The sequence below is a fragment of the Patella vulgata genome, chromosome 2 (assembly GCF_932274485.2).
Source record: "Patella vulgata chromosome 2, xgPatVulg1.2, whole genome shotgun sequence".
NCBI classification, from domain to species: Eukaryota; Metazoa; Mollusca; class Gastropoda; family Patellidae; genus Patella; species Patella vulgata.
The window spans coordinates 81,602,639-81,746,817 of NC_065880.2; the positions used below are offsets into that span (position 1 = coordinate 81,602,639).

Below are 144,179 nucleotides of genomic sequence, written 5' to 3' on the forward strand. Positions count from 1 at the left end.
TTATAGACTAATTCAATTAATGAAATAAACTTACAAAATATATCAAGACTAAGCATAACACTAAGTAATGGGCAATTTAAATATTGCAGGCAACAATTAACAACCCATTAGTTTTAAAATATAAAATACTGAACTTAATAGGTACATATAAATGAAACATTAATGCAACACTTCGTATAATCCATGGTGAGACACTAAAATATTAGTAGCAAATGGTTGTGACAGTATTGTGCGAATACGTCGTGCCGAAAAAAGAGTCAGTTGAATCGAACTTGGGATATTTAGCGATTGACCGGTGAACTTATTAGCAATTTTGAAATTTGTCCAAGTTATATGAAGTGAAGGTCTAATCATGTTTTGTACATACAATTCAGTAATGGTCTCTGGTAGCATAAAATTCCAATAGGAAGGACATAATGACAGGGACATAACAGGGACAATTTCACACAATGAACCTGTTGTTAATTCTAATAACAATATAGTATGAGAAGTTTTGTTTTGATATAATTTATATGAAATTATAACGAGGAGAATAATACAGATAATAGTAAGTATTAAAGGCACATATTCCAACATTAAAGGCACTAAGTTATAATTTACTCCAGGTTTTGGAGTGGTAAATGCATATTCGAATGAGGGTAAGCTACTGGAACGTACGTAGGGAGATTTATGGAGAAGTAATATTAGTGCAGACAAGCGTCTTATTTTGGAGAACATCCATATAAAAGCGAGTAATGCCAGTACAGAAAATCCAAGTGCAATAACAGTTAAAACCCGATGATAAACTCCAAAATGAAGAATTAACATTTATTTGACCATCTAAAAGTGATTCGGTGAGACTCTGTAGAATAACGGCATTAGTTTTAACGCTATTGGACATTCGACTGAGACTTAAATGATCTTTTTGATCTTTAGCAATTATAGAATTAAATTTATGAGAATACATGTGGAAATTAGGTATAGTAACTGGAATAGGTGTGTGAAAAAGTGAATGTGCCGAAATATTCTCAAGACGTTTATCGTCGAAAAATTGCTGTAGTAAGGCAAGATTGACAGGATGTAAAAAAGTGACATTTTCTTTTGCAAACTGATTACATGTTCCTAAATGTGCTGGATAAATAAATTGAGAAGTAGTAATTGTACATAAACAAGGGATATTCATAATACAAAATGTGCAACCTTTATGAGTTTGCTGTCCGTGAGGACATTTTAAAGTTACATTTGGGGTGTTATAAATTAATACGCTAGTTGAGGAAATTGCGTAAATTTTGGAATCCTGTTTTTCCAAAAGTAATCTGAAATTACAATGCTTTTTCACTAAGGATTTATTGTTGAAAAATAATGACAATTCACATGAACTACTGGATATAAGTTTAAAGGCTATTTTAAAGGGACATATAAGTATATTTTTACCATAGCACTGATTGATTTGATCAAGAGTAATCCTTGCATAATACTTTTGATTGGACGAAATAACGATGTGCGAGGCAAGATCAAGTATTTGAGTGGCATGATTTGCTGATTCATTTAAAGGCACAGGCAATGAAATAATTTTATACAATTTAAAGTGAGTGTCCAAATTAGAAAGAGGAAATTTTACCGTTATAAACAATTTATTACCCGGAGTTCTAGTAAAGAAAAACATCCCATGATTGTAATAAAATTTTGGATCACTTTCAAGAATACGAAAACCAGAGTATTTACTGTTAAGGATACGTTGAATATGTTGTATAGTTTGAGATAGAAACTTAGATGGGATAATTAATGGAGATAATTTACCTTTAATAAGAGTTATAATCCAAGCTTAAATTCCTCAAGTGCATGGTCGATCATGGAAGTTTGTTGAATTTGATCGATTATAAGAGTTAGAAGCGTAGTATAAGTTTCTTTCATATTTTCGACTGTGGATTCAAGAGCGGAGGCTGTTTCCGTAATAGCTTTATGATTAAGTTTAATTCCGTCGATGGCGTTTGAAAATCTAGAATTTACATGAGACATAAATGAAGACATAGTTTGTTCATGGTGAATCAGTGTATTAGCCATGGTGATATCATGCTTTGTTAATGCATTTACATGCTTAGCCAAGATGTTGACGTCTTCCATAGTAGCGGTACCGAATAAAGATTTAGAGAGTTGTCCCACAAATCCGAGTAGAGCCCGCTTCGATCTTGACGTAGGTATAGATGTACTAATTGGTAATATATCCTTAATACAATCCATCGTTTGATTAATGAGATTAACACGTCTGGTTTTAACAACGTTTAAGTGTTGCTGTATTAATAACATCATCTGGCAATCGGTATTGTTCTTATCTATACATCCATTTACTGCATCAATATGTACATTAGTAGGCATCTTAATCTCATAGGTATGTAACCAATATTCACTTGAGAACTGTAGAGTATCCATCGGTTTAAACACAATACCATAGTTGATACGCTGAATAATATCATTACTTGATGAAACCATGTTAAATAAACTTAACAAAACGATCCATTTGAAGAAGATATAAAGTGACGCTGAATGGTCTTCCTGTGGATGAAAAAGAATAATGTGATATGATGAGTCTGGGATAAAGAACAAGTGTCGCGACACTGGAACTATCTAGCACTTATACACATGGCTGTGGAGAGGAGAGACCAATCATATCCTATTAACAATTTGAAACATCGTATTTCCCTAATATGTGAAAGTTAACTTTTAGTGAAATATTTCTTCTTTTTTTGTCGTCTTAAGCCATTTGGTTTGTAATTATTATCGAAATTTGTACGGTGGATTTCGTCAATATTTTCTTCTGGTTCCCAAGTTTTAGATTTGTCATCCCATAGTATTTGGTATTGAACTTTATCACTATACTTTCGTTTTCTTAGAATTCTAATGAAGTTATATGCCCTGTCTGTCTCTACGGTATGTTCTTTATCTGTCCTTTCTGTTTGATATTCGTCATTGGCTACGGGTAGTGGTCCATCAACTTGAGATTCCTCAGCTGTCGAATTGTCAGCATTGTCCACTTGATTTGGTATTACTGTATCATCTGGTTCTTCGATAGGTAGTCGAATGTTGTACGATTTTAGACGGTTATGGTTGACTAAGGATTTATGCTTGACTTGAGTTTCGCTATCGGATAATTGGTAGGTGTGGTTCGGACCCATTCCTATGATGGTATATGGTACTTTATATTTGATAGTTAATTTGGAAGCCTTACCCTTTGGAACAGCGGGGTTGTATAAAAGTACCATATCGCCAATTGCGAATTTCGGTTCTTTAGCAGTTTTATCGTACCGTTCCTTAGAAGATTGCTGACTTTTCTCTATATTTACCTTGGCGATCTCTTTCGTGACTTTAAGATTATCCAAGAGATTGGTGATGTAAGATTTTGCGTCTGCGTTCAGAGATTCCTTTGGAATTAAAGTTATATCTATTGGTAAGGTCATTTCTCTTCCAAACAGGAGATAATGAGGCGTGTAACCCGAAGACTGACAAGGAGAGCTTCTTAATGCCATCATTACAAAAGGTATATAAGTATCCCAATTATTCTGTTCATCACTGGTATATGCTCGTAAAATCTGTGCGATATCTTTGTTCTTTCTTTCGAAAACACCATTTGTTTGTGGGTGATATGCTGAAGTAAGGTAATGTTTGATATCGTAAAGCTCACAAATAGCATCTACAAGTTTAGAAGGAAATTGTCTTCCCCTGTCAGTTACTAACTTTACAGGAGCACCATACCTTGAAAATACTTCCTTGACGAGAAAATTTGCAACTTCTGTAGCATCTTGTGACTTCATGGCAAATGCTTCCGTCCACCTGGTGAAGGAATCCACGGCAAGTAGTACATATTTATTTCCTGACTGCGTCACAGGTAATGGACCTAAAATGTCTACATGTAGACGATGAAATGTTCCCTCGATTGGCATAGGAACCATCGGAGCGACTGCATTATGCTGTACTTTACATCTCTGACAGACATCACATGATTTGATATAGTCTTCGATATCTTGGTACATACCTGGCCAATAATATTTCTGCATGAGTGATTGTCTGGTAGCATCCCTTCCAAGATGACAACCACCTATTTTAGAGTCATGGTATGCGTACATCAAATTCTGTCGATCCGGAATAGGTACTGCTATTTGTTTAATTATTCGCGGTCTATTTATCTTTGCGCCACGATGCTTTGGATGATGAAAGTGATATAGCGTATTATTAACTATGTCATATTCTCCTGCTCGTCCCGTAAGACCATTGATTTGCGATTGGTTATAATTTTCAGGTATCTCCTTCTTCTCCTTGTACTCAATGATTGCTTTAAAATCAGGACATTCTCGTTGTCGTTTACTTATTTCAGAGATTTCAGTAGTATCGTCCCTATGAATCGGTGCTACTAATGGCATTTGATTCGTGTAAGTAAATTCAATTTCAAGATACTCACTTGATTGTTCTGTTTGGTCATTCTTAGTAGAGTCATCCGTATTAGTTGTGGCAGTTAGACAGGGAAATTCTTCTGTATCTTCTAAATTCGGTACAGGAGGGTATTCTCTTCTTGAAAGTGCATCGGCGTTTTGATTACAAGAGCCAGGGCGGTAGAATATTTCGTAATCATAGTTTTGAAGAAACATGGCCCATCTTGCTAGTCTTCCGGTTCCAGTATGTTTTGCGGATTGTAGATAAATTAACGCTTTGTGATATGTGTATACTTTAAATTTACTAGTAGCCAGGTAAACATGAAAGGTTTTTATGCCTTGAACAACTCCTAATAATTCCTTATCTGTAACAGAAAACTTTCTTTCGGTTGGACTTAAAGATCTTCCTCCATATGCTATGACTCTTTCACGTTTTGCGTCATCCAGCTGCGATAGTACGTATCCTATACTTTCACCACTTGCATCAGTTGATAGCAGGAATTGTTTTGAAAAATTCGGATAACAGAGGATAGGTGCTGTAATAAGGGCTTTCTTTAATTGTTGAAACGCTATCTCGCACTCTTCTGTCCAAATGAAGGGAGTATCTTTTTGTAAAAGTTTGGTAATTGGAGTTATAATCTTAGAATAATTCTTAACAAACTTACGGTAGTAGTTCGCTAATCCGAGGAACTGTCTAACTTTCTGCTGGGAAGTTGGTTTTGGGAAAGACTCTACTGCTTCTATTTTGGCTGGATCGACTTCGATTCCCTCTTTAGTGAAAATATGACCCAAGTAGTGTACTCTCTTAGCAGCAAATTTGCATTTAATTGGTTTCAAGGTTAGTCCAGCTTCCCGGAGTTTGTCAAACACAGCTGTCAGATGTTTTAAGTGTTCCTCAAAATTACGTGAATATATAATTATATCGTCAATATAAACAAGTACATACTTCCAATTCATCTGGCGGAGAGCTGTCGAGAGAGTGGATTGAAATGCCATAGGCGAGTTTTTCAATCCGAATGGAAGCCTATTGAACTCAAACACTCCATCCTGGGTTATGAAAGCTGATTTGTGTTTAGTTTCTGGATCTAGCGGTATTTGCCAAAAACCACTTGCGCAATCTAACACAGAAAAAAGTTGAGCTTCAGCCTGTCCTACCGAATCAATAACATCTTCGAATCTAGGTATAGGATAGTAAATAGGTTTAGTGATTTTATTCAACTTACGATAGTCGACAGCAAATCTGTAAGTTCCATCCTTCTTCTTTACCATCACGACAGGGGATCTCCAATCAGAATTACTGGGTTGAATAATATTACCCTCCAACATCTGTTGTATCTGTTTGGTACACTCCTGTCTAATTGGTACAGATTGCCTATAGAATGGCATCCTCACAGGTGGGTTATCTCCCGTTTCTATCCTATGTTTGTGAAGATGGGTTTTTCCTAGTTCTGTAAAATCCTTTGCGAAAACGTCTCTTTGACACTTCAAAAACTGTTGTAGTTTATATTTCTGATCATCCGTAAGATCGGAATCACTAAGATCAAATGCGACATCAGATGGTATTGAATCAGTGTCGCTATTTGAACACAGATTAACAGATGGGTTGTTATTAACATTCGGATTATCACTGAATGCACGGACTGAATTAACGTCAATATTGAACGCAGTTCCTAATAAATAATTTTTATGTATATACAAAGGTTCATTGGTATGGTTAATTACCAACATGACAGTCTTATTACCATTTAGTTTGACGAGGCATATTGCTCCTAACATACGATCTGATTTACGTATAATTGGCTCGACCAGATAAATACCGTCTTTCTTAACGCGCGATATCTTAATTGGTATATCACACTCTTGATTAGGTAATATCTTACAAGGCTTTAACGATCTAGCAAAACCACAATTATAATCAATTAAAGAAACCTGTACTAATCCATCCTTGAAAAATCTAATGTAGCTTCATTTTCTTCAATAAAATCGAGACCTAATATAATTGATTGGTGCAAATGTTGGAAAACATGAAATTTTTGTTTGAATACAACGTGCCCTATTCTAACTGGAAGAATAATAGTTCCTAAGACAGGGTGGGTCTCACCTCCTACACCAATAATATTTTGAAATTCTTTAGCACTTAAATTTTCTGTCTTTGAATACGTTGTCCACCATTTCGTTTCTCTTGCCAAGATCCACCATTATGTTGTCTACCATTCGGTTGCCAATTTCCACCATAATGCCGTCTATCGTTTTGCTGCCAAGATCGGTCATTCTGCTGTCTATCGTTATATTGCCACGATCCACCATTCTGTTGACTTGGTACACCGGTCGGTTGATAGTATCCGTCATATTGTTGATACCAATCAGCACGGCGATTGTCAGAAAACATATCTCCTGAATAAGGTTGGAATTGTTGCGAATTTGATCTATTCGGATGGTTGATACCTTGTTGATCGGTATGCTGTTTTAAAGCTGCAACCAGCATTTCTTGCATATCTTGCGTATCAACCATGCGAACACTTGGAGTTAAACACATCTGTTGTTCTGTTGTTTTAGCAATTTGTCGAACTTCAGCTAATGTCTTAGGGTCTTTATTACGTACCCAAGGTTGTAAGGACGCATTTAGGCCTTTTAATACATACGAAACTAAAATGTTTTCTTGTATTTGATGTCCACTAATGTTACACTGCACTCGGTCGATGTATTCATCCACTGTTTCTGATGGTAACTGTTTCACATCCAAAAGCGAAGTGTCAAATATTTTGGACACAGAAAAACGATCAGATAATGATTTTAAATACGGTTCGATCGATTCAACCGTGAAATCTATGTCTATAGTGTCAAAATATTTCTTTGCGGTACCTTCTAACAAACTGCCTAAAGTAAATAATTGGTGACATATCGGTAAATTACTTACTGTAATGTATGCCCTAAAACGCTTGAGCCATACTTCTATATTTTGTCCAGGGGCACCACTAAATTTTTCTGTGTAAGTTGGTTTACTCACCGACATATCGCTGGTTTCTACACTAAAATTATTTCCAGAGGTATTTCGAGTTTCGGTATTTTCTCTAACACTGGATATTTCTATATTGTCTGCTTCTTTTGCTGTTTCTGTACCTGAAGTACTAGATTCGTTGTTTCTTTCTCCTCTCGTATTCCTAAGATCGTATGGAAATATACTTGGTACAGCTCCAGTACTTTTATCTTGTCGGTTGTTCATATCACACAGGATCTTCCGGACTCCACCACTTGCGAGCGTGCTTCTTTTGTGTTAGCTTGACGTATTTTAAGATTTCTTATGTTGGGGGGTGCGTAGCTCTAATACGTCGAAGCACACAGCGCTCTCACAATAATTGTTATTCAAGAAGCTTTAATCTATAAGAAACATAAGTACTAATTATTTGACGTCGATCTGGGTTTATTAACGAATGAACATCAATAACACAAATAAAGATATATGAAATCATAATTAAAACATCATTTACAAATTATCTAGTAATGAATAGTTGAATATATAAAGTAAGCATATATTATGTGATCAAGTGCAATTGTAAGCTATTTCACATTATCATATTATGCATAAAAGAAACATACATTTATCAATAGCAAATATAAAGTATTATCATATTATGTGAATAAGTATAGTAAACTATTACACATTATAATATTAGGAATAACATAAACATATATACTAAATGAATTATTAGGCGACACAATTATAAACTAACTCACCTATAAGAACATAAGTACTAATTATTTGACGTCGATCTGGGTTTATTAACGAATGAACATAATTGTTCGTATTTCGTCTCTTATATTTATACCCAGTCGCTATCGCCAACTTAATATCTTAATAATAATTACACTAGAATTATTTGAACATATACATGATAAGGGTTAACCATATAATACAAAATGTGATATAAATTAACATATTTACATTACTGAGACGTAACTCAAATATAGGTACATACTAAATCAATGACTAGGATGCATGTTAAGTAATATTAAATTATTTTAAGATTGTTGTGTAGAAAAGGTAAATAGATAAGACAGTGCGTCCAGATTAGAACGATCAGGGTTCGGAGTAAAGATTAACTTATCCACTTTAAAGCAATTAATCAATTAAGATAAGTAAATACATGTAAATCAAAATATGTACTATAACAGCTGTGATAATCGAGTCCCATTCCTTTAGAAGTCTATACAATGAGCTGTACTTGATAACGAAAGGTAAATTTCACCTACACATTATTTTTATAAAATAAAAGTCTGGTTTTATCCAAACACCGCATAATACATCGTTAAGGATGTCTATACATAACAATGTTTATACATAACGATATCTGTACATAACAATGTCCATACAAAACGATGATTATGCATAATGATGTCTATACAAAACGATGTCTATACATAACATTTATCCAGTGATCCTTGCAGTGATATGCAGTGCTACATCTGACGTATGACGCATACTTTCTTCTGCCACATATTTCAATAGCCTGGTTATTATTAGGACTCACGTTGTGTAATGTATTTTATCTCAGCCGTTAAGACGTTTATCTACCAGAAATAACAATGCATCAGTTCGTTTCTACATTGTATTTCAAGCACTGGATACATAGGTTACAAGCTTAGGTTACATTACAACACTTAAAATTAACAGGCCTGTCTCTCCACCTCCTAATTTGCAGATCGAGTTTACCGACGGAACACACTATATCATATGGCTCTGCTAGAAAGCAATGGGGTCTACTTAATCCAGCGGGTGTCACTTGAGCCTCGGTGGTCTCTCCCGAATTTAGCGCCTGTATGTCTATAACCCAGAGCTGTGATGGTTTTCTATCCTTAGGTTTCGGATTTCAATTAATTAATTAGTAAAATATGATGTAAATAATAATAATGATTGGTTACTAAGCCAAACGATGCAATGGTAATTTTACTACCATTGGTGATAAACATGATATTCTAGTTTTACCCAGAATCGGCTATGTTTTGATTTTATGTATCAACCCATCACTCATTTTAATTTGGGTACGACGCTGGCTCGCTAGCTTGGGTGTCGGGTGTTCGATCCCTGCATTGGCCGAGAAAGTTCATCGGGATTTTTCGACGTGGTTTCCCCTTGTCAGTGGTGCAGGACGGGGGGGGGGGCTAACAAGAACAGCTGTCTAGTCGTTCGGATGGGGAGAAAAACCGAGGTCTCGTGTATACATTGACATGCACGTAAAAGATCCTTTGGCAGTTGGAATTCGATATAAGAGTAGGCCAAAGTGCCGCTGAATGGGCAAAATTTAGCTCATAGCACACTGTATGGCGTATGCCCGTCTTCATTAGACCAGTCGGGAGCAGAACAGTAGGACGTTAAACCTCATTTTATTTTAATTTGAGTGCGTGGGATATGACTTCTCTGTAATACGAAACCAATAATTAGTCAAAGATATAATTTAATGATATCATTAATTTAAAGAGCAAAAATTCTACTAATCTTACTATATTCTTTATGGGTCACAATTCTATGGAATACAATTACTGAGCGACGTTTCGGCTAGGCTTCTCTAGTTATTATCAAGCAATGATAAAATATGAAAATATAACAAGACAATATATACATGTACACAACAAAACTTGGTTAATGCTGACCAACCAGAGATACCCCTTTTAATTACATGTACCTAAAGGGATTAATTAAGGATTATAAAAGTTGAATGCTAATATAGACCATTTTACCTGAAATTAACACAAATTGATTAATGGATAACTTGTTGTGGAGTATATATACATGTACCATGATTTGATTAGGTTTTAATAATGACAAACGCTGAAAGAAGATGAATTTTGATTAATGTTTGGGGGGTTGGGTGGCTGAATGGTTAGCACGTGCGCGCTGTACCATAAAGTCTGTCATTGAGTCAACTGGCGTGGTTTCGAATCCCCGGTTGTACGTGGCAAGGAGTAGGGTCGCCTGTCCAACCTCGTGGGTTTTCTCCGGGTCCTCCAGTTTCCTCCCACTGCTACAGACCCCTACGCGCAAGCGAATTATTGAAATAAAATTAAACCATGTGTTAGTCCCGACATGACCTAGTTTGTGTCGAGTGGACGTTAAACCCCATTTCTTCTCTTGATTAATATTATCAACGACCATTTTACCTGGAATTAACCCAAATTGATTAATGAATAACTTAACAGAGAATCCACGAGGTTGAGGAAGGTGTCAAAGAATACAAATAAACTTCACAACCTTATAATTCAATATATATACAATTCATCTAATGAATGACACCTTATACCCTCTTTTACCTGTGGGGGGGTTGGGATGGCCTAGTGGTCTAGAGTGCCGCGCTTCGACCTCTGGCTGGCCGGTCACCTCTGGCTTGCGGCTGTGGTTTCGAGCCCTGGTGTGAGCGTATGTGGCATGGAGATAGGGGCGCCTTCTCAATCTCGTGGGTTTCCTCCGGGCACTCCGGTTTCCTCCCACTGCTAAAGACCTCTACGCGCAAGCGAATTATTGAAATAAAATTAAACCATGTTAGTCCCGAAATGACCTAGTTGTGTCGAGTGGACGTTAAACCCCATTTCTCTCTCTCTCTCTCTTTTACCTGTGTAAAACACCCGTTCACCAATTCCATTGAAGCTCCACACAATTTGTTACACTTTAAAATATATTGGAGTAGGGTTGCCTGTCCAACCTCGTGGGGTTTCCCCGGGTCCTTCGGTTTCCTCCCACTGCTAAAGACCCCTACGCGCAAGCGAGACCTAGTTTGTGTCGAGTGGACGTTAAACCCCATTTCTCTCTCTCACTCTTTATATATATTCCGTTACAAATAATCCAGATAGAGTTTAGAATACTTTCACGTCATCCGTCAAATGTAACACTGGTTTAAGTTTAAATCAACTGAAATTCGGGATAAATAAGAGTAAATAAATGCATACCAAGTGTAGTAAACTTTTATGTATTGTTATTAATCTGATTAAAACACATTTCGTTTCGTTTTAATAGTTCAAAATTTCGTTTTACTTGTCTTTACTAAACTAGGATCCGGAAGAATTGTTATCATTGGCGTGTTCTGAATGGTATGAGGGATTAGTCAATGAAACGGTCTGTTACGGTGAGTTTTAGGCGTGTTTTGCACGGAACTGTGGGTAATCCACTAGTAACATCAATGCTGATTGGTTTATCAAATGTCTGACGTCATAGGTGAAACGCCGCTTGTATGACCTCTGACGCGAGCTATCGCTACAACCGGTCAGATCTTCATGTAGTATAGGTCATCGAAGGTATAAAAAAACGAAACGAAATATAGATCTGTATTTTGATCAGATTGTATTGTTATTGATAATTAAAAGTCTTCATGTTCTCGTTCCAGCAATAAAACCATAGCTTTATGAAAGGTATAAATGTACCACAGTGTCTTGTAAGTGGATCAGCAACATTTGTATAATTAAACTCTTGTACTGGAGGGCAGAATGTAAATGATATGTAATGAACGGAGAATAAATGATTTATATTTATGTACTGGAGTCTGATTATACCCGATAGTTAAAGGTAACTGGAGCGATATATTGGATCATTCTGTCGGTGTTCATATCGCGATTTCATGAGATGTGTGACAAGTATTATTACAGTCATCCACTAAAAACAGATAAATCCTGATTTAATAAGATTCTTTACAGGTTCCATGTCAGTTGGCTTGACATCCCAATGTCGTCATGTCCATTCTTGTTTAACAAACGATGAAAAGAAGCTTCACAAATCTATTTATGAAATGAAATGGGGTTTAATGTCCATCTTTTCTGCACCAACTGGGTTAATGAAGATGGTTATACGCCATGCATTGTGCTATGAGGAAACTTTTGCACGAGACCGCGGGTTTTCGTTGATCAAAACGACCATATGCCTCCCCTGGATAAAATTTGTGCCTTCGTGATCTATTTTGTGTAATCGTTAACAATAAAATAAGAAAAAAAATTATCTAGATATATTCCAACATATTTGTTTATTTTCTTAATATTTAAAATTGTTATTCCAATTCAAATTAAAAAAGAGAGCTAATTAACTCGCTCTAATGTTCTCCCTTTCAGAGATAGTAGCAGTCAAGCGCCCGAATAACCGTTAGTGGTGAAGCTAAAGTGCGCTCTGTCCACATAAACACTAAACAGTTTGACTATTTACGTGTTGTATCTTGTAGCGGGAGTTGGATGACCGAGTGGTTAACACGTGCGCGTTGTATCATAAGGTCTGTCATTGAGTCAATTGGCGTGGTTTCGATTCCCCGGTTGTACGTGACAAGGAGTAGGGTCGCCTGTCCAAACTCGTAGGTTTTTTCCGGGTCCTCTGGTTTCCCTCCCACTGCTAAAGACCACTACGCGTAAGCGAATTATTGAAATAAAATTGAACCAAGTTTGTGTCGAGTGGACGTTAAACCCCATCTCTCTCTCTCTCTCTCTCTCTCTCTCTCTCTCTCTCTCTTAAGGTGTACTATTTTAAGGTGTGGTCGTATTATGACTTTATTAATGACGTTATTAATTCTAATGGGTGGGTATACGAGTGAATGCCACAATAAAGCGAGTGATCATTGGAGTGTATTAGTGAATGAAATGAAATGAAATGGGATTTAACGTCCTACTGTTCTGCTCCTAACCTGGGCTAATGAAGACGGGCATACGCCATACAGTGTGCTATGAGGGAAATTTTGCCCGGACAGCGGCGCAACGGCCTACTCTTATATCGAATTCCAACTGCCAAGGGATCTTTTACGTTTCCTTGTCAGGCCCTCCATCCTGCATCACTGACAAGAGGAAACCACGCCGGAAAATCTGGATGAACTTTCTCGGCCAATGCAGGGATCGAACACCCGACCAGCGTCTTATCCACTAAGCCACGTGATCCCCTATTAGTGAATGGCTGTATGCCAAATCAGCTAGATTATATAGATACACATATGATATATCGCTTCAAAATATAAATAATGGAATGACAATAAAGCCTTGGTCACCATTGGACCTGTTTGACTCAGATGGTCACTATCAGACGTCTTATTGATCTAGTCTATATCAACCAATTATACTCCATTGCGTGTATGCTCGTCAGTTAACCCTTAATTTCCATTGTCTATTTTCAAGTTTTATAGTATAAAGATTCTACTTAAATATGTGACTTAGATAATATAATCGATGTTAACATTAATCAAAACATTACAGTCTTGGATGTTTTATTCGATTTTGATAATCGCTTCACATATAACGATTATACATTGTCCCTAGCCACGCTCGCTTTATACATTGTAAAACGATTTCCTACACCAATGGCATATTCACACAAATCAAATTGATTATACCTGCGTACGACATTTCTATACTTATAGAAATTGTTTAGAGATGAATAGAATTCGTCTTGTTCAACCAGACATTCGCTATTATTATTAATATTAAAAGTGTATGGTTGAACGAGACTATGCCTTTATTGTCGAGAGCAAGAGTTGGCAAACCAACTACTTGTTAAAAGGAATGTGTAACGATGGATTTGTTTAATTCATTCAAAAAAAAGTAAGTAGGTTACAGTTTTAATGTTAAATTATTTTACTAATACTATATAATATGTTAACTAATATTACATTTATTACAGCTACACTTGCCTAGATAGTCACTGGGATACAGACTGTTAAGTCCACCCATTTCTGCCATACACTGGATTTGCCTGATCTCAGTCATGACCGACTCTTTCTCTCTGACAAGTTTTAATCACGTGTCCGTGATATTAATATTAGGCTATCGTTGAAGCAGACGTCTAGTAATATTACTATCGGTCTATCAGTGAAAGCGGGCATTGACCTTCGTCTAGTAGTAGTAATATTACTATCAGTCTATTGGTGGAAATGAAATGAAATGGGGTTTAACGTCCTACTGTTCTGCTCCTATACTGGGCTAATGCAGACGGGCATACACCATACAGTGTGCTATGAGGGAAATTTTGCCCGGGCAGCGGCACTATCGCCTACTCTTATATCGAATTGCAACTGCCAAGGGATCTTTTACGTGCATTCCGAAGGACTATACAGCTGTCCTTTTCACTATTGGTGGAAGCGGACGGTAACCTTCGTCTAGTAGTAGTAGTAGTATTACTAGCGGTCTATTAGTGATAGCGGGGGGTTGGGTATGGCTGAATGGTTAGCGTGCGCGCTGTATCATTAAGTCTGTCATTGAGACGACTGGCGTGGTTTCGAATCCCCGGTTGTACGTGACAAGGAGTAGGGTCGCCTGTCCAACCTCGTGGGTTTTCTCCGGATCCTCCGGTTTCCTCCCACTGCGAAAGACCCCTACGCGCAAGAGAATTATTGAAATAAAATTAAACCAATGTTAGTCCCGAAATGACCTAGTTTGTGTCGAGTGGACGTTAAACCCCATTTCTCTCTCTCTATCAGTGAAAGCGGACGTTGACCTTCGTCTACTAGTAGTAATATTACTATAGGTGTAAGCGGACGTTGACCTTCGTCTAGGTAGTAGTAATATTACTATCGGTCTATTGTTGGAAGTGGCCGTTAACCTTCGTCTAGTAGTAGTAATATTACTATCAGTCTATTGGTGGAAGCGGCTGTTAACCTTCGTCTAGCAGTAGTAATATTACTATCGGTGAAAGCGAACGGTAACCCTCGCCGAGAAGTAGTATTAGTACATATATGTACAATTTATAGGGTCTGTAACGCCTTGCTTGTTTGCACCAACTTGACTTATGAAGACCTATAGATCCCGTTTCTTCTCGATATCAGCCCACATTGCACCGTAACTTTCTGGATTATGGCCCCTGATTGTATGAGAAATCGCGTTTCTAGTTTATGCACCTTCCAGAGGTCACAATTTATATTTGATTTTAAAACCCGTTCACATATATCACCGTTACATCATAATATTGCAGCATAGCATCTCGGGTCATGGCCCCTGAGCAATGATTGTCTTGAAAATTGCGCCGATAACGGATTTTTTCGCCAATTTTTTTAACACCCATTGGTTTCAGAGGCGATATAGTATGCTGTTTTTGAATTTCGTCGTTGATTTGATGAAAGTCTTTTTTTTCCGTCAGTAATATTTGGCGGTCAAACTGGTGGTCTCAAAGTAAATTACCGTTTCGCAAACGTCGACATGTAATATGACATTTCGTTATGATTTTAAGTTCACAGAGTTCATATATATTAGAAATATCCATTTTCAACTGCTCTGATACATGATAAAGGGGTTGGATACCAAGTAATTCAAAATGGGGGCCAAAATCCTCAAAAAATATCCATGCCATTTTGAGAAACTGTGTTAATTTGCTTTGGGAGCATCAGTATGGCAACCATTTTGAATTCTGGCTGGTATCCGATCTCCAGGAAATCAAATTATTACTGACGGAAATGAAAGACAGGATACATCAGTTGTTATTAACTCATGAAATATGTCAAAATTCATCGTATTTGTCACTTTATGACAGTGTAATAATCTATAAGGGTAAATGGGGCTTGGATCGCCATTTGGAATTTTGACTAGTAACCAACCGAAAAAAATGATTTTTATCAAATCGAAAATAATACTATTTCGCCTAAGGAATAATTGGGCGTTTGAAGTCGACTTTTACTGGTGCAAGTTTAGAAATATTATGACACTTTTCAATTTCACTGACGATAACTGGCAGTCTGTGTTTATAACAACTAGTCGTGTTTCGATAACTGTCAATCTGTTTTTTATGACAACTGATCGTGTTTCGATAACTGACAGTGCAACTGATCGTGTTTCGATAGCTCACAGTCTGTGTTTATTATAACTGGCTACTAATCGTGTTTCGATAACTGACAGCCTGTGTTCATGATAACTAGCAACTGATCGTGTTTCGATAGCTGACAGTCTGCGTTTATCATAACTGGCTACGAATCGTGTTTCGATAACTGACAGTCTGTGTTTGTGATAACTAGCAACTGATCGTGTTTCGATAACTGACAGACTGTGTTTATGATAACTCACAGCTGATCGTGTTTCGATAACTGACATTCTGTGTTTATTATAATTAAACCCCATTTCATTTCATTTGTTTATTATAACTGATCATTAATCGTTAAAATGAATTGTAATTGTTTTGTTACAGGTTAGAAGAGGTTGATGTCAATATCACTGATACAGCTGCTGTAGAAATAATTACACATGAGTATATGGCATTAGGAGGAGTGTACCCTGTTCTACATTTGATGTTGGTAGAACTCTGCGAAGCTGCTCTTGAAACCAGATGTCTACCCAAGGCAAAATTGTTCCTACCTCCGGAGTGTAATTCCAACGTTATCATGGTTCAAAACAATAAACGAATGATGAAGGCGGCAATAAAATCTGATTTCATGGAGGGTGTCCAATTCCTCCACTCTAAAGGAGTGCCTCTTTATTATTCAAAATCTCGAGCAACTAACAACTGGAGCGTCTTCATTGACTGCATCAAAAACAATAAGCCCGAGGTCTTAAAATATCTTCTTGACCTGAAATATTCAGATACAAAACCTAACACAGAGGAGACATTATTTATGTTATCTAGCGAGAAACCAATGGAGGAAAGTTTGGTGTATTTATTGAACAGTGAACTAATAAAAACTTTTATTGAACAGTCCATGACACGTCTACATGATACTGATGAAAGGACGCGGGACATTGTTCTTGAGTGTGTCAAATTAATGGTGGAAGCAGGGTCTCACCTTAATCTGGAAGACAGTAATGGTAAAACCCCTGTCCAACTGGCAGCTGAACATGGTATGGTAACAACGGTAACTTATTTGGCACAAAAAGGGGCTAGTCTCGACATTAAACAACATCATATTAACCTTCTTCATTGTCTTGCAAAGAGTAAAGCAAAGTTAGAATCGGATTCATATGATGAATGTCTTCAACTATTAATGAGGAAAGGTGTGGATATAAATCAACTCAATTCATCTAACGAAACCCCACTGTCTTTAGCAGTTGTAAATCTTAATGAAGGAATGGCGAAGTCCTTAATTACTGCACATTGTGATGTCAATATGAAGGTAGGTGCGGACTTCCAACCCATCTTATCAACAGCAATCGAAAATATAACTATTGCTGACATACTGATTGACGCTGGCTGTGACATAAACATCACAGATAAAAACGGCGTTACACCTTTAATGGAATGCTTGAAATACGGAAAGCACCGCTTAGCTACACTACTTATAAATTGCTACATGGCAAATGTGAACGCTCAAGATAACCAAGGAAGGTGTGTCTTGGAATATCCATTTGATTCGGTCTGTTATGGCCTATTGTCATCAGTAGTTGTTCATACGTTGATAGAGGCCGGGGCTGATATTCACAAAAGGGGTGGTATTCTGTTGAACAAAGCAGTTGGTCGTGGAGATAAAAGAACGACAGTTTTACTTATTGACAACGGCATCGATATCAAGACGGAAGATAACATTGGAGATAAACCCATTGCGCTTGCCGCCGGAAACAATGACAAAGAATTGGTGACATTGCTGATATCAAAGGATTGTGATATAAATCACCAAAACCACCAAGGAGAGACAGCCTTACACAAATCTGCTTCACATGGATTTAGAGATTTGAATCGGCTTGAAGCCCGATCAGGAATTGAGCTGATGCTGAAGATTACGCCTGATGTTAATAAATGGGAAAAAATACAAACTCTCTTTAATCGTAGTGACGGGCGATTAGTTACAGAGATCTTGTTGAAGTCTGGGGCTAATGTTAATCTGTGCGATAATAATGGAAGGACGGCGTTGATGCAAGCAGCATTAACGTGTAACAGATCTGTTTTACAATGTTTACTGGAGGCTGGAGCTGATGTTAATAAAATGGATAGAGATGGAAACTCTGTCTTACATAACGTTATGCTAGGTAATAGAATTTATTATCATCAAGGTCGCGGTCGGGCATGGGTCAATTGTCTAAAATTACTTTTGATCAATAACTGTCACCGGTCTCTGGATACTCGAAATACAGATGGAGAAACATTATTTGAATCGTTAGTATACAAAAAGGAAATAGATATTTTATGGTATCTCGTTACAGAAAACTGTTCACTTACAGATCCGGCTGTATTTGTGTTCCAAATGAAATGTCAATTTTCCGATACATTGATGCTTTCCAAAATTCTTTTCGAAAGTGGTGCATCAAAGCCTTTATTAGAGTATTTATTTCGGGGATCGAGTTCAGATGACCTCGTGCCGGGAAGATCAGACGTTATCAAACAACAACTGAATGACTTCCGTGATTTTTGTAAATCGAGAAGTTTGGAGTCAAGATGTAGACGAGAAATCAGGAAGTGTATCGGATCATCAATCAGACGTAAAATAACTCAAGTTGGTTTACTAAAACACCTAGAAGATTATGTCATCATGAAGGATTTGATACCCGAGGAATATTTTACTCTTGTGATAAACGATGAAGATGACGATGATCAAAATGATCCCCATGATCTTTTACGCAAACATCTAAACGATAGAGGCATTTATTTAGACTGAGCGTATAATCGTATTTATTTTATTTTATTTTGTTGTATGTTAACTAGATAATCACAGCTATAGGCTACAATCTACTGGATAACCATAGCTTTTATTGCCAACTGAATACGTAGTAGCTATTAGCACACTTTCCGAGGTGTAGCGGTGAAGATCAGACTGTCCTGATCTTCACCGATACACCGAGGAAAGGAGCTAATAAGTCACTTACATCACATGTCTATCGACTATTGTGAAGTGAATTGTGAAAAATTGTATTTATTATCGAGTCGTGTCAAGCGAAATGTGACAAATACTTTCTGTTCTTTCATTTATCCTTTTCTGTGCCTCACGTTACATTTCGTGGTAGACTGATTTCGCAGTGGAGAAACGACCTGAGTAGTATTTACACGTGCGTTTTGCTGCGTTACCCTGAGCGTAAAATAGTCCGGTTTATTTTTTAGACTGCACTCCGTATTGAACGACGAAGTTGTTTTGACGAAGCCTGTGAACATAGAGCCAACCACATCGTCAAAACAACTGGTCCCTGGCGTAGATGACTGCAATTATATTAAACGTAATGTAAAGGACACTGCACAACGTGGTTCAATCATGATGAAGTGTGCATCGGCGGATGGTTCGTCAGTTGAAATTTATTTGTATTAAAATTTATGACTTTCTAGGCGTTTAGTGTTTGTTTGTCGGAAATGAACAGTAGTCTTTCTGGAAAGCGTACTGTTCATTTCTGATACACGGATACTTTTATGCCTGTATTGGAAATAGATAGGACAGTTTATATCAAAGTTTGCCACTGGCAACGAGGTAGAAGTGGGATGTAATCGTTAACATTTACCGTATGCTGTATTGTAGTATGCTGTCCGAAAGCGGACATATGTAATGCGAACTGTTCGAGTTATTGTCCTTGCCTAGGAAATCCTGTAATCATGTTGCAGTTGAATCATTAGCGTAGATTTAAAAGCAATCCATAAGTATTATGTTGTACAAGTTTTCATTCAATTTCGTAGTTGCTGTATTTATACTTCTAATAAATAAATACCGAAAATGTAACTTTTATCATCGACTCGACTTTTTTTTCATTAGTTTCCTAGCGGATAGGATGATAGCTTCCCATTGTGATAGTCGTTCATAAATATATCGAATGACCAATGGCTGCACTGGTTGTGCCCGGGTTGTGGTCACAACTCCGAAACAGGAAGCGCCTGGTCGTTGCCACCAGGCCTATCTTACTCGCTGGTCCGGGTTACCCCTATACATCAAATTTCTGCTTCGGGACAGCCTTAGTGTAGCCGCCAACCTTACTGTAGCCGCCAACCCTCAAAAGACTGACAGACAGGCAGACAGACAAACGGCAGTCACAAATATTGGTATAGATATAGGTCAGATTGAGGTTTTCTAGGTGTTTGGTTGGAGTAGAACGTTAAACCACGTTTCATTCCATTTCATACGAGTTGGTTGTTGATTATCGTGGGATGGGATGGGATGGGGGGGGGGAGAAATAGACACAAACTAGGTCAGCAGAGGACTAAAAGATGGCCCTTATATTTCATTTCAAGAATTCGCTTGCGAGAAGGGGTTTTTAGCAGTGGGGGACACTGGAGGACCCGGAGAAAAAACACGATGTTAGACAGGCGACGCTATACAGGCAACTTGTTTATTTTATTTCTTTCTTTCAGACACACGGAGTTTGGTAGCCGACAACGCATAGTCGTTCCAACAGGGGTACGCAAAAGCGTGGTCCCGTGTACATACGCGTATGATATTGTATTATATATATATACATATATAAAAGGTAGGACATAAAGTAGGTCATACCTGGTCTATTGTACCTGTACACATATAATATGATATAAACTGGTCATACCTGGTCTATTGGACCTGTACACATATAATATGATATAAACTGGTCATACCTATACTGTAGTCTATCCGTCTTCATTAGCTCAGTTTGGAGCAGAACAGTCCTCGTCATTCTGTAAATTAATAACGTCACAAACGTCATGTTTTCATTAGTGCATTACCAGAATGTTAGTCAATCAAGAGGAAGGTTATGTTTTTACATCTGAAGCTTTTGAAAGCAGAACAGAGCAGAGGCTTAGGTCGAATATATTTACAGCTTAGCGGTAGAACTATCTTAAAGCATGGGCACGCTGGGGGTGGGGTGGGGTGGGGTTGTCACCATCCAGTCGTTCGTGTGGGACACATACACATTGGCGTAATTGCCATTTGAAATTTGAAACAAGTGGAGGCCGTAATGCCGCTGCCACCATTAGCCCAGAAAGACCAGAAAAGTAAGACGTTAAACTCTATTTCATTTATTGGCCGTACGAGACGCAGCATATACCGCTTTGTGCGTATAGTTTTAAGTTGAAAATATAAGGCGGTCTTTTTATATGTCCAATAACTAGTGGAACTCTTGTAGTAAAACAACACAGACTAAAACACTATGAAAATTATTCCAAGTCGAAAATCTTGTGGAATGTGGTAGCACACAAGGACATAAAGCGGTCTTTTTCTATGACCAATATCTTATGGAACCTGAAATTCTTGTGGAATGTGGTTCCAAGGATATAAGGGAGTTTATGTAGACATTTTTGAAGGATATAAGGGGGTTTATGTAGAAATTTTTGAAAAGTCCAATATCCTGTGGAACTCTTTTGCTGAAAGAAAATTTGTCGTTCAACTTTTCCAAACGCCCCAAACCTTGGCATGTCTATCTGTAAGACACCATGATCATGTATCTATTGATAAGACGCATCTGTTACTGTAAGACACCAGTTATGTTACTGACTGTAAGTCTAGTAAGACACGGCATGTATTGGTAAGACACCCCGTGTATCTGTTACTGACTGTAAGACATGGGAACCTTGCATGACTAAATGACAGATCAGAGTGGGTGTAGAGGTCATTCTTTTTTATTTATTTTTATCAAAATACAACCTTGTCTTCCTTCAGATACACGGCGGGGGGGGGGGCGAACGGTTTAACGCATGCGCATTACAGGCCTCGTGCTTGTTTCCGGTGTTGGCCAAGTAAGGTTATCGTGGTTCCGGCTTGTCAGTGGTGTGGGACTGAGGACTTGGCAATGGACAATGTATGGTCCTTCGGAGGTCGCGAAACACTGAGGTACAGTGTACATATTGGCGTGCACTTAAAAGATCCCTTGGCATTTTGGAGGTCGGGTGTTCGATCCATGCATTGGCCGAGAAAGTTCTTCCCGATTTTTCGGTGTGGTTTACCCTTGTCAGTGATGCAGGACGGAGGACCTGACAAGGACAGCTGTCTAGTCGTTCGGATGGGACGAAAAACCGAGGTCCCGTGTACACATTGGCGTGCACGTAAAAGATCCCTTGGCAGTTGGAATTCGATATAAGAGTAGACCGTCTTGCCGCTGTCCGGGCAAAATTTCCCTCATAGCACACTGTATGGCGTATGCCCGTCTTCATTAGCCCAGGTTAGGAGCAGAACAGTAGGACGTTAAACCCCATTTCATTTCATTTAATTTCCCTTGGCATTTGGAATTCGATATAAGAATAGGCCGTGGTGCCATTCGCCGGTCAGAATTACCCTCATAGCACACTGTATGGCGTTTCCCATGTCTCATTGTGGGACCTGAATACGTGTCTACAATACCTGTATTTCGTGTGTCCGTGAATAAGATATTTCATCCCTGTATTCCGAGTTTCTAGGAATAAGGTATGATCTAATTGACGTTATCATTTCTAAAGGGTGGGTATATCAGTGAATGACAGAACAAAGCGAGAAAATGACTAAACTTTTATTAACCAGTTATAAAGAGATTTTACCGAGATAATAAAGCGTCACAATATACATGGTGCAGTCTAATGGAATAACAACATTACGTTTAGTGACGTAGGATATATCCTATTGTTACTGTTCACAAATGTATGATATACATATAAAGCATACACACCTTATGTGGGTTACCTTTTGTGTTGTGTTCTGTTCTGTTCAACAAGACGTTCTTTTGACTGACGGTTACTATAAGAAGTCTTAGTGATCTAGCCTACATCAACCAACTACGCATCATTGTGTGAATGTTTTAATCTTTTTTTCCAGTGTCTATTTTTTAAGTTTTATAGTTGAAAGCTGTTATTGAAATATGGGACTACGATAATACATTATAATCGATGTTTCCATTAATAAAACATTATAGTTTTACCCCACCTCTCTCTCTCTCTCGCTCTCTCTCATCTAATGGTCAGATCGGTGTGTTACCGGAATTATGAGTGAAACTTGATGGAGGTGAATGAAGATGACTGGTAACCCCGGGAGATCATCTAGACGTAGTCGATCTTTCTTTATCCTTTGATCCAGTTTGAATTATTTTATATTTTTAGCCAGAAGGAAGGATCAGGAGGCATCTTGGCATGCATGAAAAATAATATTTCAACAACTGGTTTTAGACGTCGCACAGTAGACAAGAGTCGACCAACCCTCCTTAATGATCTTAAAGGACAATATTGGTGCCAGTCATTATCACATCTGTGATAGAACTGGTTAAACATGTTCCAAATATTATTTTATCACAGACATCATTGCTACGATAGATGCGTAATCAATCTTTCAACAATCGGAAGTGACGAACGCAAAAGGAAAACACGAGTTATCCTTCTATATAACTGGCTGAAGTGACGAGTGCTAACAGATACATGGGCGAATTTCTGCTCACTAATAATTCCTTCGAAGACCAAAAGTTGTTGTGTGAGACTATGAAAGGATATCTGACAATTCATAAACAAAATTGACTGTCACTAGATAAGAGAACGTGAAAGAAATACAGAAAAAGTCCGTGCATTACCATGTTTTTATAAGTATAGAATGAATAAACAACCGTGAATGTACGGCCTGTTTCTATTTTTCTCGTGTGCTCTTATCTAATGACATTCAGTTACTTTTTTGAATTGTCAGATATACTCTTACAGTCTCATATAACAACTTTTGGTCTTCGAAGGAATTTTTAGTGAGCAGAAATTCGCCCATAAATCTGTTATCACCCGTCACTTCAGTCAAGCGAATTATTGAAATAAAATTAAACCATATGTTAGTCCCGAAATGACCTAGTTGTGTCGAGTGGACGTTAAACCCCATTTCTCTCTCTCTCTCTATCACATATGTTCTAATGACTGGCACCAATATTGTCCTTTAATGATCAGCTTATAGTAAATATTGGAATACATGGAATGTTTTAAAACGATACGGGCTAAGATATGCCATGAAATAAACATTGACGTGGGAAAATAATTAGTAGTCTTACCCCAGTCAATATTGTATTTTTACTTTCGCTTTATATTCTAAGAATATTGACATGTTTCTTAGAAATTAGAAGACATACTTTAATTATGAATAGAATGTATTCAATTTGCGTGTGTATGATTACTTAGTGGCGTACTAAACCATTTGCCACTAAATATTTTGTCACTGAATATTTTGACAAATTCACATCGTATGCTTGTTTAAGGATAATCTGTTTGAAATGGCTCGCGAACCCTACTGCCCCCATAAGCGGTAAGTAGTTAACAGCTATTCTATTTTACATGTACTCATTGTATCTATAACTTTATACATGTACCTATTATATACTATTCAAAAAAAGTAGGGGATATTTGATTTTTAAGTGTTATTAAAGTCACCTAATGAAACTGACGAAGAAACAAATGACAAAATGAAATGAAGTTCACATTCATCGATTTATTCCAAATGATCGTTAGACTAAGTAAGGCACAGACTGACCATTATAAGGGTAAAATGATACCCGGGGTCAAACAGCAAAGTTACCACAGCATCACAACCAAGTCAGTAACGGGTTAATCCTCCTCTGTTTGCCAAACAAGCATTGATCCGACGTGGCATACTCCTAATGAGACGTCTAAGGTCATTTTGGTCCAGATTGTCCCATTCCTGTTGCAACGCAGCAGCAAGTTCTTGGACATTGGCAGGGCGTTGTTGACGTTGACGTAACCTCTGTCCAAGCATGTCCCAGACATGCTCGATGGGGGAGAGGTCGGGACTCAGTGCTGGCCATGGTAATGTGGTGATGTTCTGTTGTTGGAGGTAACCTGTAACGATCCTGGCCCTGTGACATCTTGCGTTGTCATCCTGGAAGATGAAACGGCGGCCATGACGTCGTGCGAACGGCACAACATGGACTGCCAAGATGTTGTCCCGGTAGTACTGGCCTGTAACACGCCCTGCAACAACATGTAAAGCCGTTCTTCCAGCAACAGTGATGCCTCCCCACACCATAACAGAACCACCCCCAAATCGATCATGTCTGATGACGTTAACGTCTTGGAAGCGCTCGTTTCGACGACGCCACACCCTCCTACGCCTGTCCAAAAAATCAACAGTGAACCTTGACTCATCTGAAAACATCACATTGCTCCAGCGTCGATTATCCCAGTGTTGACGATCCCTACACCAACGACGTCTTGCCTGAATGTGATGATCTCTCAAACAAGGGATCACGCGAGGACGTCGGGCGCGAAGGTGACCAGTGTCTGTTTGAAGACGAGCGCTGATCTGATTTGCTGTGATGACACGATTTCTCAAGGCCAAGGTACGGATAAATCGATCCTGGGCTTGAGTTGTCGGCCTTGGTCGACCTGAGCGTGGTCTGTCCTGTACAGATTGTGTATCACGGTATCTGGACCATAGCCTGCTTATGACAGACTGAGAAACATTCATCGTCCGCGCCACAACCGCCTGTGTTGTGCCGATCTGTAGCATGCCAAGGGCACGTAACCTTTCATTTTTGGTAAGCCGACGCATATCAAAATTTGTTTTCTGGTCACTAAAACAATTAAACTGCTGTTTCCACCCTGGAATTCAATGCCACAATGACTGTAACATTCAAAGTCAGAGTCTTGCAAATCTTGGGTTGGAACCCCATGATGATCCCAAGCATCACCTGCATTCCATGCGGTAGCTATTGGTGCGTTTGGGCGTCACGTGTAACTGGAAATGTTTCTTCTGTTAGGTTCTATAGTGACTTTTTTCGTAGTCATTTGCATATTTTAGTATTATGCCCCCAAAATCAAATATCCCCTACTTTTTTTGAATAGTATAAAAACTTCATACAATGAGGCAACTTATTTAGTTTGTAACAACTAATCTTCCACAAGTCCTTCCTAAGCTACAAAACATATATACAGTACATGAAATATCAGGGATAAATGCAAACATTTATAAACAAAATCATTTAAAATAAAATAAGTGAGAAGTTTGGGTTAATAAGTTCCTCCCAAACTATAAAACATATATACATTTAATATAGAGGAAGAATAAAATCATTTATAAAAATTCAGTAGCAATTAAAATATACATGAAAATTAATTGGATGAGAGAAAAAAAACCCAATCATAAACAAAATAAGATAAGTTTGACATCAGCTGAAAATAAATTTGTGGTTCCTTTAGCACTAAATATGACATATTTTTACATTAAAAAGTGAATTTATTGTTCCTTCAATACAGAATATGATATATGTTCACATCAAAAGGTAGATTGTTCCATAAAAGACATGCAGAATAAAGGGATTTGCTATGACATGAAATGAAATGGGGTTTAACATCCTATTGTTCCGCTCTGACTGGGCTAATGAAGACGGAGAAGGGGATTTACTTGTCTGTGAATGTCTTTCGAATATTGTATTTGAAATCAGTCTTTAATGTAGTCTTGGAGAAATCTGGATTTGTTTTATTTCCTTGGGTTGATGGTATCGTTTTACTGTTTTTTGCTTTTTCGGAGCATGACAGTTTGTAACACCAACAAATAGATTATACCAAGTATCAAGGGCAGCATTAGGTCATCAACTGACCAGTGAGTGGTACAGTGGCTGAATAATCTATATTAAAATAGCCTATTACATAAATAGATTAACCAGTATTTTTAAAATATCGGGTTAAAAATTGCATGTTTACTTGTCTCTACTTCCAGCTTGTGTATCTCAAGTTTTCCATAGTGAACCTCATACGTGCTTTTGGGCAAGAGGTTGCCACATGTTGCCCCATCTGTGGTAGAAAGCGTTCTACCCAACGAAAATTTGGGAAAAAGTTAGCGCCGGTCTAAGATACGAGAATAAACATTAAAGTCAGTGGGGAAATAATTAGTGATCTGTTGCCATATATACGGTCCATGACGACACTGTTGATATGTTCGTTACTAAAGAAAGGCTGTTTCAGTCAATATCGTCTTTTCACTTTAATTCAAAGAATATTGACTCGTTTCTTTGAAATTAGAATAATTAATAAAAATTTTACCCGTTTATCCAGACATGTGACATTCTTCAATCTAGATGTGTATGGTTATAAGAGACTATTGATACGTTCGTTACTAAGTGATGTGCTAACCAAGATTCGCTGTAAACAATATAACTGTGTTTGGTTAGATGATTCTAAGTGAACAGGTTGTCACTAAATAATATTTTGTCACTAAATTTTTTTGACAAATTCATATCGTCTGGTTGTTTAAGAATAATCTGTTTTGAATGGATGATCATACAGCAAACCGACTCCAAGAGGAGTAAGTAATGTACAGCTATTCTATTCTACGTGTAGCTGTTATATCTATAACTGTAGACATATACCCTTTATATGACATTAGTGAGGTGATTATTATACATGTAGCTATTGTATCTATCACTTTATATGGCATGCCCCTATTATATGAAATGAAATGGAATGAAATGGGGTTTAACGTCCTACTGTTCTGCTCCGAACTGGGCTAATGAAGACGGGCATACGTCATAAGGGAAATTTTGCCCGGACAGCGGCACTACGGCCTACTCTTATATTGAATTCCAACTGTCAAGGGATCTTTTACGTGCACGCCAGGGGATCACGTGGCTAAGTGGGTAAGACGCTGGCTCGCTAGCCTGGAGGTCGGGTGTTCGATCCCTGCATTGGCCGAGAAAGTTCGTCCCATCCGAACGACTAGACAGCTGTCCTTGTCAGGCCCTCCGTCTTGCATCACTGACAAGGGGAAACCACGCCGGGAAATCTGGATGAACTTTCTCAGCCAATGCAGGGATCGAACACCCGACCTTCAGGCTAGCACGCAGTGGGGTGATTATTGGTATACATAACCACAGTCCACCTGTGACATATATTCATGCCTTTTATGCCGTTGTGTGTGGATACTATATGTTACAGACTGAGGACCTGGTACGAGTCTCCTTGGTTGATCAGCTGTCAATCTGTTACCCTTATATGGAATATGAGTTTATTTTATTTCAGATTATTCTTGACTGTCGGGAATAATGACACAGTCGCAGCAGAAAGAATTTTACAAGAGTTTGTGTCATCAGAGGACAGCTACAGTGAACGACAGCTGATAAGTATAGAGCACTGTCAAGCAGCTCTAAGAAAGAAATGTCTACCAATGGTAAAATTATTGCTATCCAGAGATGCAAGCGATTTTCTTTTCAACTACTTTCATGAACAACTGATGAGGGCTGCAGTAAAATCTGATTTCATGGAGGGTGTCCAATTCCTCCACTCTAAAGGAGTGCCTCTTTATTATTCAAAATCTCGAGCAACTAACAACTGGAGCGTCTTCATTGACTGCATCAAAAACAATAAGCCCGAGGTCTTAAAATATCTTCTTGACCTGAAATATTCAGATACAAAACCTAACACAGAGGAGACATTATTTATGTTATCTAGCGAGAAACCAATGGAGGAAAGTTTGGTGTATTTATTGAACAGTGAACTAATAAAAACTTTTATTGAACAGTCCATGACACGTCTACATGATACTGATGAAAGGACGCGGGACATTGTTCTTGAGTGTGTCAAATTAATGGTGGAAGCAGGGTCTCACCTTAATCTGGAAGACAGTAATGGTAAAACCCCTGTCCAACTGGCAGCTGAACATGGTATGGTAACAACGGTAACTTATTTGGCACAAAAAGGGGCTAGTCTCGACATTAAACAACATCATACTAACCTTCTTCATTGTCTTGCAAAGAGTAAAGCAAAGTTAGAATCGGATTCATATGATGAATGTCTTCAACTATTAATGAGGAAAGGTGTGGATATAAATCAACTCAATTCATCTAACGAAACCCCACTGTCTTTAGCAGTTGTAAATCTTAATGAAGGAATGGTGAAGTCCTTAATTACTGCACATTGTGATGTCAATATGAAGGTAGGTGCGGACTTCCAACCCATCTTATCAACAGCAATCGAAAATATAACTATTGCTGACATACTGATTGACGCTGGCTGTGACATAAACATCACAGATAAAAACGGCGTTACACCTTTAATGGAATGCTTGAAATACGGAAAGCACCGCTTAGCTACACTACTTATAAATTGCTACATGGCAAATGTGAACGCTCAAGATAACCAAGGAAGGTGTGTCTTGGAATATCCATTTGATTCGGTCTGTTATGGCCTATTGTCATCAGTAGTTGTTCATACGTTGATAGAGGCCGGGGCTGATATTCACAAAAGGGGTGGTATTCTGTTGAACAAAGCAGTTGGTCGTGGAGATAAAAGAACGACAGTTTTACTTATTGACAACGGCATCGATATCAAGACGGAAGATAACATTGGAGATAAACCCATTGCGCTTGCCGCCGGAAACAATGACAGAGAATTGGTGACATTGCTGATATCAAAGGATTGTGATATAAATCACCAAAACCACCAAGGAGAGACAGCCTTACACAAATCTGCTTCACATGGATTTAGAGATTTGAATCGGCTTGAAGCCCGATCAGGAATTGAGCTGATGCTGAAGATTACGCCTGATGTTAATAAATGGGAAAAAATACAAACTCTCTTTAATCGTAGTGACGGGCGATTAGTTACAGAGATCTTGTTGAAGTCTGGGGCTAATGTTAATCTGTGCGATAATAATGGAAGGACGGCGTTGATGCAAGCAGCATTAACGTGTAACAGATCTGTTTTACAATGTTTACTGGAGGCTGGAGCTGATGTTAATAAAATGGATAGAGATGGAAACTCTGTCTTACATAACGTTATGCTAGGTAATAGAATTTATTATCATCAAGGTCGCGGTCGGGCATGGGTCAACTGTCTAAAATTACTTTTGATCAATAACTGTCACCGGTCTCTGGATACTCGAAATACAGATGGAGAAACATTATTTGAATCGTTAGTATACAAAAAGGAAATAGATATTTTATGGTATCTCGTTACAGAAAACTGTTCACTTACAGATCCGGCTGTATTTGTGTTCCAAATGAAATGTCAATTTTCCGATACATTGATGCTTTCCAAAATTCTTTTCGAAAGTGGTGCATCAAAGCCTTTATTAGAGTATTTATTTCGGGGATCGAGTTCAGATGACCTCGTGCCGGGAAGATCAGACGTTATCAAACAACAACTGAATGACTTCCGTGATTTTTGTAAATCGAGAAGTTTGGAGTCAAGATGTAGAAGAGAAATCAGGAAGTGTATCGGATCATCAATCAGACGTAAAATAACTCAAGTTGGTTTACTAAAACACCTAGAAGATTATGTCATCATGAAGGATTTGATACCCGAGGAATATTTTACTCTTGTGATAAACGATGAAGATGACGATGATCAAAATGATCCCCATGATCTTTTACGCAAACATCTAAACGATAGAGGCATTTATTTAGACTGAGCGTATAATCGTATTTATTTTATTTTATTTTGTTGTATGTTAACTAGATAATCACAGCTATAGGCTACAATCTACTGGATAACCATAGCTTTTATTGCCAACTGAATACGTAGTAGCTATTAGCACACTTTCCGAGGTGTAGCGGTGAAGATCAGACTGTCCTGATCTTCACCGATACACCGAGGAAAGGAGCTAATAAGTCACTTACATCACATGTCTATCGACTATTGTGAAGTGAATTGTGAAAAATTGTATTTATTATCGAGTCGTGTCAAGCGAAATGTGACAAATACTTTCTGTTCTTTCATTTATCCTTTTCTGTGCCTCACGTTACATTTCGTGGTAGACTGATTTCGCAGTGGAGAAACGACCTGAGTAGTATTTACACGTGCGTTTTGCTGCGTTACCCTGAGCGTAAAATAGTCCGGTTTATTTTTTAGACTGCACTCCGTATTGAACGACGAAGTTGTTTTGACGAAGCCGGTGAACATAGAGCCAACCACATCGTCAAAACAACTGGTCCCTGGCGTAGATGACTGCAATTATATTAAACGTAATGTAAAGGACACTGCACAACGTGGTTCAATCATGATGAAGTGTGCATCGGCGGATGGTTCGTCAGTTGAAATTTATTTGTATTAAAATTTATGACTTTCTAGGCGTTTAGTGTTTGTTTGTCGGAAATGAACAGTAGTCTTTCTGGAAAGCGTACTGTTCATTTCTGATACACGGATACTTTTATGCCTGTATTGGAAATAGATAGGACAGTTTTATCAAAGTTTGCCACTGGCAACGAGGTAGAAGTGGGATGTAATCGTTAACATTTACCGTATGCTGTATTGTAGTATGCTGTCCGAAAGCGGACATATGTAATGCGAACTGTTCGAGTTATTGTCCTTGCCTAGGAAATCCTGTAATCATGTTGCAGTTGAATCATTAGCGTAGATTTAAAAGCAATCCATAAGTATTATGTTGTACAAGTTTTCATTCAATTTCGTAGTTGCTGTATTTATACTTCTAATAAATAAATACCGAAAATGTAACTTTTATCATCGACTCGACTTTTTTTTCATTAGTTTCCTAGCGGATAGGATGATAGCTTCCCATTGTGATAGTCGTTCATAAATATATCGAATGACCAATGGCTGCACTGGTTGTGCCCGGGTTGTGGTCACAACTCCGAAACAGGAAGCGCCTGGTCGTTGCCACCAGGCCTATCTTACTCGCTGGTCCGGGTTACCCCTATACATCAAATTTCTGCTTCGGGACAGCCTTAGTGTAGCCGCCAACCTTACTGTAGCCGCCAACCCTCAAAAGACTGACAGACAGGCAGACAGACAAACGGCAGTCACAAATATTGGTATAGATATAGGTCAGATTGAGGTTTTCTAGGTGTTTGGTTGGAGTAGAACGTTAAACCACGTTTCATTCCATTTCATACGAGTTGGTTGTTGATTATCGTGGGATGGGATGGGATGGGGGGGGGGAGAAATAGACACAAACTAGGTCAGCAGAGGACTAAAAGATGGCCCTTATATTTCATTTCAAGAATTCGCTTGCGAGAAGGGGTTTTTAGCAGTGGGGGACACTGGAGGACCCGGAGAAAAAACACGATGTTAGACAGGCGACGCTATACAGGCAACTTGTTTATTTTATTTCTTTCTTTCAGACACACGGAGTTTGGTAGCCGACAACGCATAGTCGTTCCAACAGGGGTACGCAAAAGCGTGGTCCCGTGTACATACGCGTATGATATTGTATTATATATATATACATATATAAAAGGTAGGACATAAAGTAGGTCATACCTGGTCTATTGTACCTGTACACATATAATATGATATAAACTGGTCATACCTGGTCTATTGGACCTGTACACATATAATATGATATAAACTGGTCATACCTATACTGTAGTCTATCCGTCTTCATTAGCTCAGTTTGGAGCAGAACAGTCCTCGTCATTCTGTAAATTAATAACGTCACAAACGTCATGTTTTCATTAGTGCATTACCAGAATGTTAGTCAATCAAGAGGAAGGTTATGTTTTTACATCTGAAGCTTTTGAAAGCAGAACAGAGCAGAGGCTTAGGTCGAATATATTTACAGCTTAGCGGTAGAACTATCTTAAAGCATGGGCACGCTGGGGGTGGGGTGGGGTGGGGTTGTCACCATCCAGTCGTTCGTGTGGGACACATACACATTGGCGTAATTGCCATTTGAAATTTGAAACAAGTGGAGGCCGTAATGCCGCTGCCACCATTAGCCCAGAAAGACCAGAAAAGTAAGACGTTAAACTCTATTTCATTTATTGGCCGTACGAGACGCAGCATATACCGCTTTGTGCGTATAGTTTTAAGTTGAAAATATAAGGCGGTCTTTTTATATGTCCAATAACTAGTGGAACTCTTGTAGTAAAACAACACAGACTAAAACACTATGAAAATTATTCCAAGTCGAAAATCTTGTGGAATGTGGTAGCACACAAGGACATAAAGCGGTCTTTTTCTATGACCAATATCTTATGGAACCTGAAATTCTTGTGGAATGTGGTTCCAAGGATATAAGGGAGTTTATGTAGACATTTTTGAAGGATATAAGGGGGTTTATGTAGAAATTTTTGAAAAGTCCAATATCCTGTGGAACTCTTTTGCTGAAAGAAAATTTGTCGTTCAACTTTTCCAAACGCCCCAAACCTTGGCATGTCTATCTGTAAGACACCATGATCATGTATCTATTGATAAGACGCATCTGTTACTGTAAGACACCAGTTATGTTACTGACTGTAAGTCTAGTAAGACACGGCATGTATTGGTAAGACACCCCGTGTATCTGTTACTGACTGTAAGACATGGGAACCTTGCATGACTAAATGACAGATCAGAGTGGGTGTAGAGGTCATTCTTTTTTATTTATTTTTATCAAAATACAACCTTGTCTTCCTTCAGATACACGGCGGGGGGGGGGGGGGCGAACGGTTTAACGCATGCGCATTACAGGCCTCGTGCTTGTTTCCGGTGTTGGCCAAGTAAGGTTATCGTGGTTCCGGCTTGTCAGTGGTGTGGGACTGAGGACTTGGCAATGGACAATGTATGGTCCTTCGGAGGTCGCGAAACACTGAGGTACAGTGTACATATTGGCGTGCACTTAAAAGATCCCTTGGCATTTTGGAGGTCGGGTGTTCGATCCATGCATTGGCCGAGAAAGTTCTTCCCGATTTTTCGGTGTGGTTTACCCTTGTCAGTGATGCAGGACGGAGGACCTGACAAGGACAGCTGTCTAGTCGTTCGGATGGGACGAAAAACCGAGGTCCCGTGTACACATTGGCGTGCACGTAAAAGATCCCTTGGCAGTTGGAATTCGATATAAGAGTAGACCGTCTTGCCGCTGTCCGGGCAAAATTTCCCTCATAGCACACTGTATGGCGTATGCCCGTCTTCATTAGCCCAGGTTAGGAGCAGAACAGTAGGACGTTAAACCCCATTTCATTTCATTTAATTTCCCTTGGCATTTGGAATTCGATATAAGAATAGGCCGTGGTGCCATTCGCCGGTCAGAATTACCCTCATAGCACACTGTATGGCGTTTCCCATGTCTCATTGTGGGACCTGAATACGTGTCTACAATACCTGTATTTCGTGTGTCCGTGAATAAGATATTTCATCCCTGTATTCCGAGTTTCTAGGAATAAGGTATGATCTAATTGACGTTATCATTTCTAAAGGGTGGGTATATCAGTGAATGACAGAACAAAGCGAGAAAATGACTAAACTTTTATTAACCAGTTATAAAGAGATTTTACCGAGATAATAAAGCGTCACAATATACATGGTGCAGTCTAATGGAATAACAACATTACGTTTAGTGACGTAGGATATATCCTATTGTTACTGTTCACAAATGTATGATATACATATAAAGCATACACACCTTATGTGGGTTACCTTTTGTGTTGTGTTGTTGTCAATTTGCCAACCAAGTTCTGTTCAACAAGACGTTCTTTTGACTGACGGTTACTATAAGAAGTCTTAGTGATCTAGCCTACATCAACCAACTACGCATCATTGTGTGAATGTTTTAACCTTTTTTTCCAGTGTCTATTTTTTAAGTTTTATAGTTGAAAGCTGTTATTGAAATATGGGACTACGATAATACATTATAATCGATGTTTCCATTAATAAAACATTATAGTTTTACCCCACCTCTTTCTCTCTCTCTCTCTCTCTCTCTCTCTCTCTCTCTCATCTAATGGTCAGATCGGTGTGTTCTTGGAATTATGAGTGAAACTTGATGGAGGTGAATGAAGATGACTGGTAACCCCGGGAGATCATCTAGACGTAGTCGATCTTTTTTTATCCTTTGATCCAGTTTGAATTATTTTATATTTTTAGCCAAAAGGAAGGATCAGGAGGCATCTTGGCATGCATGAAAAATAATATTTCAACAACTGGTTTTAGACGTCGCACAGTAGACAAGAGTCGACCAACCCTCCTTAATGATCTTAAAGGACAATATTGGTGCCAGTCATTATCACATATGTGATAGAACTGGTTAAACATGTTCCAAATATTATTTTATCACAGACATCATTGCTACGATAGATGCGTAATCAATGTTTCAACAATCGGAAGTGACGAACGCAAAAGGAAAACACGAGTTATCCTTCTATATAACTGGCTGAAGTGACGAGTGCTAACAGATACATGGGCGAATTTCTGCTCACTAATAATTCCTTCGAAGACCAAAAGTTGTTGTGTGAGACTGTGAAAGGATATCTGACAATTCATAAACAAAATTGACTGTCACTAGATAAGAGAACGTGAAAGAAATACAGAAAAAGTCCGTGCATTACCATGTTTTTATAAGTATAGAATGAATAAACACCCGTGAATGTACGGCCTGTTTCTATTTTTCTCGTGAGCTCTTATCTAATGACATTCAGTTACTTTTTTGAATTGTCAGATATACTCTTACAGTCTCATATAACAACTTTTGGTCTTCGAAGGATTTTTAGTGAGCAGAAATTCGCCCATAAATCTGTTATCACCCGTCACTTCAGTCAGTTATATTGAGGGATAACTCGTGTTTTCCTTTTGCGTTCGTCACTTCCCATTGTTGAAACATTCATTACTCATCTATCGTAGCAATGATCTCTGTGATAAAATAATATTTGGAACATGTTTAATCAGTTCTATCACATATGAATCCCCGGTTGTACGTGACAAGGAGTAGGGTCGCCTGTCCAACCTCGTGGGTTGTCTCCGGGTCCTCCGGTTTCCTCCCACTGCTAAAGACCACTATATGCGCAAGCGAATTATTGAAATAAAATTAAACCATATGTTAGTCCCGAAATGACCTAGTTGTGTCGAGTGGACGTTAAACCCCATTTCTCTCTCTCTCTATCACATATGTTCTAATGACTGGCACCAATATTGTCCTTTAATGATCAGCTTATAGTAACTATTGGAATACATGGAATGTTTTAAAACGATACGGGCTAAGATATGCCATGAAATAAACATTGACGTGGGAAAATAATTAGTAGTCTTACCCCAGTCAATATTGTATTTTTACTTTCGCTTTATATTCTAAGAATATTGACGTGTTTCTTAGAAATTAGAAGACATACTTTAATTATGAATAGAATGTATTCAATTTGAGTGTGTATGATTACTTAGTGGCGTACTAAACCATTTGCCACTAAATATTTTGTCACTGAGTATTTTGACAAATTCACATCGTATGCTTGTTTGAGGATAATCTGTTTGAAATGGCTCGCGAACCCTACTTCCCCCATAAGCGGTAAGTAGTTAACAGCTATTCTATTTTACATGTACTCATTGTATCTATAACTTTATACATGTACCTATTATATAACATGCAGTGATGTAAGTAGTTTACAGCTATTCTATTATACACGTTAACCGGGGAGCCCGGGGATATTTAATGAAAAGGATGAAGCCTATAACACATATTTTACCCCTAGACAATTTGGCAAAGGCAAGTCTTAATTTTTGTAACCTGTGCATATTTGATTAGAGTTAAAATTCAATTTCCATTTACAGATTTCTTGCAAACTTTTCATACATAACACTAAGGAACATAATGCATGGTTTAAGAGCATAAAATGTTGTGCTAATGCTACTTAAGAGTTAATTGAATAGCACTAATTAGGCCTAGTGACCGTAATTGTTCGTTGTTCTGTATTCGCGAATAACAAACATTTAGCGACGTGAAGAAAGCTTGTGGTTCGTTGTTCAGTATTGGCGAACAACGAGCCAGTTTGTTGTTCGGTATTCGAGAACAACGAGCTAGTTTGCTTATCGTTATACACCAGATATGGAATTAGTAATATAATATAGGCACTTTTATAGGGAATTACCCGGGAGTGTGTTTTTTAAGAGCCTAATTGGTTGATAACACTTCAAAGTCTTGGGACATGGACTCCAACAAGCTGTCTTTCTACCCGAACAACGAGCTTTTTCATATTGGCGAATAACGAACAACGAGTTATTTTGTTGTTCGTTATTCACCAGATATGGACTATAATAAAGGCACTATGATAGGAAATACGACGGGAGTGTGTTTTTATGAGCCTGTCCATCTACCCGAACAACGAGCTGTTTCATACTGGCTAATAAAGAACAACGAGCTATTCGTTATTCACGGAATTACTAATAGGGAATACGTCGGGAATGGGTTTTTATTAGCCGAATTGGTTAATAAAACTTTTGAACCAGCCTTTAGCAAAGTTTGTTCAGCTTTTGTTACTTTTAAATGATATTTTTGGTTTCCCGACTTGGTTAGCTGGCGTTTGGGCATTGTTTCTGTTATGGACTATAGCTTTTAATAACGGTCACTAATTAGTGCTAATTAATTAAGATTAAAGCTCTAAAGAAGCATTAGTACAAAATGTTATTCTCTTAATCCATGCATTCTATTTCTTAGTGTTGGGGGTCGCAAAGATTACAAAACTTAAAACTTGCCTTTCCAAAATGATCTAGGGGTAAAATATGTATTAAATCTCAGTGGGCTCCCAGACTATATAACGTTAGAGTGTACCTATTATATGATGACGACACGGCAAACCAATTCTAATAGGAGTGTAAGAAATTTACGGCTATTTTATTATACAAGTAGGTATTATGTGTATAACTTTAGACATGTACCTATTTTATTATACATGTAGATATTATATCTATAACTTTAGACAAATACCTATAATATTATACTAGATGTACCTATTTTATTATACATGTAGATATTATATCTATAACTTAAGATATACCTATAATATGGTGATGATACGGCATACCAACTCCATCAGGAGTGATATAAGTTTACGGCTACTCTGTTATAAAGAAATGAAATGGGGTTTAACGTCCTATTGTTCTGCGCCGACTGGGCTAAATAAAAATGGAATATTCTGTTATACATGTAGCTATTATAACTATAAGTTTATACATGAAGCGTGGTGTAGGAAGGGGGGCCTGACAAGGACAGCTGTCTTGTCGTTCGAATTGGACGCAAAACCAAGCTTCGGTGTAAACATTGGCGTGCACGTAAAACATCGCATGGATGTTGGAATTTAATATAAGAGTACGCAGTAGCGCCGCTCTCCGGGCAAAATTTCTCTCGCATAGGACACTGTATGGCGCATACCCGTCTTCATTAGCCCAGTCACAGCAGAACAGTATAAATATATAATAAGGACGTTAAAACCCCATTTCATTTCCTTTCACTTATATATGAAGCTATTAAATGACATGCAGTGAGATGATTATTGGTATACATAACCAGGATGTACCTGTCACATAAATTTATTAGTTTTATACGGTTGTGTGTGGATACAATATATCCAATGAACGCCCAACGACGTAGCCCTGTGAGATCTTTTACAGACTCTCCGCCACGTGCACCAGCTAGGAGTCTCTTTGATTGATCAGCTGCAAATTTCCGGGCGTCACGTAACTTGTGGCAACGTATCTTTAACATTAATTGTTTGGGGTTTTTTTATATTTCAGGTTAAGCGAGGCTGTCCGGAATGATGACACATTTACTGCAGAAAGAATTTATGAGAATTGTAGACATTCGTGGAGATCTTCAATAGGATTGACAGACTACTGTGAAACTGCTCTAAGACACAGATGTCTGCCAATGGTAAAATTGTTGCTATCCCAAGATGGTGGTTTTGACTATAACCGACTCATAAGGGCTGCAGTAGAATGCGATTTCGGGGAGGGTGTCGAAGCACTCCAGTCTAAAGGAGGGCTTCTGGATAAAGATTCAATCTATAAGTGCCTCGAACACAATAAACCCGGGGTGTTAAAATATATTCTTGAACATAAGATCTTAATGTTATCTAACCCAAATATTAACAGTACACCTACCAGTAATCGACAATTAAAGCATGTTGAAACTCGTGCCCTACACTGTTGTATTCATGGTAGCATTCGTCATAGGGAGCCAGACAAAGTTCTTGATTGTGTTAAATTATTGGTGGAGGCAGGGGCGGACCTTAATAAAGATAAAGATGGTGAAACACCCATCTACTTGGCTGCGGCAAATGGTATGGTCACAACGGTCACATATTTAGCACAAAGGGGAGCTAGCATTGCCATTACACAAAGAAATATTAACATACTAAGACATTATAGTATTCATCCTCCTACTAGCCTTCTCCATTGTCTTGCAAGTAGTGGAGCAAAGTTAGAATCAGATTCATATGATGAATGCCTTAAACTATTAATGGCTCAAGGTGTGGACATAAATCAGCTCAATTCATCTAACGAAACTCCACTTTATTTAGCAGTTGAAAACGGTAATGAAGGAATGGTGAAGTCCTTAATTAGTGCACATTGTGATGTCAATATCAAAGTAGATGATTACCAGTCACACATGTTATCAATATCAATAAGAAGGGGAGATACAGCTATTACTGAAATACTAAAAAAGGCTGGCGTTGATATTAATATCGCTGATAAAAACGGTCTTACACCATTATTGAAATGCTTGCAATACGGACATAGTGTAGGCTTAGCTAAATTACTTATAGACAACGGCGCAGATGTGAACGCTCAAGATAACACAGGAAAGTGTGTCTTGGAATATCCATATCATTGGTACACTTGTCACGCCCCCCTTGCACCAGATACTGTTCAGATGTTGATAAATAAAGGGGCTGATATTCACAAAAGGGGCGTGGTTCTATTGAACAAAGCAGTCGGCTGTGAAGATATTAGAACAACTCTATTCCTTATTGAAAACGGCATCCATATCAACACGGAAGACGAACATGGCGATATACCCCTTGGTCTTGCCGCCAGAACCAATAACATAGAATTGGTGACATTGCTGACATCAAAGGGTGGTGATGTTAATCATCAAAATCTGCAAGGAGCGACAGCGTTACACAAATCCGCTGATAATGTAAACGGCCGATCAGTTACAGAGATATTGCTGAAGGCTGGGGCTAATGTTAATCTATGTGATAACAATGGAAGGGCGGCTTTCATGGCAGCGGCACGAGCATATAATATACCAGTTTTACAATGTTTACTAGAGGCTGGATCTGATATTAATCTGTGTGATAACGATGGAAGGACGGCTTTGATGCAAGCAGCACTAGAATGTAATAGATCTGTTTTACAGTGTTTACTGGGGGCTGGAGCTGATACTAATATAACTGATCCAGATAAAAACTCCGTCATACCTGGTGTAATGAATAGTAGTATATTTGATGGTCGCGGTCGCAAATGGATCAATTGTCTAAAATTACTTTTAATCAATAAATGTTATGGGTCTCTAGATGCTCCAGGCAAAAACGGAGAAACTTTATTTAAATGGTTACTGGACAAACACGAAGCAGATCTTATATGGTATCTCGTTACAGAAAATTGTTCTCTCAAAGGCTTGGGTCTTCATAGGTTCAAAGATAAATTCAAATTTCCAGATACATTGATGCTTTCCAAAATTCTTTTTGAGAGTGGTGCACCATTACGTGAAATATGGGCTATCATTAAGACGTCGTTTTTAAATAACAGACACTCCCTAGGCCTATTTAAAAAGCAAACACATGCCATCCGTGATTTCTGGAAATCAAGAAGTTTGCAGTCAAGATGTAGAAGAACAATTAGAAACTGTATCGGATCAGGAATCAGCAGTAAAATAACTCAACTTGGTTTACCGCAATTACTACAAGATTATGTCATCATGAAGGACATGATACCCGAGAAATATTTTACTCTTGAGATAAACGATGAAGATGACAAAGATTATTAAGGTAAACGATGATCATGATAAAGATGATGTTACTTTTATACGCAAAGAAGATGATTCCGAAGTAATAACTTACAAAGACTTTTTATAATCGTAATTATATTCTATTGTATTTTATTATATTCCCTTTGTTAACTAGATAATCATAACTATCGGGTATAGTGTACTATTGGCGACTAGATAATCATAGTTATTGACTAAATTGTACTGTTGTTAACTGGATGATCAAGGCTATTGGTGAGGATCTACTGTTAATGACTTGATAATCATAGCTATTGGTTACAAGCTACTGTTGATAACTTGATAATTATAGCTGTTGATTAAATTCTACTGTTGGTAATTGGATAAACCTAGCTATTTTTTATCAACTAAAATTAGTATCTACTGTTATTGTATGCTGTCAGAAATGATCTACCATACTTCTTTTATTGTTGTATACTGTCAGAAATGATCTACCGTACTTATTGTTGTATGTTTTCAGAAAGGAGGCACATGTTGTTTTGATTAACATGTAATGCGATTCCCAGTCACTTTGAACCCAATCTGATTAAAATACAGATCCTATTTCATTTCGTTTTTTATAGTTCAAAATTTCGTTTTACTTGTCTTTACTACACCAGGATCTGGAAGAGTTGATATATAACCCGCTTTCTGGATGATGTGAATGATTAGACAATGAAACGGTCTGTTACGGCGAGTTTTTGGCGTGAGGTGCACGGAACTGTGGGTAACCCACTAGAAACGTAAACGCCGATTGGTTTATCAAATTCTGAGGTCATAAGGTATATAACCGGTCAGATTTTCATGTAGTAGAGGCCATCGAAAGTATAAAAAAACGAAATATAGATCTGTATTTTCATCAGATTGCTTTAAACCATTCGAGGTATTGACCTTGCCTTGTTAATCGTGTTGAAAGTGAACGATTTTGGTAGATCAGTTGTTAGTTTGAAATTTGTTCAAGGTCCTTTGAGGGAGGGAGATATGCTTTGAAACCAATACAGAGCAGAAGTATGCATGGAATTTTAACACCAAGTTAAGGATATGTTAATAGAGAGGAGGGCCCTTATTCCAAAATCACTATGTTAATAATATGTTAATAATGTTTCATTTCGAAATATATGACCTAAAATTAACTTTCAAACAGGGGTAATTCATTTTAATACCATGTCGTTACTTTTCCTGTAAGTGAATGTAATCCATAATTATATTGTACAAGTGTTTATTCACTTTTATAGTTGCAGTATTGTTACTTCTAATTAATAAAAACATTTAGAATATTTAACTTTTTTCACCGACTTAACCTTTTATTAGTTCCCTAGCGGGAAGGATGGTAGGTTCCCATTGTGTTACTCGTCTGTTTTCACAACATTTTCCGTTATGCTTCAAGATTCAAGTTATAAATATATTAGACACAGATCATGTTCAAGTTTTATAGAGGTTTGGTTGGGGTAAAACGTTAAACCCCTTTTCATTCCATTTTATATGAGGGAGAGAAATGGGGTTTAACGTTCACTCGTCACAAACTAGACCATTATGGGACTAACATATTCTGGCTCAATTTTTTTATTTCATAGATTCGCTTGGGCGTAGGAATCTTAAGCAATGTGGGGACATCGGAGAACCCAGAGATTGGATAGACGATGCTACTCCTTGTGACGTACACGCAGGGAATCGACACCACGCCACAGTGACATATGTGGGTGGGTGGTAGAGGACATGATTTTGTTTAATTTATTTTTATCGAAATACAACCCTCTCTTCTTTTACCTTTCAGACACACTGGGGGTAGGTGGCTGATCGGTTTAACGCGTGCGCATTATAGGTACCGTGTTCAATATGGGTGTTATTCGAGAACGTTCATCAGGATTTTGAGGCGTGGTTGCCACCCGCCATGTCAGCGATGTAGGGCGGGTGGGGGGGGCTGCGAAGGGACAACGTATAGTCGTTCGGATGGCACGAAGAAAACGTGGTCCCGTATACACATTGGTGTGCACGGGAAAGATTCCTTGACAGTTGGAATTCGAAATAAAAGTAGGCCGTAGCGCCGCTGTCCGGGCAGAGTTTCCCCCATAGCACATAGTCCACTTTCATTAGCCCTGTCGCAGCAGAAAGTAGGACGTTCATATCATTTCCAATTCAGACACGTGATACTGTATTATATAAACTATGACGTCAATAGAATTAATTCTTACACTTGGTTTTCTTTAACAAAATTAATTCAATATTCATATACAATTTATTTAAAAACAATTTTGAATTTCACAGGTGAAGGTTTTATATTTGACAAGAATCAGGTAATACCTGTTACATATGTTTTTGAGGGAACAAAAACTTGTTCGAATATTCTGAAGAATCAGGTAATACCTGTTACATATGTTTTTGAGGGAACAAAAACTTGTTCGAATATTCTGAACAATTTCTGGACTAGGTGTTGTTTTGTCATGTATATATGACTTTATGCTGCAAAGGGAGTCTGACACAATGACTGCTCTTTGAACGGTGGATGACACAAGCCACTCATGAGCTGTGGACATTGCCTTTAATTCTGCATCATCTGGTAGCCTTTTTGATAATGCAGTTTGGGTTGTGTTTGGATCTTGAGATCCGTCCATGTATATTTTTACATGAGATGACCATTTTTCGTTCAAGAATTCCTTCGATAGCATTTGAACTATAAAACACCTACCCGAAAGACTCACATTTTAGGCGGATGTATGGGTAAACTATAGCGATTGGCTGTGTAAAAATATACATCCAATCAGATTTCTTTTCTCAAGTTACCACCAACAAACTGAGTGAGTCAAAGGTCTTTATTCATTAAGTTTACAATAGGTATACAATAGTCGCGCTTATCAAGTGGCCAACGAAAAGATTGACCCGAAGTTCTTAAAAATGCTCGTGTCCGGATAAGGGGTGTTGACGTTCACGTCCAAATGACTCAATATTTTGAACTGAACTTTTCAGACAAGGTAAATACACAATTCCTCTATATTTCATACGTACACTGACTGTTAATGCTCAGATTCTATGAAATCCGAGATTACCCCTTTAAGACACCTCGTGTATCCATTATTTTAAGACAACGGGTGTATCGGTTATAGATTGTAATACACAATAATAACAACAGGTAAATAACAAGAAATATATCCGTGAATGGCACAACAAATGGTGGGTATATTCGTTGTTGGCACAACAAAGCCAAATCAGCCAAACTTTTATTTATCAATTTCTAAAGGGTAGGTATATCAGTGAATGGCACAACAGAATTGTAAACTGTTATTGTCGACTTACACATAGATCATATAGGTTTATAAGTGAATGGCAAGAAATCAAATCTTAAAATTTATTACCAGTTTACACAGAGATGATATGTCACTAGAAATAATGGAATACAATATTACCTGTAGTGACGTATGGTATACCTAAACCCGTGACTGATAAGATATGACATACATATAAAGTATACAAACGTTATGGGGTACCTTGTGTGTGTTCATCGGGATTTTCCGACGTTGTTTTCCCCTTGTTAGTGGTGCAGGGCGGAGGGCCTGACAAGGACAGCTGTCTAGTCGTTCGGGTGAGACAAAACACCGAGGTCCCGTGTATACATTGGCGTGCACGTAAAAGATCCCTTGGCAGTTGGAATCCGATATCAGAGTAGGCCATAGTGCCGCTGTCCGGGCAAAATTTCTCTGATTGCACACTGTATAGCATATGCTTGTCCCCATTAGCCCAGTCGGGGCAGAACAGTAGGACGTAAAACCCCATTTTATTTCATTCCATATCAATACCTTTTCCGTTGGTCACCCAGACGCCCGTTTGAATCAGACGATAACTATCAGAAGTCTTAGTGACCTAGTCTATATCAACCAATTAAGCGGCATTGTGTTAACCTTTCATTTCCAGTGTCTATAATTTACTATATTATAATTGATATCACCATTAATAAAACATTATAATCTTAAAAGTTTTATTCGGCTTTGATGATCGTTCGACTCCCCAAATTATTTGAATTATATGGATCATACTATAATATCAAGCAGATATATATTTTGTAACAATGTGTATTTAATTGTGCGCTTATCCCGGCATGAAATTAGAATAGTTGGAGTAGCTATTTTTCCACTCAGTTTTACTCCGGGTTAACTGTCCATCCTCTCCCCATCTCTCTCTCTCTCTCTCTCTCTCTCTCTTCTAGTGCAGAGTTCGTGTGTCACCGGAATCATCAGTGAACCTTGACGAAGGTGACTGGAAACCATTTCTAGGCGTGGGTCGATCTTCTTTCTTTATTATTTGGTCCACAAATTTATTGAAAGCGTTTGAATGCTTTTCCAGTTCAAGGAGTAAGGATCGAGGTATGCAGGCGCTGAACTAACTATTAAGTCCATATGGAAAATCATATTTCAACAAGTTTATAGAATAAACGGAATGCTTTAAACAGATATGCCATAAAATAAACATTGACGTGGGAAAATAGTTAGTAGTCTTACCCCAGTCAATACTTTTACTTTCACTTTATATTCTAAGCATATCGACGCGTTTCTTAGAAATTAGAAGACATACTTTACTTATGAATAGAATTTATTCAATTTGAGTGTGTAAGGTTATACAAGTCTAATGATACGTTCTTTACTAAGTGATGTACTAAACATGAAATTAACATTGGGGTGGGAAAATAATTAGTAGTCTTACCCCAGTCAAGATTGTATTTTTACTTTCACTTTATATTCTAAGAATATTGACGTGTTTCTTAGAAATTAGAAGACCTACTTTAGTAGTTGCTAAGTGGCGCACTAAACAAGATTTGATGTGAACAATATGCCACTAACTATTTTATCATTGAATATTTTGAAAAATTCACATCGCCTGCTTGTTTGAAGATAATCTGTGTGCAATGGATCCTAATGTGATACACCGGCTCCGACAAAAGTAAGTAGGTTAAATGAAATGAAAAGAAATGGGGTTTAACGTCCTACGGAAATTTTGTCCGGACAGCGGCACTACACGGCCTACTCTTCTATGGAATTCCAACTGTCAAGGGATCTTTTACGTGCACGCCAATGTGTACACAAGATCTCGGTTTTCGTCCCACCCGAAAGACTAGACAGCTGTCCTTGTCAGGCCCTCCGTCCTGCATCACTGACAAGGGAGAACTACGCCGGAAAATCTGGATGAAGTTTCTCGGCCAATACAGGGATCGAACACCCGACCTCCAGTCTAGTGAGCCACCGTGACCCCCAGTTTATAAGTTAAAGCTATTCTATTATACACGTAGATATTATATATATATAATGATGTGACATTATATCAATAACTTTATACAAAAAGCTATTATAGATCAGTAAGAAGTATACAGCTTTTATGTTACACACGTATACTATATCTACAACTTTATACATGTCCCTTTTATATACAAAGTAGCAAAAGAAACGTTAGGTTGGTGTGTTACTCTGAATAGAAGAATTGCATAGAACTTGCCAAATGTTTTTATTGTATATTCGTGACCACATCTCCAACTTTACCTGAGCAATAAGACTCCTTCCCAAACACAGCATTGAACCAAGGAAATGTTCTCAAAAACGCAACCTGACTTCTGAGATGGTAATGTGTTCTCCATGATTTTTATGTAACTCATGCTGCACGTGCTGTTCATCGGGACCAGCTCTATAACATGCACCCCCATACCTGGTTAAATCATTCACGCTACAACGTCAGCAGCATGCCACGACTCACGACAGCTCAGAGGAACCAGGCGCTTGGAAGGCTCGACGCTGGCCACACTGCCCAAGCCGTTGCCAATCACTTCCAGGTCAATGTTCGGACCATCTACAGGCTTCAGCAACGCTTTCGGGCCACCAACACCACGGATGATCGCCCCCGAACTGGTAGACCAAGGGTTACCACAAGGTGACGAGAAGACCGCCATGTTGTGTGACAGCACGTGCAGAATCCCTTCACACAGGCATCTGAGACAGTGGGAGTACACGGAATACCCATCAGTACCGATACAGAGAGAACATCCATTGCCGTAGATCTTACCTTGGACCGATCCCTACCCCTCGCCATCGACATGGACGTCTACAGTTTACCCAACAACACCAGAACTGCCCCCTTAACTTTCGGGCAATCTGACGGGTTAAGTGAAAAAAAAATATTTCATCTAATCTAATAAAACACTAATTTTACTTTTAGTTTAATTGAATACCACAAAACTGAATTGTTTATGGATTAAAACATTTTGCCTGGGGCCACTCTACTTTGTGCGACATTTTTCGGGCATAGATTATTAATTATGAATGCAGCTGCAACAGTCGGTTGGAATTCAGGTCGGCATAGAGTGGGATTTCGGTTACAAAACCATTGGGCGACTTTAGAGTTGATTACTCACTTACTAGAATAGCAGAAAAACGCATTTGCCGCGGTTAGATTTTCAAACTTTTCTCCGGAGGGCGAGGCCCCATACTCCACGACGATTGATTGGTTGTTTGGGATTCAGGTCGGCCACCTATAGGGTAGGCTATATTGGACCACGCCGAAGTTGCAGGAATAGCAGAAAAACACGTTTGGGGCAGTTAAATATTCAAAACTTTCTCCCGACGGTACCGTCTCCGTCACTGTAAACGATTGATAAGTTGATTGGAATTCCAGTCAGCCATCTCAATTAGGCTTTATTAGACCACTTTAAAGTTGTTGTATTCACAGGCTATAATAGCAAGAAATGCTTGGGGGTCCCTACACGGTATTTTTTGCGTTGGCGAACAATTGTTTGCCCCATATATTCTCGCGGGAAAGGAGAACAAAAATCCTTAAAATGTAGTGATCTCCGTCGTTGATTGCCCGTCAGTCCGCCCACCGAGGGCCATGCTGCTTCGCACTCCCAAGTGGGGGCAGCAGCCCCCCCCTTTCTGAAAATCCTGGATCCACCCCTTAGCCCCGCTCTCACAGAAGCCCGGCATCGTTGCTTTTAACCCGAACTTTTTTCAGGCATTTCGTGTTCTGCCCCGCTAACTGTCATCGAACCCGTACATCTATGACCACAGTAGTATTAATACGATGACTTCCACATTAATATGTACTAATCTGAGTTGATGCCTTTGTTCTATTTTATAAATTGAATAGGCATTGTTCTCTGGGCAATGGATTATGAATAATAGATGTATAGGTAATATTATATTGAATACGTTTTTATCATGAGGTTGAACTCGTTTGACTTCTATAACACAGTTAGGGGTCATTAATTGTTAAAGTGCATCTTAGTATTGGATATCTGATTATAGGTTGGTGCGGTGGGGTGGGGGACGTTTGAGTTCATGGATGTCACGTGATGACTGTATTATACGGTCAGCTGGGGTTTAAAATTTTCAAATACCAAATATTCGAGCTTGAGCCAGGCTGTCCAGAATTTATTAAATTCGGAAATAGGTGACGCATTCTCCAAACCACGGCCTATTGTGCTTATTCTCAAGTCCGCAATGTAGATTTTTCACTATTTTTCATATTCAGTTCAAAATGGCGTCCATATGTCGACCGAAATAAAAATTCTGCTCCGATAGTTTTTAATGCATTTCTACAAGGATTCAGAAAATGTAATTCTGATCTCTGTAAGTAACATATCGAGAAAGCTTTAGGGGTTTTCCACGTTTTAAGATGGTGGCAGTTCCAGTTCGCTCGACAAACTTCATATTTCGTGTACGCTTCAGTAGCTTCTTAGCATATAGTACAGAAAGCAAATTGTTTGATTTTTTAGAAAAGCTGATTCTTAATTTCTCCAATGGGAGATAAGTTAGATAATTTCTTATGACATCCTTCAAATTAAATCAATCAGATGTACTTTCAGTCCATATGTCATGAAAATCTTTCTAATATTAAAGAAGTTGTCAAATTTGTTTTTACTTCCGGGATGAGACGTAATGAATAGGTCAAATAATTCTTTGTCAGTAAAATTCGGTGATTTTGGATTCGTAAAAGGTTTTTAAAAATAGCTTTATTCTAAAGCCACCATCGATTATGGGCGATTGGTCAAAGTTTCAGAAAGATCCCAGGATTAGATTCTGAGAAGGATTTTAAAAAAGGGATGTCTTGTAAACAACTTTGTCGGCACGAAAAACGTCAAAGTGGAAATTCGAAATTTTCAAATTTTTAAAATCCCTAAATTCGAAATTCGACCAGGCTATCCAGTAATGTATTTACTTCGGAAATTGGAGACAAATTCTCAAAACCACATTCTATTGTGTTTATTTTCAAGCCGTTAATGTTAATTTTTCACTATTTTATAGGCATTCCTTCGACTATTCAGAAAATGTAATTGCCGTCAGGCAGTAGGAACACGCGGAAGACCAATCAGTAGCGATACAGTGCGCCTGCGTCTCACCAGAGAAAACATCCATTGCCGTAGACCTTACCGTGGACCGATCCTCACCCCTCGCCATCGACGTGAATGCTACAGTTTGCCCAACAACACCAGAACTGACGACACAGCCAATGGAGAACTATTCTGTTCACAGATGAAAGTCGGTATTGCGTATCAAAAGCAGATGGCAGGACCAGAATATGGCGTCGACGTGGCCAGCGTTATTCTGACCAATGTGTCATGGAACGAGACTCATGGGGAGGTCCAAGCATAATGGTTTGGGGTGAAATCGACCTGAACCAGAGAGTGGGTCCTGTGGTGTTCCAACATTTGGCCCAGGGAGAGGAGGTGGCATCACAGCAGAGTGCTACATGGATCAAGCTCTCAGACCCCACGTCATACCACATTTCGCACGTCATCGAAACAACGTTTCCCAGCATGACAAAGCCCGCGCCCACACCACCAGAGTTACTCGGAACTTTCTACAGCAGAACATTGTCAACGTTATGCACTGGTCAGCCCTTAGTCCGAACTTAAACCCGATTGAACATCTTTGGGATGAAAATCAAAGGTGACTTACTAACGTCGTGCCGAGACCAAACACAGCCGATGGATTGCGACAGGCTTTTCTGGGAGTGTGGTTCCAGGTGTCAATGGCGTTCATCAATCGTGTCGCCTGTCCAACCTCGTGGGTTTTCTCCAGGTCCTCTGGTTTCCTCCCACTGCTAAAGACCCCTACGCGCAAGCGAATTATTGAAATAAAATTGAACCATGTGTTAGTCCCGAAATGAACTAGTTTGTATCGCGTGGACGTTAAACCCTATTTCTCTCTCTCCCTCTCTCTCTCATCAATCGTCTGGTCCACTTCATGTACAGACGTTGCGCTGCTGTTATTGACACTCGCGGTGGACACACCAGATACAGATGTATAGACTGTGTTATACTCTAAACCTTCTTGTAATGTCTTGGAATTGTGATGAATTAATCACTAATGTGTCAACATACTGTTCACAAAAAAAATGCTTTGATCCATTTAGTAAGTCGTTTTCTAGAAGGATTTGATTAAAGTGCCTCTCTGATTTTGAAATCGTACTGACTGTCTACAGACACTATACATCGCGTAAATGTAATGTCAGCTTGGTGTGTTTATCCTTGTTTTCATGTTTGTTTACATGTATGTAAACGATGTTTTATGTTTTAATGTAGTTTTCACGGTAAAATCAATTCTGTGATAATAAAGTACAGAAGAATCGTTTTATCGTTAACTGTTTCATATCTGTGTCCCATAGAAAGAGATGATAACCGGCTCTGGATTACCTATATCACAATCACAAAGTCTTCACATACTTTTTAAGGGAATTACGGTGGCTAAGTGGGTAAGACGCTTGCTCGCTAGCCTGGGGGTTGGGTGTTCGACCCCTGTATTGACCGAGAAAGCTCAGTCAGATTTTCCAGCATGGTTCACCTTATCAGAGATGCAGGACGGATGGCCTGACAAGGACAGCTGTCTGGTCCTTCGGATGGGACGAAAAACCTAGATCCCGTGTACACATAGGCGTGCACGTAACAGAACCCTTGATAGTTGGAATTCGATATAAGAGTAGGCCGTAGTGGCGCTATCCTGGCAAAACTTCCCTCATAGTGCATATTGTATGGCTTATACCCGTCTTCATTGGCCCAGTTCGGAGCAAAACAGTAGGACGTTAAACCCCATTTCATTTCATACTTCTTTATTTCACTAATTGCATAGTGGTCTTCTTACTATGTAATTATATGGCAGCTGTGATAATATACATAAAGGCATGAATCCTAAAACACAGCAATAATACTAATATTAATATAGTCTCCCCAAGCCGGCGCTAGATGGTATGTCCCTCTAGGAACCGTTCATGATGATATATCCACTCTACCTCTTATAGTCCGATCCTTAATGGAAATCCGTCGGCTTTTCGGGTAGAAATCTTGGAATTAGCTTTATTTGGAAGGTTTCGATGTTTAATGACAAAAAAACAATGTTGACATTTTTTCTGAGTAGGTCTTTATGGTATGGGAGGCCATTATCTGAGGGTAGCCATTTTCGATAATATTCCAACTTATTCTTTTTTTTTTATTTTGACCCTATTTATAATGTTATCAACATATCAACTGTGATTTGGTACTGTATTAGTATTCACAGGCATCATGACTATATTTAAGATTTGTTCCCATCACTTCATGAATATATTTCCAAGATGGCGGCCAGTTTTAGTGAAAAAAGGGGACGATGTGAAGATTTTGTTTAAGAGTAGTGTTTGGTGTCAATATATATGTTTTCGGGATCGCAGATTCTATTTCTGACATTTACAAACTTGTAAAATGATCACATGTTCACATAATTAGCATATTTCCAAGATGGCTGCCATTTTTGGCGGGAAAATGGGACAATGTGAAGATTTTGATTAAGTAGTAGTGTTCGGTGTCAATATATATGTTTTCGGGGTTGTAGACTCCATTTCTGACATTTACAACCTTGTAAATTGATCACATTGTCAAATACTTAGCAGATTTCCAAGATGGCAGCCATGTTTGTTGGGAATTGTGACATGTCCAGATTTTGATTAAGTAGTAGTGTTTGGTGTCGATATATATGTTTACCGGGGCGCAGAATTCATTTCTGACATTTACAACTTTGTAAAAAGATCACATAATCACGTTATTTAGCATATTGCAAATATTGCTGCTGCCACTTGTGGTGGAAAAATCGGACGATTTGCTGATTTTGTTTAAGTAGTTGTCTTTGGTGTCAATATATATGTTTTCGGTGGTGCAGATTCGGTAGCTTGTACCTGGAAGCCGGTACCGTGTCGGACCCATTTGGTATATTATCCAACGATGGAAATTACTGATTCGAGATGACCACTGAGCTGAAGAGAGCGTAACGGCAGCGTGGAGCTTGCGCCACATTGACACGAGCCCATCATGCTCTTGCCACGACCACACCAAGCGCTTTCTACGCCCAGCGCGCTCAAGATCTTAATAGGCTCATGGCCTAGCTCTGGCTACGTGCACCGTGTTCCCACCATGCTCTCGCGGTTAGCAGTCAAACTGGGATACGTTCTCACCACACTCCTGTGACGTGCCTTTTCGCCGCGCCTATAGTGACCGCACCATGCTCACTCCGCCCTCATTCACGTTCAAAGCCGAGAACAACCAAACGTCAAGTAATCAAGAACTTTTTTTAGTTTATCGATGTTTCCTCTTAGGATGCTAGACTGGAACGGATGGGCGAGGCTCGGTGCCTTCCCTATATATACAAAAAGCTCATAACAGCGTAGCAAGCATGTGGCTAGGAACTTCGTTACAGCCTGGCACCAACGTGGTTGAAGGTGGTGGGGACGTGACTGTAAATGATTACGTGCTAAGAAGCCCTCGTGACATAGATTATGTTATCAACTCAGACTTCCAAGCTGAATGTGGAACGAGCATGTGGAATGATGTTGCGTTTGAAACATAACGTATTCGCTACTTACACAACGACGTGGCCAGCTACTTTTACATCACTGCCACCAGTTCTTTCAATGTTAATGGCAGTGATGTCATAGATGACGGGTCACGTCGTCGTTTAATTGGTGTTTGTTTGCAACAGCTTTCATTTGGACGCCCCCTTCCACACGCAGCTTTATGTAAGTTGTTAATATAATCTATGTCACGATTTTTTTATAGCAAGTGTTACTATTTCATTTGCAGTCCTTGTTTTTATTTCTTTGTATACATTTCTGTTCTACTTTTTAATTTATTAATTACCTTTTCAAAGTTGTAAGTCTCACATTTTTAACCATCGTTAATTTTGACAGTCTTAAAAGCAGGCTGATCGACCAAGTAAATGCACCTTTTCCCTGGAAAATCGATATTAGCTCAGTGGTCAAGTCGGATGAGCTACCTAATGGGCAAAACATGGCAATGGCTTCCAGGAACGTGCTGCAAGCTTATACATAGGAGAATTAGATTCAGAAACCGTTCCAGTAATGTGCTTAGAAAACAACCTGCCACAAACACCTTGCAGCCATCTTGGAAATATGCGGAAGGAGTGAACATACCATCATTTCACGCAGCTGTTAATGGCAGAAATCGAATCTGCGCCCAGAAAACATATTGACACAAAACACTACTACTTAATCAAAATCAGCACATCGTCCTATTTTCCCGCCACAAATGGCAGCCAAATTAGAAATATGCTAAATATGTGAACATGTTATCATATTACTCAGTTGCAAACGGCAGAAATAGAAATCTGCGACCCGAGAACAGATATATTTACACCAAAGACGACTACTTAATCAATATCAGCACATCGTCCCATTTTCCCCGCCAAAACATGACCGCCATCTTGGAAATATGCAATATAGGTCTACATGTGTTCATTTTGCATATTTGTAACTGGCAGAAATTAAATCTGTGCCCCTGAAAACATATTTATTGACACCATACACTACTACTTAATCGAAATAAGCACATCGTCCGATTTTCCCGCCAAAAATGGCCGCCATCTTGGAAATCTCTTCATGAAGTGATCGAAAAAAATCTGAAATATTGTCACGAACCCTTGCAATATTAATACATTGTCAAATCACATTTGATATGTCGATAACATTATAAATAGGGTAAAAAGAATTAAAAATAAGTTGAATATTATCCCAAAATGGCTAACCTCAAATAATGGCCTCCGATACTATGAAGACCTACTCAGAAAAAATGTCAACATTGATTTTTTATCGTTAAACATCAAAACCTTCAAAATAAAGCTTATTCCACGATTTCTACAAACCCTATCGGACTATTAGGCTGAGCTGATGTTGCTCTATGGATGCCAACTAGAGTGGACCTTTGAGGTTTTTTTAGATTTAAATTTCATGATTGCAACATATCTTTAGTATTAATCGTGTTTATTTATTATTTCAGGTTACGCGCGTATGTAAATAAAAATGTCACATCTGCAGAAATAATTTTACAAGAGTGTGTAACATTATGGAATAACCAAAAAAGTCGACGGTACATTATGTCTTATAGTATGATAGAATGTTGTGAAATTGCCCTAGAGAACAGGTTTCTACCAATGTTAAAATTGTTGCTATCCCAAGATGGCATTTCTAACTACCTTGATGCAAACGATAAACGCCTGATGAAGACTGCAATAAGATCTGATTTCGTGGAGGGTGTGCAATTCATCCACTCTAAAGGCGGGCGTCTTGATAAAGATTGCATCAATGAGTGTGTTGAAAACAATAAGCACGAAGTGTTAAAATATATTCTTGAACATAAAGATCTGGACACTAATAAAACATTATTGCCATCCGGCCTTGAACCAAATATCAAAGGTACCAATTGTAAACAAATAGATACCATTAATCAACAATTAAAGCCTCCTGAAATTTCTGCCCTACACTGTTGTATTCGTGGTAGAAATTTTGTTCAAAAGAAGCCGGAAAAAGTTCTGAAGTGTGTCAAATTATTGGTAGAGGCAGGGGCGGACCTTAATCTAGAAGACAATGACGGTAAAACACCCGTCCAACTGGCTGCTGTATATGGTATGGTGACAACGGTCTTATATTTGGCACAAAAGGGAGCACATCTTGGAAAAAATACACTGCTTCATTATCTTGCACAGAGTAAAAGGGCGTCAGATTCGTACGATGAATGTCTTCAACTATTAATAAAGGAAGGTATGAACATAAACAAACCCAATTCACAGAACATAACTCCGCTGTATCAAGCGGTTCAGTACAATAACGTAGATATGGTGAAGTCATTACTTAATATCAAATCGACCAGACACAGCTGTGATAGATGTGGAGATAAACCCCTTGCTCTTGCCGCCAAAAACAATAACATACAATTGGTGACATTGCTGGCATCAAAGGATGGTGATATAAATCACCAGAATCTTCAAGGGCAGACAGCCTTACACAAAGCTATTGCTACGATTGCCGTTAAAAAGAAAAACGAGGGCATTGAAACTAATTCCTATACTAGTGACAATTCTATACCGGTATTCAAAATTAGAAAATCGGCAAGGTTCTACATAAATGAACGAACCATTCGATCAATTACTGAGATTTTGCTGAAGTTTGGAGCTGACGTTAATTTAAGTGATAACAATGGAAGGACGGCCTTGATGGAAGCAGCACGAGCATGTACTAGATCTGGTTTACAATGTTTGGTAGATGCTGGAGCTGCTGTTAACCTGAGTGATAACAATGGAAGGACGGCTTTGATGGAAGTAGCACGAGCATGTAATAGATCTGGTTTAGAATGTTTGCTAGAGGCCGGGGCTGATGTTAACCTGAGTGATAACGATGGAAGGACAGCATTGATAGTAGCAGCAAAAAACCGTGACAGACATATTTTAGGATCTTTACTTAAGGCCGGGGCTGATGTTAATAAAACTGATATAAATGGAAGATCAGCTATACACGACGTAATGTGTGGTCCTCTTTGGGGAAGATCAGCTATGAACACCGTATTGCTTGATACTCATGAGTTGGACACACATGTAAGATCAGCTCTACACCGGGTATATGATGCTTATCTTGAAAATTGCATATACTGTCTAAAATTACTTTTGATTAGGAAATTTCACGTGTCTCTGGATACTCCAGTAAATGGATTAACTTTATTTACATGCTTACTGGACACAGACAAAGCAGATCTTATATGGCATCTTGTTACAGAAAATTGTTCTATCACTGGTATGAATCTTCCAAGGGTCATAAATAAATTACAATTTACAGATACCCTGAAACTTTCCAAAATTCTTTTCGAAAGTGGTGCACCAAAACGAGAAATAGAAACAGTTCTAATGCGTTCCTTTTCAAATTCGCAATCCCCATATAATCCGGTGCTGGATGATTTCCGTAATTTCTGGAAATCGAGAAGTTTGCAGTCAAGATGTAGAAGAGAAATCAGAAACTATATCGGATCAGGAATCAGAAGCAAAATAACTCAAATAGGTTTACCACAATGCCTACAAGATTATGTCATCATGAAGGACTTGATTCCCGAGAAATATTTTACCCTTGTTATAAACGATGACGATGATGATGACAAATATGTTACAGTAGATGACAACAAGGATGATGATGATGATGTTAGATTAGACGGGGGTGAAGAAGAAGAAGATAACAGGGGTGATGATGATGTTAGACTAGATGATAACAAGGAGGGGGAAGATAACAGGGGTGATGATGATGTTAGACTAGGTGATAACAAGGAAGAGGAGGAAGAAGATGATGATGATGATGATTTCGATCATTACGAGGATAAAAATCATTTTACTTTTGCTTATCCTATATGCGATGAAAGTGATGATATAGGTGATAAGGAAGAAGTTGATGACGAAGAAGGTGGTGATGATGAAGAAGGTGATGATGAAGAAGATGGTGATGACGATGATGATTACGATGATGAAGATGATGATTATTCCGATGATAGTAAGGGTGAAAATCATGAAACTTTTGATCGTTTTATATTCGATGATGGTGATGCAGATGATGAATTAGGTAAAGATGATAATGAAGATGGTGATTATAAAGATCGTGAATATTCCAATGATAGTCAGGGTGATAATTATGAAACAGTTGTTCGTTTTAAATTCGATGACCTTGAAGATTTATATCACAGTATCTTCAATAATGGAACATATCAAAAGGCACTAGATATTTTGAAAGCCCTTCCCAAATTCACGCCAAGGTTTGATGATGATAGCTCGGATGAATATTGGCAGGATAAATATAGGCAGGATGACGATACTACTTTGCCCAACATTTGGCCATGGTTTGATGATGACGTCCCAGATGTTGATGATGATAGCTTGGATGAACTGGATCTATTTCTATAGTGCTCTTACTATTCTTTTATTTGGTCGTCTTCGTCAGCTGGACAATCGTATCTATTGGTTAGCATCCACTGCTGTCAACTGGATAATCATATCTATGGGTTACCATCCAATATAGTCAACGTGATAATTGGTTAGGATCTAATATTGTCAACTTGATAATCATATCTGTGAGTAAACATCTAATATTATCAACTGGATAATCATATCTATGGGTTAACATCTAATATTGTCAACTGGATAATCATATCTATGGGTTAACATCTAATATTGTCAACGGGATAATCATATCTATGGGTTAACATCTAATATTGTGAACTGAATAAGGGTATCTATGGGTTAGCATACGATAATAAGGTTCTAAATGTCAGTTCCTCAATGTATATATAATAGTATGAATAAAGATTAATGACTGGTCTAAGCTTATGTTGATGACTGTCTGAATAATGATTTATAGAACATTTGAAGTCAATGGATCCCGATAATAGGCAAATTTATTCCTGACATAATACATCTTTAGTATGATTAAAGACGTTCCCACTGTCATTAGCTTATGATACATGATACTGCCATTAGCTTATGATACACGATACTGTCATTAGCTTATGATACATGATACTGCCATTAGACTGCCATTAGCTTATGATACATGATACTGTCATTAGCTTATGATACATGATACTGTCATTAGCTTATGATACACGATACTGCCATTAGCTTATGATACATGGTACTGTCATTAGCTTATGATACATGACACTGCCATTAGTCTGCCATTAGCTTATGATACATGATACTGCCATTACCTTATGATACATGATACTGCCATTAGCTTATGATACATGATACTGTAGCATAAACATGGCGTCGATAAATTAATTCCCACCCTTGATTTCCTTTAACAAAATTAATCAGGTACTCGATTTAACTTAAAAACAACCCTGAATTTCAAAATATGAAGGTTTCATATTTGACAACAACGAGTAAATGACTGTTACATATACGTGATTAAAGATATTTCGATTGCCATTAGCATATTGTCACTTGAAGAAAAGGTTGTAGTTGATATTTATTAGCAATAACGGACTACATGATAATATTATTTTGGCTTCAGGCGATTAAATCAAGTTCAACCCAGTTAGTACGTCCAATAAAACAGCCACTACTTTCACTTTATAAATCAGTGCTCTTTAATTCACCGAGTGTTATAGAGTCATAGTCATTTCCGGTTCTAGATACAATATGGTGCCGGTTTAAATGACTATACCCATCGTCACTGACGTAGCCACTAATGACGTCATTAGTATTTGATTGGGTCGTGTCAGTTTCCAGATCGAAGTAATCATTGTCCGTGGTTAAAAACTGGTCATTCTGTCTTAGTTTATCAAGATCTATGATTCTATGTGGGGTAGCGTAAATATTTTCACTAGCGACATCAGTGGCATCTATTTGTGAATATTCTATATCAACGCTATTCATGAATTGAGTTGAAAAGTCACGTGATGTCACAAATTCTTTACTGTCCGTGTCTGAGTTTGTGACGCAAGCGGGATCAATGACGTGGTACGCATGAAATGCTGCTCTGTCTTCATCTTCTATTTGGAATATTTCAGACATTTCGTTTTTATCTCTTGGTCGTCGACTGAAAAATATAAAATGAGAAAAAATATCACGTATGTTTTTAAATAAATAATTTTTACGTCTTCCGCTTTATAAGAAAAAAAAATGAAAGTAGATTATTAGCTACTATTATGTTCTTAAAAAAGGCTATGGTTCATGTATATAAATGTATTGTTGTTGCTATTTTAGTTTGCCCAGTTTGTGCTGACGTTCCATAAAAAAAAAATCTTATTTATACCATTCCTCTCAATTTAAATTCCTCTGCCGTCAATTTTCCCAAATAAATATACTGTTTAATAAAGGGCCATGGTTTTGTAGTAATATAAAAATGAAATGAAATAAAATAGGGTTTAAAGTCCTACGGTTCTGCTCCGACTAGGCTAATGAAGACGGGCATACGCATTGCTGTGTGCTATGATGAAAATTTTGCCCAGACAGCGGCACTATGACCTACTCTTATATCGACTTCCATCTGCCAAGGGATCTTTTACCTGCACGCCAATGTATACACAGGACCTCGGCTTTTCGTCCCATCCGAACGACTAAACAGCTGTCCTGCTCCACAAGGGGTGTAACAATATACTTACTGTAGATAACAATATATGGTTACAATACAACTTGTTAAAACAACAGACGCTCCAAATATACTCCCAATAATAATCACCGTCTCATATATTTTGTCTGAAAAACATAAAACAATTTGTAAACATCGGTTATAACAACCATGTTGCTGTGTTGTGTTTATTGTTGGTTAGCTTGTTTTCTAAAACACTCATGTTGCCGTTGTGTGTTTATTGTCGGTTAGCTAAGTTCTAGAACATCGCATGTTGCTGTGCTGCTGTGTGTGTATGTGGTGTGGGGGGAGGGGTATTGTCGGTTAGCTGGGTTCTGAGAGCACTGTGTTGTTTTTATTGTCGGTTAGCATGGTTCTAAGAACACCAATATTGTGATGTCACATGCCATCCTTCTGTTCTTCAGTGATTCGACGTAAAATAAAAATCCTATCTACTGATAGTTTGTCACACCAGGTTTGTGCAGCGTTATTGCATGTGAACTGCGTGCTATCCTCCTTCATATTTTGGAGACCAGGTGTCGAAACTACAGCATCTTCATTATAACGAATGGAATCCACGTTTTTTATTTTACCGTAAATTTAATATACTGGTAACACCGTTTCACCTCCTTTCTACAGATGTGAGATCTGCAGTGAAAATATGTCGGAATGACTGTAGAAAGAAAGCGAAGTTATCAAAAGGGGTAAGGCGAGGGTGTGGGGGCAGAAACAAACAAAACAAACAAAAACAAATTATGCTAAAACCTAAATATGCAATAGTTACTTTATATTCTACTTTCACTTTACGGCTGTTGATATATGGCGCGTCCCAAAGATCACGTGTTCCCATCTTCCGATCAGGCTTCAAAGGTACGGACAGTAGAAATTAAAAGAAGCGGTATTGATACTTGCAATAATAATGTAATATTTCTGTTCTCTTAAGACTAACATTAATATGGTATTTTCATCTCTATGGTAACGCTTTCCCACTTACGTTTCTTTCAATTCCAATTTCAAACGTGTCTTTTACATGGACGTTGACCTCGGTTTTCGTCCCATCAATGCAACGAGCTACATTGTCAATTGCACCCCTTGAGAATGCGGATAAGAAAATAATGTAATTCAAAATAAAACTATAGTCTACTCGTTTTCGAACATTGAAGAAATCATTCACTTATCAATTCAGGCCCTTGGCTATCGTTTGGTCGACGCACCAACCTCAAGACAAAAATACCCCCGACTCGAATCTTCATGGTTCGTGGTTTGAAAAATTCTTTGTGATTCGTGGTTTGAAAACATTTTTTGTGATTCGCGGTTTGAAAAAATATTTGTGATTCGTGGTTTGAAAACAATTTTGTGATTCGTAGTTTGAAAAAATCTTTGTGATTCGCGGTTTGAAAACATCATTGTGGTTCGTGGTTTAAAAAGAATCTATATGATTTTACAAGTCTATATCACCGATTCGGCTGATCTTAACTCGTTTTAATTGATAGTGCTGGGGATAAGAGTTATCCATGTTCCCTTTAACTTTGTTTTAATTCATGGTGCTGGGGATAAGAGTTTATCCATGATACATGTTCCCTTTAACTTTGTTTTAATTCACGGTGCTGAGGATTAGAGTTTATCCATGATCCATGTTCCCTTTAACTTTGTTTTAATTCATGGTACTGGGGATAAGAGTTTATCCATGATCCACCTTCCCTATAACTTTGTTTTAATTCATGGTGCTGGGGATAAGAGTTTATCCATGATCCACGTTCCCTATAACTTTGTTTTAATTCATGGTGCTGGGGATAAGAGTTTATCCATGATCCACGTTCCCTATAACTTTGTTTTAATTCATGGTGCTGGGGATAAGAGTTTATCCATGATCCCTTTAACTTATTTTAATTCATGGTGCTGGGGATAAGAGTTTATTCATGTTCCCTTTAACTTGTTTTTATCGTGGTGCTGGGGATAAGAGTTTATTCGTGTTCCCTTTAACCTGTTTTAATCGTGGTGTTGGGGACTATATTTTATCCCTAATGACTTTAACTTGTTTTAATTCATGGTGCTGGGGATAGGAGTTTATTCATGTTCCCTTTAACTTATTTTTGTCCCTGATGCCTTTAACTTGTTTTTATCGTGGATCCCTGATCCCTTTAATGTGGTGCTGGGGATTAGACTTTATCGCTTTAAGCTTGATTCTTGGTTGGTGTTTAATGTCTACTTCCAAAATAACGATATCGCAGACACAGCCTTTTAAACCTTTTATTTCTAATACTGATCAATCGAGATGCTGTTAAATATTTTTTCTATCATCAATAACTGGCTTATTTAATGCCGTTTTATTGACACGCCACTTACTTTAATTGTCATTCCCCTCTTCTCACTATTAACCTCTCGACTCATGTCAGTCGCAACATCGAGCTGCTTTCAGACTTTTAAGGGGATATGAGGCCATTTAAGATAAGTCACTTGTTTTACGTTGCTAGGAAATGAAATGGAATGAGGTTTAACGTCCTACTGTTTTGCTCCAACTAGGCTAGTGAAGACGGGCATACGTCATACGGTGTGCTAGTGCCCGGACAGCGGCGCTACAACCTATTGTTATATCGAGTTCCAACTGCCTGGGAGTCTTTTACGTGTACGTCAATGTGTATGAGGGACCTCTGGATTTTGTTCCATCCGTACTAAATCGCTGACAACGAGTAAACCTGGCTGAAAATCACGATGAACTTTTTAGGTCAACACAGGGATTCGAACACGAATCCATAGAGCCAACGTGTTAGTCACTGAGTCACCGCGGTTCCAGCAGTATTAAAATAAGCAGGCTAAAACCCCAATCCCTTGTCAAGCAAAACATATCGCCATCCTTGTCTGTCTGAAGAATATGAACATCGAGGTTAAGATGACATCTAACCTAGGAAGATGGGGGTGAGGGTTCTTATTTAGTTGGGGGGGGGGGATTATTTAATCGGGTACCTTACTGTTTAACGAACCCTCTTCCTTATTTTTATCCAATTTAAATATTGAAATGAAATAAATTAAAACGGGGTTAAATGTCTGCTCTTCTGTACCAACAAGACTAACGTTACACAGTTTGCTACGAGAGATATTTTGACCGCTAAATCTAAATCAAACCCTGCCTTTAGTGGGCTAAAGAAGGCAGGCATCCGCAATACAGTGCGCTATTTCAAATTCCAGCTGTCAAGGATTTTTTTACGTGAAAGAGGGGGTTGGATGGCTGAATGGTTAGCGTGCGCGCGCTGTATCATAAAATCTGTCATTGAGTCGACTGGCGTGGTTTCGAATCCCCAGTTGTACGTGGCAAGGAGTAGGGTCGCCTTCCAACCTCGTGGGCTTTCTCCGGGTTCTACGGTTTCCTCCCACTGCTAAAGAATTATGTAAATAAAATTAAACCATATGTTAGTCCCGAAATGACCTAGTTTGTGTCGAGTGGACGTTAAACCCCATTTCTCTCTCTCTCTCTCTTTTACGTGCACTCCAATGTGTACATGGGATCTCGGTTTTACGTCCCATCCGAACGACTATGCGCTGTCCCTCCCCAGGCCCTCAGTCCTTCAACACTGTCAAGGGGGGGAGAAAACTTCGGCCATGGCAGGGATCGAACACGGGACCTCACCCGGTTAACGAGCCACGTCTTACTCCCTGGGTTACCGTGGCTCCACCTTCATACCAAGGCCGTGGATCCAAATTTAAACAAGGATAATGGCTATTGGTCTTCAGTCATGTTTTTCTCTCTTTTTTTGTAGTGATTAATTTTAATCAGCCTAATCTAAAAGGATTGGTCATCACTAGCGATCTTACTTCATGGAACCCTTTCTTTTTAACACGCCATTTACACACATTAACTATCTGTCACTCAATGACGTAATGAAATGCACATTAAACGAAGAAGCGACTTTTTCTTGAATTTAATTTCATCAATAAATTAGCAGAAAGTGTCAAAGATTGTCGAATGTGACAGAATTGTAATTTACTTTTTTGGTTCCTGTAGTCAATTATAATAAATGATGACTTTTACAAATTACAAATTTGATTCTCAAATTCCAAAGTTTAGATGACATATTCCTCAAAAAAAATTTCAGATGACATGTCAGTTTGAAAGCAAGAATTGACTGTGAAATAAGTTTATTTTACATCCGCTTGTACCGATATGATATCGCAGACTAAGCCCACACCCTTTAACTCCAGACGACTGGTTTCTGAGAATTCGGTGACCGGAGATTGGGCAATTCGTCACCCATGGGCGTTTATAATCTCCATTGTTATTGTATATTAACAATATGCCCCCGTGAGTAGAATGAACAGAGGGAGAGGGAGATATTGGGTTTGACGTCCACTCGAAACAAACTAGGTCATTTTGAGACTAACACGTGGTTCAATTTAAGCTGCGGGAGGAAACCGGGGGACCCGGAGAAGTCCCACGAGGTTTGACAGCCGACCCTACTCCTTATCACGTACAACCAGGGAATCGAAACCACGACAGTTGACGCAATGACAGACCTTTTGATGCAGCGCGCACACGCTGACCATTCAACCCCAACCCCATCCCCTAGAATAAATAGAACACAAAGGTCAGACAAGTCTAATATAGCCAAATTATGTCTCAATATATTTAGTAGTACATATAATAAACCTGTTGAGTACAGACCGTGGAGTCTGTAATTATTGTGTAATTATTGACAGGAATATGTCTATAACATTGTCCACCGTTTCCTTCCAGATGCTTTTAACTATGGCGTCTCATTTAAATGTTATATGTCTTAAAGTGTTCAGTGGCGGTGACAAATTTACATTACGTACTAATGCAATGCACAGAGGGAGAGAGAGAGAGAAAGAGAGAGAGAGAGAGAGTTAACTTCCGCCTAGGGGTCTTAGCACAATGAGAGAGAGAGAGAGAGCGAGAGAGAGAGGGAGAGAAGGGGGTCGAGACAGAGGGGGATAAGAGAGGTAAGTTCGGGCCTAACATATGGTTCAATTTTATTTCAAGAATTAACTTCCGCCTAGGGGTCTTAGCAGAGAGAGAGTGAGAGAGAGTGAGAGAGAGAGAGAGAGAGGGGGGGGGTCGGGGCAGAGGGGGGGAGAGAGAGGTCATTTCGGGCCTATCATATGGTTCAATTATATTTCAAGAATTAACTTACGCTTAGGGGTCTTAGCAGTGGAAGGAAACCGAAGGACACGAAAAAAAACAGCCTTATTCCTTGTCACGTACAAGTGGGGAATCGATGATGGCCGCTTTAACTTTGATATTTCGATCGTGATAAACGCCCATCGTGGTTTCACAGAATAACAAATGTATGTATAATAAGTAGACTATTAACGAGTTGGTATATATCCAAACAGTTTAACAGTTATCATTTGGTCTCTAGTTAATCACAGTACTTTATAATAACATTACAATAAAACCTATTAGTTGATGAACATTAGCACAGATAATATCCCTGGAAGTCGTTTATCTTTTGTGTTAACACCATTAATCGTTAACCTCTTATAAATCAGTCATCGTTTGACTTCTTACAGATCAGTCATCTTTTGACTTCCTATAGATCAGTTATGGTTTGAAATCTAGCCTGTGCCACCCCAAGCTCATATTTAATGTGAAAACTCCTAACACTTTGGACCAAGGACATGTACATGATTTGGGCTATCTGTAGTGAAAAGCGTTCAGCTGACTGAAAATTTGTGGAAACATTGGAGCCAGTTAAAGCGACCAGAATTGACATTGATGTCAATGGGGAAATTAATGGTGGTCTGCATCCTAATGGCGTGCCTGCAACTAGATTAGTTATCTCCCTTGATAGTCTGGTTCTTAGACAGATTGTTATTATGGATAGTTACACACATCGATTATCTCTTTTAATTGACCCCGAGAGGCGAATTAATGGTCGCGGTCGTTCATCCTGTGACTTGCTCAGTCCCTTCCATGATATTTTGACTAAAAGTATTCTTCATAGAAAACTAAGGCTTAATGATCATTTACATACATGATTTCAAATTCAAAGTGGAAGCCATTGGAAATCCATCTTCTATAGAAGGCTGAATCTCGCTTTAACTCCGTACATCGTATCGGCACTAATTTCGATTGAGAGCCTATCAGATTCCTCGGTGATCGCGAATACCAAGTATCCCGCCTTCCAGCTAAAATGTCTACCTGTGATAATCTAGTTGCAAAGTTCAAGGTACGTTCAACGTCAAGGTTTCCGTGGAGGTCGCCATGTTTGATTTGAGTGTGTTTGTGTCACCGCCTCTGTTCACGTATCTACGGTAATGGGGGGTAATGTAGCTATAAGTTCGGGAATTGCAACGCAATCTAGCAACATCAAGATGTTGTAAAACTCGCGGCCTATGCTTCGGGAACATGCCGGGAATCATGATTTAACATCAGCACACACAGGATTGAGGGAAGAACATTTCGAATCTTTATACGAAGTCCCATATTGTGGTGCACGTAAAAGACCCCTTGACAAAATATGAAATTCGATATAAGAGTAGGCCGTAGTGCCGCTTTCCGGCCAAATTTCCACATACATGTAGTAGGCTACATTGTATGCCCATCTTCATTAGCTCAATCGGAGCTGTACAGTTTGAAATGTTTTATCAGATGTCATTAAACCACCGAGTCTGTAAGATACCATTATACCCACTATATATAGACAGTAATAGAGGTAACTTTTAGTGACGTATTATAATGGCGCCCTAGTGAACGCGACCTATAGAATAAATCTGGTTCATTTTAATCATGTTTAACAATCACGTGTCTCTAGGACACGTTTAACTACCATATGTCACTAGGACACCAAAACTTTCAGTTTATGGACATATGGCCACAGATCACCAATGATTTCCTCACTGACTTTAATGTTAATTCTTGTCTCTTAGACTGGCACTAAGTTTTTCCCAAATTATCGTTGGGCAGAACGCTTTCTTCCACAGATGGAGCAACATGGGGCAACTTCTTGCCCAAAAGCACGTATGGGATTCATCATGAAAACTTGAGATACACAAACTGGAAGTAGAGATAAATAAAAACGCAATTTTCTTCTGCCTACATTTCAACCTAACCACCATCCTAACTCTTGTATCCTTCCGCCTCTAAATCATGAATATTCACCAAAACCTGGCAGAAAATGAATATTCAAACCCGTTTCTTCAATTCTACGCCATAAAGTCAACAAAGATCGACATGCAAAAGGGTGGGGGGAGAGAGAAATACTAAAAATAGCTTTGACCCTTGTTTCCAGTCCACGCGCACGTGATGATTGCGGTAACACAATATCACAATTTCGTCACCTCTTGCGCACAGACTCAATTTTCCAACTTATCTGTTTTAAATGTTTTATAATTGAGTCGTATTAACTCAGGAAGCGAACCCAGTAGATTACAAACAACATGTCTAATTATGTGTAAAGGACTAACTATAATCGTAGACTTCAATAAACAAAAGGCCATTGGGCTTTCATCTCTGGTTGTTGACCGGCGATTATTGTGGACGGTTTAATAATGTTTTAAGTGGGCTTGTAGATGATAAGAACCCCCGCATTTGTCAAATCTGCTTCCCACATACTATTGAAAACACGTCACAGGAAAAATCTGCCTAATCCACCAAAGAGCGGAAGTGGATATTCATTTAAAAAACTTGGTTGAAAACGAAAATGATGTCATCTCGAACATTTAAAGATAATCTATTTATCGGGTGGTCATTTCCAATAAAACAATTGCAATTTTGGTATATAGGGGAAGTAGAAACATACTGGATTCCCCGAACAACACCCATGGAGCGCATCGAACAAAAATGTAAGGGTTTCCCTAATCGGCAACCCATCAATTAGGGATGTCTGATCTAGTGAAGTCAAAGGATGCACGCTAAGATCTCAGCGTTAGTGAGCGCTTGATGTATATGTTGATAAACGTGATGTTGAGCTTAAGCGCACAACAGTTTCTTCGATAAACACCACGGAAAAGGAGGTGGGCAGTGGATAATTCGAAAATTTAATTAGGTGTTGATATTTATGATAATAATGATCTCTATTTGGTTGCTGAATGGTGTGAAAACAATGGGATGGTAATCAATCCTTCGAAAACAAAATCAATGCTGATTTCAACAAAACACAAAAGAAATCAGAAAAACCTAACTTTATCTCTCCATGGTGAGAAAATTGAGACGGTTACTACCGCAAAATTACTTGGAATTCAAATTGACCAAGACCTTAATTGGGAAGCACAGATAGCAGATATGTCTAAAAAACTTGCATCAAAAATATTTCTCCTAAATAAGATAAAAGATCATTTACCTTACGAGACAAGAATTTTGTTTTATAACAGTTACATACTACCAATATTTGATTATTGCTCTATTATTTGGGGAAATGCTACCAAAAGTAGATTAGACATTCTTTTAAAATTACAAAAGAGGGCAGCAAGAGCTATTCTTGATGCACCGATTGAAACTCCGTCCACCTCTTTATTTACTAAACTCGGTTGGCTTACCCTTACACAGAGGATTCTTTACAATAAAATTGTCTTATCATTCAAAATTATTACATTTAATACTCCACTTTATCTAAATTTCCATTTTATTGAAAAATCTCTTGTTTCCAAAACGGATATCTTGCTCCGTTCACAGACCAGTAAATCTCTTTTTCTTCAAAAATGCAAAACGGAATCCATGAAACGTACTTTTCATTATTCTGCATGTCTTTTATGGAACAATCTGCCTTTTGATATAAAGATGTGTAAAAATGTTGAAAATTTTAAGATTAAACTGAAAACTCATCTATTTTGCACACTGTAGGAACCATAATATTCAACTGATGACATACTTATTATTTTTAACTTGCAACTGCATTCTATTTTATTTTGTGTGTAATTATAGTGTTCTTCCTATATTCTACTTGTATAATGTATATGTTTTGTAGTTTGGGAGTGACTTATCAAACTTCCCACTTTAAAATGCTATTGCATTTCTAATGATTTTAAATTTATCCTGATATTACATGTATATATGTCTTTGTAGTTTAGGAGGGACCTATGGAAGATTAGTTTTTTTTTTGCAAACTAAATATGTTGCCTCATTAAATAAAGTTTTTATTATTATTATTATTATTATTAAAGACAACATTGTCTTGTATATGCAATGAATTCTCGTTGCTAGGTACCGCGTCAGCCAAATCACGTGATACAAACATGACCTCTTTTAATAGATTTATTATAGTAGGGGTATTCCCTCATGAATACAATGTTTTGAGAAGGATTTGAAGCAAAATTTTCATAGATTAATTAGTTTGAATATATCATCAAATCACCCTGTTTGTACGCGGGAAGCTTTAATGGTCGTTTTCATAAAAAGATGAAATGTAATAAAATGAAATGGGGTTTAACGTCCTACTGTTCTGCTCCTATGCTGGGCTAATGAAGACGGGCATACGCCATACAGTGTGCTATGAGGAAAAATTTGCCCGGGCAGCGGCACTATAGCCTACCCTTATATCGAATTCCAACTGCAAAGGGATCTTTTACGTGCATTTCAATGTATACACGGGACCTCGGTTTTTCGTCTCATCCGAAGGACTAGACAGCTGTCCTTGTCAGGCCCTCCGTCCTGCATCACTGACAAGGGGGAACCACGCCGGAAAATCTGGATGAACTTTCTCGGCCAATGCAGGGATCGAACACCCCACCGAAAAGATGAAACGGTCGGTAAATCTTTTCATCTGAAATAATTTAATTGGCCGTTTTATAGAAATGAAATTATTATTATTAAGTTCAAATTAATGACAAAGTTGCAGAGGCTACTGTTTATAATCTATAAATAAATAGAATAATTACAAGAAGAATGTTGCGTGATACGGAAGTAAAAGATGAAATAAATCACTGAGCTGTAATTTATATGATTACAAATGAGGACAGTTTACTTCAGGTCACATTGGGAAATAAGAAAAAATTGTCCAGATAGCGTGCTTCGGCTAATTCCACATGACACACTAGGATGCTTAAGTAATTGTTTCTAAGATATTGGTCGAAAACGTTACTTAATGTCGAACAGCAGTATTTGGAGCTGTGTAGCTAATGTATTGTTCTGTATCTCACATCACTTCCGCTTTCTATGTTCGTGTTTCCGCCGGCGCAAAAAGTCGGTATACTGCTTATGGAATGGCACTGCTTCAGCGCAAGGGTCACCGAACGCTTTTTTTTTCTTTTTTTTTTTCGGCAAGTGATATTTTTGCACTGGCATTTTTTCTCGCTTGAAGTGTGCGAATGCGAGTTCTCTTCTCTGCGAGTTTCGAATCCCCGGTTGTACGTGACAAGGAGTAGGGTCGCCTGTCCATCCTCGTGGGTTTTCTCCGGGTCCTCCGGTTTCCTCCCACTGCTAAAACCCCTACGCGCAAGCGAATTATTGAAATAAAATTAAACCATATGTTAGTCCCGAAATAACCTAGTTTGTGTCGAGTGGACGTTAAACCCCATTCTCTTTCTCTCTCAACCACTAAGTCAATCAACCACTCTTGTTTCTGCAAATTCAGCTTGCAAATGCAGATTTCTTTAGTCATGGTGTTGTCGTAAAAAGGCGGCGACTGAGCGTAAACCATGTCGAGCTCCATGTTATAAAGAGAAATCCTCACTGATGACGTCATTTACCACGGATTCCCCAAACTTTTCAGCGATTTTTTTCCATATGGAAATATAAAATATCGCGCGCGGAAAGCCTAAGGCATCATTGTTTCAGAGTGGGTGTTAGGCATTCGAACACATGTTTTGGTGAATAGTCATTATATGTGTTATGGTGCTAGTACCACGTGAGGGGTGTTATGGTGCTAGTACCACGTGATGGGTGTTATGGTGCTAGTAACACGAGAGGGGTGTTATGGTGCTAGTACCACGTGAGGGGTGTTATGGTGCTAGTAACACGAGAGGGGTGTTATGGTGCTAGTACCACGAGAGGTGTGTTATGGTGCAAGTACCACGAGAGGTGTGTTATGGTGCTAGTAACACGAGAGGTGTGTTATGGTGCTAGTACCACGTGAGGAGGGTTATGGTGCTAGTAACACGTGAGGTGTGTTATGGTGCTAGTACCACGTGAGGGGTGTTATGGTGCTAGTAACACGAGAGGGGTGTTATGTAGTCATCAACGTACGGAGGGTCTGGGACCGTTGTCAATATTTGACGAAGAGTCCATTGCTCATGCGTAAGCGGGAGTTTGGTTTTTAATGTGGTTAATTATCCAGTGTCCTTGGCCAAGTCAAGTAAGAGTTGCATCCCTTCCCGCAATAAATCCCATAATTCTTGCATTAATATAATCAAACATGAATCGTGACGACGAATTAGGATTCGTTTAAAAAACATAGCTATGGCCCACGAAGAGAGAAATTTTACAGAAAAAAATATGGAGACTGAACTGGCAATGCAACCAAATGGATTTTTTGAAATGGCATTCTTTAATTTCATAGGCGTCAACATCTTGTTTTAGGACTAGTTACCTCCTTTGGACTTTGTTTATGATAATGTAAAAGACCGGATAATCTAGCCAATGACCTATTATTCTCAAATGTTGACAACGCATCTAGACTAATATTCGTAGAATATTTTTCTGGATGATAGAAACTAGGTGTTATGGGGCTAGTACCACGAGAGCAGTGTTATGGTACTAGTAATGTGGTGAGAGAATTAGTTGTCTCGTACCTTTTTTATATCCTTTTTTATTATTTTATTGTACATCATTCACGCGTCTATAATTCAATGAATGCTCCCTGTTTGAATGATTTGTTATTTTAAACTAATAGATATTATATAAAGTATTAGATATATATAATATGTTGTGTGTCTGAAGAGTTTTAAAACAGCCTATAAATAGATCGTTGATATCTAAAAGTCTCCATTAAATTAATGAAAACCTGTTTATCAAAGGAACCGACTAAACAGCTTAGTATCCATATACTCTTTATCATCTATTTAACATTCCATAAACACCTAAACTCCTACTTTCAGTTAAGCTTAAGTCTTACTTTCACAGATTTTAAAAATCCTTATACTTTGACAGTCGACAAGATAAAATCAATTTAACTAAGTATAGTTACATCTGGGGTTTCAATTGAGATTGTCCGCAGAAACTTAAAATAAGACAGATATGGCAATCGTTTAGTTGTGGATGTTTTAAGAATCATTAAGGAGTGAACACATTGAAGCACGTGCAAAATGATTTGCTCCAAGTAAGACAATGCTTTGATTTTAACATAACATCTAAAGACTTAAACATATCTAATATGTCCGTCCATGTCACATTTTTTTAAAGGATTGAAAGTCTTCCACTGTTGGTTTCACCTTGTCAATGAAGGGAATGCCTGACTCAGAAAACCCCTGCTACTGTCTGTATCATTGGACGAAGGACCTGACAGATGGATAGGATGAAAAATCCTGGTACTGTCTATAACTGAAAGCCCGTTTAAGACACTATGACAATTTGAAAGGGGAATAAGAGAAGGGTCCAGCGCCACTGCCAAGGCAAAATTTCCCTCATAGTACACTGTGTGCCAGTCCCCCCGGTTTGTGCAGTAAAGCGGGGCGTTAAACCTCGTTTCATTTTTGTTCTTTTTGTCTGTCACGCAGTCTCTCAGCATTCGTCTCTTAAAGAAAATACATTAAAAGTATGGTCGTAAATCAGCCGTTAGTTGCTGAAATGTAGGACATTAAAACCTATTTCATTTCATTTCTATTTTTTTTATCTGATCTTCAGATCTCAGTAAAGTACAAAATCATTAAAGGTACGGTTATTGCGGTACATTGATAGCCGCTACACTGTTAAAAATATTTTGGTTATTTTACCCTAAAATTACGGGCAGCAAAAGTTGCCCCTAAATCATAGGTAAAATTACACTATTAGTTATTTAACAATTTACTGTAGAAGGACATATCTGTTAATTTACATTTCTTGTAAAAATACATCACAATGTTAATTTACATTTCTTGTAAAAATACATCACACTGTTAATTTACACTTTTGTTAAAAATACTAATATTGGTAATTTTACATGCAAGATTCGAGCAATAGCCCCGGTGTAAAATATTTCGTATTAATATCACTTCAATATATATTGAATATCGATAATCCTGTTTGGTAGACGAGAGCATGGTTCCAGGCTTTCAGATGTAAGCTCGCGGTACTATCTATTTGCAGGCATTATAACCCTGCTTTACAGACAGTCCGGCCCAACTAACACTGGCCAATCGTTTTAATTTACCGTCTTCAAGTGAACTTGAAAACGAGATAATACAACCTACGGCCAGAAAGTCAAAACATTTTTTTTTATGCATTTAAGAAAATACTTACAAACTGATTAACGTACGCTAAATATCAATACACTTTATAGATCTTATAAATAATGGAAACTAGATATACATGACATGCAATATACTAAATTTACAAGATGTGATTGTCCATATTATGGTTAATAAATTGAAATGAATACCATAAGAAGATAATTATTAGGAATGTTTCGTTTCTATGGAATACTAAAATACAATAAGAGATAGTAAATTTACCGAATAAGTAAATTTACCGAATAAGTAAATTTACAAAATAACGTGAATAAACGTAAGTCTGTAAAATGACATGCTGGCTATGTTATTTTCCGTTCAATATTTTAAGGTAAAAACAAATTCTTTAACTGCTGTAATTTTACTTATATTTCTTACCTAAAAGTAAATTACATAATAATGTGAACAAACGTAAAATCTGTAAAGTAACACGCTTGCTGCGTTACTTTCAGTTCAATTTTATTACATTATATGTATTTTTACAGGATTTTGAATATGTCTTTGATTCCATCGCCACTTATTGTCAAAAAGACATGAAACTCGATATACATACATGTACTTGAAACTCGGTAAAAATACATTAGACTTGGTAAAAGTAGTATATGTTGTAAAATATACCGATAATTGAGGTACAAAAAACCCTTGTACTACTGTAATTTTACATACATTTCTGACAGTTTACCTGGTGGTTGTCGTAACATCATTTGCTATTTGGTTGTGGATTTCAACGATCACTGTTAATTGGTTGTGTGTTGAGAAATGTTAACAAAAATATTTCAAGGTTTGCTTTCATTACTATTGAATAAAACATTTCTGTGATTTCAACATTTTACGACAACCAATTTGGGCTACGGTACATCTTCCTATAGTTTGAATACACTGAACATTACTGTATTTTGACGTTACGTATGTAAAAATAAATTATTTCACGGTAAAATTACCTGTATAATATGTTTTTTTTACGACTATTTGTACTATCACTCCTGTTTGGTGTAATAAAACATACATTTGTAAAATAACATACAACTACGTAAATATTTTACCACATTCTTACGGTAAATTAACATTTATTTCTAACAGTGTATAGTTGGTGAAACTTTACATCAAATAAAAACATGTTTGCTGCCCGTGTACCATATTAAGAAACACCCAATTTTAATTTTACTTTTCATGTAGTACGGTGGCAAAGTGAGTAAGACGCTGGCACGCTAGCCTGGAGGTCGGGTGTTCGATCCCTGCATTGGCCGTGAAAGTTCATCAGGGTTTTCAGACGTGGTTTCCCTTTGTCAGTGGTGCAGGACTGAGGACCTGACAAGGACAGCTGTCTAGTCGTTCGGATGGGGCTAAAAACCTAGGTCCCGTGTATACATTGGCATGCATGTAAAAGATCCCTTGGCAGTTGGAATTCGATATAAGAGTAGGCCATAGTGCCGCTGCCCGGGCAAAATTTCCCTCATAGCACATTGTATGGCGTATGCCCGTCTTCATTAGCCCAGTCGGAGCATAACAGTAGGACGTTAAACCCAATTTCATTTCATTTCTTTGACGGAAACAACTCTTTGAAGCCGTACAATTTTAATATTTTTGAAGTCTGTCGACATATTGTCGGGTATCCATGAACCTTCTACATCTAACAAAATTACTTAATACCTTTAAATTAAACTAAAAAATTGATTCTTGTTTAATGTGTTTGTTGTACATCAAACATGTCACAAAGGTCACCATTCAGTCTCTCTACATTCGTCAAATATACATCAATATTCAGATTCTAGCGTTTTTTGTTTCCATTTTTTTTTTCATCCTATAGATCGGGGTTTCTACAAAACGAAAGAAAAAAAAAACGTGTTCTGAAGAAAACCATCCCAGACCACTAACAATAACATGTAACCGATATAAAATAGTCACAGTGTCGCCAACTCCATCTTTAATCTCGACAACTGCGTGATTAATCGACAGTTTTAACAATCTCTAGCTTTCGTCTTCTACTCGTTCGTAAAAACTTCACGAACTTCAGGCCATTTGTCGGCCTTTCATTTAAAACACATTTCACTGAGAAAATTACAGAAGATAAGATTAACGATTTCTGTGTGGTTTCTGGTGAAATATTGACAGCTATGACACGATCTTGTGGTATTGAAGGACCATTATGGCGGTTTATTGACTTATGACATTCCTCGAAAAATGTTTTTTTGGAAACGATTTGCAAAGAATCTGAAAGTAGTTCCAATACGGTTTCTTCATTTGCCTGCATCAAATGAACAATAATCATCAGGTGCCCAAATTGGCATTTTAAAGGGACATTGTCAGATAATGTAATGAAATGGGTTTTAACGTCCGACAGGGCTAAGTAGAGCGGGCATACGCCACACAGTGTGTAATGAGGGCAAATGTGGCCGAGCAGCGGCTCAATGGCCTACTCTAATATCAAATTTTGCCCGGACAGCGGCGCTATGGCCTACTTTTATTTCGATCGAATTCCAGCTTTTACGTGCACGCCAATGTGTATACGGGACTTCGATTTTTCAACCCTTCAGACAGAGTAGGGGGGGGGGGACCACGCCGGAAAATCAAGATACACTTTCTTGACGAACCCCGGGAAGGAACACGTTTTACTCACTGAGCCACCGCGGCTCGCCATTGTCAGATTTTACAGAAATTTATCATGGGGTCCAATACAAAACATCTAAAATGACAATATTAAAATAATACCCCCCCCCCCCCCGTCGCCCAGTAGTAATATCATAATGGTTGTAATATCCCTTTAATTATAATACAATAGTTGTAATATCCCTTTAACTATAATACAGTGATTGTAATACCCCCTTTAGACTATAATACAGTGGTTGTAATATCCCTAACTACAACACAGTGGTTGTAATGTCCCTTTAACTATAATACAGGGGTTTCAATATCTATTTCACTACAAAAGAACGGTTTTACGATCTTAATATGCCTCTTCTTTTAAAACATTACTTTCTGATTGCTGACATGCCATATACAACATTTCTAACTGACATGTCACATACACATTTCTAACTGACATGTCACAAACCTACTTATTTCTAGCTTGCATGACACATAACTACTTATTTCTAGCTGACATGTCACAAACCAACTTATTTCTAGCTGGCATGTCACATAACAACTTATTTCTAGCCGACATGTCACAAACCAGCGCATTTCTAACTGGCATGCTACATAACAATTTATTTCTAGCTGGCATGTCATATAACAACTTAGGTCTAACCGTCATGTCACAAACCAGCTTATTTCTAGCTGGCATGCCACATACCAACTTATTTCTAGCTGGCATACCGCACACCAACTTATTTCTAACTGGCATGCCACATAACAACTTATTTCTAACTGGCATTTCACATAACAACTTATTTCTAACTGGCATGCCACTTACCAACTTATTTCTAGCCGACATGCCACATAACAACTTATTTCTAGCCGATATGCCACATAACAACTTATTTCTAGCTGGCATGCCACAAACCAACGTATTTCTAACAGGCATGATACAAACCAACGTATTTCTAACTGGCATGCTACATAACAATTTATTTCTAGCTGGCACGTCATATAATAACTTATGTCTAACCGACATGTCACAAACCAACTTATTTCTAGCGGGCATGCCACATAACAACTTATTTCTAGCCGACATGTCACATAACAACTTATTTCTAGTCGATATGCCACTTTAAAACTTGTTTCTAGCTGGCATGCCACATAACAACTTATTCTTACACGTGTATTAATTCAGTTAACGCAACAAAATAATATATCATCAATGATCAATGGATTTTCACACGTATCAATATGTTATTGGTCTTTTTATGGTAGGACATCAAATAAAGTCTGAAATGAATCTGTGAAATTGCTATTTGATTTTTTGTAGAGTGTTACAAGTAATGTCTGGAATGATAATAACATTAACAATACAGATAAGATGCTCCATCGAATACCGACGACATGTGCAATAGTAACAATCAGGGAGGCAACTAAAGAAGAAAAAAAAACGTTATATGTCTGGTCATTATAATACTAGTGTGAGTCACTAGTGTGAGTCATTATAATACTAGTGTGAGTCATTATAGTACTAGTATGATTCATTATAACACTAGTGTGAGTCATATTATATTACTAGTGTGGGTCATTATAATACTAGTGTGAGTCATTATAATACTAGTGTGAGACATTATAATACTAGTGTGGGTCATTATAATACTAGTGTGAGTCATTATAATACTAGTATGAGTCATTATAATACTAGTGTACTAGTGCGAGTCATTATAACACTAGTGTGAGGCATTATAATAATAGTGTGAGTTATTATAATACTAGCGTGAGTCATTGCAGTAGCGAAAAATATATTCATTCTGAGAGCTGGATTCTGTATTATACTATTGGGAGAATTTTTCTTCTTTTCGAAGGGCCGAGGTTGTCGCGTAGTAGTAGGACACTGGCATCTCTGGTTCCGGCGTAAGCTGGGAAGAACCTACAGGATTTATCAAGCTCGTGTGGCACTAGGCTTTTGGGGATCGAACCTTTGTGATTTATCAAGACCGTCAAAGGTTACACCGGGGCTAGACTCCAATATCGCGGATCATATAAGAGGCATCCGATATTGAAATAAACGGTCAAGTAAAGATGAACGCCCCGTTAGAAGAAGGGTAGTTTGTCTTAAAATCACATCTAATGGATAGATTATGTCCCTCCATAAAAGAACATCAGATATTACCTCCCTCCATAAAAGGGCGTCAAATATTACGTCCCTCCATAAGGGCGTCAAATATTACGTCCCTCCATATAACAGCGTCAAATATTACGTCCCTCCATATAACAGCGTCAAATATTACGTTTCTCCATACAAGAGCGTCAGATATTACGGTCCCCCCATATAAAGATACCATATGGGAGATTAGAGAGTTGGCCATTCTTGCTATAGCAGTTCAAAAATAGATGATGAAAGAAGAATATTTTGAAAATTTCAGTCAAATTAATTTATTCTGAACAAAGTTATCACCATTGTAATTTTTGACTAAAAATAGGAGTCAACTCTCTCTTCACCGTCTCCGAGAATGGTCGATCGTTTGATTGACAGGCGTTAACTCCGCCTACATAATCTCGATTATCAAGTAACGTTTTCAATGGCTGTGGTGACGTTAACTTAATATTCGGTTTGAGACGAGGTTGCAATTCAATTCGTATCACATTTTTTTTTACTACAAATTGAAAATAAGACTTATAATATATAGATAAGAAGCGAAAGTTTGAAAGGAATGGAGCAAATCAATGAGGCATAATTATAGCCGACTGACTTCTTGTTAGCCTGCGTGTACTCTTGTACTGTAGGCCTAACTAGTAGGCCTACGTAACTCCCGAAGCAGACAAATAGGAAACAGTGATCCAATGGGGCGGCAATTCAACCGGGGTGATGTTAGCTGCGAGGTTTATCAATTTCCATATTTTTTCTGTAAACGCAAGTGACAAAAGAGCGTATAATACCGACATCCAAACTCTCATTTTAACCACAACTAAACATAATATCAAGGCCGTATATATATATCGAACTTTCAATCAAATTGACTGACATACAGCCTCGCTCAACAGCGGCCTAGCTTCATACACTCTATCATTTAGCCTCGATCTAAAATTTCCGGGAGTATGACGTCAAAGTAACGGTTGATCTCCGCTTACGACGCCATTTAAAAATTTAATCAATCAATCAAATGCTGTTTAAATCCAAGCTGAATCCAAGCCATCCGTGGGTCTACAGAGTTGATTTTGTGCTTGTTGTGTAAATAAAGATCTAATTTATAATTTCTATGACATCTGAAGCCTAAATAAAGACTTGCAATAATCAAATTTAGCTCTTGCATAATGTATGTCAAGAACGTCAGATATTACGCCCCTTCATATAAGAGCGTCAAATATTACGTTTCTCCCCATATAAGAACGTCAGATATTACGCCCCTTTATATAAGAGCGTCGAATATTACGTCCCCCCGCCCCCCCCCCCCCAAACACACCGCCCATATAATGACGCCTGGAACGTCGGATATTACGTCCCTCCATAAAAGGACGTCAAATAATCTTACACATTGTCTGCGATACTACCTAAGTTTCAAGCGGACTCTAACTTAATTATTTTGCATGGCTATTACTATCCATGTCTTTCGTTTAGAAACAAAATCTGTTAATATATTTATGATCTGAACTATTTTATCTGTGTGTAGGGTTTTAGTGTTTTTTCTCATGTGACTACCGATTTATTGCCCAGTAATTTATCTCCGTAATGTCTCTAATAAAAGACAGTCGTATGTTACAACTATAGATTTTATTGCGCATTTTCTTGCAGCAAGACTCATAAAGTCTCGCTTTTTTTTCATAGCCTTAGTTTCGTATTGATGGAAATGGTGTAATTTACGTTTATCAGTTTGCAGTCAATAAATAGGTTTGTGTCGCCTTGGGGAGAAATCGTCGTGTTTTTCATAATTTGTTTCGCTACCCGTGAAATTGGGAATTGCATCAATCAATGTCAAACAATTCCCTTGGGTATATCGTTAAATTCACTCATATTGGTCTCTGTCATCTTGGCGTTTGGAGAAATTGTTCAAAAGATGCAAATAACTAATTCAACTTACCAGTAGCTTTCTCTAAATCGTAATTTAAATCATGGTTATCCATGGCGACGTCATTTTTATTGTAGTTCGCGTCATTGGTAACGTTGTTAACGTCATTGGTAATGTTGTTAACGTCATTGGTAATATTTTGTACGTCACTGATTATTGATGTGTTGCCTATGTCTGCTGTAATATTCGGATATGGTAGTGTTGTGGTTGTTATGGTGATGTTATCTTCTGACCGAGAATCGTTCAGGGTGATATTGTAACTATGGGTCGTGAAATTATTTTCAATTATAACTCTTCCAGTGGGTAGAGACGAAGATATTATTCTTGTCGTGGCTGGTGCTTCATGCTGAGTTGTTGTTGGTTTTGTTGACGTCGGAATAAACAAATGATCGAGAGACCGACTGGTTAGTACAGCAGGAGTTACTTCCCTTGGTGTGGTTATATGATCTGCTGCTGTGTTATAAAAGAGAAATAAAATAGAAATATACAGTCATCACTAGGATACAATCTGTAAAAATTCACAAACAGGTTCTCTTTTCATATTAAAATGTATCTTTACAAGTTCATAGATTTTAAAATAATATGACATGCTTTAATTTTAAAATATAACACTGAGTTAGGAAGAGTTCGTCAAAATATAAGGACAGCTGTCTAGTCGTTCGGATGGAAGAAAAAAAACCGAGGTCCCGTGTACACATTGGCGTGCACGTGAAATAAACCCTTGGCGCTTGAAATTCGATATAAGAGTAGGCCATAGCGCACAATTTCCCTCATTACACACTGTACGGCTTATGCCCTAAACCGGGTTGGTTTAATTATAAATATTACGAAATGAAATGAAATGAAATGGGGTTTAACGTCCTACTGTTCTGATGCCTAAACTGGGCTAATGAAGACGGGCATACGCCATACAGTGTGCAATGGGGGAAATTTTGCCCGGGCAGCGGCACTACGGCCTACTCTTATATCGAATTCCAACTGCCAAGGGATCTTTTACGTGCACGCCAATGTGTATACGGGACCTCGGGTTTTCGTCCCATCCGCACGACTAGACAGGCCTATAAATATTATTTTACCTGTTTCAATAAACTGTGATAAATAACTACATGATAAACTAACATCTCCATTTAAACCTGAAATATATAAAATAAAATAATATCTCGTCCACATCTCGACTAACATCCTGTTATTTTATATTGATTACCGCCATTTTATTACAAGAATTTTATCAAGGGTTTTGGCGGTTGAACGAATTCCATCTATCAAATGTTATATTACATGTACGCTCAGATGACTTGCCCACATTTCGGGAGAAACATATCGTTCAATTTAATTTGGATAATTCGCTTGTGCGTAGGGGTCTTTGGCATTGACAGGAAACAACAGTGAATATGTTGTCTGGGTTTTGTTTTTAAATCTAAGAAAACAGAATTCCTTAAGATGATTTTGTATCTTTAACCTAAATGGTATTCTTGGACACGGGGGTTGGATGGCCGAATGGTTAGCACGTGCGCGCTGTATCATAAGGCCTGTCATTGAGTCAACTGGCGTGGTTTCGAATCCTCGGTTGTACGTGACAAGGAGTAGGGTCGCCTGTCCAGCCTCGTGGGTTTTCTTGGACACTTGGCCTCAGTTACGTTAAACCCCACAATCGGTTCTGTCTTGTATAAGACAATACGACTTGATGATATTTTTAATCATCATTTGGTCTGATTGATTATTTATATACTTCGTTAATGATAGAATTTAGATTATCTGTTCAATGACCTAAACCAAAAATAGGATGAACAGGGATTTAATTACGTGCTAGTGTTCCGTACCAACTGGGTTAATGAGGAAGGGAATGGTCTATTCGGTACCAATTAGGTTAATGAAGACGAAATGGTATCTTTAAAAATATCAATGAAAAGAAATGAAATAGGGGTTAACGTCCTACTGTCAGTGGCGGCGCCAGCCGTCGGTGATTGGGGGGGGGGGGCAAAGCTGGGGCAAAGTCCAAGGTTAAGGGGCCAATGCCCCCCCCTTGCCCCCCACCGGCGCCGCCACTGCCTACTGTTCAGCTCCGACTGGGCTAATGAAGACAGACATACGCCATACAGTGTACTATGAGGAATATTTTGGCTGGACAAAGTCACTACAGCCTACTCTTGTATCGAATTCCAACTTCCAATGAATCTTTTACGTGCACGCTTATGTATACACGGGACCTCGGTTTTTCGTCCCATCCGAACGACCAGACAGTTGTCCTTGTCAGGCCCTCCGTACAGCACCACTGGCACCGGGAAACGACGCCGGAAAGTCTTGGAGAGAGAGACACATAGAGAGAGAGAGAGAGAGAGAGAGAGAGAGAGAGAGAGAGATGGTGTTTAACGCCCACTAGGACACAAACTATGTCATTTCGGGACTAACATATGGTTCAATTTTATTTTAATAATTCGCTTGCAGTGGGAGGAAAAGGGGGAACCGGCAGAAAACCGACGAGGTTGGCCAGGCGACCCTACTTCTTGTCACGTACAACCGGGGAATCGAAATCACGTAGGTTGAATCAATGATAGACCTTATGATACAGCGCGCACGGGCTAACCATTCGACCATCCGACCGCCTGCCCTAAAGAAATCCAATCAGGATAGTCATGTAACCTTACTCCTTGACACATACAAGCGTGGATGCTGATGATGATTGATGATGATTGATGATGATGATATACAAACCTCTGAAGCCGAACCAGATGTTTTTAGGTAGACTTGTTTTACTGATGACCACCTTGGCTCGTAATGGCGTCGATGTTCTCAACAGATACTCAAAGGAATGATAGAACAGTCTCGTACGACACGACATGTCTCGCAACACGTCGCCATTTTTTATAAAACTAACACTGCTACACAATGGTTCCTGGGTGGAATTTAGCCGGATATCTAGCGCGAAGACGTCTATATCAACGCTAGTACGATTTCTAGAATCTATTAAACACTGGCATTCGACGATGTCTGCCCCTGTTTCTAATTTCGTGGGTTGGTATTGAACGTATACCTGGTCTCCGATGATGGTTTTTCGGTCTCCCAATGAAACTATTTGTGTATCTGAAAAGGAGTATGATAGAATCTTACACGACATGGTGACTAGGTATTATTTTAATAACTAATATTCTCTATAGACAGTGATTTTAAATAACAAAAAAAACCTGCTGAACTCTGGCTAACCTAATCTGACGATTTCCAACGAGCTTCCATAAGTTGCGATCATGAACGGCTGATTTCCGTCACAAACTGATCAGCTGTGAATATTCGCTTGGTCGCTTCAAAGAAGGCTTTCGCATTACCTCTGTGAAACAGATTGGGACTGTCCGCCACCGACTGGACCAGGGGGGGGGGGGGTGGATGGCTGAATGGTTAGCGTGCGCGCGCTGTATCATAAAGTCTGTCATTGAGTCGACTGGCGTGGTTTCGAATCCCCGGTTGTACGTGGCAAGGAGTAGGGTCGCCTGTCCAACCTCGTGGGTTTTCTCCTGGTCCTCCGGTTTCCTCCCACTGCTAAAGACCCCTACGCGCAAGCAAATTATGTAAATAAAATTAAACCATATGACCTAGTTTGTGTCGAGTGGACGTTAAACCCCATTTCTCTCTCTCTCTCTCTCTCCCGACTGGACCACGTGTGGTTCTAGCACCATGAGTAGCGAATGAACGACGTATATGGTGCTATTACGCCTATGATTTCATTAGTCTAATTTAGATTATATCTTTATTCCGTTTCGTCTTTAAAAGTAAAATATGTAATATAAAACCAAAGGAAATGGAATCTTAATGAGAGAAAGAGAAATTTGGTTTAACGTCCACTCGACACAAACTATGTCATTTCGGGACTAACATATGGTTAATTATATTTCAATAATTCGCTTGCGCGTAGTGGTCTTTAGCAGTGGGAGGAAACCGGAGGACCCGGAGAAAACCCACGAGGTTGGACAGGCGACCCTACTCCTTGTCACGTACAACCGGAGAATCGAAACCACGCTAGTTGACTCAATGACAGACTTTATGATACAGCGCGCGCACGCTAACCATTCAGCCATCCACCCCCCCCCCCCCCGGAATCCTAATGGAAGGCCTTATTCGTAAAATGGTGTTCAATGGTGTTCAGTGTCCTACTTTTCTCTAGCAACCGGTATAATGAAGACGGTCATAATTCATTTGGGGGTTGGCCTTAAAATTATTTTATTTGTAATTTTAATTCACTATTATCTTACAGATGTTTATCAAAATCGTTTGGCCGTTTTAAATAAGTACTCACGTATTTTCGTTAATTTATAGACTTAAAAATATGCTGTAAGCTATTTTAACTACATAAACATACCTTTAACACACGTATATTTAACATCAGCAAATACAGAAATACTTCTATACGTGTGGGTGGAACACTTGGCTGTCAATCTGGGAGCATTGAATGCGCAAGTAGCCTGGCCAGAACAATTATTGTACAACGTTTCTATATCATTGGGTCGAAATACAGCTTCACAATCACCCTTCTGTTTAGAGCAGCAAGTTTCCGAATTGACTGTTGAACAGGCCGAAACGTCTCTACAGAACGAACCAGTCGCTTTAAACCCGTATACGCCTTGGAATATTCCAATAACAGAAGTGACTTCGCCACAGCCTAAAGCATGACGTGTGCAGTGAGGATCTGAACCATAGCACACACTGGAACTTTTGATAGTGTAGGTTGATGGTGCTGAAATAGTATTTAAATGGTTATAAATATTAAACTTATGTGAGATGATTTTGCGTAAATCATACCAATTGTTGAAAATGCCTATTAATTTATGAAATCTGACTGCTTGAGTTCTGGTACCACCCACATTCTCTAATAATTCTCACGATTATCTCCCATAACGTCTTTTATAGTTCAAAATTTCGTTTTACTTGCTTTCACTACCCTTTACTTCATGCAGTGGAGTCCATCAAAGGTATAAACAAACGAAACGAAATAAAGATCTGTACTTTAGTCAGATTGACAAACATTATTCTATTTTAGATCTTTATTTTAAGAACTGTTCAGATTTGATATACATGTAGTCAATAAGATGGAAGATGATAATATAGTATGTTATAACTCCATGAAAACACTGGACGTTGCCAGGTGTTATAAATCAATATTAAATATTTCTATTTCAACCTTGAACCCTTACGTCCGTTAGATTTAACACCAAAGTCTAACCGTACTTTGATTAATTCCATAATGCGTAAAAATCTACATGGAATTGTCTCAATCAAGCACCGACATTATAACATGTTTCTGCATCTACAAACGCTAATTTTTTTATTTTTTTTGGGGGGGGGGGGTGTGGGGGGGGGGCGGTGTTTGTCGGATGTTTTTTCATGCCGTGTTGATTTATTGGGTTTAAGTGGTTTCATTTTTCAAACGGTGGCGTATTCAATTTTAAACCATTTTTATTTCAGTAGGATTTAGACATTAATCCTCAGTATAGATTGTAATCAACATGATCTAGACATTATGAGACCAGATAATCCTTTAGTATAAATATATTACCTGAATTTGAAATTCTAATGACCAGAATCAGAACCAAAAGGCTTAAGTTGATAACCGTCTTCATTGCTTTTCAGAATTCTCTTCCAGGAACCGTCGGATTAAGATAACGTCTGAAATTGTCTTCTGATAATTAAACTCCTAGAAATGTCTGAATAGTAAGTGCAGAAGGGCCGCACTACACGCAAAACAAAATTCTACAAGATAAACCTGCGGACAAGACAGAAAAAAGACATGGCACCAAATATATAAATTCTCCACGTGTCCTAATAATTTGATACCGGTAATCTTGAGATGGAAACAATTTGTTAAAACGGTAACTGTTATTCGATCTTATCGCTTTCAATGGCTGGTCACAAAAATCCGTGGTTTTTTTTTATAAAACCACAATTTATTTTTTTATAAAACCCCAAGAATAAATATAAAGAATGATATGATGTTACGTAAAACTAATGACTGTCCCCCTTTCGTTCTTTATTACATTGAGTTTCCTACAACATTAACAGAACGCAAAGGAGCAAATTTAAAACGTTAAATGTCGCGGTAATTATTTCAAAGGCGAGAATCTTTATGTATTTAACATATTCAAATTAAAGCGAGAATTTCAAATTTTCTAAGAAAGTCAAAACGTAATTATTTCTATGTCTTTTGCTCAATAGGTTGTCAACTCACAATTATACGATCATAGGTGTCATTCTCACACTTAAAACTCATTTACACAGGAAATAATAACACAATTACCTCCCAATTACCTCCCTTGTTTTCTATTCTCCACCATGGAGTAGCTTTCCAAACGTTTGAAAATGAAGAGGAAAATGATATTTTTGCCAATTTCTCAGCTGGCAATAGTGAATTATAGGATTAATAGGATTATTCTTAAACAAGGTAGGACTGTTTATGGATACCATCTATTTTCAGGCTTTATTTTAATAAATTTTAAAAATATAACTTAAAAATTTGAAATTTCCGCTTTTAGTATATGCTTGCTTCTGTTATGTGAATTATTTGGTCTTAAATTCTATCAAAATGTTTATAAAAGGAACGAGTTCGGGTTATATGTCGCGGCAAATATTTCAAAGGTGAGAATCTTTATGTATTTAACATATTAAAATCATTATATTTTCAATTTCTGTTATAACTGTGAGTTTTTTGGCCTTAAATTCTATCAAAATGTTAATTTAAAGAAGGAGTTCAGGTTAGTTTCTACTTCCGGAAATATTTCTTATACAAACAGTTCATTATTTACTTCTTCTATTTTTAGGTTTTATAAATAGATTTAATATTTACCGGTTGGTGACGTCATTTACTTCATATATCCCGAGGCGATACACATTCACACCTTAGATAATTTATAATGCACATTTAACCTATGACGAGATGACAAACTTGCATTTATATCATGATGGAGCCTTAATCTAAGGAGCAGTTGAAAATTTCCTTTACTACTTAAACAGATCTTCTCAGGCATAAATAATCATTCAAAGAATTCGAAAAATTAAATTATAACTATATAAATAAGGTTAAATCTATCTAATAAAAATAGGTTCAAACAATCCTTAAATGATATATTTTCATAATCAAACAGACGCGATTCACTCAAATATAAGTTAAAATAAAATGGTTTAAAAATCTAATTAAAATAATTGAATTTAACCTCCTTTGTTTTACTGCTATTCCTATGTAAAAAATTCCTTTTGTTTTGTTGCCGTTCATTAAACCTAGTCTTAAAATTTAAAGTTTATAATTTCTTCATCACAGTTTTACAGAAAATAATTTTAGCCGCACAAATTTCATTTAAATAAAACCAATCGACGGATCCTAATTCGTAGACACATAAATCCAATGTAAGTATTCGACCACTGTTAATTCAGAGAGACCTCTCTTATTTAAATATAAAGTCTCATTCACTATGAATAAATTCACAATAAATTATTGTCAGACAAATTGTTTCCGCATCCGTCTATTTTTTCATCTTAAAATCAAAATTCATTTTAAACAACATAAGTCTCCACACCTTGATAAATTCCTGACCTTGTCGGCTTCCCTTTCAACTAATTACCTACATAAAACAATACCTGTCTTCACAGGTAAAATACAATAGGTCACGTGACAAAAACGTGCCGTTAGTACTCAACAACTTCTGAACTCTACAGTAAATAAAATGATTTTGTCATTTTTCAAGTTTGTGGTTTATTTTTGAACGGATTTGTGTAGTACTTGGTACAAAAACATGAAATACTGACATGGAGAAATTTTCCTGTTTTCTTTGTCGGTTGATCTTAATCATATTATCGTGTGAGTCGGTTAGTGCTAAATGATAAGGCCAGCTCAGCTTTTCGTCAGATATAAACAGGGCTAGCGCTAATCCCAACCCTAAACCTAACTCTGGACCTAGCGCCCAATGTTTACCTTATCCTAACCTACAATTATTGAAATAAAATTGAACCATATGTTAGTCCCGAAATGACCTGGTTTGTGTCGCGTGGACGTAAGATCCCAGACCACCAATCATACTTTATTGATTTTCAAGATATACAAAAAATTCACAAGGTCTGCCATTTATCAAATGGCGTGGTTTCGATTCCTCGCGTGTACGTGACAAGTATTAGGTCGCCTGTCCAACCTCGTGCGTTTCTTTTGGGTCCTCCGGTTTCCTCCTACTGCTAAAGACCTCAACGGATAATTATTGACATAAAATTTAACCGTGTGTTCTTCCGGAAATGAGGAGGGTTGAATGGCCAAATGGTTAGCAAGTGCGTGCTGTCATAAGGTCTGTCATTGAGTCAACTGGCGTGGTTTCGAATCCCCGGTTGTACGTGATAAGGAGTAGGGTCGCCTTTCCAACCTCGTGGGTTTTCTCCGGGTTCTCCCGTTTCCTCCCACTGCTAAAAACCACTACGCACAAGCGAATTATAGAAATAAAAATGAACCATGTGTTGGTCCCGAAATGACCTAGTTTGTGTCGAGTGGACGTTAAACCCCATTTTTATTGTTTTGTTTTTAGAATATTTAAATAAAACCAAAATAAAACTTGTGGAAAGGTAAAGTAAGCAATAAAATGTTTCCCGTCAACAAAACAATTCTGTCATCTATAGGGTTGATGGTGGAGGGGGAGGGTCAATTAATGCTCGGGGCGGGGGGGGGGAGCTGAAGGTGAAAGGGCGGGAGAGGAATGTCCACTCTTTTTTCATACGCGATATTTTTTCATTGTCACTAAAATCACTAAAAAATATACAGAGGTGAGTGTCTTTTAACAGCCAGTTAACATGGACGCCTCTTTCATATTCACATAAATTTTCAAAATTCTAATATTGTACATGGTTTTTTTTCTTTTTTAAACAATATTTTTATTCATTAAATCTGGATTTGGATTGGGGAACAGGCTATGCCACTGTGTAACCCGTCTCTCTGATTTATATACATGTACACATTATACATACGTACATAGATACATACATAATTACATCGATAATGCAATATGAATATCTTGAAAGTTTCATTCAAGTTACTTTATTCTGAGCGAAGTTAGCACTGTTTGACATTTTGATAATATGTAGCATTGACTGTTTATCATTGTAACAACTGTACTTGTTATTCGGGACATAGTCTCGCTTCATTATTTTTAAATTAGATCATTAAATGACCCTAGCATTCTAATCTACTTAAATTCGAAGCCACCCGATGACCTAGAGAGCTATTTATGGGCTTGTCATGTTAATTAATGTTTAAATAATATAAATGAAATGAAATGAAATGGGGTTTAAAAGTCCTACTGTTCTGCTCCTATACTGGGCTAATGAAGACGGGCATACGCCATATAGAGTGCTATGAGGGAAGTTTTGCCCGGGCAGCGGCACTGTCGCCTACTCTTATATCGAATTCCAACTGCCAGGGGATCTTATACGTGCATTCCAATATATACACGGGACCTCGGTTTTTCGTCTCATCCGAAGGACTAGACAGCTGTCCTTGTCAGGCCCTCCGTTCTGCACCGCTGACAAGGGGAAACCACGTCGGAAAATCTGGATGAACTTTCTCGGCCAATACGAAGTAAAAATAAAGACCCGCAATTGTCCGATTTAAGACCAGTAAAATGGTGTTTAACAGCTTTCTGTTCTGAACCAACCAGAAAGAAAAACATATTGCATGCAATGTTGCCTTGACAACGACAATACACCCTACTCTTATTACGATTTCTAATTTTCTGCTAATGATGAAATATACACAACCCCTTTCTTTAGTAGTTGATTTTTAAATATTAATTAATGATGATCCTGAACCCATGATCAAATCTGATTAAAATACAGATTTATATTTCGTTTCGTTTTTTTTATACTTTCGATGGCCTACACTACAGTTGTTTTGGGAGGTCGCATCAGAGGTCATACGAGCGGCTTTTGAACCTATGACGTCAGACATTTGATTTAACCAATCAGCATTGACGTTTCTAGTGGATTACCCACAGTTCTGTGCACCTCACGCCAAAAGCTCGCCGCAACAAATCTTTTCATTGGCTAATCCCTCACATCATCAAGAACGCGGCTTATATAACAACTCTTCCAGATCCTAGTGTAGTAAAGACAAGTAAAACGAAATTTTGAACTATAAGAAACGAAACGAAATAGGATCTGTGTTTTAATCAGATTGTAAACGACCCTCCTCGTTGTTTTTGCTATGAATTTTGTCAGTGGTGTATTAAACCGTATTTGATAAACACCAATCCGACATTTTTTTTTCTTCAAAACCAAATCTCCGATGTTGCTCCTCATTTTCAATTCCATTAGCCCTAGGCCTCAGGCCCATCGGTAAACATACAGGATAGTAATATCCTTAAACACACATAATCCAAGAGCTAAATCTGCCTATTGCAGGTCTTTCTTTAGGCCTGAGATGTTATATAAACTATTAATTAGACATTAATTAAACATGCATTATGCAAGAGCAAAATCTGCTTATTACAAGTCTATCTTTAGGCCTGAAATGTTATCTAAATTATCAATTAAACATTAATTAACTTATCCAGACCATAATAAACTCTCGATGTCAAGGCTAGCCTTCGATGTTGGCTCGATTAGATTCCTATATGCCGCTAACGGCTATTGATAATTAAATCAGAAAAAGTGGATAACCGAGACTATGCTGTTTATATTAATGATTTTAGTAATGATGACCGAGACTATGCAAAAATTTCACCCGCTTCTTTCTCGGCTCATAGTGGATCAATTTGACTGAAATTTCCAGCAAATTACCTTTACACTATCTAGTTTTTAACTATTATAGCGAGAACTGCTATCTCTTTATCTTATCTCCCATAATGTATCTTTAACTTAATGGATTTGAATACATTTCTAATATCTCGGTTCAGAGTGAAGCAATTTGACTGAAATTTTCTGCATATTCTCTTAACGTTATTTATTGTTTAACTACTATAGCGAGCGAGAACTACCAACTCTTTATCTAATCTCTCATTTACTACTTCTTGGTTTATTACATGCAACGTTTCAGTACCCTTACAGGTATCTTTATCAAGCAATGATCAGTAATGAATACAATCACACTTTTATAGTACACCCATGAATAAAACAATTTATAACAATCAATACATCAGATTAATTAAGGCATAATAATAACAATCACTTTCCTTTGAGTGTACTCATTAGTTTATTACATGCAACGTTACAATATGCTGAACAAAATATACAATATACAGCGGACTCTGTCACTTCCGATTTATTTCCTATTAACTATATACAATAAACTATAAACTATATACAATAAACTATATACAATACACTATAAACTATGCTATATACTATCTACATATACAATATACTATATACAATATACTACAAACTATACAATATACAATATACTTCAAACTATACTATATACTATAAAATATACAATATACTATAAACTATGCTATATACAATATACTATACAATATACTATACTGTAAACTATACAATATACACTGTACTATAAAGTATACAATATACAAGATACTATCGCCGTAGTGTTGCTGTATTCTTCGGTTTGTGGCTTATTCCAGCAATAACGACGATAACTCAGATAAATAGTTAAAATTGTAATTTTGATAAACGATTGTCCAAAACTCCAAAATTGGCTAACAGCCACTATAACGAGATTGGTATCGCTAGAGCGAGCCGGTCACCAAACTATAGTTACAGTAGAATATAGAACAAAATACAGGGGTGAGGGTGGGGGTCGTGAGCGGGGGTAGGGGGTAGAAATGAGCTCTATGGAAACGTAGCAGTTCACGCTGTAAAAACGTAGCTCCGCCCTATTTTCTTATTTTAGTCCAGTGCTATATTCGTGCTAGATAGAGAGTGTCTGGAGCGACACAAACATACAACCCAGCGTCACGGTAAAATAGGGGTGGGGGTAAGAAATGAGCTCGATGTAAACGTAGCAGTTTACGCTGTAAATAGAAGTAGCTCCGCTCCTATTTTCTTATTTTAGTCCAGTGTTATATTCGTGCGCCAGATAGAGAGTGTACCCTAGAGCGACAGTCTGAAATATCATTGCGATTCTCTTCCGGTTTATCTATGGACTCTCCTTCGGATTGGGTTCGCGATCGAGAATTCGGGTAAAAACTTGGAAGCAGCTCAGCGTTTATTGCTCGGTGAGCATCCGGGTTAATGTCTGCCCGTTGCCAGTTCCGTCTTTGGTTCTGAATGACTGGGCGTGGGAGGGGTAAACAGTCGTATATCGCTTGGCCCTCGTATTCGGATTGGACGGGAGTATTATGTTTGTATTCGACATCAAGATTCCCGGTTCGAGATTTATACTTTTTTGGAAGTGGTGGAGCGTGATTTGGACCAACATCTGCACGATTGTCACAGCGCACATCTCCACATTTATTGCTAAAGACTTCTAATACATCATTATAGGCTTCGTCTTCGTCATAACCGGGTTCAACGGGAGTAAGCCCCCTTTCTTCAACTCTAGACTTAGATGAAAGGACATTTTGAATATTTTCTGTTTCTGAGAAATGCTCGATAACCTCAAAGTCTTCATATTTGTTAATTTTTGTTGTCGTTTCCCTCCGCCTCCTCTTGTTTTTCTCGCGTTTCTCTGGGGTGGAATAGTCGCCCATGAAAACCGAATCATCGTCAATGTATTCTGTAGTTGTCTCCCCTGAACTATGTGGAAAACCTGCTTCTAAATCGTCTTGAATTTTGTTCTGACACGATTCACATCGCTTGGAATGTCGTTGTTTTAATTTTCGTACGGCACAAATACTGAAAAGAGGGATAAAACATTCAAATGTTTTAAAGGCTCAATACCACTCTTGTTGTCTTGTAGTAACTGAATAATATGTCCCAATCTTTATTCTGGTCAACAAATTGCACTATTTTACAATATTCCAATTAACTGATGATACAAATTTCATCTTAATACACCTAATTTAAAAAATTGGAAAAATTCAAATAAATGATTTGAAAAGCCTGACGTAAAGCTTTTCAAATGTCTTATGGATTTAAAAATATTTTCGAACCCTCTGGGCAAGTAAAATAGGATGTAATGGATAATTTACACAACAGGTAGGACACTTAAACATCTAATACTTAGAATAAGGCTATTATTTATTTTCTGGAGCTGTCAAGCCAGCAAGAGTGTTATTGTCCCTTTAATAAAATATTACTGTTACTAAAACCAGAAACAATTAACATTACATTTTTTGTTTCGAGACTAGTCATTTCTTTTTTCTTGGAGAGGGTGGGGTGGGGTCGAATGGTTAGCGTGTGCGCGTTGTATCATAAGGTCTGTCATTGAGTCAATTAGCGTGGTTTCGATTCCTTGGTTGTACGTGACAAGGAGTAGGGTTGTCTGTCCAACCTCGTGGGTTTTCTCCCGGTCCTCCGGTTTCCTCCCACTGCTAGAGACCCCTACGCGCAAGCGAATTATTGATATAAAATTGAACCATATGTTAGTCCCGAAATGACCTAGTTTGTGTCGAGTGGACGTTAAACCCCATTTCTCTCTCTCTCTTGATTTTTTATTTACTTCCGACATGTTTTGTTTTCGGACTAGTCATTTATTATCTGAGATTCTTTATTTAACCTTTTTATATTGAATCTCCTATTATAAGACAGTTAAACACAAATTTGTTAAGTACATGATCTGGTGCATGGAAGACTAGGTGGCATTTAATGCTAACAGACACGCCGTTCTATACAACCTGTCTTCAATAGTTGTTTGGATGGGACAAAAAATAGATCTCGTGCAAAATGTCCCTCATAGCACACTGTATGTTGTATGCCCGGAACAGAACAGAACAGTAGGATGTTAAACACCATTTTATTTAATTTCATACATTGACAACGCGAAGATGTATAATGATAAACTTTGTAAAATGAAGTGAAATGAAATGGGGTTTAACGTCCTACTGTTCTGCTCCGATTGGTCAAATAAAGACGGCCATACTCCATGCAGTGTGCTGAGTAGAATTTTGCCAAGGCAGTGGCACTATGGCCTATTCTTATATCGAATTCTAACTGTCAAGGGATCTTGTACGTACACGCCAATGTATAGACGGGACCGCGGTTTTCGTCCCATCTGAACGACCAGACAACTGTCCTTATCAGGCCCCCGTCCTTCACCACTGACAAGGAGAAACTACGTCGGAAAATCCCGATGAACTATACCGGACAATGCCGGGATCAAACCCGCTACCTCCAGGCTAGCGAGCCAGCGTCTTACCCACTCAGAAAAAAAACTTTAAATCAACTTACACAACAGTAAGTAGTATAACAATTAACAGGAAAAACAACCCAGTAGTTGTCGCCAATATATAAACTAACTCTGTAAATATATAAACATAATATGATATAAACAGCTCATTGGTATGATATAAACAGTAATTAATATCTAAACATATTATATAACCAGTATATAAACTAACTCTGAAATATATAAACAACCCATTAGTTGTAGTTAATGATAAACAGAATATATATCCCAAATATAACTCTGAAAATATATAAACATATTATCTAAACAGCTCATTAGTCGTATTTAATGTATAAACATGTTATATAACCAGTATATAAACTAACTCTTTTGGCACTGAACGAAAACTCGAGAAAACACTTCTCAGGTCAATTTTGAACCAAGTGGTTTCTGTCCCCCAAAATACATTTACCCTCCCCCATACAATGGTAATTGTATACACATATTTAGAGATGTGCAGTGGAATTAAGAAGTAATGTTTTACCAAGCTCAAAGAAAATCGTCAACGTGAACTCACTTCCAGCCAATTGTACCCCTCCCCCCGATCCATACACGCACACCTGCTAACCCCCCCCCCCATCCCCCCCACCTCCACACAAATCAAAATAGTTGTCCAGGGGCATCATAAACACTTATTTAAAGATGGGCAGTCCTACAAATTTATGTTGTATTAATATATTATGTCAACATAATGACCCCCTCCCCCCTCCACACACACACCCACACACACACACACACACCTGCTATCCCCACCCCACCTCCCTACAAATCAAAACAGATGTCCAGGCGCATCATAAACACTTATTTGTAGATGGCAGTCTTAGAAATTTATGTTTTATTAATATATTACGTCAACATAATGACATCTCCCCCTCCACCCCCATTGTAGGCATTTGACCCCCTATATCTCGAAAACGCCCCATCAAACGCCTGATCACCACCTAGATTCGGAATCTACGCAAAAAACTGGTCTAGAAAAACTTGGTCTCATAAATTCACAGCTCGGGTGGCGATTCCCCCCCCCCCCCTTCAGCCACCGGACTATTATATAAACAATATATACACTATACATGCTTCGACCTAATCGTTTTGTCCGTTTTCGTCCCTTCCAAACGACTTGATACCTTTTCCTTGTCCAGGATTCATTCCCTTGATTTGATACATATGTCTGTGATGTCCGCAGTTTGTCTAATGGGGGTGGGGCTGGTTAACGCGTGCGTGTCGGATCATGAGGTATGTCTTTGAGTCAAGAAGCGCGGTTTCGATTCCTTGCTTGTACTTGACCAGGAGAAGGGTCGCCTGTCCAGCCTGTGGGTTTTCTCCGGGCCCCCCGGTTAACTTCCTCTCTCTCGCCATATTCACCGAACACTGGCCGCTCGCTCTCTTTTGATGCGCAAATGTTTATATTTAAATCTGTGCTTTGAAACGTTGGTGGGTTTTTTTGTGGTTTTTTTTTTGTGGGGGATGGAGGGTATTTGACAATATTATTGAAGTTTCTATTTCTAAAGGAAACGGATGCTCTTTAAAGTATCATTATGTAAGATTTAGATAAAGAGCTGGTCGTTCTTGCTATAATAGTTCAAAAATAGATAATATCAAAATGAATATATTGAAAATTTCATTCAAATTATTTATTCTGAACGAAGTTATGAATGCTTGAAGTTTTGACAAGAAATGGCGTTTTAACGTAACTAAGTGAAGTCTGTACAATTACAGACCCGAGACTGCACAGCTCAGTGGATACATTCACTTGATTTGATATTTGTTTATTTTTTGTAATGTCTATATTCTGTCGATCTTGTAGATTTTGTTTTGCGTGCAGTGCGGCCCCTCTGCACTTCCTATAGTGTATCTTTAAAGGCTCAATACCACTCTTGTTGTAACAGAATAATATGTCCCAATCTTTATTCTGGTCAACAAATTGTACTATTTTACAGTATTCCAATTAATTGATGATACAAATTTCATCTTAACACACCTAATTTTAAAAATTGGAAAAATTCAACTAAATGATTTGAAAAGCCTAACGTAAACCTTTTCAAATGTGACTTGGATTTAAAAATATTTTTGAACCCTCTGGACAAGTAAAATAGGATGTAATGGATAATTTACACAACAGGTAGGACACTAACACATCTAATACTTAGAATAAGGCTAATATTTATTTATTGGAGCTGTCAAGCCAGCAAGAGTGTTATTGTCCCTTTAAACAGAAGATTATATAACCTTTATTCGTCATATTTTTACTTTCATATTGACTTCCTACCAGAGAAAAGTTTTAATACTAGACTCCTATAAACAGTGACTCCTTAGAAAACACAAGACACGAGTCTGGTGTGACATACCTGTTGTATTATATTGTAAGGGAAATAAATATAAATATGATTAGCTGACTCATAGTTTAAAGTAACCTAGTCTTACAGTTAAAGTAGCTCATTCATTAACTTAATATCATCCACAGTTTTCGACTTCGCAAACACGAATTATTTGTCAATTTAAATCAACATTAAACATACATCATGCAAGAGCTAAATCTGTCTATTGCAGGTCTTTCTTTAGGCCTGAAATGTTATCTAAATTATTAATTAGACATTAATTAACCTATCCAGGTCATAATCAACTCTAGATGGCAGCGCTAGCCCGCGATCTTTAGTGGATTGTAAGCCGATTTACTGCATAAATTTCCTTCTCGATTAAACGATTAAATGGATAATCGAGACTATGCTGTTTATCGTACTGACTTTAGTAATGATGACGAAGGCTTATGGGAATTTCAGTCGCTTAGTTATCGGTTCATAGTGGATCAATTTGAATGAAATTTTCACCAAATTGCCTTTACATTATCTAGTTTTTAACTGTTATAGTGAGAACTGCCAACTCGTTACCGAATCTCCCATAATGTATCTTTAATGTTTTCTTTGATTGGCATTTAGTAATTGAACGTATTAACACAAGGTACAATTTTAGTATTAAACTCAGTAATTGTGTATCCATAAAATTGTACCTTGTGTTAACATTAATATTGTGATCTTACCGGGAAAAGATGAGCTTCTGTTATCCAATATTTAAGACAAAATATACATTTTACCACTATACCAGTATGCGTTTCTAGGTCCCAAATATTAGCGATTTAGCCCCGTTAAAGGAGCTGAATCTCTATTCTTTGGCACCTAGAAAGGGACGGACACAAATGGGTCGCAACGCATACAATAATGAAATATGAATGTATATAAACTGATTTATATTTAATCGTTTCTGTTTTTACTGTAATTTCTAATCAGTTAATTATGTTCGGCGAAATACACGAACAGTCCAAATTGAATGACAGTCTTTGGCGTCTGGTTATTCCAGCCTATATCCGTAGTATTCTCCTATAGGGTATGTTTAGCCTCGTTCATCGTGTCGCTTTATTACAGATGGCGCTCGAAAACATTCTAGCACGCGATTCGTGTGCCAATTTTAAAATGTTAATTTTGTCTTGGGTATTGGATATCAGAATTCCATCCTTTCACGCTAAGATAACACCATCAATGTTGATTTAAATTGACCAATAATGATGTTGAGTTAGCGCCTTGTCTACTTTAAATATTTGTATGGAGTTTTTTTATAGGAGTGAGATTAGGACCATTTAGTTAAAGATACATTATGGGAGATTCGATAACGAGTTGGCAGTTCTCACTATAATAATTAAAAACTAGATAACGTAAAGGCAATTTGCTGATAATTTCATTCAAATTGATCCACTATGCACCGAGAACTAAGCGAATGAAATTTCTGCCTAGCCTCGGTCATCATTACTAAAGTCAGTACGTTAAACAGCATAGTCTCGATTATCCATTTAATCGTTTAATCGAGAAGGAAAGTCATGCAGTAAATCGGATCAAAATCCACTTAAGATCGCAGGCTAGCGATGCCATCTAGAGTTGATTATGGTCTGGATAAGTTAATTAATGTCTAATTAATAATTTAGATAACATTTCAGGCCTAAAGAAAGACCTGCAATAGACAGATTTAGCTCTTGCACAATGTATGTTTAATTCGAAGGCAAGAATTAGTGTGTTTGTGTGTGTGTGTGTGTGTGGGGGGGGGGGGGGTACGTGACGGCTTCCATAACCAGCTTGTCATTTTTAAATTAAATTAAAACATACGAGTCACGTTGGCTCAGTGAGTAAGACTCTATCAAGGTGTTGGCCAGCGAGGTTCCTCGTGATTTCCCGGCCTTCTGTTATCTTTCGGATGGGACGACAACCCAGGACCGACACGTTAAAAATTGGAAAGCGAACTACGAATAGGACATAGCGCCACTGCCCGGGAGACATTCCCCTCACAGAACACAATGTATGCCCATTTCCATTGGCCTGGCTTGTAAGACTTTATACCCCATTTTCTGTAACTCGTCGGCGGATAAAAATAAATTTAGAGGTTTAATTCGTTTTGCTTGCGAAAACCCATCACTATTTCGTTTTCGATTTTGATTAATGATAAATGTGCAACAAAATACAACAGCTGAAAGTAAGATCTATGCATAAGTTATAGTTATTTACAACCTTCACTATAAATGAAATGAAATGGGGTTTAACGTCCTACTGTTCTGCTCCAAACTGGGCTAATAAAGACGGGCATACGCCATACAGTGTGCTATGAGGGAAATTTTTCCCGGACAGCGGCACTACGGCCTACGCTTATATCAAATTTCAACTGTCAAGGGATCTTTTATGTGCACGCCAATGTGTACACGGGACCTCGGTTTTTCGTCCCATCCGAAAGACTAGACAGCTGTCCTTGTCAGGCATTCCATCCTGCATCACTGACAATCTTGATGAACTTTCTCGGCCAATGCCGGGATCGAACACCAGACCTCCAGGCTAGCGAGCCAGCGTCTTAACCACTTAGCCACCGTGACCCCCGCCTTCAATACAAATCGCTGATATCTATTTTAACAAATATTTGATATACTAAATGTATTTTATTACTTACCCATTTATATATCTATATAAACTCCACAGGTAAAAATATATACAAATACTAGATAGACATAAGTACCATAATTCATGTACAAACCGTGTAAAACATGGATATTAACTTATACATTGAAATCTTTCAAACAGGAGATATTTTTTCTATCAGTTGTTTATTTTCCTTGTTTGTAGCCATTTATATAGAAATATTGTTGCACAAAGCATTTAACATAAAGAACTGAAACTTGATCAAGGATATTTTTAACGGAATTCACCTGTGTTACTCACATTTAAAATACACAGTTAAAGGTGTATTCAATTGAGGAGATACGGGGCTGTGTCAGTGTCAAGGGTTAGGGTTTGGGTCTTGGAAACTGACTTTACAACAAAAGCCCCATGGTGGCCTCTATGTAGTCGAGGGGATAAGGGGTAGTGTTAGTCCAGGGGATAAGGGGTCGTGGTAGTCCAGGGGATATCGGATTGTGATAGTCGAGAGTGGATAAGGGGTCTTGCTAGTCGAGGGGATAAGGTGGTGATAGTCGAGAGGGTATAAGGGGTCGTGGTAGTCGAGGGTATAAGGGGCCGTGGTAGTCGAGGGGTTAAGGGGTCGTAGTAGTTGAGAGGATAAAGGGTTGTGGTAGTGGAGAGGGGATTAGGGGTCGTGGTAGTCGAGAGAGGATAATGGGTCGTGGTAGTCGAGGGATACCGGAACGTGGTAGTCAAGGGGATAAGGAATCGTGGTACTCGAGAGGGTATACGGGGTCGTGGTAGTCGAGGGGATAAGGGGTCGTAGCAGTTGAGAGGATAAAGGGTTGTGGTAGTGGAGAGGGTATACGGGGTCGTGGTAGTCGAGGGGATATGGGGTCGTGATAGTCGAGGGGATAAGGGGTCGTGGTAGTTGAGAGGGAATAAGAGGACGTGGTAGTCGAGGGATACCGAGACGTGGTAGTCGAGGGGAGAAGGGGTGGATAGGGATAGTTGAGTGGATAGGGGCTGTGGAGCCGTGATCACACTTGACTAAACACCCCGGAATTTTCCACACCCTGTTTCCACTAATGTCATGGTTAGCTAGAAGTATTAGCATGGGTCGTGGGCGAGGCAGGGTATGATCACTGTTTCTCACCCACCTGGTACCAATTCTTCATTACTATAGTCGGTTCACATACTAACAAATATTGCTCTCCCAAGACACAATTTAACCAAGATAAGAAAAATAGTGTTAAACTTGAATTATTGTCTACTAAATCTGATTGTCACCCGTCAAATACGCCAGTACGTACGTTACAGAATACCTTTAAAGGCTCAATACCACTCTTGTTGTAACTGAATAATATGTCCCATTCTTTATTCTGGTCAACAAATTGTACTATTTTACAATATTCCAATTAATTGATGATACAAATTTCATCTTAACACACCTAATTTAAAAAATTGGAAAAATTCAACTAAATGATTTGAAAAGCCTTACGTAAAGCTTTTCAAATGTGACTTGGATTCAAAAATATTTTTGAACCCTTTGGACAAGTAAAATAGGATTTAATGGATAATTTACAGAACAGGTAGGACACTAACACATCTAGTACTTAGAATAAGGCTATTTTTTATTTTCTGGAGCTGTCAAGCCAGCAAGAGTGTTATTGTCTCTTTAAGATATTTGAAAGAAGGAAATGATGGCCATAAAACGGTAAACACTGGAAATCTAATATCATGTAATTGGTATGTTTTAAGATAAAAGGAAAATAAGGCAATCAATATAATACATGTATTGATAATAGACTGGGTGGCTACCAGTATTTATCAATAATCTTTGAAAAGCATTTAGTAACTTGATAGAGCAATACACTATAACACATACTTAAAATGGGAAAACATCTAATTATTTATATGGACGATGTTTCGACGTTATCAACCTCGCCCAGATTATTAATTAGTTGGGGGGTTTTCATATGTATGTGTTATTCTATAGTTTAATGTTTATCAAGTTTCCGACCAAGGTATTGAACAAGAAAAATTGATTACTGCCTACAGTGCTTTGGACCTTGCTAGCACCAATTATTGTAATCAACAATGTATGCTATACCTATGGAAGACCAAACAGCCCAAATAATTAATTAGCTGTTATTCCATAAGTATGTGTTATTATTTAGATAGTTTAGTATTTACCAAGTTTCTGACCAAAGTATTGAATAAGAAAAATTGATTACTGCACAATGTGTTTTGGTCCTAGCTGGCACCAGCAATTATTGTAATCAACCATGTATGCTATACCTATGGGAGACCAAACAGCTGTTTATCCACTGTCCGGCGAATAAAGTGCTGTTTGGTCTTCCATATTTACCATGCGTATTATATTACAGGTATTGGTATAGAAATGGGAAATAGAGACTTTGTTTAATATCGTAGCCATGGTACTTGACTATCCGGACTGTTTACGCTATTTCTTGTCAAAACTTCAAACATTCATGAGATTTTTTTTCAATATATTCATTCTTTTTTATCTTTGAACTATTATAACTATTATCTAAATCTTACATAATGCATCTTTAAGTATCAAAACCCAACGATCCCAAGAAATAGCCTATTTACCTTTCTTGGAACTTTCAGTTCAAGATATTGAGAACTGATCATAAAAAAAAACAGAAATGAAAATGAAATGAAATGGTGTTTAGCGTCCTACTTTTCTGTGCCAACTGGCTAATGAAAACGGGCATACGCCATGTAGTGCACTATGGCCTGCTGTCCGTCCTGCACCACTGACAAATCCTGGGAAACTTTCACGACCAACATCGGGATCGAACCACTACCCCCTGGTTAGTCAGCGGCACTCAGCGCATACTGGGCCACTAAGGCTCATTATTGTTCTCAGTGTTTAACGTCCGCTTCCACCAAAGGTGATATCGTAGACAAGTCTTATTTTTCATTTCATTATCTTAGCGCACACGCAGAGGTCTTTCCTGTGGGAGGAAACTGGAGTACCCGGAGTAAACCCAAGAGGTTGAGAAGGCGCCCCCATCTCCAAGCCACATACGCTGACACCAGGGATCGAAACCACAGCCGCAAGCCAGAGGTGACCGGCCAGCTAGAGGTCGAAGCGCGGCACAGTGTGGTGATGTGAACAGCGGCCCCTGGTGGTGTCCCTAAAAGCATAACTAAAGAGGAACGTTTTTGAGGGTCCCGATTACACAGCTACCGAGCTTTGCTTGGGGTGGGGAAGGGCTGTATCATGTTTGCCCGAAAAATATGGCGGCAGTGCTCGATGACCCTACATAACTTTACCACAAAATTACCAGTAAAATCTCGAAAAATAACGGCAAGTTGGGCCTAGCGGGGTGAATTTTCTGGAACTGTGATTTCCTGAAACACAATGGTCAGTTTAAAGTCCCGGATTTCGGGCACTTATTTTTGCGGAATGGAATAATTTTCACATTTATCCTTATATAACCACTAATATTTTATTTTTCATCAATTAGCCAGTGTCCGCAAAATTTGATGCTGATGATCGCCCCGAAATACATTGTTTTGTGGGGGGTCTGTAAGCGCGGGAATTTTGATATGGTGGTTCGGCGAGCGGGACCCTTGGATTTTGGAGTTTGGATAAGGTTGCAGGGGCGGATCCAGGAATTTTTGCAGGGGGGGGGGGGGGTCATGTTCCTGAGACAATGTATCTCCCCCCCCCCCTCCCGCTTGGTCTCTATCGTCATTTTGGCATATATACATACACATTGAGCTTTTTAAACAGAGAAATTCAACACCTCGTTTGACGTCAATTTTTATTATGAATTAATACAATGACTTTGTGATTCAATTTCATGGATGCAAAACGTTAATTGTGATATCACATAATGTCTATATCATTATCTCGTGCTTTGAGTGCCCATCCTGTCCCAAATCTGACGATAAAGGATAAAGCACACGGCCGAGAAACCTTTCTCATAAAAAGTGTTGATTTACAAAAAAATGTATGTAGCCGAGCAGGGGGGGGGGGGGGGGGGGTAGGGTACGGTAAGGTAGGGGAGTGATAAAGTTTGAAGGGGGGATTTTCAAGGAGAGACATTTAATCAGTTGATCAGTTTTTCTATAATTAGATATTAATTACTTGCTAATTAGAGCTTGAGATCGTTACTTAGTGACTATATCAGTTATTGCGGACCCGTGAGAGAACATGTGATGTCATTACCTGGTGTATATATATATATAACGTGGGAGTATATCCTCTTAGTTATAACACCTTTCCTTGTTAGCGATATATCTAGTTATTTAGTATGAAAAGTGAGTTTATACGATTGTAAGATAACTGAGAAGAAGAAATGAAGGGGTTTTATTCACCATTTAATATTATATTTTAATTATCCTTTAATATCGTGTTACATTTTGTGATGTAATGTCAAGTGGTTAGTGCACGTCTCGACACATGTCATATAGTGTTTATTACTATCGTGTTGTTATCCTGGATTGTAACGACTGACAATATTTGGATATAGTAGGGTTTTAAAATAACTTAAAAGGTGCTAGCATCGATGAAGGTGTGATAGTACTTCACACTGAGCAGGTAAGATCAAATAATTTCATTTGTACCTGAGATATGGGGCGCTATTCTCACCTACCCACAATATATTGTGGTAACGTTTATATCCCCCACCACCCACCATGCTCATACACAACCTAACCTTTGTTAGAGTGTATTAGATAAGATTTTATTGTATCATTACATCCACCACAGGCAGCATACAACACAGAGAGAGAGAGAGAGAGAGAGAGATGTTTAACGTCCACTCGTCACAAACTAGGTCGTTTCGTGATTAGCATATGGTTCAATTTTATTTCAATAATTAGCTTGCGAGGAGGGGTGGGGCTTTAGCAGTGGGAGGAAACCGGAGGTCTCGGAGAAAACCCACGAGTTTGGACAATGTACAAGTGAAAATATAATGCTATCAGGGGGTTTGGTGGCCGAATAGTTAACGTGTTGTATCAGCCGGTCTGGCATTTCCATTCCCCGATTGTACGTGACAAGGAGTAGGGTCGCCTGTCAAACCTCGTGGGTTTTTTCCGGGTCCTCCGGTTTCCTCCCACGGCTAAAGACACCTACGCGCAAGCGAATTATTGAAATAAAATTGAACCATGTGTTAGTCCCGAAATGACCTAGTTTGTGTCGAGTCTACGTTAAACCCATTTCTCTCTCAAATGAAAATCATTATAGAGTTAAGAACTAGTGTAAAAAGAAAATAAACCGTAGTCGTTTTGATACTGATCAAATTACAAAATGAATTGTTATAGCTTTAATCATTATATTTTACGACACATTGTCTATAAAATAAAACAGATGTGTTTTCAAATATTTAATATATTTATTGTGAAATAGTTTAATATAATATTTGATAGGAGTATAATACAATAATATCGATTATTATTTTAACAACAGACATATTATATTACACCTGATAACTGGTTAATTTCTGTTTTAAAATAATTCTATGGGCGGCTCCGAAAACTCTTTATGGAGAATGAAGATTATAAAATGGTACATGGGTAATTTTGCCCATGCAGTGTTTTTTTTCCATTTACTTGTCTTTCTATCCCAGTTGCCAATAGGTGTTACACAGGATGCTGGTTTTATACGTACCATCCCATACACTTTGTCAGAACGCTATGTTGGATCTCCATGACGTTTATAATGCTGTTGTTGACGTCATCAAGTGGATGAGATGGTTGGGTCTCTATGACGTTTATAACGTTGTTGTTGACGTCATATAGTTGCTGACATTGTTGGAACTCTATGACGTTTTTAACGCTGTTGTTAACGTCACATAGTTGCTGAAATTTTTGGATCTCTATGACGTTAATAACGCTGTTTTTGACGTCATAATGTTGCGGAGATTGTTGGATCTCTATGGCGTTTAAAGTTGCCGAGATTGTTGGGTCTCTGTGACCTTTATAACGATGTTGTTGACGTCATATAGTTGCTGGGATTGTTGGACATATATGCCGTTTATAACACTGTAGTTGACGTCATATAGTTGCTGGGATTTCTGGATATTTATGCCGTTTATAACGCTGTTGTTGACGTAATATAATTATTATATAACACCTTGAACGTTTTTAAATTAACTTGTTTTCCTCATTACGGGGAACTGTTATTTTCAAACAATAAACTTCATATCCTCGAGTTTTTTTCTTATCACATCTAATCAATAAAAACATTAAACGGTTCAGTTTATTATAAAATACCCCATGTTGTCATGTTGTGTCATTGGGATATCAGCTATATAACCTGTTCCCAAAAACGACCGCATTTTAATCTTATGTCTGTGTAATTTGTCTTCTTCTCGTTTGTCTTGTCCTTGGGGTGGTCATGTCCGTAAGTTTGTCTTTTCCTCAGGTTTATCTTCTCCGCAAATTTGTCTTGTCCGCGTGTTTATCTTCTCCGAGGGGTTATCGTGTCCGCATGTTTGTCTTGTCTGCAGATTTGCAATGCCCGCATGTTTATCTTCTCTGCGCGTTTGTCTTGTCGGTTTTGTTTTACGTTTAGTTCCGTTTTAAAGCATTTACTAATAATACAGAGAAAAACATGGTTTACCATTCACGTCGTCCACTCAATGCTATTTCGGGAATAGCACAATAATATGGTACAATTGTACCAGTATTTCAATAATTCGGTTGCACGTAGGGGCCTTTAGCAGTTGGGCAAACCGGGAGGCCTCGAGAAAACCCGCGACACTGGGCAGGCATTCGTAAATGGATCATTGTGTACACTGATCCATTTAAGAATGCATGTCCTGTGTCGTTGGTTTCACAATTAACTGTATCGTATTTAGCGACTGGATAAGAAGGGATAGATCGGATCATGGCCCGATTTGGTGAGACAATTCATTATTTCACTTGACAAATCCAACTGGCTTAGTGGGGGGGGGGGGGGGGCGAATGGTTAGCACATGCCCGCTGTATCAGAAAGCCTGTCATTGAGTCAACTGGTGTGGTTTCGAATCCCCGGTTGTACGTGACAAGGAGTAGGGTCGCCTGTCCAACCTCGTGGGTTTTCTCCGGGTCCTCCGGTTTCCTCCCACTGCTAAAGACCCCTACGCGCAAACTAATTATTGAATTAAAATTAAACCATATGTTAGTCCCGAAATGACCTAGTTTGTGCCGAGTAGACGTTAAACCCCATTTCTCTCTCTCTCTCTCTTACCCACCCCATTTCGAAAATTCTGATAAAGAGATTGGAATTCAAGTTTAAATGTTGTAAGATCCAACTCCCTCTATATAAACAGATCGACCTTCTCATTTTATTTTAAAACAAATCTTACCGTATACAGCATTTAAATTAAATCAACAAATCTTAAAGTATTTAAATTAGATCACCATGGTAGGGGTTGGTGTAGTAAGTAATATTGACTCTACGCAATTAAATGGGGTTTAACGTCCGAATTTCTTGCTCGACCTGGGCAAATGAAGACGACTGAGGTAACAATTCAATAGACCGCTACGAATAGAAAATAAAATAAACACATTTCTATTCTAATTAAACATCTTAATATCGCAATAGTATTATTAATCTATCTTCAAAATATACCCTATGGAAACAGTTTTATATAAGCAGTTTTGCTTGTTACTGCATCCTATTCACTTATATTCTCTTAAATGATAAATTATAAATACTAATGTTCTCCTGAATAAAATCAAACCATGCTCTCTTAAAGAATTTAAGAGCTAAATTTGCCTAATACAGGTCTTTCTTTAAATGTTATATAAATTATTAATCAGACATTTATTAACATAATCAACTCTGGATGCTCGATATTTTAACTAGATTAGAACGGTTCGGCCAATTAATGATTTAATTTAAAAATGAAGGAGCTAGTCTAAGTATCTAATATACTAGTTACGTGGTTTCGGTAATGAACAATCAATACATCGATCTTGTCAAAACTACAAGCAGTGATAACTTGGCTTAGAATAAAGTAATTTAAATGAAAGTTTCAATATATTCATTTTGAATTATCTAATTTTTAACTGAACTATTATAGCAGGAACGGTCAGCTCTTTATCTAAATCTTACATAGTGTATCTTTAAGGCTATGTCTGTTTAAGAATGGTCAGCTCTTTATCTAAATCTTAGATAGTGTATCTTTAAGGCTATGTCTGTTTAAGAATGGTCAGCTCTTTATCTAAATCTTAGATAGTGTATCTTTAAGGCTATGTCTGTTTAAGAATGGTCAGCTCTTTATCTAAATCTTACATAGTGTATCTTTAAGGCTATGTCTGTTTAAGAATGGTCAGCTCTTTATCTAAATCTTACATAATGTATCTTTAAGGCTATGTCTGTTTAAGAATGGTCAGCTCTTTATCTAAATCTTACATAGTGTATCTTTAAGGCTATGTCTGTTTAAGAATTCACAAAATGATCACTGGTGGATTTTAACGTTTACCCAGCATTGTCCCAACTGAACATTATGGGAATATTTCCCGATTTATGAATTAGAGTCAAACGACATGAGAAATGATGAATTTTGTGAGATTGGGTAAGGCTGTAAATGACCATAATATTGCATGCTTTAACTTCATGTAGAGACTGAATGTGATTTATAAGTTAATAACAGAGAGAGAGAGAGAGAGAGAGAAATGGGCTTTACCGTCCACTCGACACAAACTAGGTCATTTCGGGACTAACATACGGTTTAATTTTATTTCAATAATTCGCTTGCGCATAGGGGTCTTTAGCAGTGGGAGGAAACCGGAGGACCCGGAGAAAACCCACGAGGTTGGACAGGCGACCCTACTCCTTGTCACGTACAACCGGGGATTCGAAACCACACCAGTCGACTCAATGACAGACTTTATGATACAGCGCGCGCACGCTAACCATTCAGCCATCCAACCCCCCAAGTTAATAACAAGCTTTCTAATTAAATAGTCTGGCTATATAGAAACCAAGTTAAATATCCATGTCTATCGATGTGTACTTTCTATAGGAAATAAAATAGAAACTTTAAAAACATCTTGATGGCGTAGATTATGTACATAGCAACGGTTACTGGGTGGTGTGTGTGTGGGGGGGGGGGGTTACTTTACGCTACGATCACTTTTATACTAACTTTATTTTCACGATTGCCTCTTCTCTCTTTCGTGGTGATAATTGGCATAGAATTATTTTAATCATATTAAATTTCATGCTAATTTAATCATCGTATTTAATAAACTAGAAATATATTTTCTATATATTAGTCTTTTAAAGATACAGTATGGGAGATTAGATAAAGAGCTGGCAGTTCTCACTAGAATGGTTAAAGATTAGATAATGTTAAGGGAATTTTTTTAAAAATTACACTCAAATTGGTCCACTCTGAACCGAGATCTTAGCTTTTGAATTGTAGGCCTAGCCTCGATCATCATTACTAAAGTCGGTACGATAAAAAAAATATATAGTCTCGATTATCCATTTTTGGATATATACAACTGACGGTAGTTTTTACCTTGATGTCCATAGCAGTTATATCTCATAACAACCTGTCATGACATCATCATAGGTTGATATATGCGTTCATATCAACCGCTGATGACGTCATGACAGGTTGATATTTCCTATCAACCGCTAATGACGTCATCTCAGGTCAATATATTCGGCTCATATCAAACGCTGATGACATAGATGGTCGAAATAATACCAAAAAAACACAGAAATAAATTTTTATTCTTTTGACAATTAAAATTTGTTATGGTACAGTTTCTAATGTTCAGGACCGAAATAGACGACGTACTTATCGACATACATGTATTTAGATCGGTTATCCATGTCTAAGACATCTTTCAGAATTTTCTTTTCGTCCACATTGCGATTATTTCTCCACACACTACAAGACTTGAAAGTATTTATCGCCCAAGAGTTCCTTTGTAAAGTATTTTTGGGTACAGTCCACTTAAAACAGTCGGTCAAATCCTTCTCTGAACATACCGAAACCCTTCAATCATGGTTCACTGTCAGAATTCTTGGAAAAGAATGCCTTTTGGTCCAAATTTTCTGCAGGCTTTGGATAGATCCTCGTCGATATTTGCATTCACATCTATTCCATCGTCAATATGTTTGCTAAAAAGGATTGATTATTCGTCTGACTTCGTATTACTATCCATTTTGTTTTTGCTTTCAATTCAATAGTCCAAAATGGCGACGTATAAACAAAAACATGCACGTAATTGCACGTGATTACTTCGGTAATTTTCGCTATTTGGCGGAAACTATCGAGCAATTATCCAATCGTTGTTGCCTTTTAATGGAAAAGCCCATTAAATTTAAGGGTGAAATGGCGTTGTATATGTCGGATATAAACCTACTCTCCCTCCGATTGATATGGTAGAGAACGCTTGGGCTTCGCCCGCGCGTTCTCTACCATATCAACCTCGGGTAGGTTAATATCCTATGCTTAATCATCAATGAAATGAAATGAAATGGGGTTTAACGTCCTACTGTTCTGCTCCTATACTGGGCTAATGAAGACGGGCATACGCCATACAGTGTGCTATGAGGGAAATTTTGCCCGGACAGCGGCACTATCGCCTACTCTTATATCGAATTCCAACTGCCAGGGGATCTTTTACGTGCATTCCAATATATACACGGGACCTCGGTTTTTCGTCTCATCCGAAGGACTAGACAGCTGTCCTTGTCAGGCCCTCCGTTCTGCACCACTGACAAGGGGAAACCACGTCGGAAAATCCAGATGAACTTTCTCGGCCAATGCAGGGATCGAACACCCGACCTCCAGGCTAGCGAGCCAGCGTCTTAACCAACTAGTCACCGTGGCCCCCTTATCATCAATGAGCGTCGAGCAGCAGATCGGATTCAAATCCTCTAAATATACCTATTATTGAGCTAAATGATCTTCGTGATTATATGGTCACTCGGACAATTGCACAATGAAATTCCATACATTAGTAACCCTCTTAAAGTAAATCTGGAAAACATTTTTAAAGGCTCGATATTTTGATGTGAAAGTTGAAAGGAAATGGGCTGTTTCTTCAAATTTTCCGCGTTTTATCTATTTCCGACACTCTGTCACCGATAAGTTGTTGGTGCTTATTAATAATTTACAAGATGGCTAACAAGATGGCTAATCTTACAACTATATCCCAGTCTATTGAATGGTAATATATCAGACCTTTTAAATGTTGAACTATATGTTGTATAATAGCAGGACATGTTTAGTCTTGACTGTCAAAATGAGTTGACAACTTTAGCGTTAGGTCATTTTGTGACTGACATACGGTTAAGTTTATAATATATATTCTAGTCACAGTTTTCCCTTGTCAGTGGTGCAGGGCGGAGGGCTCGGCAAGGACAGCAGTTTAGTCGTTCGGTGGGACAAAAAACCGAGATCCCGTGTACACATTGACGTGCACGTAAAAGATCCCCTGGAAGATGGAATTCGATATAAGAGCAGGTCTTAGCGCTGCTGTCCTCGCAAAATTTCCTTCATAGCACACTGCATGGCGCGTACCCGTCTTCATTAGCCCAGCCGGTGCAAAACAGTAGGACGTTAAACCCCATTGCGTTTCAATACCTGGCCAGAGTATTTAGCTCGTACAGCGCTGTTACATCTGTACACGATTGAACTGCAATAAAAGTCGTAAACAAAAAGGTTTGTGACATCCGTTAAGTGGTAAGTATCCTTAATTCCCCTTCGTAACAAAAATATGTTTTTAGGACATGACAACATAAACAAAGGCCGGTAAACCGAGGACATTTCTTTCTCATCTAGGTTTGTGTTTTTTTATTGGAGTTGTGTTATCTCATACCATTATAATATTATGGTGTGAAATAAAGCATAAATAATGTTGATAAAAAGATTAGCGAGGATGTTTACGTGATAGTAATTGTTATTGAATTATAATAAATTATATATTCTACAATAAACAATAAAATCACAAATATTTTCCTCGATCAGGTTGGGTTTGTTTTTTTTATTTTTGTGTTTACATGAGTTTATATCCCATTACATTGGCTGTCTGTACAAACACATAACATGAAATGAAATGGGGTTTTCTGCATCGACTGGGTAGGAGAGGGAGAGAGAGAGAGAGAGAGAGAGAGAGAGCTCGAGCTCAAAACAAGCTAAGCAAAGAAAGGGGTGGGGTGGGGAGGAAACCCGAGAGAGACAGAGAGAAATAGAGAGAGAGAGAGAGAGAGAGAGAGAGAGAGAGATGTTTAACGATCACTCGACACAAACTAGGTCATTTCGGGACTAACATATAGTTTAATTTTATTTCCATAATTCGCTTGCGCGTAGGTGTCGTTAGCAGTGGGAGGAAACCTGAATACCCAAAGAAAAACCAACGAGATTGGCCGACTGGGTTAATGAAGACGGACATACGCCATACAGTATGCTATATGAGTAATTTTTCCCGGACAGTGAAGCTACTGACTGGTTTCATTTCGAATTCCAAATGTCAAGGGTTCTTTTACGCGCACGCAAATATGTATACAGGACCTCGATTTTTCGTCCCATCCGAACGACAAGACACTGTCCTAGCCATACCCGCCGTACTGCTCCACTGACAAGGGGGAAACCACGCCAGAAAATCTTGACCAACACCGAGAACGATCCCGAGACCACCTGGTTAGCTAGCCTGCATCTTACTTACTGAGCCACCGCGACCCCCCTGAATCGCGTGAGCAAACATCCTTGAATTTTCGAATGTTGTTTTTGTTTGATATCAGCTATGTGTGTCCCTGTTTGTTACCTAGGTTACACTAAGTTAAATAGCGACGATGGGAAGCCCGTCGCTTTCAGCCGATAACGACAAATAGTTTCCTTTCTCTGTGTCACTTCCGAATTCTTTAAATTATTGTTACAGACCAACTATAGCGACGATATTTTATATTAAGATTATATTTGGAATGTGTTGCTATTTCTATCAATTCATAGCGACGATTTTTATATTAAGATTATATTTGGAATGTGTTTAGCTATTCCTATCAATTATAGCGACGATATTTTAAGATTATATTTGGAATGTGTTTAGCTATTTCTATCAATTATAGCGACGATATTTTATATTAAGATTATATTTGGAATGTGTTGCTATTTCTATCAATTATAGCGACGATATTTTAAGATTATATTTGGAATGTGTTTAGCTATTTCTATCAATTATAGCGACGATTTTTATATTAAGATTATATTTGGAATGTGTTTCGCTATTTCTATCAATTATAGCGACGATTTTTATATTAAGATTATATTTGGAATGTGTTTAGCTATTTCTATTAATTATAGCGACGATATTTTATATTAAGATTATATTTGGAATGTGTTTAGCTATTTCTATCAATTATAGCGACGATTTTTATATTAAGATTATATTTGGAATGTGTTTAGCTATTTCTATCAATTATTTAAAATCTATGGATGTTAATGTTGTCCTTTATACGTAAAATCTGTGAGGGTTGAAATTGTCCTTTAAATGTAAAATCTGTAAATTTGTAAATACTGACTATGTCCTTTAAGGCGATAATTTATATTCTGTCTATTCACAGGCCAAACTTTATTTCGTAAATTTATTGCTTACTTTTCTGCACCAAACATGATAATGTGCAATTATTTCGAATAAATATGTTTAGCGTGCTGCCGATGGCCGTCCGCGCTGCACCACTGACAAGGGGAAATCACACCACTGACAAGGGGGAATCACACCACTGACTAGAGGAACCCACACAACTGACAAGGGGAAATCAAACCACGGACAAGGGAAAATCACACGGAAAAAACATACAAGAACAGGCAGGTTAATCATACGGGTATTTGTGTAATGCTGGTTTTAAGAATTAGTCGAATACTGCTTACGAGATCCAAGCGTGCCCGTGAAATCACAAGGTCTATCATTGAGTCAAGAGGGGTGACAAGGAGTAGAGTCACCTGTCCAACATCGTGGGTTTTCTCCGTTTCCCAAGGTTTCCTTCACGAATTATTGAAATAAAACTGAACCATACATTAATCCCGAAATGATCTAGTTTTTGTCGAGTTACCCCCCCCCCCTCTCTCTCTCTCTCTCTATCTCTCGTGCGACAATACAACGTATTGTATTCTCGATCGGTTCTATATGAGGAGTCAACCCCCGCTATCTATAATATAAGATATTGTATTATGTTATACAGACGTCCATACTGTCCACCCCAGCTATTTTATATAAGAAGTCCCTCTTTGCTACCTATAATACCATGGACTGTGTGGTGGGCTTTGTTTTTGTTTACATTTGGTTTATTTGAACCACAGGAGAACAGTCAACCAACACAGATGCTTTATTAGATGCTAATGAATGTGACCGCAGCCTCGGGATAAAAAATACAAACCTCAATAAACAAACCATTTTATACACAGGCTACTTTAAAGTCACGGTTTCGTTTTGATTAACTGGAATAAATTCTGTAATTCAAGTGAAATGGGTTATTTTATTCACCAACTGGACTAATAGAGTCGGGTATACGCTATGCAGTATGCTAAGAGGAGAATTTTGCCCGGATAGCGGTGCTTTTGCCTACACATATTTCGAATTTCTAATTGTCAAAAAAAATTTTACGTATCGATCACCGAACCCCCTGGTTATCAGTAAACCAGTGCCTTACGTACTGAGCAGGGTTGGGGGGGGGGGTAGAAAGAGGGACGAATTCCAACTGTCAAAGGCTCAAGGCTTCGTGTACACGTATGAACCTAAGATTTGTCGTCTCATCCGAACGAATCGTCACAATTCCTTGCCAGGCTGTCCGTCCTAAACCACTGACAAGGGGACACCACTCCGTCCAACACCACTGACAAGGGGACATCACTCCGTCCTACACCACTGACAAGGGGACATCACTCCGATCTACACCACTGACAAAAGGTCATATCCCCGTCCCACAACACTAACATTGGGGAAACCAAGCTATAAGATCCTGAGGAAACTTTTCGGCCAAAATCGGGATCAAACCACGAATCTCAGAATCCCCTACATGGTTAGTGAGTTAGTGCCTCATTCACAGAACCAAATTACTGCGTATTTCTTGATATAATGGGTATATTAGTGTGTCATTAACTGTATTCCGCCGCCTTTGTAACTATTATAGACCACAGAATTAATAGAAAGACCAATTCTCCAAAGATCGGCTCTAGTTTATAGTGCCCCACAGCACGTATTACTCGCTAATGAAGAAAACTAAACACATATAAGGCCATTGATTGGGGTTGTGACTGTTCCAACTATCGGCGTTAATTCATTTTTTTGACTACCGGTACTACTACTACGGCTCTGAAATCATTGATCATGTTTTCCATATTAAGATGTATTGAAATGACAGTTATGCCACTGGTTCGATCCCAGTCTTGGTCGAGAACTTACCTGGTTCTGTCTTGCTACTGGTTCGGGACGGAAATCCTGGTATTTAAAATTAAAAGGGTGTAATCGTTCAGATTGAACGAGAACCCGAGGTATACCATTAAAGATCCCCTGGCAGTTTAATTCGAAATAAGAGTACACCATAGCACCACTGTCAGGGCAAACTTCCCTTCATAGCACCACTGTCAGGGCAACCTTTCCATCATAGCACCACTCTCGGGGTAAACTTTCCAGCATAGCGCCATTGCCAGGGCAAACTTTGCATCATAGCACCACTGTCAGGGCACACCTTCCATCATAACACCACTGGCAGGGAAAACTTTCCATCATAGCACCACTACCAGGGCAAACTTTGCATCATAGCACCACCGTGAGGGCAACCTTTCCATCATAGCACCACTGTCATGGCAAACATTCTATCATCGCATCACTAACAGGGCAAACTTTCCATCATAGCACCACTAACAGGGCAAACTATCCATCAAAGCACCACTAACAGGGCAAACTTTCCATCAAAGCACCACTAACAGGTCAACCTTTCCATCATAGCACCACTGTCGGGGTAAACTTTCCATCATAGCACCACTATCAGGGCCAGCTTTCCATCATAGCACCACTATCAGGGCAATCTTTCCATCATAGCACCACTGTCAGGGTACACTTTCCATCATAGCACCGCTATTAGGGCAAACTTTCCATCATAGCACCACTATCAGGACAAGCTTTCCATCATAGCGCCACTATCAGGACAATCTTTCCATCATAGCACCACTGTCAGGGCAATCTTTCCATCATAGCACCACTGTTAGGGTACACTTTCCATCATAGCACCGCTATTAGGGCAAACTTTCCATCATAGCACCACTATCAGGACAAGCTTTCCATCATAGCACCACTATCAGGACAAGCTTTCCATCATAGCACCACTATCTATGATTTATTAACCCAGCCGAAGCAAAAAAATAGGATGTTAAACCACGCTTTATTTCATTTCTAGTATGTTGAAAATCACAAGGTCTCTTTAATGACATCGTACACGGGAGATAAATGGTTAAATATTATTCAATATGGATGACAGTGATTAGTAACTAATGCAACTGACAACCCGGAAACAAGATATCAAACACCGATAACATATCACACACAACAACAATTTGATAGCTTATGTGTTTATCTTGGTGATTTTTCTCATTTTATATCATTGTGTATGTGATGTGGTTTAGGGTGGAGTATAGGGTTATGTTGGTAATGGTATGCGTGTGTCGGAATTGGTGTGGGGTGGAGGGGTGCACTCTAATGTGTCGGTTACTACTACCGCTATGCTTCGTTTTGTATTTGATGTGGGCTGGAATCGGGTCGTGGGTGTGCGTGTACGTGGGTGTCGGGATGTGTGTGTGTGTGTGGGGGGCATGGCGCTCTGGAATATGTCTATTACTGCTACCTCTATACTTCCTTTTGTTTTGTATGTGATGTGGTGTGGCGTGGAGTGGGGTCGTGAGTGTGCGTGTGTGTCGGGATAGGGGGGCGGGGGTAGTATCGGTGGAGCACTTCTATATGTCTACTGCTATCTCTTTGCGTCGTCAATATTTTAATCATGAAATGGAGTTTAACTTCCTACTTTTCCGTACAGACAGGGTTAATGTAGACGGTAATTTTATTGTGAGGTTGTGGGTTATTTTCTATATTTCACTCCTATAATTATTTATAGGTTATCTGCAAGTATTTGTGAACGACTGTGGCATTTTACAACCTGTGTGTAACAATACAGATAGTTATTGATAAGACTAGAACGTTCTAAGGAAGATACCTGTGTTACGGATAATCAATAGTGTACTCAACGGATTTGCCCTTTAATTGATTGAATGTGCTGTATATACACGCCTATATGTACAACATGTTCACTGTTCGTTATTCGTTCAGTTATAACCGAACTTCTGGCCTTCAACTTATTTTAACTGGGGATGTATACGTTTTCTGTATAGGTGAGTAAAAACTAACTACTAGTTGTATGATGTTTACACAGCATGTTCACTGTTCGTTATTCGTTTAGTTAAAACCGAGATTCTGGCCTTCAATTGCTGTATTGGTAAGTAAATTCCAACTATTTGTATGATCGTTGGTCCTAAATATCTAATAGTTGACATCAAGCCTTCTATACACAAGATTGATATTAGTTATTACTGAGATTCTGGCCTTCAGCTTATTTTAACTGTGAATCTATACATTTGCTGTATTGGTAAGTAAAATTTAACTATTTGTATGATCGTTGTTCCTAAATATCCAATAGTTGACATCAAGCCTTCTATACATAAGACTGGTAACTGAGATTCTGGCCTTCAGCTTATTTAAACTGTGGTTGTATACATTTGCTGTATTGGTAAGTAAAAACTATTTGTATTTTCGTCGGTCCTAAATATTCATTAGTTGACACCAACTTATTATAGAGATAAACAATACGATTGCATATTTATTTTATTTTATCAATCTACATATATAATATGTTTTTAAGATAGATATCAGTAAACGGGAACGCCTGTTTCATCGTGGGCCTAATATATTCAATGCACACTGCATTTCGCTCTTTTTTTTTAGTCTATTTTAATTTTAATATTAGTGAATACGTTATATTTTTAATATTAATAATAAATGAAATCATTCATGGGTATGACAGTTGGTATAATAAATGTAGAAATAGTACAGAACGTGGTGGGAGAATATGCATATGTCACTGAATATTTTAGATAAGCCCACTGAAAAAATCAGAGAGTGTTTATATATCATAAACACGTCATAAAATATACTTATTAATCTCACTGTGTGTGTGCGTGTTTGTGTGTGGGTATGAGAGAGAGCGAGAGAGAGAGAGAGAGATCAAAACAAGCTAAGTAAAGGAAAGGGGGGAGGGGGTAGAAAGGAAACAACCACAATGTAACATTTAATAATTCTGCTCGGTTCAGCGATCTTTATTATTGAGAGGATGATATTAAAGGAGGCAAGTCTTTACCTCAATATCATCCACCGTCTTCGACATTGCAAACACTCAATTTAAATCAACATTGATATTGTTATCTTAGCTTGAAAAGATGGGCCTCTGGGCCCTGTTTCTCAACATTTTAACTAAAGATAAAATCCAAATTTTAGTAGATACCTCAAATTTGATTGGCTACGCACTAAAATCAATCTAATATTATCCAATCAAATTACTAAAATTTGGATTTTATCTTAGTTAAAATTTCGTGAAACAGGCCCCTGGTATCCAATATTTAAGACAAAAAGATTTTAAAATCGCTTGCTAGAATGCTTTTGGGTGTCATTTGTAATAAAGCGACTCGGTGAACCAGGCTAAGCATACCCTACAGGGGAGAATGGTCAGATCTAAATATTAAGGTCACCTGCAGATTTCGTCATGGTCACGAAATGTAAACAGGGTTAGAGGACGTGATTATTGCCGAGGACTCCAAAGACAGCCATTCAATTTCGACTCTTCGCCGAACATAACTGATGAGAAATTACAGTAAAAACAGAAACGATTGAATGCAAATCAGTTGCTAACGCGTGCGCGTTTCATCACAAGGTCTGCCATTGAGTCAACTGGCGTGGTTTCTAATCCCCACTTGTACGTGACAAGAAGTTGGCTCGCCTGTCCAACCTCGTGGGATTTCTCCGGGTCCTCCGGTTTCCTCCCACTGCTAAAGACCCCTTCGCGCTAGTAAATTATTGAAATAATATTTAACTATATGTTAGTCCCAAAGTGGAGCTATCTAGCTGTCTAATCGTTCGGGTTGGACGAAAAGGGTCCCGTTACACATAGGCGTGCACGTACAAGATTCCTTGACCGTTGGCATTCGATATAAGAGTAGGCCGTAGTGCGGACGTTAAACCCCATTTTATTTTATTTCAGTCCCGAAATGACCTAATTTGTGTCGAGTGGTCGTTAAACCCCAATTCTCTCTATTGTTATATGCGTTGCGGCCCATTTGTATCCATTTCTAGGTGCCAAAGAATAGCGATTTAGCTCCTTTAAGCTGGAGACCTCACTACTTCATACATACAAGCGTTGGGCCCAAATCGTGACGTGCATATATAACAATCTTTATTTAGTAAACAATCCAACATACGCTTTATCTGTGAAAACAGCCATTTCATCGCATGGGGCGTTTCGCATCACAAATAAAACATAATATCCTCCTCCCAGCACACCCCGGAGTTAGACGACATAGATTTTATCACAAATCAATTAATTTCTTTTTTTTATCTTTCTTCAAAGTGAAATAAAATTCACTCTGCTTTCTTCAAGGACTTTACTTGTCAACATTATTTTAATTATAACACGGAAATCTGTTTTTATTGTTTTATTTTGTTTGTAGAATATATTTCAAGCTTTTATCGACACGATTATACCAGATGTTGTTTTATAGATTTATTAAGATAATAATATATGTAAGTAGGCTACGAAAACAAACCGGACAAACAGAATAGAGAGAGAGAGAAAGAGAGAGAGGGAGAGAGAGAGAGAGGGTTCAGAATTTGACTATTTTATTGGCGAAGCACGGATTCCAGTGTTTTGGGGTTTCGTGAAAAGTTCCCGATTTTGACTTAAGATAACACGATTTCACTTTTTATAACCACCAAAATATTACACTACGATATCAAATATATACTATTCAAAAAAAGTAGGGGATATTTGATTTTGGGGGCATAATACTAAAATATGCAAATGACTACGAAAAAAGTCACTATAGAACCTAACAGAAGAAACATTTTCAGTTACATGTGACGCCCAAACGCACCAATAGCTACCGCATGGAATGCAGGTGATGCTTGGGATCATCATGGGGGTCCAACCCAAGATTTGCACGACTCTGACTTTGAATGTTACAGTCATTGTGGCATTGAATTCCAGGGTGGAAACATCAGTTTAATTGTTGAGTGACCAGAAAACAAATTTTGATATGCGTCGGCTTACCCAAAATGAAAGGTTACGTGCCCTTGGCATGCTACAGATCGGCACAACACAGGCGGTTGTGGCGCGGACGATGAATGTTTCTCAGTCTGTCATAAGCAGGCTATGGTCCAGATACCGTGATACACAATCTGTACAGGACAGACCACGCTCAGGTCGACCAAGGGCGACAACTCAAGCCCAGGATCGATTTATCCGTACCTTGGCCTTGAGAAATCGTGTCATCACAGCAAATCAGATCAGCGCTCGTCTTCAAACAGACACTGGTGTGAGAGTGAGTGGCCAGACGATTCGGAATCGACTGCATAGGGGTCACCTTCGCGCCCGACGTCCTCGCGTGATCCCTTGTTTGAGAGATCATCACATTCAGGCAAGACGTCGTTGGTGTAGGGATCGTCAACACTGGGATAATCGACGCTGGAGCAATGTGATGTTTTCAGATGAGTCAAGGTTCACTGTTGATTTTTTGGACAGACGTAGGAGGGTGTGGCGTCGTCGAAACGAGCGCTTCCAAGACGTTAACGTCATCAGACATGATCGATTTGGGGGTGGTTCTGTTATGGTGTGGGGAGGCATCACTGTTGCTGGAAGAACGGCTTTACATGTTGTTGCAGGGCGTGTTACAGGCCAGTACTACCGGGACAACATCTTGGCAGTCCATGTTGTGCCGTTCGCACGACGTCATGGCCGCCGTTTCATCTTCCAGGATGACAACGCAAGATGTCACAGGGCCAGGATCGTTACAGGTTACCTCCAACAACAGAACATCACCACATTACCTTGGCCAGCACTGAGTCCCGACCTCTCCCCCATCGAGTATGTCTGGGACATGCTTGGACAGAGGTTACGTCAACGTCAACAACGTCCTGCCAATGTCCAAGAACTTTCTGTTGCGTTGCAACAGGAATGGGACAATCTCGACCAAAATGACCTTAGACGTGTCATTAGGAGTATGCCACGTCGGATCAATGCTTGTTTGGCAAACAGAGGAGGATTTACCCGTTACTGACTTGGTTGTGATGCTGTGGTAACTTTGCTGTTTGACCCCGGGTATCATTTTACCCTTATAATGGTCAGTCTGTGCCTTACTTAGTCTAACGATCATTTGGAATAAATCGATGAATGTGAACTTCATTCCATTTTGTCATTTGTTTCTTCGTCAGTTTCATTAGGTGACTTTAATAACACTTAAAAATCAAATATCCCCTACTTTTTTTGAATAGTATATTAACTGTCTTCTGTTCGGGTCCTCAACCCACTGTATCGATGTAAACAACAATATTTTTAACCAAGTCCACAAGTTTATTGATATGTCAAACAGATTCTAATCTTGCCTACTAGTTGTTTAATTTACAATATTAATTTTAAATTACTTACCATGTAACATATAGTATATATTGTACATTCCAATCCATCTCATTATATATGTATTTGCACTTATATATGTATGTGTTTGTCATTTTAACTGTGTATATACACCCATTTTGTTCCTTTATTTTAATACTATGTATGTATATTATCTAGGGAGAGGGGTTTTACATAGGCTAAGCCTGTTCCCCAATCCCATTAAGACATCCTGAATAAAAATATTCTTTATAAAAAAATATATATATATCAGAATTAACATATTTATATTTATGTCCGTGTGTCAGTATCATTGGCTCAGGTAAAGCAAGTCACTATCGTTTCATCGTGTATTATTGTTCTATCCGTTTTATTAAAGATACAATATGCAAGAGCTAAATCTGTCTATTGCAGGTCTTTCATTAATTAACTTACCAAAACTCTCGATTTGAATAAGTTTTGTGGTCGATCCAGTTAAGGAAAAATGGATAATCGAGACTTTGTTTATTATTGCAACAACGGTAGTAATGACAATCGAAGTTAAGCTATAATTGTATCGCCGATAGAATCAAAGTGAAGTAATTTGACTCAAATTTTCAGTATATTCCCTTTTCATTATCCATTTTTAATCGAGAACTGTCGTCTCTTTATCTAATCTTACCTAACACCGCTTTAAGACAAATTGTTTGCCAGGTATTTTATTTCGCTATGTCTTTATTGTTGTGTTGTTTATATATCGTGTGGGCGGCAGGTATTATAAAATTAATGAGTCGGGTATCGTGTTATTCTACCATTATATTTTACTTCCTGGTGAAATATAAAATTAAATGAAATGGGGTTTAACGTCCTACTATTTTGCTCCGAACTGGGCTAATGAAGACGGGCATACGCCATACAGTGTGCTATTAGGGAAATTTTGCCCGGACAGCGGCACTATACGGCCTACTCTTATATCGAATTCCAACTGTCAAGGGATCTTTTACGTGCACGCCGATGTGTACACTGGACCTCGGTTTTTCGTCCCATCCGAATGACTAGACATCTGTCCTTGTCAGGCCCCCCGTCCTGCATCACCGACAAGGGGAAACCACACCGGAAAATTTCGATGAACTTTCTCGGCCAATGCAGGGATCGAACCCTGGGAAATAAGATAACATGGATAAATTTAAAGATACATTATGGGAGATTAGATAAAGAGCTGGCAGTTCTCACTATAATAGTTAAAATCTAGATAATAAAGGGAATTTGCTGAAAATTTCCGTCAAATTGATCCACTCTGAACCAAGATTTTAGCGATTGAATTTTCGGCCTAGCCTAGATCATCATAACTTAAGTCGGTACGATAAAAACATATAGTCTCCATTATACATTTCATGATTAAATCATAAATATCGCAGGCCAGCGATGACACTGAGAGTTGATTATGGTCTGGATAAGTTGATTAATGTCTAATTAATAATTTAGATAAAATTTCAGGCCCAAAGAAAGACCTACAATAGACAGATTTAGCTCCTACATAATGTATGTTTAATACATAAAAACACACGAGGACCAGCATACATTATTACAACAGACACTCACATCATTTGAATAGACGGGCATATGGGGGAAATTCTGCCCGGACATCGACCCTACGATCTACTTTGATTTCGAAATCCAACTGTCAAGGATTCTTTTACACGCAAGGCAATATGCAATGGCACCTTTTCGTCCCATCTGGGGGATCACGGTGGCTAAGTGGGTAAGGCGCTGGCTCGCTAGCCTGGAGGTCGGGTGTTCGATCCCTGCATTGGCCGAGAAAGTTCATCCTGATTTTCCGGCGTGGTTCTCCCTTGTCAGTGATGCAGGACGGAGGGGCTGACAAGGACAGCTGTCTAGTCATTCGGATGGGACGAAAAACCGAGGTCCCGTGTACACATTGGCGTGCACGTTAAAGATCCCTTGACAGTTGGAATTCGATATACGAGTAGGCCGTAGTGCCGCTGTCCGGGCAAAATTTCCCTCATAGCACACTGTATGGCGTATGCCCGTCTTCATTAGCCCAGTTCGGAGCAAAACAGTAGGACGTTAAACTCCATTTCATTTCATTTCATTTCGTCCCATCCGAACGACTAGACACGGCGTTCGTTATTAGGTCCTCTAAAGGGGGAACACGCAGATTCCGAGGAACTTTCTCCGCCAACTCCGCGGCTCCCTTGATTATCGTAACATCCAATACATGATGATATTAAAAGGTTGGTGATGATTTTTTTGAGATTATTTACATATGGATGAGGAATGAAAGTATGGGCAAAAACAAAAAAATAATTCTTGTATATAACACAGTGTTAAATGAAATGTGGTTTAACGTTTTATTTATTTGCCTCTACCGGGATGACGAAGACGTGTAGAATCCTATTAATGTGCTATGCCGGAGATTTATCCCCACAGTGTGTAGTCGGGACCACCGTCAAAAAGTCCCGGCCTTGCTGACGCTGCGTTGTATAACACACATAGTCCTCGTGACAAGGAGTAGGGTCACCTGCCCAACCTCGTGGATTTTCTCCTGGTCCTCCGGTTTCCTCCCACTGCTAAAGACCCCTACGCGCAAGCGAATTATTGAAATAAAATTAAACCATATGTTAGTCCCGAAATGACCTAGTTTGTGTCGAGTGGACGTTAAACCCCATTTCTTACTCTCTCTCTCATGCATATAGTGCTACCTGCAGTAATATAAAGATGAATAAACCTACAAATAGATATTATAAAAATTTATGACGTGCATTAAATTATTTACTCAGTTTACTTATTCGGTGTTCCCTTTGATCATTGATCTAACTTGATAAAGAATAAAGTCTCGTGCAGAACGGTAAACGATATTAAAGCATTTAAACGACATAACCAATCAAATATGTCTTTCTTCATATCCTATAAACGTCATCCCGTGTAAAATAATAATGTTTAAAAATATATCAAGTCCGTTTTGAATGATTGAGATTAATGGTGGCCTCGTCGTCTGCACCACATTTAAGTAAAGCCCAGAAGTACCCCCATACCCACCCACCACCAAAAAACCGAACAAAAATACACCAAAAAAACAAAAAAAAAACACAACAAAAAACACACAACCACAACAAAAAAATGAAAACATTACTAAAAGTACAGTACTGTACACAATTTTATTTTTGCATACACCATACTGTGTCTTACGAGGGGATTTTTTCCTGGACAGTGGGACTATCGCCTACTCTTATATAGAATTCTAACTGCCGAGGGATCTTTTACGTGCACGCCAATGTGTACTCGGGACTTCGGGTTTTCGTATCCGAACGACTAATAATGAATAGGGTCCACTGATACTTAACTTAACTTCAGTCAAATTAATGCTAATATTTAGGGAGTATTTTAACTCTTAACCTGAGGTATGGTTTTAAAAAAACGGGTAACTCAAATGTGTGCCGTAAAAAATGCAACATGTAGGCTACTCTTGAAACATTTATCTTTTTGAAATAAAAATTATTTCACAAAAATGTGTAATCATTGTCATAAATGCCCCTGTAGTATCATGCATGGGCTGCACGATGACTTCAAAGCGTCATTAATTTTAAGTTGACGTCAGTGGTCGGCCTATAAAAAATCAGTATAATGTCACTTTAAATTTTTAGCAGAAAGTACCATTGTCACGTGGTCGTTACGTCATGGCAAAGTTTTAATGGCAGCTGTCTGTGGAAGTTTTAGAAAGAGAGTCAATTGTTTTAGAATGCTTTTTATGAATGAATGTTTTATTTTATTAAATAATGGTAAGATTGTCTATGATTGTTAGCTCCAGAATACGATGTGCTTGATTTTATCGCCTAGCCATTCCTTCCACATTCAATGAAAAACCACAATGCGTTGCAAAATTTTGGTGGGAAATTGTCATTGTCACGTTGCCGGAGTTCTCGCCATGTCAGTCGAGTTTCTGTGCTGTATTTTATAAAACGCGGAGTTGGTAAAGTTACCGTAATCATCTAAAACTGTGGATCTTACTGTAAGAATTGATTTCCGTATGAGTATAAAAAACATTCAGGTAGCTCTCTGTCAATTATAGAATGTGTAAGAATCAGCTCATACTAGTCATACTCATACTATAGGCAAATAGGGCCTAATATTTTTAAGTTTTGTTTTCATCATGAATGACAAATTAAATGATTAAAAACCGTTGTTATAACTTATATCTGGCTGTATCATTTTATTAAAACGAACTGCTTCCTCAAACTTCCAGAGTTAGGCCTACATAGAGTTGGGATTAAAAAATTCTGTTATATCACTTTAATAAAAGTAACACTTATTTTTAACCAATTAGCACCAGAACAAACCCAATCTGCTTAAAACCAGCTGCTCCTCAAACTGCCAGAGTTAGGCCTACATATATAATTTGAGGATGGTAGACCTATATTGAAATGAAATGAAATGGGGGTTAACGTCCTACTGTTCTGCTCCGACTGGGCTAATGAAGATGGGCATATGCCATACAGTGTGCCATGAGGAAAATTTTGCTTGGACAGCGGCACTATGGCCTACTTTTATATCAAATTCCAACTGTCAAGGGATCTTTTATGTGCACGCCAATGTGTACATGGGACCTCGTTTTTTCGTACCATCCAAGTGACTAGACAACTGTCCTTGTCAGGCCCTCTGTCTTGCATCACTGACAAGGGGGAACCATGCCAGAAAATCTGGATGAACTTTCTCGGCCAATGCAGGGATCGAACATCCGACCTCCAGGCTAGCGAGCCAGCGTCTTACCCACTTAGCCACCGTGCCCCCCTTCATTACAGTAGAATTGTTCCGGATTTTATAAACATAATGTTATCAATTGTTGTTTTAATTTTAGTGCTGGAATGATTTGCTGAGACTATGATAACTAGTTCATGTTCATTTTTTATTTTTCATTACAGTAGAATTATTCTATTAACATAATGTTATTAATTGTTGTTTTATTTTTAGTGCTAAGAATGATTTGCTGAGACTATGATGTTAACTAGTTCATGTAATGATGACAGCCCATCAATGGGTGGTTCTAATAAAGATGATGAAATGATTGATGGTTTATTCTATGCCTGTGATCAAAATAACGAGGGTCGGGTATCGGTTACAAGTTTAATCAACTATTTAGCTTGTAATACAAATAATACAACTGATTCAGACGTAAGTTTTTTTAGTTTTCATTGTTCTCCAGGCTAGTCATATTCCTGAAGCAATGGTCCGAGAAATCCCTCTCTGCCCATTGCTGGATTGATTGGCTTCTGATATTTGAGCTTTTGAGGGAGTGTGTCTATTCTTACCGTTCAATCAAATCTCTCCCAAGTACAGCAACATGACAGCCCTTCGTTTAATCTGGGTCTTCCCTAAAACTTTGGACAGTGATTTAAGGTATTAAAAACGGTGAAAGTATTCTTCGTCTCCTACAGTATTGTTTACATCACGCAATTAGTTTTTCTGCAATATTCTGCTATGCACTGGTTAATTGGACGTAATAAAATCGTGAGTCATGACGTAACGTTATGTAAACAAACTTAATGTGTTGATCAAGTCAGTCATATGACAACTAAAAACAGTTAATTAAGTTCACAGCATATAAAACAGACCATCCATCCAAGATGTTTGAATAATTAATGTTTATACTTTACAGGGTGATGAAGCTGCCACATTCTGCACACTGAGAACCATCTAGTTCATACTTCGAGAATAAATCTCTGTCCTGAATGGCTTCCATATCCATATTATCAATTTAGGACCTTAATGTCGGTTAACTAGCTTAGTGTCTGTTCTCAAGTGGAACTAACTGTAGACAGGCAGCCTAAGTTTAGTATGGAAGCTGCCATTGTTTCTGTGTATACATCAATCTGATTATATTTTACAGGGTGATGAAGCATTACAGAGTTTAAAGAAGATTTTAAACCCAGAAGATGCTGGTGAGAAACAGGTTGACCTCGAGACCTGTAGAAGTGGTATCAGACAGTGGATTAAAGATCTGAGAAATGGGTGAATATCATACCTTGTTTTACATACCTTGAAGGTATGCGAAGAAAATTTGTCACTTCACATAGCCGAGTATAAATCGGCTTTAACAGTCTTGACCATGTTTCTCATCTTCACGATTCAGTCATGTTTGTCAGTCGGGGCTGACTCTTAAGTCAATTTACATGTAATTAAACATGCATTATGCAAGAGCAAAATCTGTTTACAAGTCTTTCTTTAGGCCTGAAATGTTATCTAAATTATCAATTAGACATTAATTAACTTATCCAGACCATAATAAACTCTCGATGTCAAGGCTAGCCTTCGATGTTGGCTGGATTAGATTCCTATATGCCGCTTAACGGCCATTGATAATTAAATCAAAACAGTGGATAATCGAGACTATGCTGTTTATATTAATGATTTTAGTAATGATGACCGAGACTTTGCGAAAATTTCACCTGCTTCGTTCTCGGCTCATAGTGGATCAATTTGCCTCTCCGCCATCCCAGCCCGCAGCGTGAAATATTTTGAGAAATAACCTAGATGGTCTCTATCATCAATTTGGCGTATATACATACACAATGACCTTTTTAAAAAAAGAAATCCCACACCCTGTTTGACGTCAATTTTTATTATGAATTAATATGATGACGATCACACAGCATCAATTGTGATATCACATATATGAGTCAACTGGCGTGGTTTCGATTCCCTGGTTGTACATGACAAGGAGTAGGGTTGCCTGTTCAACCACATGGGTTTTCTCCGGGTCCTCCAGTTTCCTCCCACCGCTAAAGCGAATTATTGAAATAAAATTAAATCATATGTTAGTCCCATACGTTAAACCCCATTTCTCTCTATTTGAAAAAAGTTTTGAAGACTATTCTCTCAACCTTGTCAAACTAATAACGTTTAGAGAATAGTCTTTCAGTATGTCTCTATACTAGAAACATTACCAGAAATAAATCTTGTATTCCATATAATCGGTAGCTAAGTGGGTAAAGCACTGGCTCGCTAGCCTGGAGGTCACGTGTTTGATTCCTGCATTGGCCGAGATAGTTCATTGGGGTTTTCCAACGTGGTTTCCCCTTGTCTGTGGTGCAGGATGGAGGGCCTGACAAGAACAGGTGCCTTCTCGTTCGGATGGGACAAAAAACAGAGGTCCCATGTATACACAATGGCATGCACATAAAAGATCCCTTGGCAGTTGGAATTCGATAAGTGTAGGCCATAGTGCCGCAGCCTGGGCAAATTTTCCCCTCATCGCACACTGTATGGCATTGGCCCGTCTTCATTAGCCCAGTGGCAGTAGGGCGTTAAACCCCATTTCATTTCATTTTCATTCAGTTACTAAATGCTGCTTAAACAATAGTTGATTGATACTGATTTTATTCTTCATAAATAAAGGTCTGATAGTTCAAGTCTAGAGGATGTATTAAATAGTCCTGGACGTAATTCACCCAAACGTAAAATGTTAAATGATAGTTTTAGACAGTACAGTAGCGAGAAGATATTTATTGCTAGTCCACTACTAGACAGTGAGTACAAAATCTTTTTTACGGCCAAACCAATTTAAACTGGTAAACTATTAGTGTCTGCGGAGCAGGGGAATTGGTGCCTGTTTGATCAGAAGCTTTGTCCTTGAGTCACATGGCGTGGTTTTGATTCCCTGTTTGTACGTGAACAGGAGTAGGGTCGCCTGTCCAACCTTGTGTGTTTTCTCTGGGTCCCCCGTTTTAGAATTTCTGTCCTTGAGTCATGTGGCGTGGTTTTGATACCCCGCTTGTACGTGAACAGGAGTAGGGTCGCCTGTCCAACCTTGTGTGTTTTCTCTGGGCCCTCCGTTTCAGAGGTTTGTCCTTGAGTCAACAAGTGGCGTGGTTTTGATTCCCCACTTGTACGTCAATAGGAGTAGGGTCACCTGTCCAACCTGGCGTGTTTTTCTCTTGGTCCTCCGGTTCCAGAAGCTTTGTCCTTGAGTCAAGTGGCATGGTTTTGATTCCCTGCTTGTACATGAACAATAATAGGGTCGCCTGTCCAACCTTGTGTATTTTCTCTAGGTCCTCCGGTTTCCTCCTACTGCTAAAGACCCCTACTTAACAGCAAATATTTTAAATATGATTAAACCATATGTTAGTCCCTAAATGACCTAGGTTGTGTTGAGTGGACATTTAAGCCCCATTTGTCTATCTTATAAGTGTCAGGTAGCCATCCCAGATTTCCCTCGTGAAGCTACTAGTTGGGTTCTTACGTGAACTCTTCCTAATTACTCTTTGACAGTTGGAAGATGTTATTAAAATTGGCCATAGCATTGCTGTCTGGGCAAAATTTCCCTTACAGCACACTACATGGTGTATGCCCGTCTTCATTAGTCCATTCTGTGCAGAAAAGTAGGATGTTAAATTTTTTTTTCATTTCATTTCTACTTCTGATTGCTACTGATCCTTATGTTCCCCAATAACAAAACATTCAGTTGTTTTAGACTTAGACTCTTCAGTGATTATGACCAGACATGTTGATTTAACACTACAATGTATTCAAATTGATTGTTCAAAATATATTTAAGATGAAGCAATTAACACTGTAACCCGAGTATCATTTGATATTGTGTCCAGTTTAAAGCTGACTGATTAATTTTGATAATGAGTGTTCAATTTACAATTTTGCATCGATTTGGTGAATTAGATTTTTTCCTTGTCCATAATACTAATCTACTTTTTTTCTTTTTAGGTTTAGATTTATCAAGAATGAGTCTGGATAACTCTGTCTTGGAAACCAGCAATAGAATACAAGAACAGTAGGTCCTTTAAAATGCTCATTTACTTATTTCCGTGGGATTCATACATTGTGTTTTTGTTTTTTTTCATATGGAAGGCTATAAATATAGTCATTATACAAACATTGATTGTGATGGTTTACCTTTGGCTTTGTATTTGATGGGGGTGGGGGGTGTTTTTAATGTGCCCACTTTAGATCACATGGTCTGTCATTGATTTTTCCAGCTTGGTTTCTCCTTTTCAGTGGTACAGAATGGAGACCCTGACAGCTCTCTAGTCATTCAGATCGCATGCATGTAAAGATCCCTTGGTAGTTGTAATTCTATATAAGAGCAGGCCATAGTGCTGCTGCTCGGGCAAAATTTCTATCATAGCACACTGTATCGTGTATGCCCGTCTTCATTAGCCTAGTCAAAGCAGAACAGGAGGATGTTAAACCCAATTTCATTGCTGATCGGCACCCATCATCTATGTTATTATTGTTACAGAGAAATATGTGACATGTTGGGTAAAATAACAGATTTACAACATCAGAATAAGAAACTGGTGGAAGATAACTCTAAATTACAACAACAACTCGATGTACAGGAAGAAAACGTTGCAACTTTATCACTGGGAAATAAAACCTTACAGAAAAAACTAAAGAGGTAATTTAGAATTTGATATACTTGGTCCCAGCCATTCTCCACTTTTATAAATCTTCAGTACAGCCCCTCCATCTGCATTTACTCCCTTTGGTCAATTTTATCACCGGGGTGGGGGTGGTGGTGGTGGATGGCCGAGTGGTTAGCACCTGTCATTGAGTCAACCGGCGTGGTTTCAATTTCCCGGTTGTATGTGACGAGGAGTAAAAACCCCTATGTGCAAGCGAACTATTGAAATAAAATTTGAACCAGATGTTAGTTCCGAAATGACCTAGTTTCTTGTTGAGTGGACAGTGGACGTTTAACCCCATTTCTCTCTCTCTCTATCTCAAATTTATCATATTTGGAGAGCTAGGTCTTGAGTCATCACTTTTCACATATCTTACATAAATCTAAATATGGGCTATCTTTATCTCAAAAATTAAATTATTAAACATATATAAATGAAACCATATGATAGCATCCTACATTCCTGTTTGTCCATGATTCACATTCTGATCAAAAGCAATTATTTCAACCCATAATTAGATGGTCGCCATTCATCATTCTGATAGAAATTTATTATCCAAAAACCAAAAAAGCCATGCAGAATTTTACATGGTTATGTCTACACATTGGCGTGCACATAAAAGAATTTGAAAAAAGAGAAGGCTGTAGAGCAGGGGCCTGTTTCATGAAATTTTAAATAAGATAAAATCCAAATTTTAGTTATTTGATTGGATAATATTAAATTGATTTTAGTGCTTAGCCAATCAAAATTGAAGTATCTACTAAAATTTGGATTTTATCTTTAGTTAAGATTTCGTGAAACAGGGCCCTGCATATTCCTGAAGCAATGGCCAGAGAATCCCTGTCTGGCCATTGCTGGATTAGCTTCTGATACTTGCGCTTTTGAGGGAGTGTGTCTTTTCTTCCCGTTCAATCAAATCTATCCAAAAGCACAGCAACATGACAGCCCTTTGTTTAATCAGGGGTCTTCCCTAAAACTTTGGACAGTGATTTAAGGTATTAAATACGGTGAAAGTGTTGTTCGTCTCAAAACAATACTGTTTACCTTATATATCCGTGTTGACAGTTGATAGCCTTGTTTGTCACACAATTTGTTTTTTTGCAATATTCTGCTATGCACTGGTTAATTGGGCATAATAAAATCGTGAGTCATGATGTAACATTATGTAAACATATTTGGTCCAATGTGGAGCTATGTTTGGTATTGTTACGCAGTTAGCTATTCGTTTTTAATTGGACTATTGACCAGTCATAATTTAGAACAAAAATTTGCTTTGTTTACAGCAGTGAGTAGTGGGATTAGCTCTAATCAAACGAAACACTGCGAGAAGTATGTAGAGCTGCTGTACTAGAAAAATTTAATGGGAATAATAAGGATTAAGTTTATCATCTGCAAGTTGTTTTTTTTTTGACAGTTTACAACAGATTGTGGAAGAAAGGAATCAGGTATTGGTTGAAAATGAAGATCTCAAGTCTTCGTTATCTACAGCCATTGATGCCAAAAAAAGAATGGAAGATCAAATAATGCAGCTTGAGAAAGATTATCAAGTCCTACAGAATGAGATGACAGATTCAGATAATAAGGTAACAGTATTACTACATCAAAGTCAATTTATTTTCATGCTCTCTCTGTCCTTTGGGTGGGGGGGGGGTATCAGTCGAATGGTTAGTGCGTGGGCATTGTATCATAAGGGCTGTCCTTGAGTCAACTGGCGTGGTTTCGATTCCCCGGTTCTACGTGACAAGGAGTAGGGTCGCCTGTCCAAACTCGTGGGGTTTTTTTTCTGGGTCCTCCGATTTCCTCCCACTCCTAAAGACCCCTACGTGCCAGTGAATTATTGAAATAAAATTGAACCATATGTTAGTGCCAAAATAACCTAGTTTGTGTGAGTGGACGTTAAACCCCATATCTCTCTCTCTGTCTCTGTCTCCCGCTCTCCCTCTCTCCCGCTCTCCCTCTCTCCACACTAAAGAATCTCAGATGATGTGTAGTACTATAATGGTCTTTGCGACCATATTGGATCTTTAATTATCTCATGCACTCAAATTAAAATGAGTGATGGGTTGACATCTAAAAAAGATTTATAAAACCAAAACAGAAATGATTTTAGGTGAACCCAGAATATCATGTTTATCACTTGTGTTGGAAAATTCCTATTGCATGATTTGACTTAATAAACAATCATCATAATTAATTACGTAATATTTGTCCAATTAAATAATTAACAGTGCTGTCTCAAGGACACTGTCAATGTTATAAGACTGATTTAGGTCCTATAGATTTTAGACATCATGAAGATTCCTTAGTATTAGATGGACGCTAAATTCGGGAAAGACCTCCGAGGTTCAAGAGACACCAGCTGGGAGGAGTAGACCCCATTGATTTGTAGGAGAGCCATATGATGTAGCTGCTAGTAAACTCATCTGCGAGTTAGGGGTAGGAGAGAAAGACAAGTTAATTTTAAGCATTGTATTGTAAATTATGCATTGTAACCATATGTATCCAGCTTGATATAAAATGTAGAACTGAACTGTTGCATTGTTATTCCTGGTAAGGCAAATGAGAAAGTAAGAAAAATACACAACGTTAAAAGGAATCCAAAGAAGAGATTTACAAATAATAGAAGATCACAAGGCTATTAAGATATGTAGCAGAAGAGAGTATGCATCACACATTGGATGTGGGGAGTTTTGCTTTTGTCTTTCCACATCTAACCAGCAACTCATACAAGCCTGGAAATAAGGCACCTGTCACAGACATTGTCAGGCACAGATTCCGGCTTTTTCAGGCACAAAACCTCTGGAGCCTGTCATTTTGTCCGGCATTGATTTGTCTTCTTTATTTATATTATTAATACATGTTTGGCACTATTTCATTAGTGCCTGGCATTTTGTCAGGTACATCTAAAACCGTAATTTCCAGGCCTGAACTCATAGCATGCAGATGAAGCTGATTATATATATGAGCAGTATTAAATAATCAGAAGAAAGACTATAAATGATTATTGATGTGTATCATGTTATATTAACAATATAAGCTTGTTAATTAGGGTTATCTATGAGTGTAGTGTAATATATTATATCATCAGCTCGTTAATGACTATAAATAGTATAAATAGATAGGCTAATGGCTCGGATTGTAGTCATATAAAGACATTTAATGATGAAGGCTCATTTTGTTCAAACTAATGAAGTTAAATGGATTAAAGGGATGCTTACCTGTGATAGTGGAATGAGGTTACCCGCCGAATGTTACTAGAGGGATGCGTACCTGTAACAGAATGTGTTATGGCATGTTATACCTGTCATGATATTCAAGGGATGCGTACCTGTATTGTAGAGTTATGGCATGTTACCTGTTATATGATATTCAAGGGATGCGTACCTGTATTACTAGAATGAGTTATGGCATGTTACCTTTTGAATGTTATAAAAGGGATGCGAACCTGTAATAGTGGAATGAAGTTAGGGATATTGTCGAATGATATTAAAGAGATGTGTACCTGTAAAAGAATGAGTTATGGCATGTTATGAATATCAAATGATATCCAAGGGATGTGTACCTGTATTGTAGAATGAATTATGGCATGTTACCTGTTGAATGATATTCAAGGGATGCGCACCTGTATTACTAGGATGAGTTATGGCATGTTACCTGTTGAATAATATTCAAGGGATGTGTACCTGTATTACTAGAATGAGGTTGGGCATGTTACCTGTTGAATGATATTCAGGGGATGCGTACCTGTAGCGGTAATGAATTTTTGTCTAAACCACCATAATCACAGAGAGCGATACAAATACTGCCAAGTTGATGGGCCAACAGATAAAAATCTGAAACTAAACTAGACAAAATCAAATGGGGTTTGATGTCCTACTGTTCTGCTCCGACTAGGCTAATACGTCCCATCTCAACAAATAGTCAGCTGTCCTTGTCAGACCTTCTGTCCTGCTATTGTTGAAAGAAGACTTTTGCATCGTCTGTGTGGAACAGTTTGCCTCTATGTAAATTAGGGAGTGAGAGAGATTAAAATGTGTTCTGACTTCCATCATACTGTCCAACTTTTGTTTTATCAACCGTTCAAGATATCTTTAAAACTGTTCACACATAACTTATTATAATAGTTGCACCTTTTGATAATTAGAAAGTTTTGGGATTTATTAGTTTTTGTGTTTCCATGGAAACAAATTGACTCAAGATGCCAATTACCAGACCTCAAGATCAGAAACCATTCTCAGACTTCAGTTAAGGATTTACTCAAAATTGTTTGCATTATTTTAACTAAAATATAGCCCTTTATAAAACTTTTGTTGTTTTAATGTACAGTGCACTCTGTCACATCCGACATCGTTTGGGGTCGTTACAATATGTCGGATTACGCAGAGTGTCGGAATACCCAGTTTTCTCAAAACCGGAAATATTGTAACTTCGAAAAACCGGAAGTATTATTATAATGTAGCTTCGAACATAGAACTTCAAATCACCAGAATGTTATTCCCTTTCAAAATGATAAACCTTTCTGTACATTCAAAATTATATTACATTAATTTTTATTTCATTTAACATGCGTAGGCATTTTGAATGTTAATTTATCCTTTTCGCCGTCTTCAGTTGATCGCACTCTTGTCTTTGCTATCACTTGTTCATTGATAATGGGCGTACTCGATTGAACGCACCGGAATTGAATTCTCTCAATCCCAAAAATAGTGACAGTCGAGTGAAAATGGGTACTTCGAGCTACAACGCATGCGTGGACTGGATATATAAATATTTCATCCGTTTAATTACGTCACAATTCTACTCACACCACCTCCATCATCGGGACTGACTTAACGGTGACAGGACTGAATTCTGCGTCTCTCGATTGCAATTCTGTCAAATCGGGACGTTCCAGATGGTGAATCGAGCATCCTCAGGTCGTCGTCACACGGTTCGAAGAGATCCGTAGGGTGACCAAACTTATAGGTTATTCAGGTTCAATCGGCATGCGCAACAAATGTTTCCAACAGGTGCTAGGAATATTTTTACGACTGTAAATTCGGGGGGAAAATTTGTGGATATTCTTGAGTATTTGTCACAACTGTCGTACAAGAGATTAAAATTATCAAAGTAATCAACAAAGACCCATGGTAGCGAGTTTTAATCTCAAAAATTATTGATTGGGGATTGCTTATTAATCTTTTGTGGCTTCACACCCATCCAGTTTTAATCTCACGGATAATTGATCGGTAAGTGTTTGCCCCACACCCACCGATTGAAGGCCGGATTATACGGTGTTGATTCAATGAAAATCGTATGACGGGACGGCTGATTGATGTCGTAATCCTGAACGTACAGAGGTCGAATTACCCAGAGATTTTTGGAAGTAATAAGGAAATAAATCGGGACATGAAAATGGTGTCGGATGTAACAGTGCCGGAGGGATCAGAGGTCGGATGTGACAGAGTGCACTGTATCAAATACATCAATAAGAAACTACATGCAAAGTTTTGTGTTTCTGGATCAAAGATATTTCTCTATAAACAGTGATTAAAATTTTAGTAAATTCTTAACTTAAGTTTGAGAATCCTTTTTGAACTTGGGAGCTGGTACCTCATGTCTGGCTCAATATTTCAAGTATAAAATAAATGAAAAATCTAGATTTAAATTGTCATAATCTTTTGCTTTAAAAGGTACAAGCTGTTGCTTTAAAATATGATATTTGAAGTGTTCCTTCTTGAGTTTATGAATTGTACATTTTGTATTTATATAAAAGGCCAATCAGGTCAATACCCCTTGAAAATATGATATTAATGGTTTATTGTTTAAAGGGAAACTTATCAATTGTCAACCAGATATAAAACAACCAATTTGTTACATGGAAATATTATAAGGCCAAACAATTTAATTTAAAGTACTGGCAGCTAAGTCTTTAACTCAATATCATCCACAGTCTTGGACATTGAAAGCAAGAATTATTTGTCAACTAGAAGAATGCCCGGCTTCGCTCTTGGGTCATAACCCCGAAACAGGAAGTGGTAGACTAACGCCACCTGGCCTATGTTACTCCCCGGTCCGAGCTACCCCTATACCCCAAATTTCAGACTCGGGGCAGACCTAGTGTAGCCGCCAACCCCGAACAGACAGACAGACAGACAAACAGACAGACAAACAAACAGACAAACAACAGTCACAAATATTAGTATAGATTTAAATCAACATTGATGTTGTGACCATACTGGGAAAAGATAGGCTTCTGATATTCAATATTTAAGGCAAAATAAACATTTTACCATTGGTCCACAAATTGTGTGCCAGAATAAGTTTCAGTGCCATTTGTAACCAAGGACATGAAGAACGAGGCTAGATATATCCCATAAGTCATGTCAAACGCTGATGCCATATTCTTATCTGGAGAGAATGGGCAATAAATACTACCAGTGTAGACTGCACGTGCTAGATATTGCCAATCAATTGAGACTCCTAGCTTATTTTTTTTCTTGAATTATTTTTGTTTCCCTAAAGAAAATAAAACTGTTGTGCTCCGACTGGACGAAGACGGGCATACGCCGTACAGTGTGCTATGAGGGAAATTTTGCCTGTACAGCGGCACTACAGCCTACTCTTATATCAAATTCAAACTGCCTCATTTTTTTTTACCCATCCGAACAACTAGACAGCTGTCCTTCTCAGGCCCTCTATCCTGCACTTCTGACAAAGGGAAAACACGCCAGAAAATCTCTCAAGGAATAAGAAGCCAAATTTTGATAGGTGTTCCCAAAGACAAGAACTTTAAATTTGTTATGGCCTAACTGATTACAATAAAGGTTGGTTAACCAATCATCGTGTGTTTATTCAACTATTGGTTGCCGCTGGTTATTACATGTGATATAAAACACAAATTTATATGGAAAACAATCACTGGGTTTATTTCACACTACGTTTCAACAAGTTCCTCTTGTCGTTCTCAAGTAAGTAATGACAGTATATATAAATGTGGTATATATAGTGTGTACTCATTAAGCTGTGTGCTGATGATTGACATGTGGAATATATAATGTATATTCATTATTCAGTGTGCTAATGATTGAAATGCAGTAGATATATAAACTCATCATGCTCTGTGCTGTTAAGTGAAATGTGGTATTGTATATAATTAGCTGTGTGCTATCTATCTATTGAATTGTGGAATATCCTCATGCTGTGTGCTAATTATTGAATTGTGGAATATACTCATTATGATGTGTGCTAATTTTTGAATTGTGGAATAAATTCATTAGATTTTAGTTGTAACACGACTTTTTGGCCGTTACCAAGTGTTCTATATCTATGAGAGCAGCTGATATTGGGAAAGTAGGTTTTACTATTTGTGCTGTAATATGACAGTTACTAATTCAAGTAGCTAAGTCTCTAACTCACTATCACCCAAAGTCTTCGACATTGAAAACACAAATTATTTGTCAATTTAAATCAACATTGATGTTGTGATTTTACCGGTAAGAGATGGGCTTCTGATATCCAATATTTAAGACAAAATAAACATTTTACCATTGGTACACGAATCATGAAATGGTAATTGTAAAGTGTGCTGAAGATGGTATTTGTAAAGTGTGCTGTAAAATGGCATTTTTAAAGTGTGCTGTAAAATGGTTATTGTAAAGTGTGCTGTAAGATGGCATTTTTAAAGTGTGCTGTAAGATGGCATTTTTTAAAGTGTGCTGCTGTAAGATGGTTATTGTAAAGTGTGCTGTAATATGGCAATCTTTAAGTGTGCTGTAGGATGGTAATTTTAATGTGAACTGTAAGATGGTTATTGTAAAGCGTGCCTTAAACATACATTATGCAAGAGCTAAATCTGTCTATTGCAGGTCTTTCTTTAGGCCTGAAATGTTATCTAAATTATTAATTAGACATTAATTAACCTATCCAGACCATAATCAACTCTAGATGGCATCACTAGCCTGCGATCTTTAGTGGTTTATGAGCCGATTTACTGAATAACTTTACTTCAGGATTTAACAATTAAATGGATAATCGAGACTATGCTGTTTATCGTACTGACTCTAGTAATGTTCCAACAATTAAGAACGGGGAAGCATGCTACGATTCAACCGCTTAGTTCTCGGTTCATAGTGGATCAATTTGAATGAAATTTTCTGCAAATTGCCTTTACATTATCTAGTTTGTAACTATTATAGTGAGAACTGCCAGCTCTTTTATCTAATCTCCCATAATGTATCTTTAAGATGGTTATTGTAAAGTGGGCTGTAAGATGGTTATTGTAAAGTGGGCTGTAAGATGGTAATTGTAAAGTGTGTTTAAGTTTTATGAATTAATAACAATATTGCTGCTTTAAAGATTTTGGATTTCTTATGGGAAGTTTTTGTTTTGAAACATGATCAGTCGGACAGTCTAAAATTTATTCACATTCTATCGATAAGTTTGCTTTAAGAATGAAGTATTTATTTTGAAACATGAGCACATGGTCGGTCAATCAATCAATCAATCCAAACTGAGAGTTATAGCTGTGAATATACACCATATTTATTTGTTATGAAAGACCAGTAATATCCCAGTTTATTACTAGTAAAATCAATAAATATTACAGAAGAAAATTATCAAGAATATGTTATCAATCTGATTTATGGTGGGTCTTGCATAAAATTTAACCATTTGAATTTGAACTATAAATCGATTGGATGTTTGTTTTTAAGTGACTCAACTTGTAGCCTACACGTCTGTTACAGTGAAAGTATTTCTAGGGTGAATATTTACATCTATTAAATGATAATCTTTAGTTAATATGTTGATGTGAAACAAATGTGAATTGAGTGGATGTTATAACAGGTTGGTGTTTAGGCAGTTTGTGGTTAAAGGAGAAGTTTAGCCATTGTGGATTGTATATATTGTATATGTATATATTGATTATTTTGAGTTAGATTCAACCATCCAACCCCTCATATTGGCACATTAAGTCTCTCTCTCTCTCTCTCTCTCTCTCTCTCTTGTGATAATTTAAACCGTCCCACATGCTCACAAGATTGAGTGGGCATTTTAACCGGTATGAAAGTGATAAGGCAATACCTATATTTAAAGGATATGTTTGGCCGTTAATAGATTCTTTATATTTTATTGATTGGATAGTATTAAGATAGTTTCAACCATCAATATGCCTACATTTATACACTTGACAAATTAAGCCTTTGCAGATGGAATTTGCAGAAGAGTACATGGAGGTATTATTCTCAACCATAAAAATATAAATTACCAGATGTTAGTCTCAAAGTGACCTATGTATTGTGTTGATGGTATATTAGGTCATTCCACAAGTTGAACTCAAAGTCATCTAAGTATGTCAGGTCATTCCACAAATTGAACTCAAAGGGATCTAAGTATATTGGGTCATTCCACAAGTTGAACTCAAAGTCATCTAAGTATATTAGGTCATTCCACAAGTTGAACTCAAAGTCATCTAAGTATGTTAGGTCATTCCACAAGTTGAACTCAAAGTCATCTAAGTATGTTAGGTCATTCCACAAGTAATCCTGGGCAGATGGAATTCGAAAAGGAGTAAGATTCTCCTCTGGTTGCACTAAAGTATTTTGTTGATGAGACTTGAAACCACATCCTAATCCACAAGTCACCTTGCATGTGTATTAAACATAAACTTATACACAATTTGTTTATTGATTCAATTTTTTATGAATATCAAAAACTGTTTATGGGGGTTTTTTTCGTTTCTGAAACCTAATTAATTTTTATTGTTTTTATTTTTTTTTTGCCTTGTAGGTTCATCAAATGTTAACAGATTTAGAAGAATCTAAACAACAAATTTCTGAGTTAAACTCAACTTTATCAGAGTTAAAAGTATGTTTAAATTTTCTACTGTAGTTCAATTGTAGAATATGTTAAGATACTGGCGGGGAAATGATTGTTTTAGGTGTAGGCCAATCCAACAAAACAGTAGACTCAATTAGATGTACCGAATTAAAACAATGTATTATTGTATAATGAAGTGATATTGACCTGCTTGCTGTACGTCTATGTGGGGGATTGTATAGCCAAATGGTTAGCACATGCGTGTTGTTGCATGAGGTCTGTCATTGAGTCAGCTGGTATGGTTTTGATTCCCGGGTTGTATGTGACAAGGAGTAGGATCATCTGTCTAACCTCATGGGTTTTCTCTGGGGGGGGTGGGGGGTGGCTTCCAGTATCCTCCCACTGCTAAAGAACCCTACACGCAAGCAAATTATTGAAATAAAATTGAACCATATGTTAGTCCCGAAATGACCTAGTTTGTGTTAAGCTCTCTCTCTTCTCTCTCTCACTCTCTGGGAGTTTGGATGGCCGAATGGTTAGCATGTGTGCACTATATCATAAGGCCTGTCATTGAGTCAACTGGCATGGTTTCGAATCCCCGGTTGTATGTGACAAGGAGTAGGGTCGGCTGTCCAAACTCGTGGGTTTTCTCAGTGTGCTCCGGTTTCCTCCCACTGCTAAAGACCCCTACGCCAAGCGAATTATTGAAATAAAATTAAACCATGTTAGTCCCGAAATGACATAGTGTAGTGTACAGCTGATGATGTGTTATCAGCCTAGGTACTTGCTATGTATTATTGTATAATGATATAATTTCAGATCGTAAATCAAAAAATAAATGAGATCAATGGGGTACAAGAAGCTCATTTATTGGAGGTAAGATGAATATTAATCAACCTTTTTGGAAATATTTGAAGAAAAGTTGGTTTTGACTTCTCTTGGACACTTTTCAGCAGCATCATGTCCAATCCGACAGGAGGGTCGATCTGTCTTGAAAAAGGCTCTGTGTAAAAAAAGTTGTGTAAATGACAAGACATGAAGTTTTGTGTAAAGACATATTGATGCTACATGTGTCTATATTAGAGAATCTCTCGAGTTTGGATCCCAGTGACAGGCAAAAATGAAAATTCTGGGTTTTTTCAGCACCATTCTGGGATGAAAAACCAAGATCCACCTGTTTAGTCATTGTCGTGCTGGTAAAATAACCCTTGACGTTTACAATTTAAAGAAATGTAGATGGAAATACCACTGTCTGGGCAAAATTATTCACTTTACATTGCACACATAGAACTAATATTACTATTTGTTAGTCTCAGAATGAAGAAGTACTGTGTTGACAAGACTTTAGAACCCAGTCTATTCCACAGATCATGTTGGATGTACATTTTAACATATACTTTTACAGGAATAAAATTACAATACGTTAGTGTCAAAATGACTTTATACCTTGTTTGTAATTATGTATGGTATTACAGATTGTTTTATGGCATTATTATTCAGCACAATAACTGGATTTGAGATAAATTAAAGGGATTATTAAATTTTATTTAATTAATTTTTTGTATGATATTCCTTTTATCCAATTAAGTTTGTAGCATCTGTTACATATTAAATTTCATATACAGTTATCATTCTTTGTTGCTTTGTATTATAGAACATATCCATATATGGCATATCCATGCTATGTGCTCAATGAATTACAGAATAGTTCCGTGTATATTATATCCATGCTATGTGCTCATTGAATTATAGAACAGTTCCATATATGGTATATCTATGCTCAATGAATTACAGAATAGTTCCATGTATAGTATATCCATGCTATGTGCTCAATGAATTATAGAACAGTTCCATATATGGTATATTCATGCTTTGTGCTTAATGAATTATTTTAGATTAATTGTGTCTTATTTATTTTTTGTTTATTTTTAAAAGAAAGTTCAAAAGTTAGAGGAATTGGAATCATACATTGATAAACTTCATAAAATGAATGAGGTATGTAGAAATATATTATATTATTTTACTGGAAGGATATAGCAACATATTATATATTCGTATACTACAACATAACTCTGGTGGGTTGGAACATAGCAACATATCTCTTGATAGCAACGTATCTCTTGTGAGTTGGTACATAGCAACATATATAATATGCGTCTTCAATAGGAGGCTTGATCTCGCTTTAACTACGTACATCTTATCAAGTCCTTCACGTAATACCCTGCACATTTAGGTTCTAATTTCGATTGGGTACAAGCCCAACTTGTGAGCCTATCAGATTCCTCGATCGTTGCGTATACCAAGTCTCGCGCTTTTAAGCTAAAATGTCAACATGTGATAATCGAGTTGAAAAGTTCAAGGTTCGTTCAATGTCATGGTTTCCGTGGAGTTCGCTATGTCGCAACCTCTGATTGGACGCTACTGTTCACATGTCTGTAGATAACGTAGCTATAAGTTTGGGAATTGTGAAGTAATCTAGCAACGTCCAGATGTTGTAAAACTAGGGCTGGCAAAAAATATCGATATAGCCGATAATCGTCAACGACTATGGAAAAATATCGATATCGATATTCAATTCTTGATATCGATACTCATATAAAAAATAAAAGGAGCTTCAATAAAATGAAATTAACTAAATGTTTTGTGTCAAATAATCGCCGTCATATCATTCAAAACACGCTAAAACTAAAAACACACACTAGACGAAGGTACAACCACTGCGCCGGTAATTTTTTGGGTCGTTTACAACAATGACAATGAATAATTAATTGTCCAGGGGAAATAACTCAATTTTAATAGAAATTTATTTATTGATATAAGCGTCCGAGGAAAATTGTCAACAGCAATTGATGGCGAGCGCGAAGCTGCGATTACTATTTTGTTAATAATACTATAAGATAAGCTGTGAACGAAACAAACATTAAGAAAACATAGTTTGAGGATCATAGTTTCTTTTTTTATTTGATCAATAACACATTTAAATGCATTATTAGCATACAAACAGTTATTTCTTTAAATTTTCCGATGTATCGATATTGATATTGCCGAAATGGTTGCCGATATCGATATTCAAAATAGGTATTGATTGCCAGCCCTATGTAAAACCCGCAGTCGTTGCTTCAGGAACATGCATAGCAGGGTTCTTAATCCATTTTGAAATGAACCGGCCACGGCTAGGCCTAACGGATAGTCGTCTTTTCAACAACAAACATGTTGGTTTATGCATACTCTATTCACGACAGTAATTGCATAATTCACTAATTGCATAAGTATTCGGGATAATAATAGCTGAAACTCTGAATAAACAAGACCTTTATAATTGCATACTTGTATTCATACATCGCTATAATATTGACATTTATAGTCATATTATTTCAGAAACTTGCATTGCCTATTCCTACTTTTGCTTTCATCCAACTAAACGGAAGTTATAAATTAGTAAAAACTACAAGTACATACAAATGTTTTTTTAAATTATATTATTGGTAAGCACATGTTAATATATATAAAAATAACAAAGTATATAAATAACAAAGTAGCACAAATCAGTTTCCGTATATAGTCGGAACTCGGAAATATGCTGTACGTGCGAAAGGTCACAGGGCCAATTGTCGTGATTCAGTTTTGTTTTATTTTTAGTGTTACCAGTATACAATTGTCGGGATTTAATGCAGCAGAAATAGTTTGGATATCTGAGAGGATCTCTTTCTCAATTTCACTGGATATTAAAGAAATAAATTCACCACAACAATTAAAATCACGATATAATTTTTTTGTCATTTCATGTACCTGCTGTTCTGTCAAATCGTTCAATTATTGTTCATATTTTTCGATGGCAATGTTTCTTTTTGTTATGAAATACGCATTTCGGATTAACGCCTGGTTTGAAATAATTTCAATAGATTTGGGAATTAAACTCTTTCTTTGCTGCGCAGGTATGATCGTCAGATTGATATGGTCTTTTATTGCCGATAATTTGGTTGACCTATATTGGACGTGGGAGGATCTCCGGCTTTTGGAATTTCCATTGACGACGTGCATGCTTGAAGTTCAAGGTCAACGCCACCATCACTATCTTCAGTTAAATCTCGTTTACGTTTCCTGGTGTCATTCTGCGAGGTGTTCGAGTACTTGGCATGATTACCTCATTTAAGTTGTTTATTTATGAAATAAGCCGAAGGTATTCATTGCAATGATTGACTCTTTGATGGGTTTCTTAATCGACGAGTAATAATTAACTCTTTGTAATCGACCGAAAGTAGATTGATTTATGATACCAAAGTGGCCGGTTCATTGTTTTACCAATCGGCCTGATAATTAATTCATTGTAAATCGGCCGAAAGTAGATTGATTTGTGATACCTTAGTGGCCGGTTCATTGTTTTACCAATCGGCTAGATTAAAGATCAATCGGCTAAAGCCGACAAAAAACAGCCGATTAAGATCCCTGATGCATAATATGGTGTATTTTCATGTACTGCAACCTAAAACACTTGTAGGGGGGGGGGATGATTTTCCGTTTCAGAAAATAGCAAATTCCGTTTTAAGTATTTTGAATTCCGTTATTTTCCGTTTCAGAGCTGACCATATTCCGTTTTTCGAGATAAAATGTTATTTTATAAATAAATGAATAAAACATCTTAAAATGCTGTTTTAAGTATTTTGAATTCCGTTATTTTCCGTTTCAGAGCTGACCATATTCCGTTTTTCGAGATAAAATGTTATTTTATGAATAAATGAATAAAACATCTTAAAATGCCTTTTATTACAAAACGGATCATTTTAAACCAATGATAACAAATGTTGAATTGTGAATGACTTGTAATGTTCAATGACTAGTTATTCTTTAAACCTGTT

The 144,179-nt window shown here is 38.0% G+C and overlaps 5 protein-coding genes and 1 long non-coding RNA gene across 10 annotated transcripts; 4 read left to right on the forward strand and 2 right to left on the reverse strand.

Moving 5' to 3' along the window:
- Positions 1–13,861: 13,861 nt before the first annotated feature.
- On the forward strand, positions 13,862–19,963 carry LOC126810374 (serine/threonine-protein phosphatase 6 regulatory ankyrin repeat subunit A). Its single transcript, XM_056098392.1, has 2 exons — positions 13,862–13,955; positions 16,525–19,963. The coding sequence occupies exons 1-2, from the start codon at positions 13,927–13,929 to the stop codon at positions 18,917–18,919; spliced, it is 2,424 nt and encodes an 807-aa protein (XP_055954367.1). The 5' UTR covers positions 13,862–13,926; the 3' UTR covers positions 18,920–19,963.
- Positions 19,964–24,319: 4,356 nt separating this feature from the next.
- On the forward strand, positions 24,320–31,602 carry LOC130010433 (serine/threonine-protein phosphatase 6 regulatory ankyrin repeat subunit A-like). Of its 2 annotated transcripts, none has more exons than XM_056098593.1 (2): positions 24,320–24,442; positions 28,171–31,602. In XM_056098593.1, exons 1-2 carry the CDS (start codon positions 24,411–24,413, stop codon positions 30,557–30,559), a joined length of 2,421 nt encoding a protein of 806 aa, XP_055954568.1. In that variant the 5' UTR covers positions 24,320–24,410; the 3' UTR covers positions 30,560–31,602. The 2 variants fall into 2 exon arrangements, with proteins under 2 accessions (XP_055954568.1, XP_055954567.1); XM_056098592.1 differs by lacking the exon at positions 24,320–24,442 and adding an exon at positions 27,318–27,457.
- A 4,598-nt stretch (positions 31,603–36,200) lies between these two features.
- LOC126810376 (putative ankyrin repeat protein RF_0381) lies at positions 36,201–42,105 on the forward strand. Its single transcript, XM_050535403.2, has 2 exons — positions 36,201–36,361; positions 38,584–42,105. Exons 1-2 carry the CDS (start codon positions 36,330–36,332, stop codon positions 40,838–40,840), a joined length of 2,289 nt encoding a protein of 762 aa, XP_050391360.2. The 5' UTR covers positions 36,201–36,329; the 3' UTR covers positions 40,841–42,105.
- Positions 42,106–45,585: 3,480 nt separating this feature from the next.
- LOC126810372 (uncharacterized) lies at positions 45,586–57,469 on the forward strand. The gene is made up of 2 exons (XM_050535398.2): positions 45,586–45,766; positions 54,126–57,469. The coding sequence occupies exons 1-2, from the start codon at positions 45,732–45,734 to the stop codon at positions 57,058–57,060; spliced, it is 2,970 nt and encodes a 989-aa protein (XP_050391355.2). The 5' UTR covers positions 45,586–45,731; the 3' UTR covers positions 57,061–57,469.
- A 640-nt stretch (positions 57,470–58,109) lies between these two features.
- LOC126810378 (uncharacterized) lies at positions 58,110–86,809 on the reverse strand. Of its 4 annotated transcripts, none has more exons than XM_050535407.2 (8): positions 86,742–86,809; positions 84,731–84,937; positions 83,537–83,911; positions 81,901–82,269; positions 80,265–80,321; positions 79,201–79,641; positions 59,265–59,358; positions 58,110–58,699 (listed from the first exon to the last, which is right to left on the reverse strand). In XM_050535407.2, exons 2-8 carry the CDS (start codon positions 84,792–84,794, stop codon positions 58,231–58,233), a joined length of 1,869 nt encoding a protein of 622 aa, XP_050391364.2. In that variant the 5' UTR covers positions 84,795–84,937; positions 86,742–86,809; the 3' UTR covers positions 58,110–58,230. The 4 variants fall into 4 exon arrangements, with proteins under 4 accessions (XP_050391364.2, XP_050391365.2, XP_050391366.2 ...); XM_050535408.2 differs by lacking the exon at positions 86,742–86,809 and adding an exon at positions 86,382–86,723 and having other exon boundaries at positions 84,731–84,840; XM_050535409.2 differs by lacking the exon at positions 86,742–86,809 and adding an exon at positions 86,382–86,723 and having other exon boundaries at positions 79,201–79,638.
- Positions 86,810–90,957: 4,148 nt separating this feature from the next.
- Positions 90,958–98,559, reverse strand: LOC126810393 (uncharacterized). Its single transcript, XR_007675206.2, has 3 exons — positions 98,462–98,559; positions 93,487–93,556; positions 90,958–91,992 (listed from the first exon to the last, which is right to left on the reverse strand). It is a non-coding gene; the product is annotated as an uncharacterized LOC126810393 (long non-coding RNA).
- Between the last annotated feature and the right edge of the window lie 45,620 nt (positions 98,560–144,179).

Coding starts and splice junctions, on each gene's coding strand:
- LOC126810378 (XM_050535407.2), bottom strand. CDS start 84,794: ATGAAGACGGTTATCAACTTAAGCCTTTTGGTTCTGATTCTGGTCATT. Junction 79,642..80,264: donor ATCACAGTTTATTGAAACAG/GTAAAATAATAT, acceptor TTTATAACACAG/CAGCAGATCATATAACCACA. Junction 59,359..79,200: donor CGATTTAGAGAAAGCTACTG/GTAAGTTGAATT, acceptor TATGTTTTTCAG/ACAAAATATATGAGACGGTG.
- LOC130010433 (XM_056098592.1), top strand. CDS start 27,423: ATGGATGATCATACAGCAAACCGACTCCAAGAGGA. Junction 27,458..28,170: donor GCAAACCGACTCCAAGAGGA/GTAAGTAATGTA, acceptor ATTTTATTTCAG/ATTATTCTTGACTGTCGGGA.
- LOC126810374 (XM_056098392.1), top strand. CDS start 13,927: ATGGATTTGTTTAATTCATTCAAAAAAAA. Junction 13,956..16,524: donor TTTAATTCATTCAAAAAAAA/GTAAGTAGGTTA, acceptor GTTTTGTTACAG/GTTAGAAGAGGTTGATGTCA.
- LOC126810376 (XM_050535403.2), top strand. CDS start 36,330: ATGGCTCGCGAACCCTACTTCCCCCATAAGCG. Junction 36,362..38,583: donor CCCTACTTCCCCCATAAGCG/GTAAGTAGTTAA, acceptor TTTATATTTCAG/GTTAAGCGAGGCTGTCCGGA.
- LOC126810372 (XM_050535398.2), top strand. CDS start 45,732: ATGGATCCTAATGTGATACACCGGCTCCGACAAAA. Junction 45,767..54,125: donor ATACACCGGCTCCGACAAAA/GTAAGTAGGTTA, acceptor TTATTATTTCAG/GTTACGCGCGTATGTAAATA.